The sequence below is a fragment of the Molothrus aeneus genome, chromosome 9 (genome assembly GCF_037042795.1).
Source record: "Molothrus aeneus isolate 106 chromosome 9, BPBGC_Maene_1.0, whole genome shotgun sequence".
Taxonomy (NCBI): domain Eukaryota; kingdom Metazoa; phylum Chordata; class Aves; order Passeriformes; family Icteridae; genus Molothrus; species Molothrus aeneus.
Window position 1 is genome coordinate 18,996,990 of NC_089654.1, and position 112,782 is coordinate 19,109,771.

The window sequence follows — 112,782 nt, forward strand, 5'->3', positions numbered from 1 at the left end:
AGGCAAAAATAATAAGTGACTTGCAACCATAGTATTGTATTCAAAATGAGCTACTCAGTTTGTAAGAGAGGCCTGGGACTTTTCTAAGAATCTGTTTCACAGATATCTCATAGTGTACCTGTTGGGTTTTGGACTTTGCTCTTATGATAGTTATTAACAATATGATTGAACTAGTGAAACTTAGATTAAAATCTTGGCTTCAAATGCTTTCAGAATGGGGCAGAGAAACGCATTTGGAAAAGTTAAAGCTATTTCCATTTTTCTGTCTAATTAGTATATTTCCTATTTCTTTGTAAATTCCTGAGAAAAAAGCCAAAAAACCCCAAACATATAAAATACCCCCTACTGTTTTGCTGAGATCAATTTAATTTCTGAAGGAGGGTTCAGTTACCTTGTTTTTTTCAGTACAGTCAAAAATTGCTTCTCTTTATTGGTCTGTGTAATCAAGCAAAATGACATGCCCATGGTATATTTGCCAGTTCTGAGAATCAAAAGTGTTGAAAACAACATATAAATTAGAGTTTATATAAATATAAATTATATAATAAGAATAATAATAATACTCACTTATATACACATTATATATATACAGATATATTCCTTGTCATATAAATCAAGATGAATCATAGTAAGCAGTGTAAATGACTTGATCATTGCAATAGGTCAGTTTGTTCTCTTGGATTTCCTCTGTGTGACACTGAAGCTAACACAGAGTAAACATTGCTGTTTCTGTTGAATGCAGGGCTCTTTTGCAGGAACCAGCTACCATGGTGGACAGGTAGGCAGTTTGTCTCTAACATCTACACAGATTAGTTCCTCAGGAATCAACATGGCTCAGTTGTCATATGTGCCAGCAGCCATTAAATATTGAGCTCAGTTTAGTAACAGAGATAGGTACAATAATTCCAGAGAGTGCATGGGGGTTTTATTCAATCACACTTGACATTTCAATTATATCCTTCTATACACAAGAGCCAAGTTTTTACTTTGTAATTATAGAAGCTTTCTTACCTTAAAAAATTACTGAAGAATCATTCACAGGGTTCATCTCACTGCACAAACCAACAATATCATGTGTGCATAATTAGTCATTTGCCACTGCATTAGTAACTGTGTAAAGTTCTTCCAGTTAATCAGTGTCATGAGTATTGTTGATATTATATTAGGTCCAGGATCTTTTTTTGCCATTTAAAAATTTGTTGCTATTAAAAAAAATTTTTTATAAAAAATTTGCATTCTTTTTATAGGGTTCATATCCTGGAAGTAATCAGTATGGTGGACAGGCAAGCAAATTTTCTTTGTTTTCAAGATCTTACTTCTATTTGCAATTTATCAGCTAAAAAAAATATGCAGTATATATACTACCAGTTTTTTAGGGTCATTTTACTCCTAATAAATATTTGAAAACAGGGACTGTCAGTAGCTGGAGCCTACTCAAAATGGAGTAGCATGAACAAATTTCCATGCAAAGAAATTCCATAGATTTTAGTTGGTTTACGTCAGAATGCCTCTTATCTCAAGTGATTATTTTAATATTTACACCAAATACTTGGAAAATTTGGTACAGAATAAAACAATAGATACTGCTTTAAAAATATAAATTCAGGTGTGTTGCACACAATAACACTAGTTTCCTCTACAGATCACCTCAAGACTCTTCCCCTTAAGCATTTACCTTAGACAGACTGTTTGCCACTGATTCAGAAATGTTACTAGTGCAAAAAGCTGACAGATGAAATGCATGACTAACTCAAAAGATGAAGCCTACTTTTCATTAGTATTACTGTGTTTGCAATGTCTCACTCTACCATAGTAAAAAAAATTAATTGCTTTTTACTCCACTGGCAAGCATTGGTGTTCAGTGTTCTCTATTAAAAAGATAATCTCACATAGAATGGAGAGGATTCTTAACACTGCAAATAATTTTTTTCCCCCAAACTACCTTATTGTTAATATTAACAATGTTTCTACAATAATACACATGGTGCTCTCTAAACATGCCTGACATATAGAAAATCACAAATAAAGTCTATTTTTTTTTCTCTTCAATAGAGCCATATGTAAGACATTTTGATCCATTTATTTATGGAACAGAACAGTCTCAGCAGGTGTTTTGTGACTGTTTGCCCAATTTATTAATTTCAGCTGTTGAAGAACTTCGAGGCATTAGATCAGAAGTCTTTTACTGCATCTTTTTAGATTAATATACTTTCCAGATTATGACTGAGATATCCTGTAAGAAGTCCTGTGATGTTTCCTTTTGCACAGAATAACAAAAAGTAACTGCTGTTAATTTTCTTCACTTTTTTTTTATAGGGATCTTATCCCTCAGGAGGCAGCCAATATGGTGGGCAGGTGAGTATTCTCTTTCCATCCCATCACTTCAAACTCTTTTCTAACACACTTTCTAGATCATGTCAGTTACTTGATGATGACTGATACATTAATTTGGCCATTTTATTAAGTTTAAACAGTGGAGGTAATACGGATTGAAGTTGTTTCAGTAAGGTGACTAAAAGATTTGGTTACAATGAGTTACTGCTCTGAGTGAAATATTCTTTTGAACATATTATAGTTGCCAGGCTGTGTTTTATAACACTGCTTTCTTGATTCTTGTGGTGTGTAGTACAGAGTGTAAATTTTAAGCATCCCATTTACCTTTTTTTGTTCAAAGAACACCCAAATAAACTTGTCCTAAGTACTGCAGAAATTGTCTCAAGACAGTGATAGACAATTTTACATTGAATTATTACAAGTTTGATTGACTTACAGGGCTCATATCCTTCTGGAGGCAAACAACATGGTAAACCAGTAAGTACAAAACATTCAAATTTACCTTTCTCTTTTCTATGTTGCTGAAAAAAAAGAAAAAACCGTATCAAGTTAGTTATGGACTAGACAGTTAGAGAATTACTTTAATATGCAAAGAGTGGCACATGATTTACTTATCTGGGATACTCTCAACAAATGCAAACACAATATTTATTTTCACACAGTTTTGAGACAGCACTTTACTGTGTAGCTGAACTAGTAATCACAGAATGAGACCACTGGATTTTTGTGTGTGTGTGTGTAAGGAACTTCTGAACAGCTATTTCTGTCTATGGTTTCTATATAACCATAGACTGATACCAGGAGAATTATGGTTTAATTGGACCTTATTATTTTTTCTATTCCATATATTAAACACAACTATAAACCAGTTCTTTTTTCTTGAGAATTTTGCATAAATTTTTCGAATACAACATTTGAAAGAACATACATCACAGAAGATGTTAAATATATGTATTTCAGATAAGGTTTTGCCTGGGATTTTTGGATGACTGGATACAAAACAGTGTTCATTCTTCTCTGGTCTTTAATTACAGATAGCAAGACTATTTAAGCACAAATAGACTTAGAGTCAAAAACAGGTATCTTTTTTCAGGGTTCCTCTTCCTCAGGAGGCAGTCAACAAGGAAAGCCAGTAAGGATATTCTTCTTTCAGTATTCTGCAATCAAATTAGAAATGGGGATATTGGGTTTTAAGATAGGTAACAACGAGGGTAAAATTTTAAATTATGTTACAATAGTAAATGTATGAGAAAAATTATCAATGAAAATTGGAATATTTTGCTCAAGCTTGAACCTTAGGATGAAGCAGCATTTATTCCTCCCACAGCAAAGTTTTTACTCATAGGAACATGGTCGGGTCAACATGGTCTGATAAGAATGATGCATTTAAATATCAGGGTAATTGTTTCAGTTTCCAACTCTGTAGTTTGGACAAGACACATTGCTTTGACCCATTCCTCTGAAACTCTTCCTGCAATAAAAAGGACATAGCTGTGCTTATTTGAGATCATTCAATTCAAACGGGGGAAAAGTGCAGTGAAAATGGTAAAACCAAAATCACTATCAGACCCTCTTATATCCAGGGCATTTTCAAGACTGCTGTGTGCTCTTTGGACACGGTCCACTGCAGCCTTGTATGACAAAATTAAATGGTTCATAATTATTTCACAGGGTGGCTCTGGCTCAGGAAGCACTTACTCTGGGAAACCGGTAAGAATACTTTCATCACAGCACTTAAATCTTCTTTTCTCAGTAAACAAAGAACCTGGGTGGTGTGTAGAGAAATTTTGGGATGACTTGGTCTGAAGAGAACATTCTCTGTTAATATTAGCTCAACCTTCCTCTAGAACAACTTAAAACCATGCTGCGGGTTAAGCTATTAAAATCTTGTTGGTCACAGGAAAAAACTGTGTTAGAAACCATTGGCTGGGAACACCTCTATAAATTTGTTTGTTTGTTTGTTTTCAGCAATCACCTTACTCAGGCGGCAGTCAAGTGGTAAGAACTTTTCCTCTATAGTTTCTACTGGTCTCTTCCTATAAATGTCACAGAAAACTGAAAGCTGTCAAATATCCTACATCTGAATAAATGTTGGAGAACATATGTGCAACATAATAAATGAAATAGTCTTAACAAAAATGAAGAAAAGTGGGACCACATAGGTGCTTTATACTTTTGACCCTATCACTGAAAAATATGTGTTGATATAAATGTGGCACATGATCTTTTGATGTCAGAAGTGTCCATGTAATAGACAGGGCTAATAGAAAAAGATTTCTCTGAAAATGTCCATGCTTTTATAATAGCAATAAAGAGAACTATTTAGGAATGGGTTTATCAAATTTCTCTCTCTTTTTTTTTTTTAATAGAGCTCTGCTGGGAAACACTCAACTCCCCAACTCCTGATGTTATTCAGTGTTTTGAGTGCCTTTGCTCTCTCTGCTGCTGTATCAAAATGGTCTATATGAACTTCTGTAGTGTTACTTGACATCCTAAACACTGATTATAATCTGTATTATTAATTACTTAATGTATAAAAAATACCATTCAGTCAAATTGGCAGATGCTACTTGGCTGTTATGTTGCATGTCTAGCTGGTATGTCATGTCCCTCATTAGTTTACCTCTGGTTTTAGTCATTAGTAGTTCTCATTAGTTGTGTCAGTGTTTTAGGCAGCATTTTAAGAGAGCATATGGTACCCTACCTATAGGATATGTTTTTATTTCCAATAGGGAATGCGATGAACACCTACATGAAATGATTGGTGTGACAAATGAATACTTAGGAAAATATTTGGTTATTAGCCAAAGTGGACAAGGTGAAATAAATTGTTGTATATGCAAACTGAGCACTGTGCCTGGTAATCATGGCATAAGGTAAGGCTAATGTATACTTCTGATAAGCAGTTCTCCATGGGACCGAAGAAAAGATACTGAAGTAGTATCAGAGTATTGGTTTTAGTATTTTGTAAACAAATGCAAATTCAATATGGAGATTGCAAAGCAAAAAAAACCAAACAAACAAACAAAAAAAACTCCACAGGACTGATTTTTTTTGGTTAATAAAAGTCTATTCATTAGAAAAATGAAACAGATCAAAGACATTATGAACTCCATTCAAACCAACTGCAAATACCTAGAGTTCTGTAAAGAAGCATATGAGGCACATGTACCCCAGATCAGGCTGATGAACTAAAATCTGCTGAAAAATAAAACCTTTTTCCTTGGAAGGAATAGAGAAATAATTAAATTCATAAAACTAATACCATCTTGGCTCCCTTTCTCAAGTATTTAGTTTAACCTGTGATACCTTGTGTATCTGAAAGATTAATTTCGGGAGTGCATCTACAAGCAGGTTACATCAGTGTGCTTGCTGAAACACCAGGGCCCATTTTTGAGTTCAGCAGCAGTTCCACACCTTGCAGTAAACTCTTCAGGAGCTCTCAGAGCCACCTTCTGTTTGGTGTTAACAAAGCGCATTCACCTAAAGCATACTTCTAATGAATGTGTTATCTATTGAACATGCGCCTGCTATTAAAATTACCATTGTTAGTAGTGTGCTTTTCTGTCACGGTTTCCAATTGTAATTGGTGGGAGAGGTCTCGATCCAAGTTCTCCTACCAGCTTCCGCGGGGCCAGGATTTCACCCGGTTTTGATGTGCAGCACTACCGTTTGCCAGCCATCGGTAAATCAACCTGCAATTGACGCACAAAGTTATGCCTGTTTACAATCTTCAAAATTCGGTGGACAATTTGCTTCTTGGACAACACAGTAATGTTCTGTTTGAGAGGCCCGTACCTTAATTCGAACCAGCCCTACCATTCTCTAATAAATTTGTGATGGGTTTCATACAAAACGCTGGTGTCAGTGGCTGCCGAAGTGCCCCGCTCACGGCTGGGGCGGATCGCTGCCCAGGCCGCAGGGAGTGCGGGCTCCGGGAGCCGCCCGTGCCCCGCGCCGCTGCCCTCACACGGCCGGGGCCCGGCCCCGCGCCCGCCCGGCCGCTGCCGGCTCTCGCTGCAGCCGCGGCCCTGGGAACCGAGCGGGCGGGGCTCGGCGGCAGCCGGAGCCTTTGCGGGACGGGACCGCGGCTCCCGGAAGCACCGGGAGCCGGAGCGAGCCGAGCTGGGCCGGCGGTGAGCAGCGAGCGGGGCCGCCGGGCGGGAGCGCAGGTGGGAGTGGAGCCCGGCCGGGCCGCCCCAGCGGAGCGGTGCGGGGCTGGGCGTGAGGGGGAGCCTGAGGGAGGCCTGCGGGGGGGAACCTTTGGGGTTAGTGGATGGGGCGGGGAGCAGGGCTGTGGGAGCAGGCACGGGAGGGAAAGGCTGGGATTGAAGGGACACCGAGAGAAATGGCTGGAAAAGGAGCGGTTTGGGCAAGAGGGAGGAGAGGGTGATGTTGAAGTTGCTGTGGGAAAGCGGCCGTGTGTGAAGTTGGGAAGGGGCAGGATCTGCCCAGAGCTGTGTCAGTGCTGCTGAGGTTGTGACTGCCTTGCTGGTGCTCTGCTGAGGAGATGCTAACTATGCGTGATGTGGTGCTGCATGTAAAGTTCACAGAAATGCACATTTTACAAGTATTTGCATGGTTATCATAATTTTTTACCAAGTTTTTGAAATGAGAAGCGCTCTAGTGGTTCAACACTTATGGATTAAGCGGAAACTCAGAGGATAGAGAGATAACAAATGTAATAATGCATATTATGGAATAAACTGAAAGATAAAAGATAAATATCAAAAGGTACCCGAAGTTGTTTCGTTTTATTAAATACTATAAACTATGTTTTAAACCAGAGGAAGGAAGACTTGGATTCCAGATAAAATATTTTAAGGTAATGATTGGGTGAAGAAGACTGACATAGCTTTGAGCAAAGAGGGGTGTTATTTGGGACATAAAGAAGGTATGCAACAAACCTTTCTAAATCTGAGTAAGCACCACAGTGGGAAGTTTTATTTTTCATTGGGTCTCTACACAGGAGAATTGGTATCTAAGACAACCTTTGCTTTTTAAAGACCTTATGTGCAGAATGACAGAGTGGGTCTTGGAATTAACATTAGGTGATGGACTGCTTTTCTTGAAATCTGTGGGGTTGCTTCTTTCCATAGGCACTGCACTTGACTTACCAGTGTGCTCACCGAATTGAGCTACAGGCTGCAGGGTGAGTTTGAGGGAGGTGACAGTTGTGGAGAAAGTGATTTACAATAATCTCTCCCTTTGGAAACTGTAGTTCATTATTCCCCTGTACATTGTTAGGCATTGTGAGAAGAACTTGTGGTTGAAAATCACAGTTCTGAGCGATAAGTATCTGTTGTTTTGGGATGCATGATGTTCTGGTTGGTAGAAGTAGTATGTGTAGCACAAATACTGGTTTGGGGCAAGACTGGTTCTAGTAAGTATAAATGTGCTTTCTTTAGAGCAGTGTATTGTTAGGAGTAACTCTGCCTCCAACAATCCCACAGGCTGCCTACACAGCCTAATTACTTATTCAGGTGATGCTATTGTTTGTAACTAGGAGTAAAAGGCAGGGATCATCTGTGCTAATAACCTGTGGAATTCAAGTCACATGTCCCCTTAAACCGGTTCTGGATTTGGTAGTGTTCAGGGAGCACAACACATACTTATCTTTGGGAAGGCTTGCTAGACACAGTTATTCCTCCCAGACTGTTCTTGAACCGCTCGCTGCCTGGGCTTGTTCTTCACTGGTTACTGCAGTTCCCACCATATGGAAGCTCCTGTGCAGGCTATGTGCCTTTGCTGGAGCTCAGGAGGCTGCACAGCTGGATCACATCAATGGAAGGTGTCTCTGGAGGGGAGGAGAGATTCTTAACATCTCTACTTCTCAGGATCTGGCATGATAATGTCAGATGGTTAGGAGTTAGGTGTTCAGGATTTTGCCACTGGATTTCTGAATCTTGTCTTACATTTATATCTCTTCAGTGCAGTTCAGTTGTCTCATTTTATTTGTAATCACTAGCATGCTGCAATGCCTACAGATTGATTTTCCCTGGAGGATCTAGTTTGTGTTATTCTACTCCAAGTAGGTCACCTTGACTGAGGTGTTTGACACAGTGTTGTCTTGAGCACCCAGACTTGATTTGTAATTCATAAATAGCCTAAGTGTAAGCTGCAGCTGAAGCCCAGCTGGATTCAATGTTCAGTCTTTCAGCACCTTAAATCAAGCTCCTTCACTGGCTTGATACATCTGCAGGAGCTGCATTCTGGCACTCCCTTGGTTCATGGCATTGCACTCCTGTGTGCTTGAGGAGGGGTGGGCATTTGAACTGAAACTGAGAACTGAATGGCTCCTTGCTTGCAGAGGCTGAATGTGGCTGCTGGGATCTATCTGTGCTGTGATCTATATAATGAGCACAGTGTATGTACTGTGTGAAAACGAGGCAGCTTGTATCAAATTTCTGTCTTGGCAGGCAGAGTTTGGCTTAATGACTGTTATGTCAATATAAAACTATTGCACTACTGGGCAGAGTTGAAGTCTTCATCTTATAAAAAAGTGCTGGTGTTAACATTTAGCTTAATGAGGGCCTGAAGTTCCAGAATGCAGAATATTTATACTCAATATGTGATTTGTATAACATTCATCTAACCAAATTTTCATCAGCCAAAAAAATATGATCTCTGGATTCTTGGGTCTGGTGTTAAGGATAAGGGTGGTGGGCTTAAAGAGCACTTAGCCACAGATCCCACATTTTAAGATTCACAATGCTTTACTCTTCCTGCCTGATACATAGATTAGAATGCTATTTTTTTTCCCCCACAAAAGAAAGAAACAAATGGAAAACCTTTGGGAGCTCATAAAACAATTCACCTATGTTCCCTTTCTGCTCAGTTTTCTGTCATGTAAGAAAACCTTGCCTGAGTCCCAAGGAATTTATAGCTTTCTCTGAAATGAGACTTTAGTTAATAGTTAATATGGAATTGCATTCCCTTTGTTAAACTTGGCAGTGATGGAATTTCCTGGTTGAATGATATATATGGCCAGTGAATCACTGATACATCCTCCACTATCTTTGGCAGAAGCCAAGGTTTTGGAGTAAAGTTGAGAAGAAATTATTGGTTGATCTTTAACAGTTACCATTTAATGTGTAACTGCTCTGAACCTAGGTGCACTTGCCAGTTTTGAAAACCATCTGCGTGGTTTTAAAATGGCCAAGAGTTGTGGTTTGACCCCAGCTGGCAACTAAGCACCACACAGACACTTGCTCACTCCCCTTGGTGGGATGGGGCAGACAATCAGAAAGGTAAAAGTGAGAAAACCTGTGAGTTGAGACGTAGACAGTTCAGTGGGTAAAGCAAAAGCTGCACATGCAAGCAAAGCAATCCAAAGAATTCTTTTACCACATTCCATGGGAAAGCAGGTGTTGGGCCATCTCCAGGAAAGCAGGGCTCCAGCATGTGAAACAGTGACATGGGAAGACCAACAGCATATTCTGAACCTCATCCCTCCTTTCTTCTCCCAGCTTTATGTACTGAGCATGACTCCATATGGTCTGGGATATATCCCTCTGGTCTCTTGAGGTCAGCTTTCCTGGCTGTGCTCCTCCCAACTTCTTGTTCATTCCCAGCCTCCTCCCTGGTGGGGTGGGAGGTAGAAAAGTGTAATTCCTGCTCAACAATAGTGAAAATGTCCCTGTGTTGCCAGCACTTTTCAGCACAAATCCCAAACACATCTCCCTGCCAGCTACTGTGAAGAAAGTGAACTCTACCCCAGCCAACGCCAGCACACGAGATACGGTTGTGCCTAGGGAGCAAGATGACATTGCAGGAGCAAGGTCCTGCAGTGATCTACTGTGTTCTACTTGATCACCTTGTCTTAAAAATACCATTTGAATGCAGTTATGTTTTTACTTCTTTTCAGTAAAGATTTTTTTAATGTAAATTGAGAAGTTGGAAATACTGCCTGAAGGAAACTTTCATATGAAAAAAAAACTTTGTTCCTCAGTTTCTGCTCGAAGAGTGAGGAACAGACTTTGCTAGAGGATTTTATTTTTACCACACTTCTGAAGAATTGTACAAACTCAAAGAGAAGCACAGTTTTGTTTTTGTTCATAGTGTACTTAGTGCACTTTATGTCTCCAGCAAGAAAAATGAGTAACAAACTGGAAAACAAAAGAAGGAGTAAGGTAAGTTTTAAAATTATGAAGTTATTTGCAGTGATTTAGTGCAAAGTGCCAGGTATTTGGGGAGGAACAGCTGACAATTGTAGATAGCTTATGGGAGGGAACAAATAAGAAACCTGTTCACAGTATGAGGAAAATGGAAAATGTAGTAGTGGCATTTTAAAGTGAGATATACAAAATTTTTAGGACATGCATTGCTACAGTTACAGTGACATGACAGATTTAATCTTGTGGTGGTGAGGGGAGAAAGAAATGTATTGTCAAATTTTAGCAGTCCAAATATGGCAGTTAAATTATTTGTGTGTCTGTAAAATCTACTTCAGAATGCAGTTCAGCAGCACTTAACTAGATTTGGAGAGGTCTATGCAGCCTCTGTACCATGGGGAATATTTGTCATAAAATCACAGAATGTTTTGGGTTGGAAGGGACCTTTAAGATCATCTGTTTCTGACTCCTTGCCCTGAGCAGGGACACCTTCCATGAACCATGTGGCTCAAAGCCCATCCAACCTGGCCTTGAACACTTATGGAGTAATGGAGTTTCTCCAGTTCTCTGGGCAGCCTGTTCCTGAATTAGCCCAGCCCACACCCAGGCCCTTGCACTTGGCCTTGCTGAATTTCATGAGGTTCCTTTCTTCCATTTATTTCTATACTTAAAGTATAGGTTGTATTTTACACCACTTCGGATAAATACAAAGCTATATTCACTCAAAAAAAAAAAATATTTGTGGACTAGAAGTTTCTCTGAGGAATGTAGTTGTGTTGCAGAAAATGACATGTTACTTGTGTGTTAACCAGCACAGGGAAGAGGGCAATGCGTGTAGAAAGTAAGTAAAGCATAGAATGAAGTTTTATAGTTTTTTAGGTTCTGTGAGTTCTCTCTCTTACTCCACCTTCCAGTTGGGCTTTTCCTTTGTTGACAGCTTATTGTATTTGTGTACGTGTGGCATCAGCACTAGGTTCATATTTCACTGGAGAAATATGAGAACACCATCCTGTTTCTTTAATCTCTTATCCTAACTTCAAAGCAAATGCTCAGGAAGTGTGTCCATACATGTACCACTGGAATGACACAGAAGCAGATTCAATCAGTGTTTATTTTCCAGCAGAACCCATATGGAGAATTTGGTGTAGTAGCACAGAAAATTTAAACTTTGCCTTTGGCAGTTTTGAGAGGCTGGTTGTCTACTTCTGTGTTGGGCTTTGCATTTTAACTGATACACAAATGCCTTTTGTTGGTTGAGCAATTTTAAACTGATTAGTCATAAAATTGAATAAGACCTAAGAAAAATAACTCCTGTAACTTGGCTTTTTTACTCTAAAAAACTGTCAGCAGTAAAAACATTTCACAGCTAGGCTGGAAGGAATTTAATTCATGTAATGACATCACTGTGAAGATTTGGAGCATGATACTAGTTAGTTTATTTTTCTTTTTTTAAATTAAACTTTACTTGTGATGGGGTATGGAGGAGTAAAGAAATAGTTGCCAGTAGAGGTTATTTTTGTGAAATCTTTTGGTGAATTTAACTTACTTTTTTGTGAGACTTGCTGGAATTTACTGTTAATTTTTTTCTTGACTTTCATCTACTTCTTCAGATAATGTTGGGTGCTTGGAGTTTTTCCTATAAGTTTCTCTGATACTCCCTGTAATTCTGAGTCCTTCTACAAAGTTAAGAATAGAATCAGTTCATGAACTAATCCTTAATTTTGCACAGGATTTTGCAACAGTAGATACTTCTACAGCTGAAAACTTTAGAAGTTTATACCATCAGATCTTTAAAAGACAAAATCTTAAGGTTAAGAAAAGTCCCATAATCTTATTGCTCTGTAGGAAACACTGATTAGTACCAAGGAGTTTTGGTGTGCTGTTCATTAAATCAAATTGATTAGGGCCTAATTTCATCTGCAAATGTTAGAATTTACCAGTATTTGAGGAGGGAAAGTGTAGGGATGAAATAAAAATAAAACGTAAAATATTAAGTTTTAGCCTGAGTTGGAGGTATTACAAAGGGAGATGAAAATCTGCAAGTCAGAAATGTATTCAGTTTTGAATTAATATTATGAGCTGGAAATATGTGATTTTCCTCTTTAAAAAATCTGCTTCTTTTGAGGAGTTATTCTTCAGACTTTGGGCAGTATGGTACTTTGAGCTGAAAGTATTACTTCCTGTATAGATTGCTTCGCTTTGGTTTGTGTTCTGAGAACATTTCAGCATCCTTCTCCTTTTACTTTCAAGGAGAACAGCTCTTCACATAGAATCCAAATTTTATGCAGCTGTGAGTACTGAATCCAAATGTTCCGTGGCTGTAAATGCCACCTTGGCTTCCTGTGGATTGGCTCCTGTGTGGGCTGCCTTCCTTCCTTGTGGCTGCAGGGTGTGTCCCTGGCACACCTAAGAAATGACGCAGAAGGAACTGATTTTTTTAACGTAGACTAACAGAAGAGAAAGTACCGAGCCCAGTCCCTGAGATGAGTTGTTTAGTATCATAGTCAGGGAACTGCAGGTCCTTAGCACATCCCAGTGTAAGGTACAGGTCAGAAGACAGAGTTCATGTCACCACTCAACTTCCAGTTTTTGAATGAGCAAACCTAAATCTGAGTTTTCAAACAGATTTATCCTGCAGAGTACCGAGCAGTGCATCCAAAACCAGTGAGAAACCTGAGATGTAACTGTACAGGAAATGCAGTGGGAACTTTGATATCTTTGTTGGTTTAAGACAATCAGATGTGGGCTGTTACTGAGGGCAATAGTTCATTTGTTCTGTGACTGCACAGGCTGCTGCTGTGAGGGTAGCAGGAGCTCATGGCTACAAGTGAGCTCTTACACCTCTGATAGTCACCTGTAAATCTAAAGGTGCTATGAGACTGCAGTTGAAGACTGCCCAACTCTTTAAAGTTCAATATCTTGCTCCTTTTGTGGATTGTTCACAGTTTGCAGGAGAGGTCTGTGAGCTGATAAGCTTCTCTTTTAAAAGAGAAGGGACCAGGAGAGCTGATGAGGTGTTCTGTGTGCTTAGGAGTGATTATATTATTGGCATCTGTACATTTCAGAACTCTAGTTCCTGCTCAGTGAACCAGCTTGTAAGTACAGCATGAAACTTCACACACTTGCTGTCTACAAGCCTGTCTTGCTGACCACTGATAGGACAACTTTTAAAAAATACCCTTATTTCAGCTATCATGCTGGACACTTAGGTTCCCTTCTATGTGCACTTTTGGAACTCTGAAATGCATTAGTGATTTCCTTGCATTAGCAGGAAATATTTCCTGCCTTTTTGAGATACATTGTTTGGGGAAAGTTCCCTTTTTCTATCATGACTTCAGAGGAAGAGAAGACAGAAGTTAAATATAATGATGTGGTATGGATTCTTTATGGCTTTGTTTATGGGTTTATCAAAGTGTTGTGCTTGTTGGTGTATTTTCATGCTGAATGCTCTGGTACTTGCTCATTAGCATACTTGTGATTTACTTTTAAAATTACATTTTAAGCTGCTTCATAAATAGATGGTTGTATTTTACAAAGAAATGTGAACATTATTTTTAATACTACTGTCTGTTTTGAAGGTCACAGAATTGATATCTAATGATTTTTAACATTTGTAAAACCCTTTGTCATTTCACAGGCTGACAGAATGCAGAAATTTGGGTTCGAGTCAGGAGGGATATGTGTGTTCGGAAGCATTTTGAAACTAAAACCAAACAAACAAAAACAAGTTTAAAAACCTACAACTTAAAGTTCTAAGGACTTATCTGTATGTGTGCTTTCATGAAATTTTTGTCTTAACAATATATTGCTTTTTATTTCCAGTTTTTCAGGTTTGAATACTAAAAAATGAGATAGATGGGAACAGTGAAAGAAATTGTTTGTTCAAGTTGGCTCACATAAATGTCAGTTTTCTCTAGTATCACAGGCAAGCCTTTTAGTGACATTCAGTTCTGTATCTTCTCTCAGTAGGTTTTTTTTTCTTTACCTTTTTTCCCTCTGTCTGTGTTGCTGGTACCTCTCCAGAAAGCATGGTCTCTGAATGTGCATGTCACTTCTTCATCACTTTGCAGGAACCATTCTTTTTCTCCTACTTGTTCTCAACTGTAGCAAATTTATTCTTCAGTCGTTGTTCTTCAACTAACAGATCATCTCAGTTTTGTTGTTTAGGATGCGTAATTCCACAGTTAACACCCTCATGTAATGGATTATTTCACCAGAACCAGTGGAAAACAGCAGATCTTGAGTATTGTCTGCAGCTTTCTTCTCCTTGATAGTTTATATTTCTGTTTGATTCATATTGCTCCCGTGCAGTTGCATCTTTAGTATTTGTTTCTTCAGAAGTTAAATGAGATTGTAGTTCATGCAAAAGTATCTCTTATTAAAATTCCTTAATGAAACCTTGTGTGTTTCTTCCTTAGTTTCAGCATCCTGGCATCTTTTTCTTCCTTATTTGCCAGTATGCTTTTACAAATATTTTTACAAAGGTATGATTTTTTAAGACGAATAATTTTATTGCATAGGATACAAATGTGTGCTTCATATCTTTGTGGCTGTTGATAATTCACTCCTGTTTGCAGGTTACTACAGTGTCTTTTAAGTGTCAGTGTTGTACAGGTAATAATTTGACTTTGAATATTTGACTGGAGAAAATCTATAAATGCTTAGAGACAAGATAAGCACAAATCAGAAATATTTGAAGAGTTTAGCTCTCCAAATGTCTACAAAACCAGCAATGAAATGCATCTTGAGCTAGAGAAATGCAGTTAGCAAGAAACTGCTTCAGTTCTAGCCATAAATACTTGGAGGCACCAGCACATCCTTGAGCAGTGTGGACAAAGCTGTGTAGTTAATGAGTCAGAAGTTGGGTGCCTGCAGGTATAAAACACGAGGACAGCTCTGCCATATGCATCCAGCAGCTGGGCTGTGTCTTGACTTCTGAAATTGAGAACAACATGCATTGTCTTGGCTTGTTACTCTTCTTTTGCTTGTAAACATAGTTGTAAACTTCTAGCTATTGATTTGATTTAACTTTGACATTATTAAATTGGCTCTGTTTTTGAGTAAGTGGGCAATGAAGGGAGTAGAAGATAATCTTTTATAGAAAGCATAAGTTTCTGTGTATGAAAGTTCTTTATATGAAGCATAGCAAAATTTATGTGATAGTCTGAGTAGCAGCAAGCTTTTTTAAAATCACCTTGTCATATATTGTGCTTGCAAAATGAAAAATACTGTCTCAGTCTTCTGCAATAAGTTAATCCTTTAAACTGGTGACAAATTGCAAAGAAAACAGCATCAACGTGGTAGAGATGAAGATGGTACAGCTGTACCAACATGAAGTTTGTGGTAGTCAGCACAGCCTGAGAAAGCAGTTGCAGTCACCTAGTCATCTATATTCAATGAATTCTTTTCTGGGCAGGATAATCAGCAGGACAGGTTTAGTGCTGCCTCCCCTAAAGCTTCTCTATCCCATGTCTTCCTCTCCAACTCTGCTTTCCCTCAACTCTCCTTTCCCTTCACTGCCAGGCATACCTCTCATTCTCATTTAAAGCAGCCCAACCCTCACCCTTCTTTTGCTGGGACAGTGCCACCTGGCAAGGCAGAGGCTGCAACCTGACAGCCTTGGGAGAGCTGGAAGAGTGGGAAAATCTCTTCAGTCTGGGAACAGCTCACTGCAGCAGGAGCACTGGGCATTCTGCTGTACCCCAGCAAAAAACACCTTCACCTTGAAAGTACCCTCTGAGCCTTCACCTACATAAACAAACCAGAGATTCCCAATATCTGCAATATGACCTTTGGGTTTGTTTCTTTTTTTCTGTTTCAGAAAGGAAAAGGTCAAGAAATGTCTGCCAATTTAAAGTACCTTTCCTTGGGCATCCTGGTTTTTCAGACCACAAGTTTAGTGTTGACCATGCGCTATTCTCGGACACTGAAAGAAGAAGGACCTCGTTACTTATCCTCTACTGCAGTAGTTATTGCTGAACTTCTGAAGATTTTGGCCTGTGTTGTATTAGTCTACAAAGACAGCAGTATGTGTCAAATTTTGCACCAAGTAATTTTCCTAATCAATATGCTGTATTGTAGTGGCAACTGCAAAGCAGCCATGTGAGTACAGGCATACAACAAAACATTTCCCTTCTCCTTGTGTAAGAAATAGTCTTGGAAAGACAATAATCATACTGCATATTTACTTGAGTGAATGGATACTGAAGAGGGCAGGAATGAATTTTATGTTAACATCTCAAAGTTTGTGTTTTCTCAGGCATTTTAAGAAATCTGTATGTAGAAGTAGGAAAAAATGAAAAGCTTTAAGTGTGTCCAAAGGATGAATGATAATTTAGAAACTGGTGATAAACAGCAGATACAGAAGGGAAGAAGCAATTTTGTTGTTACAGGAAGAATCATAGTTTAAAGCTAAAAAAGAGAAAACTATATTCACATTTACTCTAGTTTTTATTTTGTATATTTAAAACTGGATTTATCTGGTTTCTGTTTGATTTGCAACAGCTTAAAAATGTCATTGTCTATTCATAAATATTGATGACTCTGTAGGATTCTAAATGTGCACTTTTTAGGTGGTACTCTTTGATATATTATCTTAAGTTATTGATAGAGTTTCAATAAGTTTAACTCAAAGTATTTTGAATAATTGTTTTCATTCTGATATTCCAGGCTGCAGGAAGACACTTGCAGCCATATTTTCATAAGGAAATATACAAAGCCTGTGAAAGTGAGACAAACATAGATGGTATTTTCAGGTCTTGGTGTAGTGATAGCTATAAAAAGGGGCAACAGTTTAAGAACAGAACATTGCTGTTTCTCTTTTTTCCACTCCTTTCCTTTTAGTGAATGTCTATTTCTTTTACTGTTTCTTTGGTAGAATGCAATTTACGGACTCTGAACAGAGTGCTACGTGATGAAATCCTTAACAAACCCATGGAAACCCTTAAACTTGCTATTCCTTCAGGAATTTACACTCTTCAGAACAACTTGCTGTATGTTGCATTGTCAAACCTAGATGCAGCCACATACCAGGTATTGCATATTTGGAATTCTCTGTAATTTAAAAAAAAAAAAACAAAACAACAAACAAAAAAGCCATTAATTGTGGCATAGTAGCAGTAACTGTTCTGGTTCTTCTAGGTTACATATCAACTGAAAATTCTCACCACAGCATTGTTTTCTGTGTCCATGTTGAGCAAGAAACTGGGTGTATACCAGTGGCTGTCACTAGTAATATTGATGACGGGAGTGGCATTTGTGCAGGTAAATATTTGCAGGTGATTTGTGGGGTTTTAATGTGTTTATTCAAGAAGCATGGATTTCTATACTGATTATCCAGCTTTCTGATTCTACCAGCTGCACACGAGCCCCAGAGTATAGTCAGGAGGTACGAATCACAACTGGACTGGGGATCAAATCCACAGTGTAAAGTTAAGTCATGAGATGATTCAGTGGATTGAATTTTTTTTTTTTGGAGGACACCAGAAATGGCTCAAAGGCAGAAGATAACACCTCTTTTGCAACCCAGTGCTCTACTACAGAATGTGACAGGGCCTCTGGAGCAACCTGCAAGTAATAATGATAGCAATTTTATTAGCACAGGAATTCAGGCATTAGGAATTCAGAGATCTTCTCTGCCAGTACAGGCTGTGTTCACTTTGTCATATGGATTCAGCATGGCAAACTTACTTTGGACTAATTTAAAAAATCTAAATTGGCCTCAGTTCTCAATAGTGCAGGTATCAGAGTTGATAGTTTTCAGAGGGCAGGATCATAGGATAAGAGACTATTCTAAGAATTTTTAGCAGATTTTAGTATACCTGGAAATCTTTCACTTTAACATTTAAGAATTTGGAAAAAGATACGGTGATTAAATTCAATAATGAAAAATTAGAACAAAATACTCTGGCAATATTTAACAGACTCCTCAGAAAGTTTTTGTCCATGGCATTGCATTTTATTCAGTTAGCCTTAGACACATTGCAAGATTTAACTGGTCTGCACAATCACCAAAGAGGGGCACATGAAAAACACAATTCATCCTACCTTAAAGACAATTGGTGTAAGTAGTTTCCTAACTGTGCTTATATTTGTAAGGTAAACAACTGTTGGGTGTCACAAATTGGTGACAGAGAAATGACCATGATAAGTCATACTGGGATTCATAAACAGTTCTTGCTTATAAAACATAAATCCTGCAGCTGTTTAAATTGATGAGTATTCTCCCAGTTCAGGCACAATTTTACTCCTTACATATACATAGGAAAATAATTACAGCTTTGCAGTCCTTTAAAAGTATTTATAGTGCAAAATACAAAATTTTTCAAGTATGTGATTGTCTGTATTTAGTAACTGTTACTGTTGGTGGAAAACAAATTTGCATTTTGTAGATTCTCATGACTTGATTTCATCAGTGAGTTTTATGTAATTGTTTTTACATCCAGTGGCCTTCAGACTCTCAAGCAACACCTGCTAAGGAGCACTCAGCAGGATCACAGTTTGTAGGCCTGATTGCAGTTCTCATAGCGTGCTTTTCTAGTGGATTTGCTGGAGTTTATTTTGAGAAAATTTTAAAGGAAACTAAGCAGTCTGTGTGGATCAGAAACATTCAGCTTGGTAAGTTTAATTTTAATCATCTGTTAGAGATACTGCATTCTGAAGCATTAAGACAATTGTGCAAAATAAATGTATAAATAAAAAATACCACAAACATGTTAGTATGCTACATATAAGTTATTTTAAAACCAAAATTCAAACTCTGCTAGAGGGAATTATAGCCATTTCTTTCTGATTTCAGTCTAGTTCTTGATTTACTTTGTTAATAGAGTAATTGTACATTTGTGCAGAAACTGTTAATTGAATTTTTTTTACTATTTTTTAGAGAATGTAGGAATATTAAAACAAATTACATTTCCATGTCAGTGTTTTAAGATGTTTTAAAATTAATGTATTTTTTTCTCTCATGCCTGGGTAGGCAGCTTTTTGTATTAAAAGTGCAAGCTATAAAATCTGCTTTGTTTGTGAACAAAGTGGAGGTAATTATTTACTGTTATTTCAATACCAAAAGTCAGTTTCTTTTGTGTGCATAATCATTGAGGAGAGGCATATGGAAAAGACCAGCTCATCTTAACTATTTCTACAGCTGTACCTACAGTGCACCTATCAGTGTGTATCACATTATATTCACATCACCTATATTAACATATATTAAGCACTCTAGTCTTCACCTGTAGGCAAAAACTATTTATGGCATATTTGAATGAGTGCACTGAGCAGAATTTGACCTTCCCATTGCCTTAGGATGGACTGGGGATCAAATCCACAGTGTAAAGTTAAGTCATGAGATGATTCAGTGGATCAGAGCTGTGTGGAGAGTGGTAGAATGTAGCACAGTACTATAAGAACAGGAGATGGTGTGGCTTCTTTTGTAATTAGTTAGTTGGTCAATAAGCCATCTTTTTTTCCTTTATTTTCTTACCACTGTATTTTAATTATAAATGGTTTCAGTTAAAAAAGCAGAAGTTAATTTTGAATACATTAAAACATTTTTACATCACCGTAAGTGTTAGCCAGACATTCATAAGCAAGAGCTCTGAAGTAGAGTTTTTCTTAAAACACAAGCTAAAAACCTGCATGTCCAACCAGGTTTTCATTTTCGTATCCATAGAGAATTATGAAAACTGTTGAAAATAATGGGAAAATAAATTAAAATTGTTTTAAAAATCAGTTTTTAGTGCACGTCAATACTATAATAAGGATGTATGAACACGTTATTGTATTTCTTTATCTTAACAGATTAATTGGCAATTACAAGTAAATGGTTTAATGTGAATGATAACTATGTTTTTAGGTTTGCCTACAAAAGAATTATTTCTTGTCAAACAGAAGGTGTTATTTTGTTCAAAACAATTCTGGCTTTTTCAGATGCTGAGAAATATGATGAAAATCACCTTTTCACAGAGAAGGAATAGAAAAACTGTTGCCCCTATCATGCTCAGGACTATAGCAGACATAATCACAGAGTAGCTGCTTACAGGCTCGAGGAATTAGGAAAAGCTTCCAATTTGATAGAAGAACAGTGGACTCACCAAATTAAAAACTCCACAGTCTCACCTCAGATTCAGCTTTTGACATTAAGTCTCTACTAGTAAAAATTCATTGTGTTTGAGACTGGCTCAGGAGAATCCCATTTCAGAGATCTTGTCTGAATTGGCAAACTGCTAATTGCTGCTCCTGCTGTGCCAGAGAGCTTCTATTCCACTGAGTGTTTTCCCTGTTTTTCTCTCCAGGTTATATAGGGTGACTTCAGCCTTCAATCATGACTAGTTTCAGGAAAACTGAAATTGCATTTAATTAAATTGCATTTAATTTTTGTTTATGGCATATAGCAAAATTCCTATATTTTGATATATATATATATATATATATATATATATATATATATATCAAAATATAGGAATTTTGCTATATGCCATAAACAAAAATCTCTCCATTCCAGTAGAAAGCAATGGAAGATAAGTATATAAGGATTTCTTTATGGAAACAATCAAAACTTGTTTCAAATGTGGAGAATAGCTTTTAAAAGAGAACAGCAAACTGATTGCATTTGGATGTGATACTATTGCAAGTGACAGTCCAATTTTAAAATCAGAAATGCATGAGCAGCCTTTAAGGGCAAGGAACCTGTTTGCATGTTTTTCACCTGAAGCTTTTAAACCAATCTTGTACTTTCAGGGTTTTTTGGTAGCATATTTGGACTGATGGGTGTTTACATTTATGATGGAGAACAACTGTCAAAGAATGGATTTTTTCAAGGATACAATAAACTTACTTGGGTGGTGGTTGTGCTACAGGTGAGACCTCGTGTTGCATGTTTCTGTGAAGGCACTCAGAGATTTACTCTTCTATAAATAACTGGGGAAACTAATGGGTGTCCTTGAAGGTGCTGAGAATTCTACAGTTGAAAGTCTGATTTATCATTATTCTCATACTCTGAATGAAAATCTGGAAAGTATATAGCAAGTATGTGATTAAGTATTGTGCAAATTAAAAGCATGTAAGCATTATTTATTTTGTGATGTTTAAATTTATCTCTCTATATGCCCTTCCTCATGTGACTAAAAATGTACAGTACAAGCATTTCCACTCAGTTAATGGTGGTAATGTGATCAACAATTTCTTTAATGGGGAAAGAACTACTCCTCCAATATTTATTGTCAACTGTACATATTCCTAATATAAAATAAATGTATTGCTCCTCAACACAGACAAAAGCTTTTCCTAAAGTGGGTGCATGGTGTCAAAACAGATGCTCTCAGTCAAATTATCAGTTTGTGAATCCAAACCTTGCTATTTTTCCAGGCACTTGGAGGGTTGGTGATTGCTGCTGTTATAAAATATGCCGACAACATTTTAAAGGGATTTGCAACTTCTCTCTCCATTATACTGTCAACATTGATCTCCTATTTCTGGCTGCAAGATTTTGTCCCTACAAGGTAAGAATTATTTTCCATGTTTACTGAAAAAAAATAGTTGAAAACTTACTGCTTACCAGATAAAACTGCGAAAATAAATAAAAAACAAATCCCATCCAAGCCCGCACTTCCGAATGTCTAGGTCCGGCTTGCACATCAAGGTTTAGCCTCATCCCGTAGCTAACAGGGAGTTTCTCAGGCGGGTGAGGAGCCGCTGGCTCGGGGTCCCGCGGCTCGGGGCCGCGCTCCCTGCGGCTGCTGCCGCTGCCCGGGGCCGCTCTTCGGGCCGGGCGCGCCCCCTGCGGCCCCGCGCGGGCACCGCGCCCCTGGCGCTGCGGGCCCGGGACCAGGGACTGCCGCTGCTCCGTGTCCCGCACTGCGAGCCCGGGACCAGGGACTGCGCCCGCTCCGTGTCCCGCACTGCGGGCCCGGGACCAGGGACTGCGCCCGCTCCGTGTCCCGCACTGCGAGGCCGGGACCAGGGACTGCGCCCGCTCCGTGTCCCGCACTGCGAGGCCGGGACCAGGGACTGCCGCTGCTCCGTGTCCCGCACTGCGAGGCCGGGACCAGGGACTGCCGCTGCTCCGTGTCCCGCACTGCGGGCCCGGGACCAGGGACTGCCGCTGCTCCGTGTCCTGCACTGCGGGGCCGGGACCAGGGACTGCCGCTGCTCCGTGTCTCCAGTGCAGGGCCCGGCGCAGGGGCATCGCCTCTGTGCTGCCTTTCATCGCCCGCAGCACAGGTTCTAACACAGGTGACTGCAGTCACGCTGCAGCACTGAGTTGCACAAGGGCACCCAGAAGCCCAAAGGCAGAGCTGTTTCCAAAGGCAATGCTACATTTTGTAGTGAGAACAGCCAAGAAAGAAAAGGAAGTCCTTGCTCCATTCTTCTAGGCCCTGTACAGTGTCCTGATGCTTTGGGGATCAGACTGTGGTGGCTCTGTGTGCCACAGGCTTTGTACATGGGTAGGTTGAGAACACTGCTTGTCTTGGCAGTGCATGTTCCTGTATGGAGTGTAGAATTAATAATCCCACTTCCAGGTGTAGGAATAGGATTTTACTTATGACTGACCAACACTCCTTGCATATCTTACATGTACTTATAACACAAAAATATTTTGAATAATATTTATGACTTTTGTATCTGGTATAAAGAAACATCTTTTTATCTAAAAATATATATTTGCAATACTGTGGTCCCTTTTATCGTTACCCATTCTGTGATTCCGTATTGTCAGGACTTAAGCATTCAAAAAAAGGAAATTGAATAGTTGTTTAGTCTTAAAACAACTATTTTTTAAGTTATTTTTTAAGTCTTGAAAAGTGGAAGACATTGAACTTAAATTATAAGTAGGTTATACTTGTCCCATTAAAACAAATGTAGAAAGTGCTTTAAGAATTTCTGTGTACTCAAATGGAAAATTAATAAGTAACTTAACAGCTTCTGCAAACATGTTGAAAATTAAATACAGCCAAGTAGTAGTATGTAGAACTTGAGGCGATCCCATTTAATAAAACTTGACTAACTTGAGTTAATCAAACTTAATCTTTAGTCCCTTGCTTATGCTAACAATGCATTTAAACTGAAACTGTGTAATTGTTTCTGTCACATCAACAGTTTTGAAAGGGTAATCGATGTAAAGTACTTAAATGCTTGAATGTGTTGCAAGGGGCCATGTCCCAAAACAGGTGAAACATATTCTCTGAAGGATTATCATATCATATGCCACACTTTTTTAGCATTTGCTTCAGAAGATGAAATTGTTGATGATGTCATGTCTGTGATGAGATTCTTATCTAAAATATATACTGATTGTGTGGTGGCTTCGGTTATTTTGTATCAGACTTTAACTCTCAAAAAAACTTGAAAGACCAAAATGTCACAATAGAAAAGATGCCTTTATTGTGTTTTCATAAGACAGATCTTTCTGTATCTGACAAAAATTTGATTATACTGACTTGCAAACTGGTTCTTGGGCAGCAGTAATTTATTTTGACACAAGCTTTGGACTTCAAAGCAAACACAGCTCCAACAACATGATGTATGTAGTATAAGAATGGGTGGGTAACCACAGAAGCTGCTTTTCTTCAGCTCCTGATTCCATTTTGCATAAATCTTTAGGTAAAAGTTTAAGGAAAAAAGGATTGATCTGATTGCTTTTGGAAATTCCATGAAAGTGTAAGTTTAATTTTCAGAATATGTTAGTATAATGATACATTAATTTGTAGTTACAAGTTTCTTACCTCAACAACTTTCTGCATCCCTCTAAAAGAAATACATACAAATTATTTTGCTCTTTATTAAGTGGACAAATATAATTTATCTTTCTGTTTTCCTCATGGAAAAATGTCCGTTCTTTTGATTGTATTGCATAAATAAATTTGCATCAACTAAAACAAACTTTTTTTTTCATCCCTGTTCTATTCAGTGTCTTTTTCCTCGGAGCCATCCTTGTAATAGCAGCTACTTTTCTATATGGTTATGATCCCAAACCTGCAGGAAATCCCATTAAGGCATAGCAGACTTCCTCATCAGCCTGCTTCTCGAGATCATGCCCTGGGGGCCTTGCTAGCACTGGCATGTGGGAAGTGTCACTGTGCACTGCAAGGGAAGGATGACTGCCCTGCATATATTGAAGAAATGCTGAAGAGTAGTTCTGAACAGCCAGAGGGGTTACAGGTGGAGGGTGATGCTGTCTGCAACTGATGGGGGGGGAAATGTCAGGGGAATGCCCAGTGCAACTTGCTAATAAAAACTTGAAAGGAACCAAAAGTTTCCAAGAAACTACAATTAGGAATGTTTACAGCTTTGACTGAAATTGCATCACAAGAATTACTGTATTGACTGCTGCAGAAATATGTCCTATGCACTCTTTGAAAGAGCACACAACATTGTCAGATTGTATGTTTTTGCTATTCAATTCTATTTAATCTTAGTAAATATGTTTTTAACTGTTTGTCTATTTCCGTGAAATGAGCAGAAAGTCATAGTTCTAAAGTGATGGTTCTAATTAGGTACTCCTTATTAAAACTGAAAATTTAAGTATGACTGAAAGACACTTTCACAATATAAAATATTTTTATATTTTTAGAAGGCTGATTTAATAACAGAAATCTGTTATTAAATAGTATTTTAATTCTGTTGCTTCTATAAAACTGTTGTAAGAATGTTAACATTCTCACTGAAACACAAAGGGAGGAATACTCCAGCCTTCATCAGCCTGTAGTGTTGGAGCAGATGAAATAACTCTGGGAACACGGGCTGGAGGTTACTGTGCTAACCTGGGAGCAGCAGTAGGGTTGTGATGGCTGCTTGCTCAGATGTGATGTTCATTCTTTTTTTTTTTACTGATCATAAATCAACTTTTTGGTAGAACTTTAAAAGTAGTTTTTGTGCTTTAAATAGCCTCTGAAGATTTTTTTTAAACCATGATTTCAAAAAACAAAGAGCTCATAATAAGCATTTTAAAGGCATTATCATTGTCTGTAACAGCTCCATCTGGAGATATTATGGTATGGCATCTGTATACTGTACTGTACTTTATTACAGAGGTGTTTTTTAAACAAGTGTTGTTTACTCATGAACTCTTCCAGGCTTTTTCTGTATATTTCTATGTAATGGTTTAATTAGAGTTTTGATGGGGTTTTTTAAATTATTATTATTTTGTTCTGAGAGTCCTTGAGCCAACAGACCAAAATGGGCTCTCTGGACCTATTTGTTCTAGTAGTGGAATTACTTTAATAGGAAATATAATTAAAAAGCAATTAATTGTGCAATAGGTAAATATAAAAGCATGCTGTTATTCTGTTTAAAGCAAAAAAAAAAAAAAAACTACACAAAGAAACCTTGCTGCAATTAGATTAATTAGACTGTTATGAACACTTGAAGTATCTGCATATAGTCAGAAACACTAAAAAAATCTGGAACTAATAAACAAAAAAAACTGTCTTAAAAATCATTGGTTTTCAGGTTCACAATGGATGTTAATGTCGAGTGACTCATGTCACACCCGTGATGGTGCATTTATATAAAAGCATTTTGGGAGTCCCTTACCAGTAGAATGGCAAGTGGTAAAAATGTCTTTATTCCTTTGTTCCTTGCCGCCACCCCCTCCATGCTCTTTCTCACATCTGTCTTGTACTAAAGAAAATGTGTAATAGAAAGGCGTTTTAAAATGTTTACCGAAGTACCTCATCTGATTGACAAGGAGATTCTGTAGGAGTGCTCTGAGTTGTCTTAGTGAAGTATTGTAAATGGGAAAGGAAGAATTCCAATTATGTTAGTCAAGTAAAAATGGTTTCTTTCTTCTGTTGGCAATTACATGTTTTATCAACATTTTGTTTGTTTGTCTTATCAGAGCAAGACATTAAAGAAATATCAGAGCTCTGCCTAGGGCTTGTTAAGCTTTGTGAACTGTGAATCTGTCCCAGCATGTTGTAATTGCAGTAGCTTTGCTACTTGGCAATCAAAGCTATCTAAGTGGGCATTCTGTGTTAATACGAAATCTTTTACACGCGACATTCAATGTGGCACAATCTTTGAAAAGTCACATTTAGCCATTTCCCCCTGCGGTGCAGCCTGAGGTAAGATGTGTGTGTAGAGCAGCAGCTCACGGTGGCGCCAAGCATAGAATGGGACCTGCACAGCTCTGAAATGAGTTGGGAAGTGGTGGTGGTAATCTCTCATCTGGAGTTTGGCCCTACGCAGTGATACTTTTGATTTTGTGAATCACAGTAGCAGGAGTGTTCGAGTGATATAATTGGTTACTTTCTTAAGAAAAGTCTCCAAAAAACATAAAAAGCAGGTTGAGAACACTTTAAAGCCGGTTGTACTGGAAGGGACCAGAAAAGCCAAATAATTACCACGTGGCTGGAGCTCTGTGACATGTAGCCTGGTTTTAATACTTCTGGTACGCCTGTCAATATTTGCCAGGATGTTTAAAGGAAGGACCAGGCATATGTCCTGGTCTTTCCTTTTCCCTCTTTGCTTTGGAATAGAATGCCATGCAGCTTTGTAAAACTGCCTGCTGTACTAAGGAACAGTAGCTCCTTTCTGTAAAGGAACAGTAGCTCCTCTCTGTAAATCAATGACTTCCATGCTTTCACTTGACAGCCCAATTCTGTTTTCCAGCAGAAGGATAGATCTCCTCACAGACTTGTTGCTGAAAAGGAAAAGTGAATTTGCATTTTTAGCTGTGTTTCCTCACAGAGAAGAAAGGCTCTTCTCTGAGGTGTGACTCTGGACAAGGGGAGGCAGCACTTGCTTTGTGAGAAGAGAAAGGATTTCAGGAGGGCTTACTGATTTCTGTAACCTTTGTATTGGGAAGCATGTGCACATTTTCTCACTGAGATACTTCTGTATTTGGATCTTTATTTTTTTAAAGTAGCTTTAAGTCTATAACTCATTAACTAACCAAAGAGGAATAGCTAGCACAGAGTTTTGGGAGGTAGTGGATAATGTGCTTTGAGTTTGCCTTAAAAGCAAATGGTGTAAGAGTCTAACTTCCCAAAAATAAACTTGTCTTTCTGAACTATTTTCTGACTTTTAGACAATGGTTTTGTTAGTTTAGTTGTATATTTAGGAGGCTAACTTATACTTAGCAGAATTTTGTTTAAATATTTATAAAGTTATAGAAGTTATAGCTAGCTATTTATTTGCAATAACTTGAATTATGTGATTTTTCTTTCTGGACTTATATATTGGGTGTACTAGTATTTATTGAATACTTGGATATTTGGTAGTTTTATTTGAGAATCTCTGGGATATATGGTAAATGGTCAAATAACGATAAACTTAGGACTATCTTCAAAGCAAAAGATATCAGTTCAGTGGTGAAAAAATTTGAGTGTAATAAAGTAAGATAAACTTTTCTTTCAACATTGTATTTCTAAGCAATCCATAAGTGCCCAAAAATGTATTCTCAAATAATTCAGATAATTCTCAAAGAGTTCAGGTAATTGTATAGTTTTATTCACTTCATTGTTTTAGACAAACTTTAAGAAAACCTCCCTTTCTATTTGTTTCAGTAAAGGGTAGATTAATGTTCTAGATTAAACTTCTATAGTGTAACACCTTTGTTTTTTTCCTACAATGTTTTAGTAACTATTGTGTTATTTTTCCTCAAAAAGACAAAACAGTCTCATTTTGCTTGTGTTTCATGTGCATACAGGCCTCTCACAGGCTCTTAGTGGTACATAATTCTTTTGTATGTGTTTCTAACTTATTTTTGTGGCTGTAATTCAAAATACAGTAACAGATTTTGTTCATTTTTTTAATTGATAAATGAAACATTGCACTTTTTCTGGGTTTTTTTGTCAGTAACTTTCATATTTGAATGCATTTCCTGATCAGCCCTGCATGTTCTGTTGTATTTCAGCAATTGTCATTTTCCAAATTTGAATTTGTTGCTCGTTTCCTCCTGGTGACAATGTTTCTTGCTGGATATTGTGTTGAGGAGGATTATGCATTCCTTTCATATCTGAAATCTATGTTTGTGAGAATGAGTTATTAAAAACCAGGAAAAGGGGTTTTTTTGTGTATTAGAAAGGTAACAGTTATGTATAACATGGTATTATACCATATATGTGTAATGTGTCATTACCTAAGATGGTGCATTACTGTTAGGAAGTCCAAATATTGTTTCCTTGCCTTTGTTTTAATTGTTCTCTTCATTTTTAATGCTGATTAATTTCCAGAGGAAGAGAGTCCTGTTCTTTCCAGGTAAGCTCATTGGATGTTTTAGGTATCTAGAATTAAGACATTTTATAAAGAAAAATTTGGGGCAAAATGCAACAAAATATGTGGAATTGATTAGATCATATCTTCTGCTTCAGTTACTGTCCAAAGTTCTGTTCAGTTGAATTCTTAGCTTTTTATATGTATTTCTCAGCTGAATTTCTAACTCTTTCTAGAAGAAAAAATAGTGTCCTGACTTGCCATTCAGTGCTTGTTCTTGCTCTTGAATGTCTGCTGCACATTTGCATCCAAGAGTAGACATGGCACATGAACTTGTCTGCAATCTCCCATCATCATTCTGACTGTAATTAGAAATATTAATTTCATTAGTGATTTATAGCTCAGTAAGAATTGCTTATATGCTAAGCATATGTTTGTATTTGCTGCCATGATTTTTTTAGATTTTTTTTTATTTTGTCCTTGTTGTCAATATATGAGTCCAAATATATTATTCAAACATTGTAGCAAAATTTTTAAGTTAGTCTTAGTTTTTTATATGTTGATATTTGTGTGTGATTACACCAAATACAGTTCTAATATATGGTGTTTCCAGGCAATTTGGAAAAGGTTATTTTTTTTGGTCTAACACCGCTGAACACTGGAATGCATCTTATGTGACCTAACACAGTCCTTCTTTTAATCCATGTTGAGGTAAAATACTGTAATTTTTTTCTTCTATCTGAGTAGATAATGCCACTATAGTAATAAAGTGGTTGAAATTAAGCATTGGCTTTATTAAGAATATGATTAAAACTTGTTTGAGAGCTTTGTTAAAAGGAGAGGCTTGCCTTATGCACGTGCTTCTTTTTGACCATTGTGTCATGACTTCTTGCAGTGTTCTTGTGATGCTCTTCTTGTCTGAAACCCCAGATATGCCCTGAACCAGGGGTGGTAGGAAGCACCTGAGTATCAGTACCCAGTTATAGTGTGGGGTGTGGCTGTAAAACATGGTAACACTGTAAGAGCCATGAATAGCTGTAATTTACAATACATCAAAGACCTGAACAGAGTTCACAAGCAGTTTCTATAGATGATGGATAACATGTTTCTCTGCCCATTTTGCAGATTCATATAATAAAACTGGGTCATTTCACCAGCAGCTTTCAGGACACCTCATTTCTATCAGTTTCTTTTGTCAATTTTGCCCTGCTCTGAATGTTAACATGCAACACGATTTAAACTGAAAGTTTTATGCTATTAGGTAACAAATTAATGATTCCTTATCTAGGGACATTGTTCTTCAAGCTTGGTGTAAAGGCACTCCCTGAGGAATCTTACCTGAAACTAGTGAAACCATCATCTGCCTGTGCCTTGGAATACCCCTAGCGAGATAAGTACTCTGTCCTTTTTCATCCCTCTCCCAAAATGATGGTAATGACTTCTACAGCTAGCAGGTAGTAGTATTTACTTAGTAGAGAGGGTTGAACACTGTGGGTGTTTAGATGTTACAGACAATTCTTGTTTCTCTTCCTCAGGAGTCCGTGTTAAATAACGTTAAATATGAAGGTTAGTGTTTTGTTAATATATAAATTAAATAATGTTAGAGCAGATTATGTTGTGACTTGTGTAGGTGACTGGAGCTTAATATTTGAAAATATGTAGCTGGCTGAATTTCATGACAGCAACAGCAAATTTATTCTACATTCTCATTATTTGAGTTTATTCTACATTCTCATTATTTGAATCATCTGCTCTGTCTACATGAGCAGACTTGATACTTAAATGCATTTGAGATAATGACATCAATAACAGGTGTTGGTCTAATATGAAGGTGTGGATAGAAAACAATATTGTCGGCCTAGTTACCAAATGCCTTTGCTGACATTGTAGTTGTGTTGACTTTTTACATGAATCCCTTACATGTCACCTACATGTCTGTGTGTGACTTTCCCACCAAAATCTAACAGCCCTCTGAGGAATAGACTTGAAACTATGCCAGCATCTTCAGGCCCTTCTCCTTTTCAAGTAGAAGTGGGACAGAATTGTCAAATACTTCATGTGACACCCTGGTACTTGTAACAAATGACTGATAATAGCAAACATCCCCGACCTGCTAGATGCACTCTTGGTTTCGTGAGCTGGAGTTGGCTTGTCTTTGTTTAGACCCATTGGTCTGAGTAGGGCTGTGCATCGGCAAGTTCTAAATTCCTTAAAAGGTGCATTATGATGAGATAAGAGGTGCTTGGTCTTAAGGCTAAGAGTTTAAGCTAAGCCCGCACGATCTAAAGTGGTGAGTGATTGACACCCGTTTGGTAACGCGGTGGGAGCTGCGGTGCCGCTCTGTACCTCAGGGATAAGTTCCACTGTTGGTAGGGACAAAAAGCTGTTCCTGTGCAGCTGAGGTTTTGGGGGAAACGGGGATGTCACAGGAGCTGGGCAGATGGAGATAAGCAGCAAGAGAACTGAAAGATGGAGGAGTAAGAACATAGAGAACAGACTGATACATGGATACAGCCATGGAGACTTGTGTCTGTATCATGAATGTAATGGTATAGCATGGACAGTTGTTGCTCCTTAGTGATGCCAGCGGATGAATTTATAAGCCACAGAAAACCCAATAATGCCAGCAACATGTTTCTAAAATATTTTCTCCGCTAATGGGTGTGCTGCTATGGGGAAGCTGATCCCTGTTATCTTGTTACTTGCAGGCGCTGTGGTGAAGCAGAACCTGGGATGACCTGCCCCTTTGAAGGTGTTAGAGCTTTCATAAGCTAAGTTTAAAGCTTGATAGTAAGAAAGAAGAATATCTGTCTCCAAGCTCGATCACTAGGGTGGATTATCTCTGTTTGTGTACTCTGGTTCTAGAAATGTCAGGTATATCCTGTACTAACTGCCTTCCTTTGGTCCTTTTGCTCGGGCGCCTCAGCAGCTCCAGGAGGGAGGAAGCGGGGCCAGGTGTTTCCATTCGGGAGGGACGGGTGGTGCTTGGGGGGACCGGATGAGAACCTGAGGCTCCCGCGGGCCCGCGCTCTCTGCTTTAGCCCGTGGCTTTGCCAGGCTGGGGGTGCCGAGTGGCGGAGGCTGTGGGGGCCGCCCAGCGGCGCCGCTGTCCCGGCTCGGCCCGCACTTCCCAGGGCGGGGGGGGCGCTCCGCACACGTGACCGGCGCGCGGCCAATGGCGCGATCGCGTGATGCGCAGCGCCGGCTGCGCGCGGTGGGGCTGCGCAAGATGGCGGCGGGCGCGTGAGGGGTGGCGGCGGCCGCGCCGGAGGGACGGAGGGAGCCGAGGCCCGAAGGGAGCCGGGAGGGGCCGCTGGTGCCGCCCCCGGGGTGCGATGGTAAAATGACCCAGGCGGGGAAGAAGAAGAAGCGCGCCGTGAACCGCAGCATCATGCTGGCCAAGAAGATCATCATTAAGGACGGCGGGACGGTAAGGCCGGGGGCGCGGGGCGGCCCGGGGGACAGCTGGCGGCGGCGGGTCCCGAGCTGCGTGGCGGGTCCCGAGCTGCGTGGCGGTGCGGGGGCCGGCCCCGGACGGGAAGGGCCCGGTCCGGCGGGGGTCGGTGGGCCCGCGGCCCTCGGGCGGCCGCGCCTGTGTCGATCGCGGTGCCCTCACGGCCGCCGCAGCCCCGATGGCCGCGCTCGGCAGCCCGGGCCGGTGTCCGCGGGGCGGCTGCCCCAGAACACCTGTGAGCGCGTCGGGCTGCTTTGCCCCGCCCGTGAGCGCAGTTCGTTCCTCGTATGGCTCGCGTTTTAGGTCGCGGGAGCGAGTGCGGCCTCAGGCGCCGGGCCCGGGGCACGGCGGGTCGTTAGGGCCGGCCGAGGTGAGCGGGGCATGTCCGAGCCCACCCTCGCCGAGCGCGGCTCCTGTGAGCGGCGGCTGCGGGGGCGGATGCGGGGCTGCCGGCGGGGCAGGGAGCGCTGTGCCCGCGGTGCCCGTGGTCAGACAGAACCGGCCCGAGATGGGGGCAGACACCAGCGCCTGAGCAGTTCCGCAAAGGGCGCCTGAGAGAAAGGCTTTGTGGTTCTTCCACTGTTTTGCTTCCTCGTAAATACATAAATTCGAAAAAGAAAGGAAGTTGTTACGTGTTTTGGCTGCTGGAACTTGGAGTTGGTTTGGGTGTGTTTTCTGGTAGTTTTGTTTTGTGTTTTTTTTTTTTATTGATGGGTGCCATTACTTCCAATGTATCATTGCCCCTGGATTTTTTCCACTTTGTAACACTATGTAGCTTCGATGTGCCCTGTTCTAAATACAGTGGCTTTATTTCAAGTAAAGAGACGTCTTGACAGACTAAATTGCTGATGCCCCTTCAGTTTGTCTTTTTGGAACAATAATGGAGAAGAGACAGGTGTGAGAGTCACTATACTTGTTCATCGAAGTGGCCAACTGGCTGGATTACTGAAGTGTTAGGAAGCAAAATTAATTCTGGTATTGGTTGTTGGTGTTTTCCTGGATGTGTTTCTGCTGTTTTTAAAGATAGAAATGTATGAGATTACCTTGTACAGATGTTAAATGCAAATATTTTAGATCGAGTAGTACAAGCAGAGTAAATGTCACTCAGTGGACATGGTGCTTCATAATTTCTCTGGGAGTATCATTGATTAAGATACACTGTGTTTCCAAGCGTCCCTAACCGCTCAACTTTAACTTCTTTTTGCCAAGAGAGGAGAAAGTATGTTACAATTAACTGCATTCTGTGATACTTTTAGTACATCATTCAGTGCCACCAGTTTCAAAAACTGAGTGCCAACTCCCATGAGTTCTGTATTAATCTAGTTTTTGGAAATCATGTAAAAATGAGCCATAAACATTACATGAAGGTATGTAGATTGTTGTTAGGCAACAAAAACTTCCACTTGTGTTACTTTCTGCCTTCAAATAAATGTTTGGGAAAATATTTGTCTTAAATACATATTTCTAAGTTATGAAGTTTGATATAAGAGTGTTTTTATAGCAACAGCAGAAACTTAGTGCATGGAATTTTTTAATATTTGCTGGGATGTTAAGTTGGCCTTCAGTGTCCTCAGCTGCTTCATTCGTTCCCCAGTGTGGTGTGACATTGTGGGAAACAGGTACCTGAATATGGCCCCCGTGTCTTCAGTGTTTCCCACTGGCAAACCAGTAATTAATCAAGCATCTTTGTGCAAACTTTCCAGCCTGATTGGTTTATTTTGGAACTGTTTGACATCAGACCAAATTGTGTGAGCCAGAATGGGTAATGTACAGATGGTTAATGAGGCAGTGGCACAGGCAGAAAGAGTTTCTGATTGAAAACCAAGAAAACCCCACAAACAAGCAAAAAGGAAAACCCACCCATTGTTTTTGCAAAGCCTCTCTTCCCACTGCAGTTTCTGCTGGGTCTCCTTGACAAGGCAGTGGGTGGTGCAGGAGCTTGGGTTGGTGCTTGGTGATATTTTTGTGTTTTTCTATTTGCAGCTTTAGTAGCTGTATCACAGAAAGAATGTGTAATGGTGTGTTGTACTCAAGTGTGTGTTGTCAGATTTCACCAAAGGAGAGGCAGTAACACCAGTGATGTGGTTTCATAGACTCACAAATAGTTTGGGTTGGAAGAGACTTTAAAGATCATCCATTTCCAACCCCCTGCCATGGGCAAGGACACCTCCCATAGACCAGATTGCTCAAAATCCCATCTGGCCTGCCACTGAGCACTTCCAGGGGTGGGGCAGCCACAACTTCGGTTTCAACACTTTCCCCCCCCCCCAACAATTTTAATTTTTCCTTCTTTTATGTATTCATCTTTTGTACGATGATGCATTTTTGAAGCAGTCATGGAATGAACTAGAGATGAGAACTTTGTTTGGTACATTTTTCCTTTCCAGCAGAGGAGCAGCAGCTGTGGTCTTACACACGATACCTTTGTTGCTTTTGTGGTTATTCTGTTGTTGTCAGCTATGTGTTCTTAGGCTTGCCTGGCATGTACACTTTTTATCACTGGCATGACTGACAGTACAAAGTGTTTGATTAAAGGCATCTTCTCTCTAACCATAGGAAAAGGCATTCTTGGAGCCCTGTTTGTGCAGTGGGTTTAGCCAAGCACAAATACACTCTGCTCTGGCTGCTGGTGCCAGAGGAGGGTTGCTGTTACTGTGATTGGAACATCTCAGTTCCAGCTTGTTTTCACAAGGGCTCTGCATCTTTTCTTTCCAGGTCTGGGGCCTTCTGCTTCAGTTGCACTTGTGCCATTGCACTGGACTGTGTTAGCCCATGAGGAAAGCACAGGGGGCAGGTGGGTGGGGTACAGCAGGGCTGGACACCCAGCGCCTGCACTGCACCTGTGGGCTCTGAGTGCCTCTGGCTGGCACTGAAACCTTGGGGACTGAATGCTTGTAATGTGTCTGAATACACTGCACTGTAACTGCTTATCCTCCCCTTGCTCTCTCACCTCAGAAGCACCCCTGCTGGTTGATAGTTGCCACCACCTTTAAAAATTACTATGGAGGTGAGGATCTAAATGTGACTGAATTACTTCTTTTTTAATAGATAAGAACAAATAACAGTACCTGTGATAAGTGAGCACTAGCAGCAGGAAAGAAGGGAAGTTGCACCAAGGTGATCTAAGTGTCACTTCTGCTTGTTCTCATCAGCGTGTTGGAAAGCTCCGTGGGTGTTGCTGACAGCTGGTGGCATGGCAGGGGGCAGCAGTGACCCACCTGAGCTCTAAAGGCAGCAGCAGTTCCCCTGTGCAGAGCAGCCACTGCTCTCGTGCTGCCGATTGGCTTTGTGCCGGTGCTCAGGGAGCTGCCCGGAGCGGGACAAAGGCGGCACAGGCACAGATGGAGTCACTCGTGCTTGCTGGGAATGGGCGTGCTCTGACCCCCACGCTGGGAGGGCTGGGATGGGTTGGGACACCTCCCTCACTGTCTGTCAGGCCTGGGGGTCACGGGCCAGCAACATGACAGGAATCTGGGGGCTGTCAGTGAACCTGATTTCATGAGACTGAGTCAAACAGCTAACACTGATATTGCAGTTTGTGCAGAGCTGGATAAATTTTTAACCCAAAGCTAAAATAAGGATTGTGGGTGGAAAGGGAAAGGAATTGTGGGAAGAGAGGATAATTATAGCCACTCTCTGTACCTACAAAGACTGTTAATTTACATCCTTGGGAGAGTGGGCAGAAAAAACAGCAGAAATATCGGTATGGTATGTCTGTATTTACTGAAGAGGGCTTGGGAAAGAAAAATAGCACAGTGCTGAGGTGCTTTGTATTTCACCTTTTACAGACTGTTATGGTTACTTTTGAAAATTATCTTTTTGATTAATTAAAAATTATCTTATGATCTTATTTAGCAATAGGAGTAATTAGGCAGTGAGGTTTTCTGTATTTATTTCCTACATTTGTTCAGTAAGATTTTTTTTTTCTATGTTGGAAATATTGGAATCTAGATAGAAAAGCTAGGTGTGGCTGCATAAATCTAATAAAAGAATGACTCCAGTATTACCTAACTGCAACTTAAAATTGTGTAGTATTTGAGGCTGGAAGACACCTCCAACATCACCAATCCAACTGCCCCAGTCTCTTACCCCAGACAGGTCAGCTGGAGCAGTTTGCTCAGGGCTGTGTCTAGTGGGGTTTGGAGGCTGGCAACTCCACACTTCACTGAGCAGCCTTTTTCAGGAGGGGTTGCTTTTCTGAGGTTCAAGTATAATTTCTTGTATTTCAGTCTGTGCCTGCAGTCCTGTCACTGACACTTCTGAGAAGAGTCTGGCTCTTGTATTTACTCCTCCATCAGCTACTTACACACACTGATAAAATCCCAGTGAGCCTTCTTGGGAAGCAGCTGTGGTCCTTAGCCTGTGTGTGTGCTCAGTGTAAACGCCAGGTCTGATCACATCAGGGCCACTCTGTTAGTAACTCACCTTTGCACAAAAGCAGCACAGCAGATGTTAAGGCAGCGCTTCTAAGTTGAAAGAACACGTATGAAATTTCTGAGGAGTTATTCATGCTGCTTTCATATGAGAATAATTAGTGAACCCTATCCTTAATTTGCAAATGTTGAATTGTGGCATGTTGTTTGACAGCATTTACAGAGTCTACAAGATGAGCAGGTTCTCCCACCCATTGTCTTTTTGTTCTCTTCAAAAGCTGCTTCTGATTCGACCAAATCACTGAGAATTTCAAGTTTCTTTTGTCAAATCTTTTATCTGCATCTCTTCCTGCATTTGAAGCACACTGTAACTGATAGGCCTGCACTCAGTATTTGGGAAGTGATCAGTGCTGTTCCTCAGATTTGCTTCTGGTGTTTATGATTTTAGTTTCTTTCCTGGTTTAGAGCTATGTTTAGTATGGAGCAGTGGTGCATTTTAGTAACAGAAGAGCTGTTGATAGGCTGGGTAGTGAGACTTGGGATAGCTGAGTGTGAGCACTGCATGGAAACTTGATTCCATGTGGCTTTGTGTCCATGTGTACACTTCAGCACTTTTCTCAAGGAAAACTAACTAATTGTCTGAAGAAGAGTCTCTTTTCCCTGTAACATCCTTGTTTCCTGGACTGGCAGTGTAAGTGGTTTATATTTTTGAGATGGCAGTGAAGGATTCTGCAGAGTAAGAGTAGGACACTTCAGGACATTAGCATCAAAGGGTTAAAAAAAGGAGGCTCATTCCATACCAGTTAGTTGGGTAACTATTCCCAAGTTTTGAGTCCTGTTTCATTATTAATTGTTCTGTTTCTAGTGTTCAGGTGCATTTCTCGTGAGTCTTACTAGATGATCAGATGTTTTAATCACCTGTCTTTTCTCCTATTTCAGCCTCAAGGAATAGGTTCACCCAGTGTCTACCATGCTGTTATCGTGATCTTCTTGGAGTTTTTTGCTTGGGGACTCCTGACAGCTCCCACTTTAGTGGTAGGTGATCCTTAGGAGCTTTTTCTCACTGTATGGGAGGTGGGACAATTACTGCAAAGGCACTGAGCATCTTCTAAATTGCATGAAATGAAAATTACATATCACTGAGCTGCTCTGTTGTGCAAGTGAAAAGTTCTATATTTTTAGATAGTATCAGAAATTTCATTTATTTCACTATAGCAGTGTAATGGTGTGGCACAGCTGTTTACATGCAAGTCTGCTAACACTCAAGCTCACATGTAAATAGTTTCTGATTGAAACCAGTAAGGTGGTAATTAAATTATCTTTCCTTTCAAGATACCATAAAATATTGGCATATTACAAATGTAAGGACAAAAATAGACTTGAAATGTGGTAACAGTTACACCAGTCTGTTACACCAGTCAAAGCATCCCCATGATTAGTGAAACAGCCATACCAATGTGTTTGTATCAAGGTACTTTCTCATGTAGTTGGTTGCTTTTAATTTGGATTTAATTTGTGAGTGATACATGATGACAAATTGAAAGGAGTGAAGGCTTAAAAATCTCCCAAGCCAGCTCCACTTTAAAAGCAGTCTTGGTGCTGCTCTGAAAGCTGATGTTACCCATCAGCAGTGTCTGGGGCATGAACTGCACATCATCACTGAATGGAATCCCTCTCATCTAAACACAAATCAGACTGAGACAGCTGCATTTCTGGATTCTGCTCACCAAACTGAGAGCCACTCCAGGATGGTGGCATCTCTCCTCTGTCTCTCCTCAGTCCCCAAACAGATGACACAGTAGCATTTGGACAATCTGGTCAGAGATAATTTTCTAGGTTCTCTATGGTATATTTATATTTCAGGCACTGAAATCTCAAAATGCCTTCCATGCAAATTAAAGACTTGTCACATTATTTGTGGTTTGCCCTTTTTTCTTTTATTTTTTCCTCTGTATTCTATGAAAAATAAAAAAAACTGCTGTGCATCCTAAAGTTGGATGTATCATGAGCAATATTTGTAGTTCATATTGTGTAAATGACTGTATTCATATTTCCTCTCCAGGTTTTGCATGAAACCTTCCCAAAACATACATTTCTAATGAATGGTCTAATTCAAGGAGTAAAGGTAAGTTGACAGAAGTTAATCACAAGCACAATTTAAAGTGAATGGTGGGAGGAATGTAGAAATAACTGCCAACTGAGAGAAACAGTCAAGAGGTTTTTCAACATGGCTTTCACAGCATGAATAAAATGGGAATAAATTACTGCTGAAAGTGCAAATGTGCCTCTTTTTACTTTTAGTAAGGTATTGCTTGGTCTGTATCTACTGTCTGGGTTCAGCAAATAAAAAGGTAGTTCCTTAATCCCAAATGATGCACGTGGTGCTGAAAGGGGATAATTTTTCACTTGGAGTTTGTTGCTCCAGTAGACTATAAAGCACAGTTCATGAAACTGCTTGTATGACTGGATCATCTGCATTTTGAATTTTGTGTAGCTCTGAGATGACAGATCTCAAGTTTTATGGAGTCAGACGTGGGATAGAAGATCAGTGAGGCCACAGTGCCTTTGGTGCATTGCAGGGTAGCCGTTGGCTTGAATGGAAGCAGAGCCCAGGCTGCTCTCAGCTCCCCCGAGTCTGACCTCTCCGTTCTGACTTCACATGTTTTGTTTCACTAGGGCTTACTGTCGTTCCTCAGTGCCCCACTCATAGGTGCCCTGTCTGATGTGTGGGGACGAAAGTCCTTCTTGCTGCTAACAGTATTTTTCACCTGTGCACCAATACCACTAATGAAGATCAGCCCATGGTTAGTAAATTGTTTCATGCCAGATTGGCTGTTGTTTTTCAAGGTTGCAATCAATGCTTGTGTGTGTAGCATTGTGATAAAATGTTCTTTTGTGCTTCATGGAAGGTGGAGGCTTTTGTATTATTTCTGTGCAAAGCTGGGGATACAGTCAACCTGTAGCAGCTGCCATAGGCCAAAGGCCTTGGTCAGAATTTCAGTAGCTGCTGATTTTGATCTGTGTGCTGTAAGCCCTACATCCAGCACATCTGCCAGAGCTGGAGAACACTGTCCCGTGAACTGTGTAGGTCTGGATGGTGGCCACAGTTCTCACCCAGCTGCCAGCCAGCGACACTGCAGTCAAAACCTTACCTAATGTGGGTGCATGAGGTAACCATTTGTAAGGTACAGTGTTGCAGCACTTTTACACTTTTGTTTCTCAGATTCTAAAATCGACCAGCTTTCATGCTGTGTGCACTCTGCTGACCTGGTAACTGGCTGGAACACTGCCCAGGTAGGGCAGGAGTCAGAGCCCTGGGCTTGCTCCTGAGCCATGCTGTTGCTGAGGGTGGAGCAGCAGTGGCACAGCCTGCGCTGACACAGCCCAGTGCCAGCAGCCCAGGCACCTCCGTCAGCCTTTCCTGTTTCCTCTCTGATCACACAGGCTGCTCATCTCTCTTCAGAAGAAGCTTGTTTTCTAAGTGTACATTAAGGTTTCCAATGCCAAGTGCTAGTGTCTGTAGCATCAGATATGGCTAATGTGGAGGCCTTTCAATGACCAAGTTCTCAAAATACTGAGGTTCCTAATTTGCTTTGGGTCATAGACCAGTTAAGTTTAGTAGTCATTAATCACAGCAGCTTTTTGTAGATGTTACAAAATCGTGCTGCTTGTACTTAGTGCACATCTGTGTTACACAATTCTATCAAGACACAGTGACATTGGCTTTATCCAAGATTATCTCAATAAATTGTCAAGATAGGTTGGACAAGGTGATTTACTGTTTAACTGCACTTGGATTGAATAGACTGTTTGTTTCTGTTTAGTTGTTCTAATTTTTTTTATCATGTTCTTAGGTGGTACTTCGCTGTAATTTCCGTGTCTGGAGTTTTTGCAGTGACATTTTCTGTAGTTTTTGCATATGTAGCAGACATAACCCAAGAACATGAGAGGAGCATGGCCTATGGTTTGGTATGTATTGTTTGGGCTCTTTTCCTGTGCTATTCAGTACTAAGGCCTTCCGTTTGTAATGCTTATCAAAGCTGTGGCTTTGTTTCTTCTGTGGCAAGTTAATTTTAGTTTGGAGTCAGTTTTTTCTGTTTAATTGTTCCTGTCATCCAGTATCTATCTCTTGAAAATTCTGCTTCTAAATGAAACAAAACATGGCCTTGTCAAAAACGGTCATGCCTGTCTTAAGGGCTGTTATCAGCCTTAATAGTGTAATTTGAGGAGGTTTAGTTATTTGTGTATTGTTGCCCTCTCTGGTACTACTCTGTCATTGTTTCACAAGTCTCACCTTTTGTTCTGGAACTGCCATTGTGTGATACTGGGTTACCCCTGCCTGTGTCTCCTCTTCTGAGCTGCAGTTCAGAACAAACATAGCTGACTTACTTGTCTGCTTGAAGTTGTTACAACTCACCTCTGTTTCTCTGTTATCTCCTGACAACCTGCTGGGTCTCAGGAGCCTTGACAGCCTCATGTTATTTTGGATTAGCAAAATCATTTGTTGTGTTTAAGTTACAGAATCCATTACCATTCAGCAGGAAAAGCTGAAAGCAATGGATATAGAACGAAATAGTTCCTTGGTGCCTGTACACATCAGGATTGAGATATATTGAGAAAGTTGTTTCAGTTTTTAAGTTAGTATCTTTCACAAGGCCAGCTGATTAACTGACAACTACTGAGTTGGATTAACCAGCATATTACATTTAATATACCCTTTATACATGTGCTTTTTTTTCTAATAGACGTTGCCTATTTCACTAATACGAAGATTAAATACAGCTCATTGCTTCCCAGAGGCATCAGCAGAATCTACAGTTAATTAAACCTAATGATGTCAGTACATGCAAGAGTGCTGTGAGCCTCACATTGCTGTCCAATTATCAGAAAAAGAAAATCTTTCTTAAAAAATTGTGATTGTCTAAAATGCACAACTGCTCCCAAATAGGCATAGGGAAAAGGTTACTTTAAATCACTGTGTGATTATAATGGTTAGGCTTCTGAAAAGGAGGAAATTTGCATAATAACACTACTGACTTGTCGCACTGCAAATCTTACCAGCTGTTATTTATTTCAGGTTTCAGCAACTTTTGCAGCAAGTTTGGTCACCAGCCCTGCTATTGGTGCCTACCTTGGCCGAGCGTACGGCGACAGCCTGGTGGTGGTGCTGGCTACAGCAATCGCCTTGCTGGACATTTGCTTTATCCTTGTTGCTGTGCCGGAATCGCTGCCAGAGAAGATGAGGCCAGCGTCCTGGGGAGCACCCATTTCATGGGAACAGGCTGACCCCTTTGCAGTAAGCTACTTAAATTGGGAAGATTTTGTTATTTGTAGATACTGAGCTTTGGACACAGGCAAGAGACTGAATTTACAATAGTTCAGGCTTGCAAAAGAAAGCCTTCAATTCCTTCAAGCTTGACCTTGCTTCACTGGTGATCCTTTTGCTGACAATCTTGCTAAACATACAGAGAGTTCTTTGGTGGTGCTGCATAACAACTTCATTAATTGTCAGGCTTTTCAGGGCCCAGCTAGGGATGCTTTTTGGAAATAAAGGTGGAATGTTTAGTAATTCTTTTTTCTTGCCGTAGTCCCTGAAGAAAGTCGGCCAGGACTCCATTGTGCTGCTAATCTGCATAACAGTCTTTCTTTCCTACCTCCCAGAGGCAGGCCAATATTCCAGCTTCTTCCTATACCTCAGACAGGTAATGTAACGTTTTGGTATGAATTTGAACAAAAGTAAATTTACAGGACTTAAGAAAGTTTTCAGTATTACTGAACTAATATGGAAAATACAGATAACTGATGTAAGTTCCATTGTTGTTCAGTTTTTCTCTTTTAGATAGGCAAAAAGAGAGTAAAGTGATGAATGAGTTATAAAACAATTTCTTGTATTTTGCAATTATTTGCATTATTCTTGGACTATGAGGTTCAATATGTTAAAATGGTGTTATTTTTTGAGGGAGCAATTTAATTGTTTTTTATTTATGCCCCTTTATTTTTATTTATTTGCTTGATGTAATGGAAAACACAAGGAACTGAATAATACTGGTCTTCTGCATTGTGTGTTGCCTCACTGGGGCTTGTGACATCATGATACATGGTTTATGGTTAATAATCAAATTGCCTTTTTTTTAATATAGATAATGGGATTTTCATCTGAAAGTGTTGCAGCATTTATAGCAGTTCTTGGGATTCTTTCCATTATTGCACAGGTGAGTTATTGCTCTGTGTGTCATTGATTTGGCAAGCTGAAAAGAAGGAAGCACTGTGGAGAATGGAGAACACTGTGGTTCCTTCCATAAATGTAACTCACCTTTTCTGTGTCAGTTTTTTTCTAGATCTCTAGAAATTAGTTAAGACTCTAACTTAGATGAAAACACTTGACAACAAGTGTTTGGTTCATTAAGGGAAAACTAAATCCTTTGTGCATCAAAGAAGGGATGATGGTTTAATCATGTAACTTGCTAAATGCTGCCTTTTTTTTTTTTTTGGTAGAGGCAAATACTGCTTTTGAAGAACACTACTTTAAAATAATATTTCTGCATGTATTTGACTTTAAGAATAAAATGTTTTCAGGTGTTGTTTTTTTTAATTCATTAACTCATCAGCTTACTTGTGTTAAACCTTTAAGAATGTTATTTTTCTGACATTTTACTTTTGCCCTCTCTGTTAGACAATAGTGTTGAGTTTACTGATGCGCTCCATTGGAAATAAGAACACCATCCTGCTGGGCCTGGGGTTCCAAATACTGCAGCTGGCCTGGTACGGCTTTGGGTCAGAGCCATGGTACGCACATTTCCCTTTGCTTTGACTGATGCAGGGTTGGTGTGCACTGCAGCCCTTCTCCAAGGGTGCGAGTGCAGGAGAGCCAGCCCAGCATCCCTGCACTGCCAGGGCAGAGCTCCAGCCCAGAGCACTGACTGCAGGCTGTGTTTTGCAGGATGATGTGGGCAGCGGGCGCCGTGGCTGCCATGTCCAGCATCACTTTCCCAGCGGTCAGCGCCCTGGTCTCACGAACTGCTGATGCCGACCAGCAGGGTAGGTTTGCTCCTGCTTCTTGGAATTCTAGTTGAGGAATACTGTGCAGACAGACATAATGGGGGCTGGGCTTAGTGCCCGTCAGCCAGGCTGAGTCTTGGCAGGGCAGCCCAGATACCTGAGCTTAGGGCACCACATTAAATCCAGCCTGCTTGAAGGTGCACTGTGTGTGTACCATGTACTTCTGCTGCAGAGGGAAAACTCAACAAAGCCTTACAGTTACAAAACATTCAGCAAACTCAATGCACCGTTCCTCACTGTAGCACACAGTGCTCTGTCTCCTGTGTGAGACAGTGTGCATATCCCAGCCTCTGAACTAGCTTAGCATGGCAGGCACTGCCACTCAAATATATGATAATGACAGGCTCTTTGTGACCCTTGTTTACTGCTACCCATAGTGCAACACCATTTAGAGCTTTCCTGCTTGCATTAGTTTCAAGTCAATTAAGGCATTAGAAATAGTTAATTATGTATGTTTAACTACAGATAGAGAAGAACATGTATTTTACTTTTCCCAGGTGTTGTTCAAGGGATGATTACAGGAATCCGAGGTCTGTGTAATGGTTTGGGACCAGCGCTTTATGGTTTTATATTCTATATCTTTCACGTTGAATTGAATGAACTGCCCATGCCCGAATCATCGTCAGGAGGTAGTGTGGTTGCACAATACCATTTACAACAGGTATGTTTCTTTTGTACTTACTGCTTCCAAAAGAAGTTAGGAAGGGCTCCTGGGCTCATCAGTTCTCCAGTTCTCTGATGCTGTGGTACATTTTCTTAGGCTGACTGTAAATGGAGGGTGTAGAAAGAGGTTCCTAAGTCCTTCTACGGGAGGGCTGCTTAGCTGATCTGTTTAATTGCATGCACCAGTAGAGTGTAATTTTCAAATAGCTACAGCTGACAGTCATAGACAACTGTGACCTTTGTGAGGAAAATACGTGGAGGGAAGGATGGACAGATAGCAGTGGTGAATGTTTCTGTTTTGTTGTCCTTCTGCCGAGTTGTTTTTTTTTTAAATTGAGTTTTTGGGGAAACTCAGCAGGAAGAACTTGCACTAGAAAAGGAAGCTGGCAAGCATTAATAAGAATCATGTGCTCCCTTGTTCTAAATCTTAGGATGTAATGTTCTTTCACATTCCTTCTCAAAGCCTGTGCTGTATTCACTGCTGTGTCAGGCAACAATGCTTGAAAGTGGGTAATTAGCAATTGTAGGCAGTTAAGGTGTGTTGAAAGGCTCCTTAACACTTTGTTGTTGTTTTCAGAACTCTATAATTCCTGGACCTCCATTCTTATTTGGAGCGTGCTCTGTGCTGTTGGCACTACTTGTTGCCTTGTTTATTCCTGAACATACCAACCTAAATGTAAGATCCAGCAACTGGAAGAAACACTGTGGCAGCCACGGCCATCCCCACAGCCCACAGGCTCCTGGTGAAGCTAAAGAACCATTACTGCAAGATACAAATGTATGACAAAAATCCAGGAAGACCGTTTGGACTCTTCTTTCATCAGCAGTCTGGGATACACATTCCAACTCCATCAAAATGTAATTTCTTAAGGTAATCTTAAGAAGCATCTCTCTGCATGAAATCTGTAGGAATTGAAACAGGAGCTTTCTCCAAAGATGTTGCCATGAACTAAAAACTTACTTGCTTTTATAAACAAACTGTTACATACTTGTCTCTTGCCATGAAATACTGTTACTGCTAAACTTTACATTCTTAGTTCAGAGACAAACAATAGAGTCAAGGCATGAGCATGTGTCCTTCTGTTTCCTTACGGTGGTGAGCTTTAATTCTAGTCATGCTACGTCTCAATGAGACAGACTGGCATCCATGTGGACCCATTCGTTTTAATGTTGTAAAATCTTGGGTCAGCTGATTCAAAGCCTTAATGTAAATGTACTTCAGTAGGGAGGTGAATTGGTATCATTTCTTTTAAAAGTCACATGGCAGGTTTTTTTTAAGTTTGTACTAATATAAAAATCACACGAGCACGCTTGCTGAACAGTAAAAGTTATTTTTATGTAAGTGCATTTACTCTTTCTATTTTTAAGAAACGGTCGTATCAAACACTTGTTGAAATACAAAGTGGGTGTTTTGGGCCTACAGATTTTAATACTGGCTCCAAACCTCTGCTTTCCTCTGTACCGTTTATTGAACCACTCTATTTCTGATGTTTGCGTAATCATCAAGGACCTCAAAACTTGAATACACAGACTGAACTCTATAAGCTGATAGCCTTGAATCTGTCGTGTGCTATATAGTGGCCTTTGAGGACTGTCACAAGAACCCTTTTGCATTACAGAGCTAAAGTTTTAGTCCTAAATTTTCAGGATCCTTAGTACAGAAGAGAGCTTTATACAATTACTGATGTGAATTTCTCTAAAAGTGTATATTTTTGTGTCCAGTTGTATTATTTAAGTGTTCCTTTGTATAAATTTGTGTATAAAGTATTGTATAGGTTTAAAATGTTTTCATCTTGTGGTTATTGCTTAATGCTTTTTTACCTTTGAACATTCACCATGGTTGACCAAGAGCAGGAAAAAAAATGTAAATATACTGTTAATAAAGTTGAATATTTTAATGAATTTTTAAATAATGTGAATGTCTCTTCAAACCTTAAGTGAAGTTCAGTAGTTGCATGTGTGTTATACTTCAGCAGGTGGAAAAAGTCATCTGGAGTAGTGATCCAGCCTCGAGCTTTATGTATTAGCTAAAGCAGCCCTGAGCACAGTGGAAGGGTCCCTGCTGAATAACAGCACAGCTGCCTGCAGCTGCTCCTTGTGTCCTGGGGACCCAGTGGAACAGGACCACCACAGATCCAAGGAACCAGTCAGTGACTCAGAGCCAGCCTGGCCAGGGCTCCCTTTGGATTGCAGTGGCCTGGAGGGGCTGCCACTCTCCTGTGCCAGCAGCTCCTGTGCCAGCAGCTCCTGTGCACGGCAGGATGGACACAGGCTCAGGCACCTGAGGACCGCAGGAGAGAGGAGCTCTGCGGGGCTGGGCCTGGGGAGCAATGAGCACACGGAAAACTGCAGGAAAAGGTAAACAAAACAGAGCTGTTCTGGTGCTTACCTCAGCCGGGAATTCCAGTACTGTGGAGATGTTGGTTAGTACTACTCCTGAAAGAGTTACTAATCAGAGCTTTTGATAAAAACCATTTAATATTTCCATTAAAATGTACACATGACAAAACCAGACACTATACAATAACATGGTGCTAATTTATAAACAAATGTACACATTTCACACAGCAAAACAAACCACTGAAATGTACAATCCTCTGGGTGCACCTGAGTTAACTAAGGTAAAAGGAATGAAGTATCTTTACCAAAAGTAAGGAATGGTCATTGTAAGGGTACTTTGCCTGGCATAAGTCCACGCATGCTTGTTCTGCAGGGGACACCAAGTCCCAAGGGTTATCCCAACATTTGAACCCAGACAGTAGAACAAGCTACAGAGATGTAAGAGTATCTAAAATTTCTGTATAGTCTTACAAGTTGTAAAGTATGATTTATAAAAATTAGGTAACTTTAAGATGTTGATACTTGTCAACAGTTAACTATTCAGCTACTTCACCTTTTAATGTTTTATGCATGGTGGCCTGTGGAATGTAATACTGAGAGATTAACAGAAAAGTTAGGGGAACCAAGACTGAGAATTTTTAATTTTTTTACCTTCAGTGAAATAATTTAGCATTTTTAGTATGAGATTATTTGTAAGTCTGTATGCAATTCAAATAAGCTGGTTCCAAAATTAAGCAAGTTTTTAAAACTAAACTGTGTAAGGGAAGATTAGTGAGGCAGTCGTGCCCCCCCATATGAACTGAAATGGACAGCATAGCACAGTTCTCCTGTGCTCCATTCTCTGAAAGGAGTCAAGAAATAGAAATTCAGGTAATTGTTCTCACTCAGGGAATGTACATTTCACCTGTTTTTTATAAAAAAGAGAACTTTGGTGAGTTTTTAGGATTTACAGGGTCAACAATATACTACAAAAATTCTGCACAGGCTGGTGCTGTCAGGGTTGTTCCCACTAAGGCTCCTTAAGGCTTTATCTTCTTCTCCTCAGGCTTAAGCACCCTGAAGCATCATCCAAGTCGGTCAAGATCCCTTCCTCAAAGAAAACTGGCTCATAAAATGATGTCAGTTCACGCTGATACTTTACTAACACACTATTGCAGGACATTTAAAAATCCCCCAATGGTTAAAAGAGGACTCTTACTGTAAGAACCCTGTCTATGATCCAGGAAAATAGGCTGAGGCAGGTGTCGCAGCAGTTTTTGGCGATGGCTGTGCTTTGGCTGGCAAGTAGGGCCTCAGGTACTCTGCAGAACAGCACAGGACACTGCATTGAACCATGGCTCTCACTGCCCTTCAGGTACATTTCAAACAACGCCTTCTGTTTCCTACTTACCCGAGTTAAGTGTGTTTTGACTAAGCCCTCGTAAAGGAATGCTGTCATCTTTTTTCTTGAAATACTTTGATTCCAGCCCCAGCTGATCACCACTAGAAATAGAAAGGCAAAGTAAAAATTAAAGCAAATGCAGTTTGTCATCAGTGCATTATAACAAGGGCAGCTGCAGACTTGGTCAGGAAAATCTCCACTAGAAGTGCAACTACTGCATTTCATGACCTTTACCATGTAAAGTTAAACCATCACTGAGTAGCTTAAGAACAGCCTAGAACTAATTTTTTTCAGTGACCCAGCACCTGATGGCTTAGATCTGTCAGCAGGAGCAACACTGAACTGCTGTTCCTTGGGGCCCACTCCTGCAAGCACAGCTCTTCCTTTGGTTTCAACAAACCAACACAAAACTGGTGAGCATGGTAATGAAGAAAGGCAGATCACAGAACCAGGCTAGAACCTTTAGTAAGCTCCAAACACACCAAGCTGACAAAGGGCTTTATAAACTGAAATAACAAAAATACTGAAGAGCAGTAGCTGACACTCACTTCTCCTTGTTTGCTGCATGGCCAGCTGCAGGCACTGTGTGAGCATCCGAACACCGAGTGGGTTTCAAAAGCTGTGAGTTCAACTGAACCTGCAGAGACAAAGAGCTGCAGGTTAAGAGTTACTCCAGATCTGAGTTCCCTCCCCCAAGGGCATTCACAGAGCCAAATTCCCAGAGATTCCTGTTTCTACACCTCACTGGCTCTGCTGTGCAGCAAAGCCTGTGAGAAACAGCCTGAAGACAAGCATTAGCTATGAAAAACAGGCATAATGCTCAAGGCAGAGAGCCTAAGAGTAAATACAGTAAATAGCACTTTGAGAAATAGTCAAGATGTTGTGCTTTGATATTTTATACAATTGAAATAAAATTTTATACATTCTTAAGCAAACAAAAAAGTCACAGTGCCTGCCTTTGATACTGGACATTGGGAATTTCCATTTTTGCTGTGTATCGGTTCCAGAAAGTTCTGGAAGGCATAGAGAGGCGAAATGGGATGACTGAGTCCTGAGCTATGAAAGGATGGTCGGTCAGGCTGTAAAACAAATAGAAACTCATCCATAAATGAGAAACATAATTTTACAAGTAACTAGAGATTAAAAATTCCAAATTTGACAACTAACTGCCATTACAAAGCCAAAACTTATGTGAGTCTTCCTGATGGGAAGAAAACATCATTTTTTCAAGATTCACACACTTAAGGAAAACATAACTTTAAAAAAGTTAGATGAGATGAGCACTCTCAGCTAGTAAAAGGCTACACACCCTGTCATTGATTAAAGCAATTAATGTATCCAGCTACAAATCCAGAGTCCTCTCCTTATGAACAAGCAGCTCATCAATTCCTGTTGTCAATGTGACAGCAGAGCAGAGTACAACACAGGGTGAGAAGCAGCAAGTCACACTATTCAACAATGACTGCAGGCTGCATTCCTTAGCCCCTGACTGTGCTGTTTCTAAAAATCATTAGTTAAGAGTACTGAATTAGTACTCTTTGGGTTTTAACCTTTACAAAGAGAATTAGTAAGTTAACCTCTCAACACAAAAAAGCCTTCTTTTTTTTGCCTTCGCTCTGCACTTCATCTTTTCCAAACTAATTCTGTTATTGCCTTGTGTATTTTATGTAAACAAGAGCTTAGAAGATTCTCACCTACAAGGCCCAGGGCATCAAGAAGCACCCAACAGAGTTTTATATTATTGAAAAACAAACAAACACACAAAGCCAAACCTCACCCACCCAAAACTCTAAGGCCAGAAGATGAAGGCACTTCATTTTTCCTCTTTGAAGGGCCTGCATTTTAGCAACTGATGCCCACCTCACCAGCCTGTTATTTACAGCTCTGCCTTACCATGCTGAGAGGTGAAACAGCAGCCCTCCCACCAGCGTGGGCACTGGCAGGGCTGTCCAGCTTCTTTGCCATCTGAACTTCACTCAGCTGTCTGTTCAGCCACGTGATAACTGCAAAGAGGCAGAAAAAGCTCAAGTCCATTTGCTGCCTCTTACAAGCTGCTTGAAGGCCACTAGGCCTTCCTCACACACAGTGACAGCTCCCTGGGTGTTTTTCCTCCCTAGTACCAAGCAAAGCCATTCGTTGAAGGTCCCTCTCCCCTCCAGGCCTCAGAGCACGCACCCCACAGCCCCAGGCACAAGCCCCAAAGGAATCCCTACCTGCAGCTCTTGGCTATTGCACAGCCAGAGGCTTGTTTTCTACACATGACAATAATGGCAGCTCTTCACAAAAACCCCAAAAACTGCTCCTATCAATTTCAGTACCAGTGAGATCACTGGGTCATTTTTACAGAGGGAGAAATCAAGCTTTACAAACCTACCATTTTCATTGGTTTTCAGCAACTGCTTACTTTCTTCAAGTTTTTGTATTGTATTTTCTAGCTGCTCTTGTAGCTTGCAAACCTGTAATTCCCATAATAATTGTAACACTATCAGGAGTGTTATAGTGCTAGTGTTATACTACTAGCTACAAACAACAACAAAAAAAGCATTTATGAAGTTATTCTAAAATTAAAGAAGTTTGAACTCAGTTTGTTGCTTTTGTACCATGTCACAAAAGCAACATGGTAATTCTTTTAAAGGAAGCCCTACTTTCAGCTAGGATTTTGACAAGGTGGCAGCCAGAATCCTTTCTGACTTTTATTTTTCTATGAGTAAATAGTGCAAGGACTCTAAACAGGGGAATGTCCTGTTTAATGGAAGAAAAAGGTTCACTCTGTCCTTGTTCTTATTCCCTTCACCAACTTACCCATGAATGTGCCTTCTAAAGGGTGCTGATTCATCCATTACATTGCTTTGTTCTCTTCAAACCCTTTTGGTTGCCTTCCATATAAATGGATGGCTTTTACAAATCAGGTTAACATTAAAAATTCTGAAAGTTGCTGACACATTTAAATAAATATGTTAATAAGCAAAAGAGTACATTCTATTGCATGGAAAGATTTAAGATCTTATTTCTATAACTAAGTCAAACCCCACAAAGTCCATACAATAGCATTTCCAGCACACAAGGTTAACCCAGCAGTACCTCCTGCTCTTTCATGCGAAGGGATTGTCCCATCTCCTGCGATTCCCTCTGCTCTTTCTGAAGTTTCTCTTCTTTTTCTGCCAATAGTTTTTCCTGCTGAATTGTTACTGTATTCTTCAATTTTAATTTACTCATTAGAGTTTTCAAATCTCCTTGTAATTTCTTGATAATTTCATTAGCCTATCAAAAAAAACCCAAGCCATGTATTACAAAAATAAACACCTAAGAATAAGGGAGATGTTGCACAAGGGAAGTGCCATGTTCAAACAAACCTTAAGGAGCTCAGCTGACAGTGATTTAATTGTTGTCTCGAGTTTTTCAATATGCCTTTGTTTTTCCTCTGTACTCTCTTCCAGTATCACCTTGAAAAGAATGTTACAAAATATAATAAGGCTGTGATCCACATTGTTTATGATTTCAAGTAGATTTAATTGTTCATAATTCTTTGAGTACTGTCCTTACAAGGAACCAGCCAGTGCTTTTCAGTCAAATTTTATAGGATCTGGATTACCCAAAATCCCATAAACTATTACTCTAGTACCACAGGATTAAATTTGAACCCAGTATACTTTTGATGCCATAATTTAGAATCTGAACTACATTTGAAAGCTGACAGGCTGTATTCATAAAAACTGGTCAGCAACTATTCTATGGAAAGCACAATTAGGAAGGTTAAAAAAAATTAATGAAGAAACCTTTTGCTCCTGTGTCGCATCTAAGACTTCTTTTGTTCTGGTGACAAGCTGATCTTTGTCTTTGATCTCTTGTTCCAAGACAGCAACTCGTGTCTGCAGCTGATTAATGAGTTTCTCTTTTTCATGACACTCAGCATCCAGAGTTGTGTTCTCCCGGCGCAGGGACAGCACCTCCTGCTTTGCTCTTTGACATTCCTAAATGTAGGGAAGGAAGTGAATTTTATTCTTCAAGAAAACCTGTAACAGTAATTTAAACAGACATATTGAAATAGTAAGCATAATAAGGAATAAAGAGGAAATAAATGAGCTTAATATGCTGTATTTCCTGTGACATGCCAGGCAGGCACTGTTAATGCTCTAGCAGCAGTAAGTTTAATTTTGGATATTGGGAAGCCGTACATCTTCTAATCCAGAAAGCTTTGCTTTCAGTTCTCTGACGGTGGAGTCTCCTTTGTATCTCCTCTCTGTTAGGTCTTTATTGATGACCTCGAGTTCTGAGAGCCTGTTCTGCAACTGCTGAACACTTTTCTGATGCAAATTTTCCAATTCCTTTTTCTGTTGTTCATGCTGCTGTTGGTACTGAGTTTGTGCCTGTGAGAAGCAAAGAAAAGAAGCAGTTATTCGATGACTCTGACTATTCCCACACAAGAATCTTGTTCATTCGTTCCAACCATTGTACCTGGAGAGCTCTTTCCTTCTCACTTGTCAGCTCCTGGGAGTGTTTGTTGCTCAGAGCTGTAGTGTAGGATGTCCATTCATTTTTCAGTTTGTCAAGTTCCCGGCTCTTCTCTGACAAGCTCTGTTTAAGTTTGACAAAGCACATAAAGTTTAAAAATATAAGCATTTCAGCCAATACTGACTCTTTACTGTTACTTACTAAAAGGACATGGAATTATTAAAAAAAAAAGTCTAAATTTCAGCACCAGATGCTGAAATATGTTAATTTTGTAACCAGGAAAAGTAAGGCACTGAGAAGCTGAAGAGCACTGTTCTAATGCTGTGGATAAAATAATCTTAATTTCCAATTGCATTTTTTTCCAACCACTATTCAAGAGTGAAAAAACAGCCCGCTGATGCTCTCTACCCTTGTAACACAGAGCAGTCAGGGGTAAAAACAGGGAGAAAAAAAACTAAGTTCTTCAGTGGCATCTTTTCCTTTTTTTATTTGTAAATCTGCATTCCAATTTAGCAAATACATTCCAGTAACTCAAACTGAAGCTGCAGACATGAGGCAAACAAATATTCCATTCAAAAAATAATTCTTAACAGTTTTAATGGAATTGTTCTGTTTCATTATGGTCAAAAAGTCACCTTGATAATTGCAGAATCTGACCCAAATCATTCTCTTGAAATACAGAATTACTATGCTGACTGCAAAAACCAAAATGGAGTAATTAAAGTCCAAGACTTCCAACTTATTTACTGCAGTTTCATAACTTTCCAAATAAAACAATTTCCAATGACTCATGGAATATATGAAATATATTTATCATTTATCTTCACATGGCCATATATTTAGTATTCAATTTGTGTGTGCACACACAGACCTCTGCACAAAATAAAGTAAAATTCTGCTTGAGCACTGCAAGAGCTCAATTTAATTCTTCAGCTCCTGGCTTTACTCACTCTGCAGAAAAGCTACAGCAGACTATTCTCTTCAGTCAGTCTCAAGTCAATTATCTTGGCTAGGTAGTGGCTAAGCAACCAGCCTACAAAAAGGGACATTTTCCATAAATCAAAAAAGCTGCAACACACAAAAGTTAAAAATTTATGTTACCTGTTGAGTGTAGCTCAGTTGCCTGGTAAGATCCTCTTCAGTTCTCTTAAGCTTTTCTTCCAACATCAATTTATCCTCCTATGTACAAATTGACATCAAGTCAAATCCTTAGCTCCCAAAGCAGAAGTAGCATTTAGCTCCCATTCAATCAGCACAGCCTGCCTAAGCACCCAGATACTCACTGTATTTGTGAAAAGAGCACCTTGTTAATTGTCATACTGAAAAGGATATCATTAGTAAATTCAAAAGAAAAGGTATTAGCCCACAATGTAAAAACCCCAAATTAAATTCTTAGCAAATTTCTACCAGGAAATAGTATCTTATTTACAAGATATGCTTACAAAGGAGTTACTTAAACAAGAGATCAACTGAAATACTGTCAATCTATGTTATTAAATTGGCTTATTAGGTGTCTGGAAACATGACAGCACAACAGGAGAGACAAATCCCAGGCTTTGAAACTGAAACAGACAACAGTCCAACTTTAGTTTCTCACAAAATCAAACCTAGCATGCTACCAAACTGCATCAACATTCCAATTTTAATTGGCTTTTTATAGCTGTTAGTCCTTTGAAGCCCACCAAGCCTCACAATTACCAGCAGCCTGTGCTCTCCTCCAGCCAAGTGCAGAACAGACTGAAGGTTCCAGTAGGTGCTGCAGCTGCTCTGGCCACCAGCAGCACAGGCTGTGAGCAGGGCAGTGCAGCAGCCAGGGCACTCAGCAGCTGCACAGCACATGCACTGTGTGGAAAACACCTCCCTCCTGCTGCTTCAAATGGCACTGCCTGCCTGGAAATGCATTCTCCCTGCAGGGGGATGGCAGTGAAACAATTCAGATTTTACAGCATGCACCCAAGTAGCTGCATGCAATTACATATTTGGGCTAAAAGGAAAAAGAAACCCGAGCATACAGCTTGGTACATACTTCTGAATGACTCAGAATGAAAAAAATGCTTAAGTACATACAGCATTGAGGCTTAGTTGCAGTTACAATAGACTTTCATTTTACCTTAAGGCATTTCAAACAGTTGGCTAAAAACTTCTTTATCTCTGCATCAGTTCCCGGCAGGAATTTTAGAGAGAGATGGGTAAGGTGTTTGAAAGGGTTGGTCTCCACTACATTTAAAGAGACAGGTGTGTGATCTAGAGCAGGTGCTGAAGAAACTAACTGCAGCAAAAACCTAGGGAAAAACCAAGATAATCAAATGTTTAGCATTTTTTTTTCCCTGAAACTACCTGTAGATCCTAATCTATTTCCCAATAAAATATATTTTATATGTGCAGTAAAAGGCTGTCCAGTTTTTGCTCAAGAAAGAATTCTCCTCCAAAGACTAAGGTTTTGCCACATCCACCAACATATGCAGGTCAGATTGTCCCTTTCTACTGACTCTTCTCAGTCTGAGTGACTGAGAGGCGTTTTAAGAACTCAACAGGTACACACAGAGTAACGTGGCACACGCTTGTGACCTACCTTGGGATATCTTTGTTCTGCTCCTGAATGCATTGCTGAAGCAGATCTATAAATTTTTGTGGGAAAGCAGAGAAGTCCACCAAGAGACCTTGCTGGGATTTCAAACTATATGAACAGACAGGAAAAAAAATGGTAATGATACAGAGAACTGTAATTTATTTCCTATAACATATTTTGTTTACAACATTATAAAGAACCAGTTCGGGTCATTAAAGTTTACTAGCATGTCTTTTTCAACCAAAAGTGTGTCCACATATCACAAAATCACAGAAGTGCTCAGGCTGGAAGAGACCACAGTGGGTCAGCTGGTCCAAGCTCCCTGCTTGAGCAGGGGCATCCTGGAGCACTTCTTGGATAATAATCCCCAGAGGACACTTCTGATCACAGGAGCTCTTGCAAGGGGGCTGCACTAATTAAAAACCAGAAGTTGCTGTGGTGAACAAACTTGTTCCTTTGAGTAGGCATCACCCTCAGAGCACAGCGTGGAGCAGGGATGGGAAAGGCACAGGACACAAGCACGTGACAAGGAGGGAGCCTCAGCCATTCCCTCAATCCCCCCTCGCCCATCTCTGCCTCCCCCTTCTGCACAGACACAGCAAACCCAGACCAACACCCCACAGTGCACACACAAAGCTGTGCCCCCGAGCAACAAAACACTCCTGCACATCCCTCCTGCAAACACTGCCTTGCTTTTGCCTTTTGATCCTCACGCTGGTCACACCTCCCTCTCTGAAAACAACACCAAAGCCACTCCCCCCGCCACCCCTGCCAAAACCCCTAACAAACAAAAAGAACCACACCAAAAAAACCACAACAAAACAAAGCAAAAATAAAACAAATAAATACCCAAAGAAAGCAGAAAACTGTACTGATCATCTGTTCATGCCTGGAATCCAAATTTGATGATTTGCTCAAATTCTGAGCAAGTAAATGAGACCCATCGGTACAATTATGCAAGAAGCTCCTAAGATACAGGCCCAGGTCTGTAAAACCATGTCCATGCAAACAGACTTTCTTCTCGTAATCATTTCCTGAACTAGTTCATACACACATACACACACAGTAGTCTGTACGAAGCAGGTGGGATAAACAGAAGACACCAGCAGAATTCCTCTGTGTAACCCGAGCTGGTCACCCTCCTGAACCTGGCTGTTTGACCCACTGGTCAGAGAACAATATTGGCAAAACACTGACAAAACTCCACAAGTGAAAACTGCCAAAACCTGAACTCTAACATGGACCACTCTAGGCTAAAAACGTTCCCTTTTTCTTTTTTGCCATTTAGAAATATTTCACAAAGAAAACACTGTGATTTCACTTACCTTTGAAAATCTTCCTCTGATATGACAAGGTTATAAAGGAAAAAGGGATCATTATCATCAGTCAATCGAACAGCTAAGTCCTGAAAAGATGTACATTTAAATAAGATTAAGATACTATAAATATTTTAAACCAGCATTGCAAACAGTATTGAATGCTTTCATTGTTTAGTCAAAAATACAAGAGAATTGTGGCAACAGATTCAGAACATGTAAAACATTACCCTTTAACACAACTTCAAATGTTACAGCAGGAAAACAAGGAAAACTCTTTCATAAAACCAAACCAAGTCAAAACCATAAACTTTGAGCAGCTAAGGTTTTGAAATTCAGCGTGTATCCATAATTTTTCAGAGAAAAAGCTATTTGCTCTTTTTTCCCCTCACGAAATAAGTGTAGCACTAGCAGTCCACTGTCATGCTTTACTAATACATCCCTCCCATAACTGGAAGCCTTTCAGAGCACACTACTCTGAAGTTTATGAAACCACCAGCTGCTTTTATACTCTGGAATACAGAGCTCTGCAGATTGGATACAGCTGAATCCAGGAATCCCATATGGCAATGCAGGATTATGCTGCTTAGCTTTGATACAGACGCTCTGGAAAACCTGCCCTCTCCATAAGCATTAAGCCTGGAATTCCAGGGACGGGGTTATTCAGTCATTAGGCTCAGGCAGCTGCTCCCTGGAACAAGGCTCACCCCTGTGGCAGGGATATTCCTGAGCAGAGGTACAAAAGTACAGCAGAAAGGTGTCAGCTGCCCCAACATAATACAATGTGACACAGCACTGTACATACACAGAACTGAAACTTCTTTCAGTAATTCAGGCGCCAGTAACACCAACAAAACTCTCAACTGGAGATGCATAAACAAACTCAGGGATTTACACACACAGACAGCTAAAATCAACGCCACCCAAGCCAGCTGGGGTGGATTGATGGCTGGGATAAAATGCCTGCTTGGGCTGATATCCCATTAGCTGATTAGGTATTGGAAGTTCCCCTTTAGACTGCTCACTCCCTGATGGACTCCACTGCATTTCCAGTTTCCAGGCTCCTCCTGACACAGGCAGCAGCTCAGCACACACCTCTAACTGAACTGCTTCTGCTCAGAGGGAAGCACCACCACCACTGCCACCAGCAGCAGAATCTGACCAAAAACTGCTGTACTCCTATACAAACAAATCTCTACCCAACAACAGCATAACCAATCTTAGCATCATGCTGGGGGGATAACAAAGAAAAGATGACAAAGTCTGCAGCAGTGAGAACTCATTGTGATTTTCCCTGAGAAAGATTACTTTTTACTCCCAATTTAGAACCTTGAACTAAAGGTACTGCTAAGCTCTAACTCATGTTCCCCTGAGCATCTCCAAATACTCTACATATGCAAACTTGCTAAGACCCATCAACAGCCAAACTAAAATAGAGGGCTAAAAAAGGCTGGGGGAATGGGGGGAAAGAATGGAAAACCACAATACCAAACCAACTAAGCTACTCAAAAATTGTATAAAAAATAAACTAAGGCCAAACAGCAAACACTAAAATCCCACTTTGATTTTCCTTTTTCTACTTCCATAAAATGAAATTCAGATAATACCTAATTAATTACAGAAATATGATTAATTTACAAACCTTTTTATGAACAGGATTAGAAATTGACAGTAGTTCAATATTCACTCGAACATTTAATCTCCTGTGTACAAAAAGATGAAACTCAGTAATAAATCAAGAAAACATTCTCCAAATAAGATGTGTTCATAGCCGCATTAAAGGAATCAATGACATCTCAAAAATAAAAATTTAGGCAGAAACATTAAGAAAGTTTCCACCGATGACTACACTTAAAATATAAGAGTTTCAGTCACTGCAGCTCCTCAGTCAGAGCTGGATTTTTGCTGCTTTCTTGTTATCCACCAGACTTTAAATGGCAAGGCAGAAATTTTGAAACTGTCCAGAAACTAGAACTTTTGTAAAAGCCTGTTGAAATTTATTAACGATTACTCAAACTCCTGATAATCATTTATCCAGTACTACCTTGTCTTAAGTGATTTCTTATCCGGTACTAAGTCACTTATATTACCACGCACACCACAGACATCAGTCTTTCCGTGCCTTCTTACACTGCCTAACCCCGACAGGACCCACAGTGCCGAAATTCATCTATTTTGAAGGGACGCTTCACATACGGAATATCTGGGCTTTCCCAGGCACCACCGCCTCGCACAGGTGGCTCAACCCGCGGTTCCCTGGGCCGCGGGGCGCTGAGGAGGAGCCGCGCCTCAGGAGGCCGCGGAGCGGCGGGTACGGCGGGGGAGAGGCGGGAGCGCCCGCGGGCAGCGCCGAGGCCCGGGAGACGCCAACGGCCCCGGCCCTCGGGTCGCCTCAGCCCCGGGCACAGCGGCGCTTCCGCCGAGCCACGGCGAGCTCGCTCCGCTGCCGGCGCCCCGCCGGCTTCGCTCCCTTGGCGAGGCACCCACGGCGACCGCCCGGCCCTCACCGGCTGCCTCAGGCCTCACCAGACAGGACCCTCCCTCACCGCGCGGGTGCCCGCAGCAACCCCGAAGCGCAGCACCGCAGAGCGCTGCCCAGCGGCGCTGAGAGCAGGCAGGAGGAAAGCGCCTATGGCTCGCAGCCCCTCTGAGGAGCACAAAGAAGCACAGCCGGACCGCACTCACCGCTCCTCGCAGCCACAGCCCCGCACACGCACCGACACCGCCCGGTCGAAGATCCGCTCCGCCGCCATCTTGCTCCCGCCCGCGGGGAGGGGCCTCAAGATGGCGGCGCGGGGGCCGCCGGGAGCGGCGATGGCGATGGCGGAGCCGCAGCCGCAGCCCGGGCGTTGCGCTCACTTCGTGCTGAGGAAGAAGCGCTTCTGCAGGATGATCCCCGCGCCCGGCAGGCGCTTCTGCGGCGAGCACGGGCACGAGGAGGTGCAGGGACCCCTCGGGCTGGGAGGGCGGGCGGGCTCGGGGTGGCTCCGCTCTCGTGGCACGGCTGGAGAGGCAGCGCCTGTGCTTCCCTTGAGCCTCGGTGTGCCGGGCACTCGCCCCAGCCCAGCAGTAGCCCTCACCTTGCATTAAAAGTTTATTCGTTTAGGATCCAGTCAAGTATTAAGTTCTCGTCTCCGTTTCTCCGTTCCGGTTAACTCACTTATTCTGAATAGATGTTTTATGAAGCTGATGCCCCTCAAGCTTCTTTAAAACACAAAACTGAATGCATGCTGAAGTGTTTTCTAAAACTTTTCTAACTAGGAACAAAATGACAGAAAAAGAATTCCGTGCCCTCTTGATCCAAAACAGTGAGTATATGTAAATGCTTTTCCCGTTCTTTGTCACTATTCACATGATACTTACTTTTCTCTCCATTTGGCTTTTTAGCACTGTATATGAAGACCAACTACAAAAGCACTTAAAAAAATGTAACTCAAGAGAGAAGCCAAAGCCTGTAAGTGCAGTGCAATTTCAGCACTTCCTCTTGGATTTAAGACCTTAAACATTCCAGCCCTGCAGAGAATTTTCTGTGCTGACAGCAGCTGTGAGCTGCAGGGCAGCAGGTCTAGCAAAGCACTGCTGTGAGGCAGGATGGAAGCTCTAGAAGTACTTGCTGAAATGCAACTCACATTCCAGTCCCCTCATATTCTCTGCCCCTTCTCACTGTAATTTGGTACAGTTTTTCAGTTCTTGGTTACAAATAAAAATGTTGAATTTGTTTTTCTCAGAAATATACACAGGGAAGAGGCTCTCCCAGTGCCATTCATTTCAGAGGCTGGGGGAGAGGCTGTCCGGGGAGAGCAGAACCTGCAGAGAAGCTCTGGGTATCCCAGCCAGCTGCCCACTCCAGCCAGGCTGGCAGGGAGCCACGCAGAGCTTGGCTGACAGCTGCTGAGGGAAGCCGCAGCACATGTGTTTAAAATGCTCTTTCAAGAAAGCAGAGGATGGCTTCTTTATTGCCTGCCTTGCTGCCTTTTTAGAATTGCACCTTTAGTATTCCCTGGGAAACCTGAAAATGGTCTCTGGAATCTGTCTAGTAAGCCCTGATTGCTTAACTCTTATGAGCATGTTCAATCTTGTAAAACTGTGTCAGAATAGTCATTTCTGGCTGGGTGTCAGGATCAGACTATAGGAAGGAAAATTACTTGGAAAATCTTACTTTGCAGTGGATTCCTATTACTACATACCTTACCATAAGAACACTGAAGAATTTAGCCATTTGCTTCCTGGTAATTAACTGAATCAAATTTATTTTCTTCTCTTTTTATATTTTTTTAAGGTCTACTTTGTTCAAGATATTAATGCTGGTTTAAAAGATGTAGCAGAAATATCAGAAAAACAAGTGAGTACATTATTTGGTTTTAGGTTCAGTCCTTACATTACATGTTGCAATTTATGACTACAAAGATACAGAAAATTTCCTAGGTCTGATATTTATTGGTGTCACTTTTTGTCCCTAAAAAGGTTCCTCTATCTTCTCTATCTATCGAAGAGCTGCAGAATTTAATTACCAGGTTGAAAAAAGCAAGTAATGGTGAGTTTAATACTAAATACTAAATATAAGATGTTTTAAATTTAATTGATTAAATATTTCATTGTTATTTTTGTTGTTAGATACCTGTAAAAATATGAGATAGGTGCCATAAAACACATCTGAAATTATTATCAGGCAGACCTCTAATAGCTAAATTTTACTGCAAAAAGTAAACTAGATTAAAAGAATGATAAAACTCCAATCCTGTGTTCCGTTCCTTTTGTTTTTCTTTTTTTTGTCACTCACATACCACTACAGATAACAATACAGCTCTGTTATGAACATACGATGATAGCTTTACACTCCCAGCAGACTGTTTTGTTAGTGCTACAAACTGAGCTCATGTCACAATTGTAATGGGTGTTACAAACTGGGAACCCTTGGAAACTCAAAAGCTATACCTAAAAGTTTTGCATTTGCCTCCAGGCCTGGAACTCCATCTTGAGGAACAAATACTGTCCCACCAGGCTTTACAAGAAGCCTTAAGTGACCCAAAGAATGGGGAATCTGCTTTCAAACACCTGAAACAACAGGTTTGGTCTGATTTACTAATAACTATAGAGGAGTTTGGACATGGAGTTGTGCTGCTGTAAATTTGAGTGACTGGGTGCATAATTCCAGTTGCTTCCCACAGAGGAAATGCGATACAGTAAAACAGAAGATATAATCCCTTTCCTCTGTACACACATCATCTTTTCCCTAATCCCTCACTGAAAGCAAGGCTTAAAAAGTCTTCTCCAGTTTGGTGAAGGAATAATTTTTCTATAAGGCAGTACAAAACACAGGGTATATATTTTCTTGTTTCACAAATAATCTTTTGATGTTTGTAGGCTTCTATTTTAGGTAACATGGAAAGATTGCATTTACTTGGTCCAGGAAGGTGTTTTGTTGAGTTTGGAGCTGGGAGAGGAAAGCTGTCTCATTGGGTTGATATTGCCTTAGAGAAAGTTGAAAGTGTTCAGTTTTTGCTTGTGGAAAGGGCAACCACAAGATTCAAGGTAAGAGGATATTGTTACATTAGTAAAGTATAATTTTTAAACCATTGCCATTGAAGCTGTTAGTATTCATTTTTTTATCCTCAGTACATTTGAATTTTACAAGTTATACATTCCATACTTCACAAATAGCAAATTTATTAGAAAAAAATCCTGATGTTTAGTGTTGGAAATTCAAATGTTGACTTGACAAAAAAAAGTCTGACATTAATACCTGGAGCAAAATTATAGTTATTAGTGGCCAGCCCTATGCAATCTCTTGTTCTCTTTAAACAGGTGGATGGAAAACACAAAAGGAGAGATTCTATATTTGAGAGGCTTCAAGTAGACATTCAGCACTTATGTTTAAGTGAGTTCCTTCTTGGCCTGTGTCATTCTGAAGTAGAGGCTTATTTTTAAATTTTCAATTGGGGTTCCAGTCAGTTTGTGTGTAACATGCTTAAATATTGGTTCTGAAGATTATTCTCAGTGGTTGCTTGGACATGTTGATGCTGTATCTATGTATACACATATATACACACAGGCATGTGTGAATGAATATACATAAATACACATAGACATATATTTTAAATGGAGTTTAAAAGTTTTCTACTTTTTATACACTCGTAGGACATCATTATAGGTGAGAAAGTACCAAAACAAATGCATTTTGAAGGTTTTTTAGCACTTGCAGAATTCAACACGTTTGCCTTGTTTGTTTTATGTGTAGAATTAAGCAAGTGATGCACTATCAATGCTACAGAATTTGTGGGAGCACCTGTCAGCAGGAGATGCATTAAAGTCATATTTACCTTTCATAGGCAGTAGAGAAAGGCTGAAATGGTTAAATGTGCTTCCCAGCCACTGCATCCTACTCTTTTAATTTGTCTTAACAAAATGTGCCAATCAATGTAGTTTAGTACTGGCAAACATTGATTTCTAAGTGTGCTGAAATTATACTATTCAGAAAAAAGAGAGGTGCTGGGGTAGTTGTGGATTGGATGGGGGTTTGTTGGTTGTTTTTTTTTTCCCCTCCAGATAAGGTACCTATTTTGGAGAAGAAAAAACTACCAGTGGTAGGAATTGGGAAGCATTTGTGTGGTGCTGCAACAGGTATGAATTACAGATGTGTGAACTGCAGAAAGTCCGGATATAAACCTTACACTGTGACTACACTGATCTTCCAAATTGTCCTTTTAAGCTGTTCTTGCCCTCTAAACCTTTTCTGGTGAACACAGTAATTATTTTCTAAATATCTCTTGACTCCAGTGGAATAGTAAAAGGACAATAGATGTAAGGATACTTTAGGCAGAAGTGCAGTCCTTCTTGCCTTTAATAGATTAGAACAGAGAACAGTGTGTGGTGGCATGGGTCATGTGTTTGAGAGTACTTTTTTTAGCACAGTTGTCTCTTCTTTGAGACAATTTTCTTTCTAAAATTTTATTGGCTGTCTGAATATGTATCCCAAACACAAATGAGATTGTGTTTCTCTCGTGACTACTTTAACCTAATACAGTTTTTCTAATGTTATATGGCTACTGTGTAGAGAAAGACATCTCAAATATGACACCTTTATGGGTAGTGTGACAAAGATGACACAGTTAAGCATTTAAGAAGTACATGTGCATATTTAATAGACTGTGTCCTAGATATCAAACTTTTAGAGCAAATACTCATGTGTTTTACAGGGAGGAGATTCTCCTACAATATGCCAATTTTTTAACCAAACTATTTTAAATTCACTTTTGCAGAACAAATATTTCAGAGGATAAGTTCTTAGAAGCTACAGAGAAACCACATTTAGGGTTTTCATGTTTTCAAAGCATGTTTGTAATTTTTAGTTATCATTTAACTTGCTTTTTGGCTTAGTTTGTGATGTGTAATTTTATTTTTCTTTGTGGGAAGCACATTCCCAACCATGATACAGCCTGTATAAATAATGGCATGGTAGTTATGGATATTTTTGTTGGGGGGGATGTATTTGTTCATTCCCAGATCTTGCTTTGAGATGCTTGGTTGAAAGTTACACCACTTGCTGTGATGGGAAAGATGAAGAGCCTGCACCAAAACGCTGCAGGGCTGCTCAGACAGAGGTGGCTCCTCACAAATCAGCTGGTAATGAAAGCACCACAGAAGACCATAAGCCTGTAGCTGGAATTGTTATTGCTCTGTGTTGCCATCACAAGTGTGACTGGACACATTATGTAGGCAGAGAGTTCTTTAAATCAGTAGGACTGGGACCAGTAGAATTCCATTATTTTCAGAGAATGAGTAGTTGGGCCACTTGTGGCATGCAAGAAACCACAGGCAAAGCTTCTACAAGTGAAGACCAAACTAGTGACACAGAAGAACATGAGCACACACTCAGCAGGACAGCAAGTGGTTCTGACACTTTACAAGGGTATGTATGTTTTTTTCCTAGCAAATGGACTCCAGCAGAAAAGCTATGTATCGTGGCACATTAAATTGTTTTGTGTCCTCAAAAGGACTAATTTTGCAGAAACATTTGATTATTAAACTAATAGACATATTTTACTTAAAAAATATTATTTTCATGGACATACATTTCAAAATATTTCAACAGTTACGCTTACCTGACTGAAATGAACTTACAATGATTTCAGTAGTTTTTCTAAGCTTAACTACAAATGCTAATTACCAAAACTCTTTCCTTCCCTCCTTTATGTGGAACAGGATACTGAGTGTTGAGGAGAGGAAGGAGCTGGGCTGCCTCTGCAAACGGCTGATTGATCACGGGCGGATTGAGTATTTACAACAGCAAGGATACAAGGCTGCACTGCAGTATTACACAGAGTCTGCTGTGTCCTTGGAGAATGTCCTGTTGACAGCTGTCCCAAATCCTTCTGTGATACCAGAGCCAACTAAATAACAGGAGATAGATTTGGAATTGGTGGGGAAAAAACAAACCCTATAAAACTCATCTGGGTTTTTATAAAAACTACTTCATTTCTTACAAAAAAAACCTTTATCATTTTTCCTGTATCCAAGAAAAGGTCTTATGTTTTCCAGTTTCACTGGGAATTACAAATATGCAAACCAATTCTCATCAATGGAAAAATAAAATCCCTAAGAATATTTGAAACCTGTTGTAGCCTCTTTGCTGTGAAGAAGTGTATTTGATATTTTCTTCCATTCACAGTTACATTCTTTATTCATTAGGATTCATGACAGGAGGAGAACCAGAAGTAAAACTTTCCACATTTCCTGAAAGACAACAGAATAAAATAAGTTGACATACTTTATTCTCACTTTGGAGTTCAGAATAGCTTTGTATTTCCTCTTAAAATATTTAAGTAGGCCTAAGTACTTTGATCAGCCTGTGCTGCTAGAGAATCTATTCAGAAAGAAAATTTATGTCTAAAGTGTCATCTTGGGATATTTTTGCTAATTTGATAATTTGTTCATGAAATATTGATAAGAAAAAAAACTGGCTTAGTGTTCTAAAACAAGAGCATTACATTCATTTTTTTAAGCCTTCACAAAACACAGAATGAAGATCAGAGAGATCATTTTATATCTGCAGTGAAGTGCTTGCTGCAAGTAACAGCTGCCAACTGAGTATCTGTTCCAAAGTGCTTATTTGGGTCTCTTACTGCAGCATTAAAGCTGTTACCCCAGAGACAATGAACAGCAAATTTCTGTCATGTTTTAGAAATGGGATGAAACTGGGGCTGTTTGTTTAAGTGACTGTATTTTGTGTCAGGGAAAGCAAGTTGTGAGAAACATGTGTTCATCAGGTGTTGATAGTTCATTGCTAAAAGATGTACCTTGGGAACATAGACACTTCTTATCTTCCTCTAGAAGTACCATCTGGACAACATCCAAAAACAGGAAAAGTTGAGCTTCATGAATTAAAGGATGCTAGAAGACCTTCACTATGTAAACTGATTAAATTGCAAATATGAAAGACAGTCATCAGCTTCTCTTTATCCATGGTGCAGGTAACTCAGGCACATTTATTACAGTGCTCCATGGTTCCAGCATGTTCCTACCAGAATCTGTGCTGTTTGTTGGAGACCTACAGTGCCAACTCCTGTTAAAAGTGCCCCTGTCCTCAGTAAAAGCCTGTTTACAGATTTTTTTTTGAAAACATTACTCATTTATTAAGAAGGTTATTCATGTTTCATTTTTATACGTATCCTAGATTTTATTTATCCAGTTTATCCCTCTCTTCCTCACTGTGCTGTGGAGAGATCAGAATTAATAAAAAAGCCATACCTGTATTCTTGAGTGATTCCTGGATATACATGTGCATGAAGTCAATGCCAAACATTTCCTGTTGTTCCTCCTCATCTGTGTTCTCACACGGAGGGAGTGTTATCTGTAGCTCCAGTGGGTTGTCTCTGAAGTTGACAAATCTAGGAATTCACCAGAAAAGGTTAATCTTGCAGTAAGTTTTGTCCAGAGAAAATAATTCTTTTGAAATTGAATTAAGATTTCTCAAAACACTATTTTAAGCAAAAGGAAATTAAGTTCTTGTTATACTAAACTCACCACTCTATCAGTAGTATTAAGTAAGCTAAGAAGATGCTTTATAACAGTAACTGATTGTGGTGGGAAAAAACACTGTGTTCCTCATCATTTTGTCTTCAGTTTCTGACCCCACTGTCAGATGTATTGAGCTTTCACAAACAGGTGAGTGAATGAGAACAGTGCAAGTGGCTCCTCCCAGCTTTGCAAGGCAGGAGCCAGTCCTGTCTCTCTTTATTCTTGTTCATCTTTGGGTCTATGCTTGTATATTTTTAGTTAAGGATGTTCTTCCAAAAGAGCTGAGGACAGGAATTGTCTTCCTGAGTTAGGCATGATTTATGCAGACCAGCATTCTTTCTCTAAAACAGCCAGCATCCAATAATCCAAATGAAAATGCTAACAACAGGGAGGTTTCTGTCACAGTACACTAAGGAGTAGTTCAAATTCCACCAATTAAGAATTTACATTATTTTTTATGTTTCATATCAAGTACATGACAGTTTCATCCATGTCTTAAACCTAATAAATTTTGTTTAATTCTGAATGCTTGAATTCTCAATGGCAAAATTCTACTTTTTGTCATTTTAATGCCTGCCACATTTTTCTGCAAATTCTTGCTTTTAGAGAGTGGTATCAAAGGGCAGTTATAGTGGGAGGGCTATGAAATGAGAAAATGTTTTATAGTCTACCTTCCATGTGAGACTGTAAGTATCATAATTTACGTCTTTAACTAAGTTTCACTACACAAAGCTTACTTCACCAGATCCTTAATTGTTATGAATCTGTGTAATTATGCTGATTTATTGTATCCATCTGTACAATTGTAAAATGCCTTTTCCTCTCCCTTAGTATCACTCTGTGATCTACAACTCAAGGAGGACTTTAAAAAGTATTTTCTAGTTATTTTCATGTATATTACTGGTGCTTTTTCTTACCTCAGATTTGTCATGTCCTTCATACAAGCTGGAATATCCTTAAGTTTGTTGTTGCTAAGAACAAGAGTACTAAGGTTTTTCATATTAGCAATGGTTTCTGGCAAAGAGTTTATTTCATTCCTTTGGAGCCATAAGGTGTGGAGGTTTTCCATTCTGAAAAATAGGTATTTGTGCAATAAATCAAGATTCATAGAATTATTCCTCTCAGTCATTACTATAAAATTAATTTTTCAGCCACATAAAGGACTCATAGTGCAACAAGTCTCAAAGGAAACCCCATATCCAAGACAATCACCTCTGTTCAAAAATGTAGTTGACAATACATATTTAACGTTATAGTTGATACTGAATTTATTGTTAATTGAATGGATTATTCCAGCTTATCCAAACATCACATTAGGTCTGATAAAATCTTGACTTTGGAGTGAGGTTAACAAAAAAATTCTCTTTAGAAGTAGTGTTTATTAATTATAATTTCAATGCAGTGGAATTGAGAACTAAGATGAGCTTTGAGCGGTATTTACCTGTCAATCGCAGCAGGAAGCTCCTGGAGTTTGTTTCCCCCCATATCTAACCATTCTAGATTTGGCATGTTGAGGAGAGCTGAAGGGATGGCAGTAAACTGATTCATGCACAAATCTATGTGTGACAGCTTCTTTAAATCACTGAGCTGAAAAGAAGGGGAGATTTAATGCAGCTTTGTGTAGCTGCTGCAGCAGTACAGCAGTAATCTAAGAAACATTACAAAACATTTTGGAGCCAGTAAACACAGAATGGTTTTGAGTTCCAATAGCTGATAGCACCTGACAATAACAGTTTTACCTGGAAGGTAGATAGGTTGGGAACTGATAAGGCAGCAGAACTTTATCTCCCACCCAGTAGTGAGTGCCATAACTGCTGACTACAATGTAGATATGCCCCAAGCCTCAAGAAAAAGAATGTTAAAGACAGAACTGTCCTTAGAATTTCATACTCCATGCAATATGACATTTTTCATTAGTCAAATATTTAGATTTTTATGTATCAAATTGCATGGACTATATTGTAGAGTGAACTATGACACCTTCCATGCTGTGAAGTCCACTACTCTGGCAAGACATTCTAAAAATGCAACGTAGTATCACAGCACCCAAGTCCTTTGGTGAATGACGCCTTCAGGTGCTTTTGCAATGTTCAAGTGGTACAAAGATGTTTTCTAGCAGATCTGGTGCAATTGCCTCAACACTGAATGCCACTCAAGTGTACATAACCAAAGCTTCCCAGTGTTCACATCACTGCAGTCTCCATCAGACAGAACTATGGATTTTCTACATTACACCCTGCAACCTGTATCCACATAGGTTTTGTAAATTCTGGATTTTGGTTAATAGTGGATATTTCCATTTGAAGATTCTATGCTATTGCTATTTGGAGTCACTCAATATTGCAAGGCACTGATTGCTGTCAACTATTGCCATGACTGGTTTTTTAAAATAAATTAAAACAAGTAAATATGATTACATACTTGTCATCTCTATCTAAGAGACTAATAGTTACAGATGCAGGTCTCACATTTTGGTCTGTTCATATTAAAGTTCAATAGTAGGTGAGTAGTTGTTTTCATTCTCTCATACTTGTTTTCAACATTTGAGAACAATTGTTCACCTCTGCACAGGCAGTTGTATAAATCACACAACCCCTTTTCAGATCTAGCTGTTCTGGCAAAAATGCTTACAGCTGTCTCCTGGCATGAGCTATGAATTTGTAGTCTAAACCATAAAAGAGAACTTCTCTGTGCTAAGGCATCAGATTCTTAGTGGGGTGAATAAGTGACAATATCCAGCCTAAACAAATTGATATGGAGTGTGTCACTGCCCTCAGTGCACTGCCAAGTCATTTATCTGGCCAAAATAAAGACTGGCTCCTTCAGCTCCTCAGGTGTGTGTATGTGCTTCTCATGTGGCTTCACTTTGACCAGTCATGGAAATATTGTTCACATCAGTGTGGAGTACTGTGAAATCACAGCTTCACAGCAAGTCTGAAAACAGAAATGCAACATGTAATGATAATTGGCTTTGGATAAATCAAAAATATGCGTGAAACAAAACTAAACAGTCTGTCAAAACCTGAGGAGGAAGATCACAGATACTTCTGTTGACAGCCAGTTCCAATCTTTCCAGACTGATGCAGTTACTTATTTCCTTAGGAACAGATTTTATTCTGTTGTAACTGAGAAGCAGCTCTTGGAGGCTGGTCAGCTGGCCTGCAGAGAGCACAAATGAGAAATGTTAATCTTTATTCTATTTGAAGCACTATTATTTGTTTTGCCTTATCCTTTTACTGTTATAAAAATTCTCTGTGTTCTCACGAAACCAAACAAAAAAAATCACCAAACTGCAAATACCAGCACCTCAGGACTCTTTAGTACAAGACTGCAATGTAGTGGAGTGCTTCAAGGAAAAACCCAAAACCAAAAAATTGTGACTAGGCTACTCCTGCCATGGACTCAGACCATGCAGTCTGTTTTTCAGCATCACTTTGCTGCATTCTGATGTCTAGTCCCTGCTCTGCAAACAGGTCCTTTTTTTTGTCATGGGGAGCTTTCATAGTGATATGTCTCTTCCATCCAGCCCCATTTTTATTTTATAGGGAATTTATGGTTTGGAGATGTCTATCTCACTCAGATTTAAATAATCTGTTTTCGTACTACCCAATAGGATTATTAGACAAGCAAAGGGCACAAAAATGGTACATTTTTGTGTAACAATTTTCTTGGAAAAGCAGCTGAAAATAAAAGCACAGCTCACCAATTTCTTTAGGTACACTTTCAATTGAGTTCCGGGATAGATCCAGAACAACAAGGCTGTGAAATCTTCCAATAAACTGAGGAATTTTCTGCAAACTAGTTCTGTGAAGCTGCCATTCCTGGAGATGGATTAGTTTCAATAAGCATGAAGGTAATGTCTACAACAAGAAATACAAACCAGAAGAAATTCAGCTTAGAATACAAGCTTGAGGCAGAAGTTTTATTTGAAACACTAAAAGCCTGTACTTTTTTTTCAGCTATACTGTAATATGTAGGTTACAAAATGAATGGTGAGAACTAAAATATGCTAGAAATAGCAAGCATAACTGATACGAGTTTACTAACATACATATTAGGACAAGGTTTACATTTTATAAAGGTTTACATCAATATATTAGGAAAGGGTTCTTCCTCCAGGGGGTGGTTGGGCACTGGAACAGGCTCTCCAGGGCAGTGGGCACAGCACCAAGCCTGACAGAGTTCAAGAAGGGTTTGGACAATGCTCTCAGGCACAGGGTGTAACTCTTGGAGATGGTGCTGTGCATAGCCAGGAGTTCGACTCAGTGGACTCAGCATATCCCATGATTCCATGCTCCTCAAGTGAACACCAGTGTGGGTTGTCTTCTGGTCACAGATGGAACCTGCCCTCTCTTGGCTCCCAGGATTTACATACCTGCACTGTCATGGACAAGTTTCAGGCTTGTTTTTGTTTGTTTCTTTTTCTTTTTTTTTTTTTTAATTCAATATAACTGAAGATGAAACTTCCCTAAATAGATTTTTGCACAGAGGGCTGGGTCTGGCTGTCATGTTCTCACTGGTCTCAACACAAACTAATTCTCATGACTTTCTGGGAGCTGGTCAGTGCATTTCTGCATGGCTCACAGCACGGATGGCCTTCACTCTGCCAGCATTAACAGCAGATTAGCTCTGCACATGAGAAACACCAGTTATAGTGTTCTGGGAATCTACTGGCTCATTTTCACTCTTAGAAAGAGAAAACAAACAGTGAGAAATATCTTCATGCACCCAAACACAGAGGGCTTTCATCTTGATACATTTCAGTAGTTCTGGTGTGTAAATGTTAAATGAGAATTTACATAATGAAAATCATACTCTGCAGTGAAAATAATTTCTAATACAGAAAAATCTTTTGGGGTTTGTTTTTGCAGAGCAATGCTTAACATTCAGGACTAAGAACCCCCAGCTTGCTTTTACACTCACACCAGTGTGTCCCAATTCACTGTTTGCAAAGCACAGTGAGCAGTTAATAGAACACAAATAGTACCACTGTAAGTGTAAAGTTGTAAATAGTAGTCTTCTAATGCATGAGTCATTCAACACAAGCAGCATTCATTCCTATCAACCCTACCTTCCATTCTTCCTCCTCTATCCTTAAAATTGCTCTTCCACCTTCATTAATAACTTTTTCTTTGAGCTTTGCTAAAGCAGCTCTCTCCTCCCAGACAAGCAGTAGCCTACAAGGGAAAAAAGATCTGCCAGTGGTGCCACAATGAATACAGCCAATAATTCCTGTCCTATCTATTTTCTGGAAAAAAGACACAAGCACCTTATTGTCAAATAGCATTAATTTTATCTGGATGTTAATATACTATCAGTTGGAGGGAAAAAAAGCCCTAAATGTTTGGTTAAGGTAATTTATAGGAATTCTATTTTACAGTTCTTTAAATTTACATTCAGAAGGAGGACATAATTCACTTTCAACATGTTGCAGCAGGGCCACAGAATATAAAGTCATGTGGAATTAAGTTCTAAAGCACATTTTGAAGCAGACTCCTAAAATGAAAGCCTTCCAGTCCATCACATATAAGTGCAAGAAAATAGGTCAATCAGTTTCTTTTAGCTTGATTTCCAAAGGGTACTTACACAAGAGTTATGATAAGGTCATTTTCTGTCTTTCTGCTTGTATTCTCCCTGAATAACTTTTGAATTTGTTGTTCCACTTCAAACACATCTGATAAATTAGGAGTACCAAAAATAGTACTCTAAATCTCATAGAATTGCTGGCCAAACAGAAGACCAAGCAACCCTGTTAATACCTCAATGGAGAAGAAAGCATAACAAATCTTCACTGGTTAGAATATTTACAGAGCAGAGGATTTTAGCATCTGAGTTCAGGGGATTTAATCTGTATATTAATATTTTTATCACAGACACTAGATAAATTCTAATCACTGGGAATCCTGCTGGAGTAACAACGAAGGAATTAGAGTCTGCATGAGTTCGAAGAAAGCAATTACAGTCATTGAAATGCAACATAAGGTCTGGCTTTTCACATACTAGAAGAGTTACAATTTACCTACCTTCCCGCAGACCTCTGCCTGAACTCCTTTTCTCTCTGTAATTCTTCATTTATCTTGTGTATTCTCACTTCCCAGAGCGTCTTCACAGCAGAGAATGTTCCCAGGCAAACTGCAGTTTCAGCCATGATCCTTTACATGTTCAGATTTGCTTGCAGGAATCTGACTGAATTTCAGGCTCAATGCACCACTTCAGCTATGGGTTACCAGATGGGGACAGTGACATGAAAACTAAAATACTGCAATACCCACTTCATTATGTTATCAAATGAGTTAATATAAAGAACTGGCAGGATTTTATCAACTGCTTTCTCTGTGTAAAAATAGATAATTGCACCAATTACATTTTATTATAATAAGAAATGGTATTTTTTGCAATCTCTGCATTCTTATTCAGTGAACACTGCTTCTCTCATTCCTTCAATGGAAGGCTAAGTGTTGACCATAATTATTAAATGCAGATTTGAGCATTCATTCCCATGCCAGGAAGACATTAAACTGTTACCTGCAATCTAAGGCAGTTCAATTCTGATAGCTGGATTCTGACATCTACCTGATATAGATACTTGTCACTGAAGGAGTTTTGCTCTTTACAGAAACTGAACTGTTCCTGGAAATTAATTAATATACTTTATTTCCATTCATTTTCTTCATAGCTTAACTCAGTACAATGCATTTTATAGTTAGGAATGCATCACCTTTAGGAAAATGCATTTAAATCCTTCTGATTTCTCTTTGAATGTTTGTGTTTCCCTAAGTGTCAGAATTCCCATTTAAAATGAAACTCAGTCTAAAGTATTGAAATTATGTATCCTTTGTGAGATAATTAATGCATATTGTCTTGAAGAGCAGCAAAATAGGATTCTCACTCATTCTAATCACTGCATCCCTCTAAAAACCATTCTTATTGTCATTACTGGAGCCAAGATACTGATATTCAGATAAGCTTGCAGGGCTAAACTTCATACCAGCAGCAGTGTACTCTGAACACTGATGATCTGAATGCTCCCTTTCTAACTTTTTACTGATACTTGTAGTGGCAAGTAAGAGAAATGTCCTATATATGCTTTAAATTTAAAAAGTAAGGATAAGTTTCTTCCAAACAACCAGGTAGGTAACAACAAAAGAGGAATTTCATGTCTTTTCATACATATATTTCCCTATAATAGCTGCAGGTCTGTCTTTTAGAACCAATCTTTTCTTTCATATCTATTTCTGTTATAATTTTGTGTAGCCTGGATAAACCACAATTGCTTGGTGACCATTTTTGTGCTCAAACTGGCAATCATTCTATTTTATGTTTACATGTCCTTTGCTAACATACTTAGCAAAGGACATGTAAACATAAAATAGAATGATTTGTAAAGTCCAAAATTAAGTTAAAATGTGTAGGCAAATAAAATGTAAAATGTCAGGATTGCTTCCTCTTGTAAAGACAGCACAAAATCAAATTATAAAGCTTGCATAAAGAAGAATCTGGTCTAATACACTAATATTTATGATTCTTATGTGTTCTTTGCTTGTTAAGGAAAAATGGCAGGATTTGACAAGTGACACAAATGGCAACCCCAGTGTGGCAGTGCAGTCTGGCCTTTGGGTTCCTACAGAGCGATTGGATTTTTTCCTGTAAAGAGAGGACTGTATATTTATTCCCTCCCCCATATAAAGGTGATCACATTTACTAGTTTGAAGGATCAGCTTCTCTTTCAGTGGTCAGAGTAACTACCCTTCCCAGTTCCCATCCCAACATGCACAGAAAGGCTATGTATGCATGAGGTTTTTGCTCCAGTCAGTGGTTACAATTCATATTGCCAGATTTTTTTCAAGATTAAATTTCTATTGAGATCAAGTGATTAACTAATCTATCATTTCTTGTTGTTAAGAGATATTTTTTGAACTACAAGCCCTCTTAGGTAGAAAACTAGAAATCTTTTTATATAAATTGTGCAGAAAAGAGACATTTGTTAATAGTTGTACTACCAAACCCAGTATCATACTATACAGTCAAACCAATACTTATTTCTAGTAAAGCTTACCCTGGGCAACTCTCTTTTGCATATCATTCAACAAATACTACCTTAGAACCATGAAATATCAAAGGACCTAAGTATATGACTATTTTCAGGATGATTTCATCGTGTAACTGGATTCCATCAAAAAGATCTTGTTCTTAGATATTATTCATCAAGAAAATAATAACCACAATAATCTTGCCATCACAGCCAACAATTCAGAAGTGAATTCCCAAGCGTGGCTGTAAAACAACTGCAAATTCACTCCCAAGTAATCAGATCTCCCAACAACTTCACCTCCAAGCATCAGAAAGAGTTTAAAAATAACTCACCTTAATTATTTGGTGTTTTCAAGGATTTTCTGAGACTCATTGCTTTCTGGACAAGAGCAGAGACAAATTATGAATCTTGTCTGCATTACCAAAGCCATTTAAAACTCTCACTCAGACTCCAATGCAATGTCAGTCTAGTTCTAATTTTAACCTATGCTGAGAATAGAAGGCATCACATGAGGCATTTTGCAACCCCCCCAAGCATTTACCACTGTTGAAGCCTTCCCAGTTTGTTGAGTGTGACTGGGCTTTCCTAAATTGGACTCCCATTAACAGAAATTGTGAACAAAGAAGAACAAAGGAATATTGTTATGCTACACAATAAGTTGGTTTTGAATTAAAAATTACAATCATAAACAAAAAAGGCTAGTATTGAATTAAAAATGACTGTTTTCTTCAGTAATGTTTCTCTGCAAGGTAACTGAGCTTCAAAGTGCTATTAAACATCCACATTGACTAAACAGACAAGAAAAGGTATTACATCACTAAGTATTTTACTCATTACTTTTGCCAGTGCTGAAGAATTCTCTTGCTGAAGAATTTTACTGCAAATTTTAATAGTCCAGACAGAAAAGTAATCTTTACCAGGATGTGCAGAGGGGTTATTACTCATCCCTTTTCATGGTTCCAATCATGAAAAATATTTAACATTCTATTTCTTCAAATAGCCCTTGGAGAAGATAAAAGGAGAACAAGTCTGTCATAATCTTTTACTTCAATCAAATGGGAGGAGAGACAATAATAACTACAAGGTCACTATTTGAGGCAGAAGCCATAAAACTGGATAGTTCAAACCAATTGAGCTAGAGTATAAAATGTGAAGATGAAATTTTAAAAGTATCATTAATTTGGTTATAACTCTATTACACAGAACTTTATAATAAAAAACCTCAACCCTCTCCAGTCCACAAACAACTAAATACATGAATACCATTACCTACTTAAAAAAACACTAAGTGCTTTAGCTTTCAATCTTCTCCTTGTGTAGGTAAAATTATTCTGTCTTAAGTATTTCAAAGTAATTTTATTGCTTTCTTTCATACACTTCTATCTTCTCAATTTATTTTCTCAGTGATCATCAGATTAAAAAATATCCTAAGCCTTCAGACTAAGTCCTTACCACAACAATATACTTGTAGAAAAGTAGACATTAGGCTGTGTTCTTCTGGTAGCCTTGAGTATAGTATGTTCTTTAAGGCAAGAAGAAAGAGTTTGAGTCACCCATACAGGACTGCCTGCATAAAATTCACAAATAAAAACAATATTTTGTGGCTTTACATTTTTTATTAGGAATAAATAAATCTGATAAAAATGAAATGGGTGATAAACATGATATAACAGTCAAACTTTGCAAGAAATTACCTTTATATAAAAGACCCTTATAGCACAATAGAAATATTAATAGCACCTTACATGGATGCGCCACACTCCATACATTACCAGCTTTTCTCTTATTCAGTCTCAGCATCATGGATAGCAGGGATTCTACCTCTGGTAGCCTGTCTCACATCTTCACAGCTAAATGCAATAGATAACTTTGGTCTATAATTTTGAAGAATGCTCCTGTTTTTGATATCTAAAAAAAGGAGAAAACGTCTGTTTTGTGCGTTACAAATTCATTTTTAAGGCTACGTAACTATCTTTTCTCATGTCTGTGTGAAATGTATCTGTTTAGAAGGTATTTATATCCAACAGTTTTCTTCATATCTCCCATTAAATCAGCAGTGCAATCATCATGATCTGTTTATTTTACCTTAAAGCCACATAAGTTTTCTGTTCCAAAGTCATTAATTTGAACCTATTCATTATATGCCTCGTGTCTGAGTTTAAGAAGTCCTTATCTCATAGTATTTTTTAATATCCATTCTTTGTTGAATCTGATTAATCTATCAGATTCTAGTATCTGAATATCAATAAAAGAATGCAAGATCATGATCAATTTACTGTCAGGCTTACCTAATGACAGAATAATAAAACAAGATCCTTCTTTTTTTATTTTGTTTTCTCTTTCTTTCTCATTTCATTTTAACAGACAGATATTTTCTATAAGAATCAAAAATAACTGGAAAGCATTAAGGGCTGAAACTACTTTCAGCCTTTAAAAATATAGGACATTCTAGAGAGTATTAAGGCCTTGATAGTTATCAATCAGTGTTGTCAGTAAGCATTTGAATAAATATGGCCTCTTCATTTATAGTTTGATAAAGAGTACCTGTGCAAGTAACTGCCAGGAAAAGTGGACTAGCAAAACACTTAAAAGGTTAACTCAGTTAAACAACAAAAAGCTCTCTGGACATCTTACAGCAGAAGCATTAAAGGCATTTTATTTGTATATGATTTTTGCATAATCCCTTTTAGGAGTTCAGATATTATTTGTTAAAATAAATTTATGTGTCCAAAATAGAAGAACTATGAGTACTCCCCTCCAAAATCTCCCTTCAGATTATAAATGCTGCAGGTGTAGAGCAGTGGCACTCAGTCACACCAGCCTGACAATCATTATTATAAAGGCAAAATAAAGACATTCCACCACCATATTCAGAAGCTGTGACCTACTCAGTTTGACAGTCTGCTGTAGATGAAATTACAGCAATACAAAATGAAAGAAGCAACAACTAATTGAGACTGATATCAGCTGTTGAGAACTTTCAACCACATAACATTATTATATAATGCACGTAGTAAAGGGCACATGTTAGCAGAGACAGCTTGTGTAACTATTCAGTCTAATCCACAGAGTTTAAAGGCATTTTCTAGCCATGGTTTCCTTTATTTAAGGTCCAGCAGCATTGAAGCAGGGTTCTCCAAGTAAGATTTCCACAAGTTAGAAAACCGGGCCATGGTAGCTCCATCAATGATGCGGTGATCAGCTGACCAACTCACATTCATTATTTGTGCTTTGACTACTTCACCTTTGCTATTAAACCGAGGAAGAGCCTAAAAACCAGAGGAAGGACAAAACCAGAATTATTAAATTAAATACTTTCATTAGCAAATCTGCGTTTTCTTGTTTTTGCTAATTTGTTGAACTAAATTACAATTAATTTTGCTGAATTAGACAGACAGCAGTAGCACCATGCTAAAAACCAAGACCTTTCCATTACTATTTGTGTTGTGGATTAGAATATATTGCAAGCTTGCATAATGAACAGTCAGAGCCTTTTTCCACCTTCATGGAAATACTGAAGTAGTAAAAGCTTTTCCTGACTCCAAAGTTTTCTTCCTGAATAGTTTATTGCACTGTTAGTTCTCAAAGTGGCAGTTTCCTTAAAGCACCTCGAAAAAAAATGCTCAGAGGAAGAACATAGAGGTAATTTCAGTTAATACTCATTTCATTTCCAGCACTGAGCTCCAATGTCTGTATTTAAGAATTAAACCCTGAGATTCAAAAAATATAAAACTGCCTTCACATCCAAAATTCTGTATGGATTCAGCTACCTGGCTTATGAAATTGAACTGCATTTTCAGAATACTTCTCAAGTTTTCTCCCTCCTGATAGCAAAATTGCTATTGCCATGTTGCAAAACTTGCAAAACTGTATTTATATTTTTTCTTACTAACCCGAAGGCTAAACATAGATGTGATAAACAGGATTCTGGAAAATAAATACAAACCTTTGGTGTAAGAAACTTCTAATTAAACATTTGGTATGTGCATAGTCATTTGAAAACACCACAAACTTTTCAGTCATGAGCTATGCATTTTCTCTGCAACAAAGACAGGCTCCATGTTCCATTTTCGTTAAGATGACCTTAGCTAACACTCTCATCACTGAGATAAAGTGAATATACCTGTATCTTTCCAAGTGCTCCAATAGCTACTTCAGGAGGTAGTATCACTGGTTTGGCATAAGTGCCACCAATCTAGAAAAGAAAAAAATGAGGTTATTATTTAAGAACTTTTTTTAAGCAGATTGCCTCTTGAATTAATTGCTACAGATTTTGTTCTTGGCATATGAAACTTCAGTAAAGCTGCATTTCAGAAGCAGCTCTCATTTTCCCTGTACTTACTGTGCCAATATTTGAAAGGGTGAATGTGCCCCCAGTGAGGTCACTTGTTCCCAGCTGGCCTGCAGAGCCCAAGGACTGGAGGCGATTTAATTCCACAGCAATGTCAAACACACTGCAGACTTGAACATTTTTCACGTTTGGGACAATTAAACCTTGCTCTGTGTCCATTGCAACTCCAATGTTGTGTGAAGCCTGCAGCAAATGCCATTAACCAGACATTAATATAAGCTGTCAACATAAAATGTATTTTAGGTAAAAAGGCACTTCAGTCACATTTTCCTTATTTATCTTTTTAACCTGGAAAGTGCTGTATTTAGTAAGCAACTTCTGCATAGAACTTTGAGGGGAGAAAAGGATATAATTTTTTTAAATTAGCCTCACATCTGCAAACTGTAAATTGATGTTGACAATGCCACCTTCAGAGAATACAAAGTCCTGGAATCAATTTCACACTGAAAACATTGCACTTTAGGATGACCATATGTGTAACAAAACATAAATAACATATTTTAAAGAGAACACTAAAATTAAAAAGAAGAAAAAAAAAGAAATTTGGTGTGTTATAGTCATCTAAAAACACCATAAACTTTTCAATCATGAAAAGTGCAGCTTTTCTGCAACAAAGGGAGACTCCATGTTCCATTTCCACTACAGATGACTTTGCTAACTCTCTTTTTATGTTTTGGAAGGAATATTAGGATGCTTAAAGATATTTATAAAACAGCACAAAAAAAGTTTGTACTGCAAGGTGCAATTACGTATCATTTAAGAAAATAGATACTTGCTTCCCAGAAGTATCAATCCAGCAGCTTGTATAAAACTATGTAACTTTGATCAAGACTGTAGGGTTGAGTGTTGGAACAGTTGAACTACCGTGCACAAAATCCCCAAAAATTGTTGTATTATATTTGAAATGTCCTCATTTTAAAAGCTTGGCCCATATTCAGGTGAAAAATAGAAAATTAATATATTAATATGCATTTTTGAGGCAAGTCTGAATAACAAAGCTACTTTTACCTAACAAACTAATGCAATAGGGCCAACAATAAATCAAATCTAGATCTCAGACACTGAATGCACAAATTATTTTCCTGCACAGCACCAAAATTTTGGTTCTTATAATTAGCTCAGACATTCTGAAAGGCCCCTGTTAGACATTACTTTTCACTTTCTGCTCACAACATTTATCCATAGTTTACAAACCTTATATGTGACATTTTGACAGTTCTCATCCAAAGAAGCATTAAGAATGGGATACTGCAGCAATCCCAGAGAGGCTGCCTGTTAAATATAACAAAAGAAAACAAAATAGATTTTTATAGTTTATAAGCAGAGAGCTTCATGGAAAAGAAGTAATGATAGGAGAAAATTTAGATTAAGAACAATATGGAATGAGTGTTTAGGCAGCACTCTGAATGCTATAGCATAACCAGACTGATCTGTACATTCACTGCACATGAGCACAACTGCCTGCTTTTCTGAAAAACAGAAGGAACAACAGTCAGACCTAAGGGATTCATTAGCAATACAAAGATTACAATAATAACACCAACAAGAACAATGATGCCTTTCACATGAGGTTAAAAAATACTGACAATTTCAAAAACTTGTTTTGTGCGATTCAAACACCTGGTGATGCTTACTTCCATATTAAATTATGCTGAAGGCACTCTATCCTTCCCCATTACTATTTCAAAAACTTCAATGACACTATATAACTCTAGCAGCAATTCCAACTGTAAATTGGTAAGTGGCTCAACAGACAAAAAAAAACCAGTTTTCCTGTGATCTGCCATAACTCAGATGATAGAGATACATCTACAACAATCATTGAACAGATTTTGGCAAAACCTGTGTATAAGTACTCCAAAGAGGGCTCTGCTGCAGGCCTCACCTTTATGAAGAAAGGCATAAAGGAAAGCTTAACTCCACGCATTTCAGCTAGAGGTTTCAGCTCTTCTCGCAGCTGAACAAGCTGAGTCAAATCAATCTCATCAGAATAACCAAAGTGGGGGATCTTCAGGGCTGCACTCATAGTCTTTACCATGGCCTTCTGAAAACCTGGAAAATATTCATTGTCTTCTTAAACCAGCAAAATGAGCTTCTGTGAAGTTATGGTGAAATTTCATCTGTTTCCATTAACCAAATTACACAACTTACAAAAACCAAACCAAAACCAAAGCATAACCAAAGAAGAACAGCATAAAGAGCACTTACTGAGTTGTTGAGTTCATAGAACTCAATTGTGATGACTGTAATACTCCCAATTATATTACTGCATCTCTCTCCTATGTATGTATAAATTTGAAATCATAATATAATAATCTGCATTATGCTTACCAGCCTCTCCAAATAAACACTGCTTGAAAGGCAAGGAAAAAATTTTAATCGTCCCCTTTTAAAGTGATTTTTTGGTTACCTTAGTGTCTTTTATGGCACTGTTCTCCAGAACAGGTGTGAATGCCACTCACATAATAGTGCAGTATGCTTTTACTAAACACTAATAATAACTTAAATTCACTGCACTTCACCACTAATTGCATAATGACTCCTACCATGACAAATCCATGTTTAGAATTCCTACCTGTTTCAACATACTCTTGAAGAATGAGCAAGTACAATTTGCAGCCCAACTCCATCCAACCAAAACATGAACAAATATTTAATAAAATAATTTCAGCAGAAATGCTTCTTACAGAGAATGTTTTCCTAAATGCTCATTTGCATAACAACCACATGAAACACACTCCCATCAAAAGGAATCAGCTACTCACAGAGCAACAGGTACTGGTAGTCTACCATGACCTCAAGACTATTTTTCGTGATTTACCTGTTACAGGTTCAGTTTTATCTTTTCCTGCAAAAGCAATGGGTCTGGGAACAGGTACGGGGATTTTGCGTGCTTTGTCCTTTGGAGCAGCTGGCACAGCCTCTGCTCTCCGCTGAGGTGGGACAATTTCAGCCTTCGGGGATGGAGGCAAAATAGCTCCTGTTTGTTTGGCCAAGTAGTTGAGTATATCTTCTTTAAGGATTCTGTTATCCTTTCCTGTCCCAACAACTTCACTCAATTTAATCTGAAAAGTACATAACAAGCAGTGATACTTTAGTTTTACAGCAACATAAAAATATCTTCTATTGTGAGCTATGGTTAAAAATCATTCCCATTTCTGATCCAACATATTTGCAGTTTTCTGTTCCTTTCTGTAGTTTATTAGGTATTCAACATAGTGCAAATCATCCAAAAGTCCCACTAGTCCCACTAGGTATTTGACTGCATACTTCAAGCACAATCCTCTTCATTTCTACAACAATTTTCACACTGTAAAATGTATTTGAAAACAAGTGTTTCCTCTAGATCAGTGCTCTTCTAGTCAGTCAAAATGCCATGTAAAAGCTGGGTAAAATGCAGCAGGACCTTATTCAGCAAACCTACATTGTTCTCCATGGCCAGGCGACGAACTGCAGGGGTTGCTAATGTTTTGTGACCTTTTATCTCTTGGTGAGTGTGCTCTTCATGAGACATAGGAGGTGTTTCAACAACATCTTCTTCTGAGGCAACACCTGCAAACAAAAAGAAAAAAATTAACTTTACTACATCGTAAGCATTTGTTAAATTCCAAACTCAACCATTCTGTGACAGCTGAGTTTTTTACGATTTACTTTGAGTTAATGTGGATGGGAACACAGCTTGCTAAAGCTAAATATTCAAGAGGAAATGGCTAGGAGATTTAAACTTTGATAAATATCACAACTTTCTCTACTCAAATTTCCTGACTTTATAAAGGGAAAAAAATCTTTGAAGATTTTCAGGAGGAAAAAGCAAGCTTCTCTGCCACTGATTGTTTTATGACAACAAACATAAAATATTCATGAGAAAAAAATGGCTTACAATACCTTTTGAAGCATCAATTTCAATGTCCACTAGTGGTTTTCCAACAAAAGCAATATCATCTATGCTGTAATGGAGTTTTCTGATGATGCCATCATAGCGACTGGTGATAGTAACAGAGGCTTTGTCACTCTGCACCTCACAGATGCTGTCAAACTGAGACACACTGTCACCTTCCTTTATGTACCTGGGAGGAAAGACAGGCTACTGGGAAACACAGTCAGTGTAAAAACCTGTTCTGTGTATTCCTTTGGTAAGTTCAATAATATACATCCTACAACATGGAAGTGCATTCCAGATGAGAAAACAAATTCTACATACTTGATATGTTTGCTACATGCATTTTGTCACAGAACTCTTTGCTGGGTGAAATGACAAAATTATTATGAATATCACTACATACATATTACATTTACTTTAGTAGAGTTTTCCTGTCAGATAATAAAGCATCGAAAAAAAGAATGTTTAAGTTTAATCTGAATGCAAGGAAGTTGTTAGTTCCAACTTGTCAATATACAATCAGTTTCAGAAAGGAAATGGATAGTAGAGAGCACTGTCTTCATGCAAAGAGAGGTGTTTGTACAAAGAGCAAGGCCTTTCAACACTGCCTTCCTTCACTGTACACTTTGATTTTGTTTAATCCATTCATCACTGGCTTTTTACAAACAATTCAGAAGTTCAAATCTTTTACTAAAAGCAATAGAGGAGGGGTACAGGATAAAATTATGTTCATTCTTTAGACTAGCTATTTGTTTCTAAAGCTAAGTTTAAGTAAACATAACAAAAGACAGGCCACCTGAACACAAAAAACATCAATCACTAAAGGAAAAGCCTATATACAGTTGCATCCCTTTCCTCCCAATTTTTTCACTCACAAATACACGAGACTGGAAACAAACAAAATAAAAAGCTCCGTATGTCTAAGGTTCCAAAATGTGCAAAATGAAACCTGAAAAACTTGACTAGTAACCCAAAAAATATTCTCAGATAATTCATTGATCACACAGCTAAAGCTACTAAACTACCTGCTGATTTCTTAGTGTATTTCCAGGAAAGCAGAGCTTACCATTCTTTTACAGTCACCTCTGTAATTCCTTCACCAATGTCAGAAAGCTTAAACTGGACAATTTGGCCACATGAAACTTGAAACATAGAATAAGAAAATACAGCATCTTTAATATTAAATACAAGTTACCAGACAGAAAAATCTGAATGCATCAGAAATAATCTACATATGAGCCATATGCAAACCTCTAACATAACACTCATAAAATAGCAAAATAAAAGAAATTATTTTATTATGAAAAAGATTACCAGCAGATGTTCTGAATAATCGCTGTTGATGACTAAACTTGAGGGCGGATTTGTCAAACACGCACACATATTTTGATTTTGTAAAGCGAATGCTGCTGCACGATCTAACGCGATGAATGCAAACCTGGGGAGAAAATCTCAAGGGTTAATACACTGCAGGTAGAGCCCATTTAATATCCCCCAACAGTCAGACTAAAATAGTTTCATTCTTGTCTAAGTAAGAGAAGTTCTTATGGAACACAATTACACTGAATGCATTCTTGAACATACAGTAACCTTTACATTAGCAAAAGCTTCGCCAGGTTTTAGCTTCTTTCACTAACACAACACATGGGGAGATCAAAGCCACGGGGACATAACCAATTAACAAAAATCATGACAGCATTTGGTGAGTGATTCATTGCTATTGTGTCTCTCAGGAATTAGCTTAATCAGGACAGGCACACAAAAAGCACACACACTATCAACCACATCAGATATCTGAAATACTCCTATCCAGGATGAATGCTGGAAGGTTTCCCTAGACTGCACAGAAAACCAGCATATTTGTCCCATCAGAGGTTGATCAGAAGTACTAATGAAAGGAAATTCACACCACAGGGCCCAGAGAGTTGCCCTTTCATTTTTGTTCCTATAGAGGAGGCAATCATCTTCAAGTAAACATCCCCTTAAATCAGCTTCAATGATATTTTGTAATAACTAGCCATGAGATGGTTTTCTTTTATGGTTATAATTATATTTATCCAGAAATCAATTTTAAAGAGTCTAAAGAAAGATTCCTCAGACAAAACTTTATGTTTTAAAGTCTCTTCTAATCAGTCATGATTGTGATCATAAGCAAAGTTGGTAGTGCTTGCATTGACATAAACAGGTATTTTATTAAGCTCAACACAAGTTAGTTCAGACGCGTTCTTATCCAGTAAAAATTATTAAATTTAACGTAATTTTGGTGTTATGTTGTCTTAAAAGTGCTGTATAATTTATAAAAATAACAATTTATCTGTAGATACTATCTCTAACTAATTTAGAGATATGAAAAAAATTCAGGTGCTACAATGTACCTCAAGTAGCTCAAAACTGTAAAATTTAGAAATTATCTTCTTAGAGGAGCCAGAAAACAGCATACCTGCATGGGAAAGTTCATTTTAACTTCTTGTTTAAAAAATCCTTTCAGTAATTACAGAGCATATGAAACTTCTTGTTTCCCTCCCCACACCCCAAACTGTTTAACTATTTGCTATCACTTTTCAGTGTTTAAAAAGTATATTATTCAGCAGGCCATACAATTCTGAACTGACAATGTACTCATTCTCTCTATTATTTAACCCGGCACTGCAAGTTATATTTAATATCCCCTTTCTTTAAAGAACAAACATTTATACAACACAGTCTATCATGATGGACACAACAAAGTTATATCATTTGAGTTACCTTTCAGTTGCCTGCCACTAAGATGGTACCTACTGATCTAGAATGAGTATTTTTCTAATTCCTATAACAAGCAAATAGAAAATCTTTTCATTAATCCTCCAAACAACTTTCTATACTCAACAATCAGGTAACATGGCAATTTCAAGCTATGAAAAATCATACTCTAGGAATACATTTAAAGTTCACATTAAATTACAAAATGGGTATACAATGTACATCTTCACAATCCCGTTTTTCTGCTATCTTTAATTCTGGGTTTCTTCCCACTTGAATATTACATGTTTACATAAAAATGTCACCAAAAAAATTTTTCAACTAGATCTTTTTGTCACAAACTTGCAAAAACTCTCTTTTCTCTTTACATGACCCTAAATGAAAAACATTCAGTATTTACCTGTGAAGATGATCACAAGGAGCACATCAAATCTCTGAACTATTTCTAAATGTGAAGTTTCACAATGATTTCCATGTGATTTTTAACCTTTGGTTACCAATGCAGGTAGTGAATTAGTAATGTCACTGCCAAAAAAAGAGACTGGTGTTGTTATTGAAGAGTTACCATGCTGTTTCATACTATATCTGTAGGAAAAATTCAAAACTACAGCATTTTTAAAACTGAAATCTTTCTGGTTTTAAGTTTTGCAGATTCCCTACCAAAAAGTTGCTGTGCTAGTATGTTAAAGTAATAACACAGGACACAATCTCTTCATAAAGCAGTGTTCCTTACAAATAAGGAAAAAATTAAAATCCATAAAACAAAGAGACTGTGTTTACAATTTCAGCATTTAATCACCATAATACTGGTGTAATGCCAAGCAAGGAAATAAAAATGGCACATAAAAGACAAAATTAGCTCTAATATCCATAGCATACCCATCTATATAGTTTGATGTCTGGAAAAATCTATCAGTTAACTCCAAAGATAACTGGTAGTACTAAGCTTGTTAACGTGGCTACTGTTACACTAAACAGCAACTTAAAGGCAACACTGCCACAGCACGGTAACACCTTCCCTGTGCAAGCCTGGGATGTGCAGTGACTCTGGCAAAAAGGAGCTGAGGGCCACTGGGTCCCTCACTGGGACTGAGGCCGCAGCAGCCAGGCTGACAGAGCACGGTCTGACCCCAGCCAAGCGGGCAGCTGAGGGCACTCCGGGGAGCTGCTTTGCCTCTCAGGTTCAGCTTTGCTTGTTTCCTTAAAAACAAGCCAACTCCAGCTGTCTAAGTTACCACTGATCCTGAAAATGTATGCTGGCCTCAGACCAAAATAGTTTTAAGCAGCCTGGAGAGAACTGATTACCTGATGGAGTAACACTAAATTTCCAAGTCAAATTGAACAGTTCATGCTCACAGGCAATGATTCTGCATTAAAGGATATTGCTATGCTGAACTTTCTTGACTTCTGTCTCACTGAGTTATTTTAGAACATTTCCTCACACTGGCTGTGTTTTGCATACATATTCTATATTTCCAAGTATATAGTTACCTATATACTAAAGCAACATCCCTGGTCATGTGTTTTAATCAGATATCATCCCTCATCCAAATACCTGGCACGTGTCCCAGTGTCCAGGTAATTGCCATTTCCCTGCCACTTCACACAAAGGCTCCCTGGCTCAGATTCAAAATGTACTTGCAGGAAACACACACTATAAACCAGCCAGTTCTATAGTTCAGCATGCACATAGATAAGATGAGCATTTTCATCTTATCAGAAGAAAGATAAGATTAAGAGTAGAAGGTTAGAAATACAACTTAAAAGAAAGTGCTATTTTTAATGCTCTTAATTAGTAAAATTATTTATAAATACTTACAAGTTACTGGCTGAAAACTGGACTACAAAAGTATCATTTAAAAATTCCTCATCATTATGCTTTAAAATTACAGTATGAATTATTAAGAGAAAAAACATACTAGAAACTGGAATGGATCCTTAATTTTGTTTCTAAATTTCAAAAATTATTTATTCTCTGACATCCCATAAAATAGGGATGACATAATAGGAAACCAAAGCTCTTCACAATAGCAAAAAGACTATGATACAGGAAGACAGGAGAAAGCATGAACTAAGTCTATGTTCACGAAATTTTAAGTATCTCAAAAAGGCAACCAAGTAGATTCACTTCTTATGGTAAGGTATCTCAACTACTTTTCAAGTATCAAGGCTCCTGGGATTCAAAGAAATACGTTTCCCTTTTTTGTACGTGTATCCACACCGTCTCCGTGCAGATGCTGTATGCAAAGGGAGCTGATGCGTGGGCGGAGAAGCGGTGATGGCAGAGCAAGGCATAGGCAAAGCAATAATGGGATGACTTAGAAATGACAGAAGAGGAGGATGTCACTGTCTTATTACAGAAAGGCAAACGTTTCTTTCCCAGGGAGCATGGGCAAGGGCAGCGCGGGGGGAGAGGGTGCGGTTCTGGGGGTCCCCGTGCAGCGCGGGGGGCGGTCCCAGGCACTGCCGGGGTTCCGTCACCTGCGCGGAGCAGGGGGAGCGCACAGCGGGGAGGGAGCTGAGGCGCTGCCCGGCCCCGGACACCGCCGAGGCGGCAGCTCCGCGAGCGCGTCGTGTTTGCAGAGGCGCGGTGCGCGCTGTGCGCCCGCCGGACGGCAGGAACAGCTCTCGGGGATGCCGCGAGTTATCTCTCCCCCCCGGCCGGCCGGGAGCGCCGCCGCCCGCGGGGTTCCCGCTCCCCTTACCAGGCGCCCCGCGGCTCGGCAGCTGCTCCTCAGCGCGGTCACGGCCGCCATCTTACCCCGGGCAGAACGGCCCCGCACACACCCCCGGCACAGCCAACCGGCGGCGGCCGCGCCGCCACAGCCAACCAGCAGCGGCGGGGGCCGCGGGCCGGGCTGGGCCCGCACACGCCCACGGGAGGGACCGCGAGAGGGTTCCCGTGCGGGCCAGAGCCGCGACTGGCCGTGCACGGCGCGCGGCTTCCCCGGGCCGCAGTAGCGGAAAGGGCAGCGCGAAAAGCCCGGCCATTCCATTCCCCATACACGGGTAATAAAGTCCCGAGCGCGCCTGCCAGAGCAACACGCCCGTGTCTGTGGCTCTGCGTGCAGGTGATTGTAACCAGGTGGGGATCGACCTCTTCTCCCAGGTGACGAGCGACAGGGCATACTCTTAAGATGCGCCAGGGGAGGTTTACGTTGAACATTAGGAAAAATCTCTTCACAGAAACGGTGATTGGACATTGGAACGGGCTGCCCAGGAAGGTGGTGGAGATACCAACCCTAGAGGTGTTTAAGGAAAAGACTGGACGTGGTACTTAGTGCCACGGTCTGTTTGACATCGTGGTATTCGTTTATAGGCTGGACTTGATAATCTCAGAGGTCTTTTACAACCTAGTTCATTCTGTGATTCTGAGGAAAAGTACCTGGTAACGAGGAGGGCAGCAGTCCGGCCGCTCTCCTCCGGCGGCAGCGCTGTACCCATGGCTCTGATCTCCCAGGAGCCGCGGTTGTTACCGCTCCGGCCCTCAGGACAGGGGAAAGGCATTGCCTCCAGCGGGACGCGGTCAGTACGGCGGGGATAATGGAGCTACTCCCGGCCCCCGCCTGAGTGCCGGGCCCGCCGGCTGCTCCTCCCCGCGGCGGAGCCGCCCCGACCAACCCGCGGCGGGCGGGCAGGGAGGCGCCTCCGCTCTGCGCCTGCTCGGCACCGCCGCCCGCCCTCAGCGCTGGTACCGCAGCATCCCGGGCGCGCCGCCGCTGTCAAGCACTCCTAGCCCGGGGCTGCTTCGCCGAGGGCTCGCCGTGTTTAGGGCCCCGCTGGGATCCCATCGGCGCGGCCTGTGCGAGAGACACCGCTCATCGCCAGCCATGGACGGGGACAGGGTGGATATAGACGGCGGGATCATGGAGGGGGTGAGCGCCGGCGGGCCGCGGCTTACCTGGCCCCGGGCAGCGGTACGGGCCGGCCGGGTGTGCGGGAAGCGCCGTAGCGTCTGACGAGCGCCATTTCTCCGTGCAGGGCGGGCAGATCCTGCGGGTGTCCACGGCGCTGAGCTGCCTGCTGGGGCTGCCGCTGCGGGTGCGCCGGATCCGCGCCGGGCGGAGCCAGCCCGGCCTCAGGTGAGACCCTCCCGGGCGGTCCCGGGGCCCTCAGCCTGTCACTTACGGCGTGTGGGGCCCTCCCGGGCTGGGGCACGGCCACGCAAGGCCTCGGCTGCTCTCGTCTGAAACGTTTGCGTTTCCTTTGCTTTAAAAGAGCCTTTTTGCTAGAAAATCCCGTCTGTGGCTCTCAAGGAGTGAGGGGGAACGCTGCGGCATGAAGCGCGCTCGGTTCTCTTGCCGGTGCCCTCAGCGCGGGTCCCGCCCGGGCCGCAGGCGGGGCAGGTGAGGGCGCGGCCCGGGGAAATGGTTCCACGGGTGCTGAGCGGAACACGCTTTGAAACGGGGAACACACTGATGTAGTGCCTGAGCAAAACACAGCTTACCGAGCCTACAGTGCTAAGAACAGATAGGGCATGTCCTAGTGTTGCTACAGTTAGCGTATTTCCAGTGTTAAGAACAGTTGGTGTATTTCCTATTTAGATTACCCTAACAAATGGAAACAAGCACAAGGCAAGTACATAGCAAACCTGTTAACTCTCTTGTAGCCCTGCAACTGGTTCTGGCTCAGCCAGTATTGCCATCATTATCCCACTGCATTTCTGTCCAAGCATTTATCACATTAGGACAAGTGGCTGCTCTTGCATCTCATCTATCTGTCTTGGGCCCACTCTAGTGGAAAAGATACCAGAATCCTGCATATCCCAATATGGCCTGAATGCTACTCCTTTGGCTCCTGTGAACTCAGAAGTACTGCAGCAACCAGAGTGAATTTCTGATCCTTGTCTGATCCAAAATTTGCAGTTGTAGTTTTTTAGTGTGCTTAGTGGTTGTTTTAATGTAACATAAGCACGTGGTCTACTTGTATGTGTCTTTAACTGTGTATTGTCACTCTAAGACCTCAGCATCTGTCTGGATTGGAGATGATTCGAGATTTGTGTGATGGGAAGCTGAATGGTGGAGAAATTGGCTCAACAGAAATAACCTTCACTCCTGGGAAGATCAAAGGTGGAACCCACATAGCAGATACAAAAACAGCAGGGTATGTCTTTGTACACTAGCTTCTGATAACTTTAAAATTATCACAATAGATGGGGTGAGGGAAAAAAAGAACATTTATGCTTTGTTAATGAGCCCCAGGATATGTGCTGCCTGAGCCAGATTTATGCAACCAAAGAACCTGTAGTATTGGTAGGATATGCTGGAAGTACATGTGAAGTTTAAAAGTATGATTGATATAAAAGCTGAATGCTTGGTTCATGTCATGAAAAAAGCAGCTGCCCGTGTCTTTAAAACTTCAGGTGTAATGTCCTCACACTGGTGTGTTACATACCAGACCAAATGCATTAAATTAGATGAGTATCTCACATCCATGAGGTCTGAAATAATCACCATATAATAAGGTAAATTTTGACATTTTACTTATGCTCATAGTAGCACAGTATGTCATATTGCTCTTTTGGAAATGGGACATATTCCATCCATGTATTACAATGTTACTGCTGCCTAAGCCTTTTCTGCTACCTAAACCCACAGTTTTCATGATCACATCACTATACTAAGGAAGATACATAACTTTATTTCAAATAGAACTGTTAAAGATGCAATTAACGTGAAATGAAAACTTTCATATTTAGGCTTGGTAAGGACATGAAGTTTTAAAGTAGTATCTTTTAAGACTAATAAGTTTATGGATAATTTTAAAAATAAAAAGCAAAAGTAAATGTTCTAGTAAAATGTTCCTTGATGTATAATAATTCTATGGAATTGTATGGATTATGAGGGTGTAACATCTGAGTATGTTTTAATTGCTTTTAGGAGTGTGTGCCTACTGATGCAGGTAGCAATGCCCTGTGTGCTGTTTGCTGCTTCCCCATCAGAGCTTCATTTAAAAGGTGGGACTAATGCGGAGATGGCTCCTCAGATAGACTACACAGTCATGGTAGGGAGAAATTCCTTTGCCTTGCTGCATCTTCCCTGAATATGTATGCAATTTGACTGCTGTGCCTCTGTTGCTCTTACTGCAAGTCTATTTGTGATTATGGAATTAGGCATGGAACATAACACTATTAGTGTACTGGCTGTAAAGAGCAACCAGTGTTTCATGGAATTTCCTGAAATGGCAAATAGTCTCTTTGGTTTCAATTACTACAGAAAATTTCACTTAAAATGTTTTTTTCTTTTTTCTGGAAGTGCTGCGAATTACTCTTCTTTTTTCCATAAGAAAATCCTTTTACACAAAGTGACATTGAGAATGAAGTATGAGGAATGTCAAATAAGCTATATGGATGAGACTAGCTTTTTTTTTTTGATAATGCAACTGAAATTTTTGTGTTGAGTTTTTTTTTTTCTTTTAAGATTGTATAACATAGTGGGAAATTATCAATGCAAAATAAATTCACTGTGTTTTATATGGGTTTTTTTCAGGTCTTCAAGCCAATAATCGAAAAGTTCAATTTCACATTTAATTGTGACATAAAGAGGAGGTGAGTTGTGGAGCAGTGCAGCAGAGCTGGGCCTTACTGAACCCATGTGTGAGCAGAGGCACACAAGAGGCTCTCAATCAAACTGAGGAGTGAATTTATAATACATGAACTAATCCACATTAGCTGCCCCTGTGTGTGCTGTCACCACATGATGAATGGGATAGGGTTCTTGGCTGTCTTTTCTTTTCATTGCTGAGTCTACAGCTGCTGTGTAATGTTTCCTGTTGGCTCCCCTGAGGGGAGCACATGCTGAACAGGCAGTGCATTACTGAGCTTTTTCCAAGGAGCAGTTAGGTTGGTGTTAGGAAGTTAATAAGATGTTCATTACAGAGGATTACTGTTAGAGAGCCTAATTCCATTATAAGGGTTTCTAAGGCACACATCAAGAAAATTTGTATGTACAGTAACAGGGAACATAAAAATGTATAGTGAAATGTACGAATAGCCTCCTGGCCCTTTTCTTGGTTTCCTTGTAATCATTGCATTTAATTATGTCCAATTACTGTTTCTAAATAGGGGCTACTATCCTCAAGGAGGTGGTGAAGTTGTAGTCCAGATGTCTCCAGTCAAAGAGCTGAGCCCAATAAACTTAACAGAACGTGGCACAGTGACAAAGATTTATGGAAGGGCATTTGTTGCTGGAGCACTGCCTATCAAAGTAAGTGCTTATCATGGCTCTGGTAGCATCTAACTTTATATAGCTGTATAAAATTGCATGCAATCTGCTCAACATTCCTCTACTCTCCTGTCTTTTGCAGTCTTACACAAGCTAAGCAACCTTATTACATGGTTGCTTTATAATATTCTGCTTTTCAGGCTGCAGAATATTATATTGGACATACCTAAAATTCATTCATTGCACAGCAGTGTAAAGCTAAAACAGGAAATGAGAGCAGTATCCTCATCCTTCATAGGACTATTTACAAGTCTTTGACATATATTGAGGGATGTCTTGTATCTGATTTATGTATTCTTCATATTCATGTGCATTATTTTAAATCTGAAATTAGGGCCCTTGTTCATAAATTTATGAGCACAGTAATAGGTGGAGGCCAGTCTACAACAAGTTTTTCAACCATTGCTAAGGGTATTAGAACAAGTTATGGGTAGGTTTAGCCAAAAATAAAAAGAGATAAATTTGCCTCTTTATATCTCCTCTCTTCTATTCTTCCTGTCCTCAGTGCTGGGATCTCCTTGAGGTTCCTTCTCACATACAGGCTAGGAATTAATAGAGGAAGGAAGAGAAGCTAAGCTACTTTTTGAAAAGCTATGGACTGCTGGTTTTGGTCTTAAAATCTCCCAACCTGTGAATACAGCTGTGATTAGATCACAGGAATGGGTTAAGCTTCGTATGTCCCCATTTGCTTGCAATGTAAAATTGTTATTTTGTGTATTCTCTCATACAGAGTATATTCTGTACAATTGTGGGGTGGGGTTTTTGCACTTGTTTTTGGGGTGAGTTATTTTTAGAATCAAAAGTTTTGTGGGAAGACTAAAATTAAATGTTTTTTCTCTATGAATGAAGAAAAGTTCTTGAATTTCTATTGATATTGATTTCTACATATATTTTTCTAACTGTCATTTTTGTAGGATCTAATATTCGAATATGGTAGAAAAACTTTCAGAAAAAAATCATGTTCAGTTCTTGCTTATGGGGGTGTATAACAATCCTTTGTTTTTCTAGTTAATAAAGTAGCCCCTTTATACAGAGATTAACTGTAATAGTTGAATTTATGAGGAAAAAGCATTGCTATATTACATAATTTAATTACTGGATTTATATCTTGTCTTGTTAGCTGGCAAAAGACATGTCAGCAGCAGCAGTGAGATGCATCAGAAGAGAAATCAGAGACCTTTACATTAACATTCAGCCTGTCAGAGAACCTGATGATCAAGCTGTTGGGACTGGAAGTGGAATAATGTAAGATGAGTCCAAGCTGTCTATTGTTACCTCTAATCTTGTTGGTTAATTAGCTAGGACCTGATTACATATCTGATATACAAACTGTAACATGAGTGATTTTGATTTGAATTATTTTTGGTTTTCTGCTTAGTATTGTTGCAGAGACCTCAACGGGTTGTTTGTTAGCTGGGTCATCACTTGGCAAGAGAGGTAAGAATTCTGTCTATTCTTTGAGACTCAGCTTAATATACCAGTAACAAATAGGAATCTGAAGTATCACCTGTTTAAAGATCTGATGCTCTGAATGTTTCATTATTAAATACATGCTTTTAGAAATAAAGGACAACAGAAATTAGCAGATTTAAAACACAGTAAATGGAAATTTACAAAAATTACAGAACCGTTAAATTTACCTTGTATCAGAATGGAGAATCACTGGAAATATTTCTGAACTTTAGGAGCACAGACTTTAACATTTGAAGTTTTTGCTCAAGAGTGAATCTAGATTAAAATTAATGGAAGTGATCTTGGTTTTATATTATTTGAATCAAATGTTTTTATGACTAAATGACACTACTTTCTTTCCACTGCTTAGAAAATATAAACTATATATGAGCATAAGATGGGAAGGTTTGTTTTATTTAAAGCAGACACTTGAGGCAAGAGCATTAGGTTTAAAGAAAATAACCTCGAAAAAGTTGACAATTTCTTGGGTTGTTTTCTGGGTGGTTTTTTTTTTTTGTATTTTTAAAACTTTAAATAGTAATTTTCAGCTTTCTGATTTCTCTCTTAGGAAAGAATGCTGACAAAGTTGGCATTGAAGCAGCAGAGATGCTGCTTCAGAATCTGAAACATGGGGGAACTGTGGATGATTCTCTGCAAGACCAAGTAAGGTTCCTACATGTGTTTATATGAAGTAGCAAGAACATGCATGCACTACTTGTCAACAATATAGATCTGAATAGGGAAGGAACAAGATGTAAGCGGTCTCAGAGATGTGTAGTCACAACATCACTAGGATTAGCAAATTACATACAGTTTTTAGGAACCACAAATGCTTTTAACATTGTACAAACACCCTTAAATTTTGCCTTTCTGTAACCCTCAGTAAGTATGGAACAAAGAGACAGGAATTTGCTTCAGTTTAGCATTCCATGTGGTGCAGTGGTGATAGCTCCCTCCTTTCATATGTAGAATGATACTAAGGGAAGGAACTAGAGAATATCTAGGACATGCTCCCAGTTATCTTGCTCCCCTGATTTAATTTGAGAATGAAGGCCCTCCACTGCCTCATCTCAGCCTGATAAGAATCTTGGGCTGGTTTAGCTAGGATGATGCTAGCTCTTAGCTGTAAACACCTGGACACACTACATATTATGTAGTATAGTAAGTATTTGGGTCTTGGACTCAGCCTAGTTTTTTCAAAGCATGCAAGTACCATAGATGGGAACAAGCCACAGCCAGAGTCACTGTGTATGGGAACTGCACAGAGTTGCAGTGTTCTTGTCATGGTGATGGTTTTAAGTCAAATCAAAGGGTTTTGGGTGTCTGTCTGGTGAATTTGTGAGCAGGAAGTGTTAGAATTAAAGTACCTTTTCTTGAGGTTCTCTCCATGTAGGTAAACTACTAATCTGGAGTCTGACATGACTTTGGAGAATTTTGGGACAATACAGTGGGGGAGAGCAAAGTTAAATGTAGTAACAGGAATTCAATAACAGGAATATAGGGGCAAACTCCACTGTGGAAAAGTAGCCCTTCTGTAATAGGCATTACAGTAGCAATCTCCAAACTTCTGGAGCCATGGATCACTCTTCAAACTCAGCTTCATTAACTTTTATGAAACTTGGAAGACAACGTTTTTATATTTACAGACATTTTGCATGTTCTGGTTGGGTTTTTTTTAATCAATAAATTCCTAGAATCTGAAGAATGTCTTAATAATTAACTTTCCCTCCCTTTCAGCTGATCATTTTTATGGCATTGGCAAAGGGAGTGTCTAGAGTGAAAAGTGGACCAATTACACTGCATACTCAAACAGCTATACACTTTGCAGAGCAGCTAACAAAGGTGAGTCCAAACATTCAGGAAGTTTTACCTTTCAGTTTTCTTCCAGTAACTTGGCCATGTACAGTTCATCAGGCAGTGTGAGCTGGACTTAATCATGGAGGAGAAGCATTGATAAAACAATTGCTATAGTATTTACCTGGGATTTTTCCTGTAGAAAGTGAGCCTACTCTAGAGTTAAAGGCTTTTAGAATGGTTAGATACTTTTACCACATTTATTTAAATGTTTTTTTGAATTAAATCTGTCAAAGCTGTAATATACATAAATATGTGGCAGTACAGTTATTGGACTTCAGCTACTCAATATTTAAACCACTGCATGTGATAACTTAATTAGTGATGTATTTCTAATCCTCCTCTAGGCCAAATTTACTGTGACAAAGTCAGAAGAGGAAGACCCTGGTAATGATACCTACATCATTGAGTGCCAAGGAATGGGGATGATAAACTCAAACTTAAAGTGTTAAAAAAAAAAAAAGGCAGCAAGCTGCCAAAAGCAACACTCAACATACCTCAGTGATGTATTGCACTACACTTCATTGGATGTATGATCTGCCTGAAGAGGAGGAGCCCTCTGTCATATCTGAGTGATTTAACTTGAAGGCTGATGTCAAGTTTTTTCTTGGTATGATGAAAATCTGTCATGTGAAAATGAAAACTTTACTTTGTTTTTTTTTACTATTAGCAGCAAAATAAGTAGCAACAGGACAGCAAATAGCATATACTGTATGTATGCAAGAGCTTCAACTGGAGGCTTTGACCTTTACCTGAGTAGAAAATAACTATTTTAGTTCAGTATTTCTTTCACTTTTAAGTTCTGTTCTCTGGAAACTTTTATGTTATGAGGTACATGGAATGAAATGCACCTTTAAATCTGCATTGCTGTTCTTCCTTAATCATTTGCTAAATAATAAAGCAGTATCACCCTATAATAGGCTGGTAGTTATGTTTGCTGGTGTCTCAACAACTTGTGCTTGGGAAAGGTGGATACAAAATAACTTTTCAGCAGCATAGTTTCTTTTTCTCACTGCAGAAAGAAGACTTGATGCATAAAACAATCTTTTAAATCTTCTTTTTCCATCTCTTTTATGATAGATGCTCAGGCAAGCTAAATCAATGTACCACATTACAGCCCAGACACCAAGTATTGACTCCATGATATGATTTTATTGTCTAGCTACAGCTGTCCTTGTCACTTAGCATACTAACTGAGGCTGCATTTTCACTGAGGTGGTGTTCTTTTTGAAGGGAGTCCTTAATTTCAGCTGAGATTAGGGTGCTGTTGAACACATATATAGACATAGTACTTCTGTGTGTGGACATGGAGCACTGTAAATACACACAATTTGTGTAGGCAGATAAAATCCAGGTGTGTTATCCCCTATCTGGGCATTAAGTAAAGAAGAGCTTCTACCAGGCTGGTGTTGATCATGCTACAAAAACTTTCTCTGAAGTAGAAGGAAGGTGAAAGGAGAAATTGGGCACAATAGGTTTTGCATATGAAGACCCCAATCACAGAGTTGCAATCACTTAACCAAAACTGTATAAATGCACTCTGGAAGCTTGAACTGATGTTCAAGTTTCCCAGCCCATCCTGCAACCATTGTTCTAAGATTTTTTTCCTCAGTTGTGACTATTGAATCTAACTGCTGAAGATGCAACTTGAGGTATTATTTTCTGTACTAATTAAGATAATTGCTTAATGCATTATTGTACATTTCTAATACCAGGAAAAACCTTTGCTAACATCCAAAAAAGTTCACCAACTCTCTACTTAACAGTATCTTTCTTCTTAGGGTTTTTCCCATAGTGCAAAGGAATGCTATTAATTTCCAACTAATTATTTTTCTCTAGTACTGGGAGTAGTCTGAAGGGGGCAATAGTCACTCGCTGAAGTAGTTTTGGGACACAGACTCGACATCCTTTGAAGAGCACCTCTCTGAGTTACTCAGCCATGCTGCTAATGATTATCTGTGTTCCCTTTTTTGAAGAATTCTGAATGTATTTTAAAAAAAACTTGAAAGAAAATCCCAAAGAAGTTGCTGTCTGTGCTTAAGAAAACAAGCTCTTAAGACCACTTTTGAATGGATCTTTACCCATTTTCAGTATTCAAAATATTAATATACTTAACTTGGTTTTTGAATGCACAGACTTTGTTACCAATGAAAGTTTTAAAAAATATTTTTTAAAAATCACTAAATAAACCAAAATTCAGTTGAACAAAAAAATCCCATTGAAAAATTGAAGTGCAATTTTGGTTTTCCAGACATAGAAAAACATGTAAATGCTCAGCCAGCACATTTAACAAAGATTAACAAACCCAGGTTACCAGTGATACTTTGAGAGGATACCTAGAACAGAGGCTAGACAGAGCTAAAGGAATAAAGTAGGTGTTTTTTACAAAGGCCTTCAAAGGATACACCTCGGGCAGTACAAGAGCCTGGCCGTGGCTCCACCCAAGATGGACTCTGGGTCATGAGTTTTTACACTTTTCTAAGTTTTGGTCCATTTACATATTGGGGTTAATTGTCCAATTACAGCTCCAGGTTATGAAGTCCCATCCTCCCAGGCTGCTTTCCTCAATTCACCATGGTTTGCTCTTTTTGGGCCTGAAGCTCCAACGCTGTCCTTGGCTGTCAGGCTGGAGCAGGATTGTTTTGTCTAACTGAACTGTGAAGAGAACTTGCTGACACTTTATATGAAGTTTAGAGCTATATACTAATGCAGTACAGAATCTGGAGAATATGAAAGCTAAAGATGAAAGTGTGTTCCACAGAGCAGCTGTCATTCCTAACTGGCAGCCCTTGCTCCTTGTGCCCCAACCTCGGGGCTAGCAGTGGGCAGGGGAGAGGCTGCAGAGCTGCCCTTTCCTTGCCTTGTCATTGTGAGGGCTGTCCCCTAATGCCATCCCTGCTGGGCTTCCTGCTCTGGAGGGAGCTGGAGCTGATTTGACAAGGATTTACATGCAACCTTTTTCTCCTTGGGATTGGAAAAGCTTTAGATGGGAGTCATCCACAACAGGTTTTACTCCTCAATGGGATTAAATTCCCCAAATAATTGTTGCCCCCTGCTACACACACACACACACATAGAATTCTGTTACCCAGGCCCAATTCACATCCTGTCACTTCATGGTAACCTCTTACCAGGAAATGTTTATTGTAATTCCTCTTCTATTTCTACATATAATAATTACTCTTCATTACATATATACTTGAACAAATTTTAACTGATGATAAAAACCATAAAATGAATTTGGGATTACTGCTGTCATTCATATTCTACCAGCTTCCTACCTTCCCTTTTCAATGGGGTTCTGCACCATAAAACTTAAATCCTCCGGGCTTACATTTACTTTCAATTCACTTGATTTTAAATCTACAAGTCAAAACACAAGCTACAGACCTTGTTACTTCACACTCCTACATTACAGATGCTGTATGTATTTGAGCCTAAATTTTACTGCATAAATAATTCTTTAAATTAATGCAGTGTGTGCAAATTAGTTGTTGGTAGTTAGTGGTGTAACTTTTTTCTTTTTTTTTAAACACCCTGTCCTCTTTGAATATTAACTGATATTTACAGGGCATTACTGGAAGCTTTTTAACTTTCATTTTTATCCATTTGCAATCACAAATCTTTTAACTATAAGGTTGGATTAAGTCACTGGTGAGAATGTATTAACCTTTTGTTCAGGAAGAGATGAGACATTGCTTGCACCTGCTCCACAAATATGCACTGGGTTTTCTTATGTTAATCAGGCACATTTGAATCTTATATAAAAACTTCAGTGTGGGTGTACAGATACAACTAAGATGCTTACATTTAGTACTGCTCAAACAAGTAGTGGCAATGACTCAGAAGTTCTATGTACCAAGGAAATGGGATAAATCCTCTCCAACTGTGTGTCTCTGGTGCACTTGCATGAAAGAGAATTGTGTTTGGATGAATGCAGTGATCAGAGGCACTGCGCTCAGGTATGTGGGGACTGGAGTTGCAAGACAAATAAAATGGGCATTATATGCAGTCAGTTACAAAACTTTCTCCAGGAAATACTGCACTCTGGTTCTGTCTGAACTCTGTTCCTCTCAAAAAGGGTATTTTTGAACCTTTTCTCCTTTCATGCCCCTAGATTGTCTGGTGACTGTTCCTCTTCTGAGCCCGGGTGTTTCGTTCTGGTCACTGAAATGTTAGTTACACATTCACTATTTTCTAGCCCATGCTGGGACCACTGCATCCAGTTTTGGGCCCCTCCATCCAAGGAGGACACCAGTGGTGAAGCTGGTCTGGGGCTGGAGCTCTGTGAGGAGGGGCTGAGGAAGGGGACTTGCTCAGCCTGGGGAGGGAATGGGCTCAGAGCTACCAGCAAATGGCCAGTGCCTGCACAGAGTGAGGGAGGAGATGGAGTCAGGCCCATGGAGCATGGCAGAGGGTAAGACCAGAAATGAGAGATGCTCAGGCTGGCCAGAGCCCTGACTGACCCAGCTTGAGCTCAGGGCTCACCCTGCACTGTGCAGCAGTTTTGACCAGAGCCCACCTGTGATCCCTTCCCACCTCATCCTATGATCCTGAAATCCCTGTCCAGCAAGTAATGGTTATCCAAACATAGCATGGAAGAATTCTCTAAAATATTCCAGCACAGGTTATCTAGAAGTGACAATGCTGTAATCAACCAGAGGTTAAATAAAATGCTACTCTAAACAAAGGTGCATATAGGGAAAAAATCATCAACACAAATTCTTTAGAATGGGAACAATGAAGAAATTTTAGAACTGGAGCTACATCTTTAATTCAAAAGACATCAAATCTGTTGGTGATTGGAGAGAATAGGAAGTAATATCAATATCTAATAATCAAGTAAAATAGGTCAGCTGAAAAGTGCTTCCCTAATATTTGACTGCAGAAAGGTCAGTAAAGGCAGGTAAAACAAGTGAGAACACAGTCCTGTGTAAACTTGGGCAGACCCAGATTTTTTCTTTTAATCCCAGATTTTCTATTGCCTTGAAGACCAAAGTTCAAGGCTTAGGAAGCCTACTGATAAGTGCACTTAAAAGCTAAAAGCCCTTGTGGGGTGTGCATATGGAGAACGTCCTAGTGCAAGCTGTGTGACTTTGAATTTTTGTCCCACCCAACTCTCTCTCCTCTGCCCAGGGGGCTTTCTGTGCAATGCTTTCCAAATCCAGAGTATTTGGGATCCCATAATGATAGGAAATCTGCTACACAAGGAACTCTTATTTGAAAATCACACTTTCAAATAATAACTGAATCTTTTTCTTCACATAAAACTTTTTCTAGGATTAAATTTTAGACATTTTATGTCACACCATACCATTACAAGAACAAATATTAGTTCAGAAAACATCTAATGTTATTTTTCTTTCTCTCCTTCCAGAGATATTTTTCTAGCTACTGTAGACTTTCATTATCAGATAAATGATTCCTATATAAAAAGACAATTTGTGACAGAGTTTAATGATTTTTTTCCATATGGAAACCACTCTATAAACAGAATTTTACATGCGTTGCACTTTTCTAGTTTATAAAACGCCAACTGACTTGAAGTTTATCCAACTCTTGTAATCCAGAAGTGCTCTAGTAGATCATATGCTTTCTCAGCTATTAATGTTTGTAGCATCAGAACAAAGTCAGGCTTCTGTTACTTCTTTCTTATGCTGCTATTGGTATAGCATTCCATTAAAAATTATGAATAAAGCATTCACTTTTTAACAGAATGGGTCTTACAGAAAATGTCTGTGCAGACTAAGACAAATTCCAGTATACTGTATTTTAGAAACAGCAATCACAGCTTCTTTGTAATATAATAGCAAACATTTGCTTTTAAATGATGAAACCATGACTGGGAATTTACATTTTTTAAACTGAAGATGGAACTTGGGCTATAGACATAAATTAAAATGGTTAATAGATTATATCATTTGGAAAGAAAGGAAGGGAGAGTAAGTAACTATGATTTTGAATTCTGCTTTGCTGAAATGGCTTGCTAAGAAATACTTTACAGCAAACGTTTTATGCTCACTCAATATATCTTTCAGCCATGAAAATTTACCAATTATAGTGCATTTTACAAAAGTTAGTCCTTTCTTCCCCTGCTCCTTTTCTCAAGTTTCCTTAGATTTTTCTTTTCTCCCCGATCAAAGATAAGTTAAAAGTTAGGTTCTCTATCAGCACCTCTCTATTCTAAGCTGCAAGCACAAAGAAAGAGTCTCAATTCACAGAGTATCCAAGTAAGTCAAAGTTGTTGCTCTGAAGTAGCACTGGGAAGCACTGACCCTGACTGAACAGGGAGTATCAACAAGTGCTGACATCTTAGATAGCTACAGAGGACTCGTCATCAGAAATGAGGATAAGCACATGGCCCCCTTATGTTAAAGAGATTTGGTGGTGTTGTATAAATATCTCTTATCAGAACAGGATTGCTAGCATTCTCTGCTATGTGGGAAGAGTTCATTTTCATAATCAAATTATCAGATGTAAAACTATAAAGAAAGATTCTGTAAACTAAGCTGAACTGTATGAACTCAAAATAGGACTTAAAAATTAATTACATTTCGTAAAGACTGGCAAATCTTGGGCCTTCTATCTATTGAAACCTTTCATCTTTTTATCCCCACATATTCCCCACATCATAGCTCTGGGCTTTGAACTTCAGGCTCCTCAGTTTTACCAGTGATCTTGCTACATGCTGTTGAGTTCTCAGCTGAAACATTCTTAATATTACTTTTGCTGGGTTTTTTTTCCTCTTTCCATTGCATAATATAGAAATCTCTGCTCTCAAAAGCATTTGAAAAAACTTCTTAATTCTGGTTTGTTTTCTTTATCTCTTTTTCAGTTCAAAAATGGAATTATTTCATAAAACAACTACCAAAAATCCATCTAAGCTGCTCATTTTGTTGAAGGGAAAGGAAAATATCTATGCAGTCATCTCATGGAAACATTTCAATGTAGTGATTTCTTTCACCTTATTAAGTACAACTGGAAAAATATTTTCAAACTTGATGGACTTCTGGAGGAAAACAGTTAACTGGTTTGGAAATTTATTTCTTTCAATAGGACTGAGCCTGCTGCCAGGTAAAGTTGAGAATATTTACACACCTGTATGAAGTCTTGATTCCAGAAGTGGCTCTTTGTATTCCCACTGAAGTTTACAATTGTTGCAGTGTGCTCAGCTCCTCTGAAATTGAGGATATATTTAAAATTTCTTGTCTTTTTTTTTATCAGTTGTAAAACCTGCATAGATAAAGACAGCTTTAATTAGTAAAAATGAAATAGACTATTTAGAGTGGGTTAGATAGTACAAATGCCATATACTAAACTAAAATACTTTCTATATTAACCCTTGGTACTTGCAGTGAGAAATTAATGTAATAGAATCAGTGATAGCCACCTTCACAGAGGAAAAGGTCAATGTGATGGTGAACTAACTTCCTTTTAACATAGTTTGGCCAGTCAGCAAAAAAAAAGTTTTTAAACTCTGCTTTTAGATAGATTTGTTTGCTTCCGTCTCATAGGATGGTGACCTCCAGGACAAGATTTATGTCCTCTGACTGCAAGCCAGATTCCTGTATCCTGTTTATTATTTAATATGTGCTCTGTAAAATAAGCACAATTCAAATGCTTTGCTATTCAGTCAAGAGTCAAGCCCAAGCCCATATTTAGACAGAAAGTGGGTGTTTTATCCAATGATTATTTAACGATCCTGAAACAGAACCAATGGAACTTTCTCCCATATGAACACTGCAGTCATCCTGATTATCCTGCAGGAGAAAAGGAGAGGCTCCGTCCTACAGCAAAATGGACAGCAGTGATTGTTGCAGTTTGGAGGGAAAGGTAGTTAAATCCATTCTGGCAGAGGAAGAAGTTAACACATGAGTATTTTACTTCCTGAGAGATGCTTTAATGCACATATTGTGAAAGAAGGAAACCCTACCACCTCTTGTTCTGACTGTTAATTGACTACTGTGGCATTCTGCTCAAAAGGCTGCTGGTCCCTCACAGTACAAGATCACAAATGAAAGGAATTACATTCCTGCAGGGTAAACCAAGGTTTGAGCTTGCCCATATAACACTTAGCATCCACCTAGGGTTTGGATGGTTCCCTGCTCCACTACTCAGGGGCTGCACAAACCAAGGCTCCCACTGTCCAGGAATTTGTTTTAGAGCCAGCCACCACAATCTAACATTTTTTACTTAAAGCTTCTTCTCCCACTTGTGAATGTATGAAATTCAAGTTTCCAGTAAATCATAAGCAAGCTATTTCCAAGATCCACTACTTTCCTAGATGTGTAGTATGGGTAAGAGAAATAAGGACAAAATTCAGCAGAGGAAAACAAGAAAACCTCAGCAAAAAGTGCACAAGTTTCCATAGGATCTCATGACATATTACAAAATTTCTGACACCTAGCAGGTTTAAATTACCCTATTTATCTAAGCTTCTCTTTCTTTCTTTCATTCATCTGTTGTAGCATGCGAGTCTGTGAAGAAGTGAGCAATGCCCATTTCCTGCACTGCAGGCTATCAGTGTCTCCATCTTGCAGACTCAGTTGCAGCTGAGCCAAGTACTTATGACAAATAGAATCACATTTTTTTAATTGTCCTTTTTGCTGCTTCTTTTTTTTTTAATTTCCCTTTCTGCTTCTATTTTTATTTTCCATGTTCTGCTTTCAACTTCATTTCTTTCCTGTTTTATGTGCATTTCTCACCTTCTCTCCAGCTTTCCAGTTCCCTCATTTCCCTTTTCCCCCTTCCTCTCACATTCACATCTACTTAAAGAAGCATTACAATATTAAAATATTGTTAAACTACAGAATTAGAATCACAGTCTGGCTCCAGCTAACCTTGGTCTTTGTGAAACCACTTTACTTCCTGAGAACCTTTGCACCACAATTGGAGGTGCAAAAAATATTCAAGGACATGTCTGTGGAAGCCCCTCCTACAGTGTAAATGAGCAGAGGCTCAGTTCCCGTAAAGGCAGCTCCAGCCTCTGCCTGCAGAGACAGCTGCAGAAATGGCAGTTCATGACATCTTACGAAATAGAAGGAATGCTGGATTATGGGATTCACGTTTTTTCAGCATAAATAGAAGAGAGACACATCCTCCTACAGAGCTGGGTTGGGGTTTTCTGCATCTGACAATTTGTTATTTAAACCACATGAAACTGAGGCAAATTAAGCTCGTGCATATAGTGCTGTAGCTGAGCCTATGTTTATGGTCAAGTTCCTGGAGCCAGCTGCACCCACAGAGCCTAGAGGGATAGACTTTCATGGGAACCAGGCTATCCCCATGGCTGAGTCACTCCTCCTGGCAAGTTCTTGGCTCACCCAGCTTAGACAAAGTGAGATTTAATGTGTAGGCAGCATGAATTATCTGGGAGTTCTGGCCCAAGGAAGCTAAAAAGTAAAGTCAGTCAAATACCGTTCTAGCAAAAATGGATCCCCATTGTATACATGGACATTTTTGAGGGCTTGCAATTACCTTTCAATCCTTAGTAAAATAAGTTACTGGCCCACAGACAACAGACATTTTTGAAAGAAGGGTGCTTGTCTTTTAGTACTCCTTGTTTAAGTGGCAGAATATTCTTCAGAGTATGACTAAGACTGCATCTAAACTGCTAGGAAGCTGGGATGGAAATTTCACAAAATTACTTGCATGAGATTCCTGAGGTTTCCCAACTTCATCCAGGAAAAGAACAAGACTGATTTTTCTCACATAAATGCAAGACTGACCTTCAGTTAAACCAAGATACACAACAGCCACAAAAAACCCAGAAATAAGAGATTAAAGAAAATGTGTTCAAATTTCAGAATAGTCTCTTTCCCAGCATTTTATTTCTATCTGTGCTTTATCTAGCCTTCACTAAAATCACCGCCATATGAGGAAGAGCACTCTTCTTCCTCAGCATAAGTAATAAACAGAGCAAAACCTACTCTGGCACAGCTTTACAACTGCATGCAGACAGAGACATTATTTCCCCCTTTAAACTTAGAAGCAAATAGTAGTAGTGTTTGTGGTGGTGACAAACTCCCAAATTTAGGTCAGGGGATGAAATAGCTGCAAGGATGGCTGGTAGATCACACTGTAGTTATGCTCCTCTAAAAAGGCACTGCTGCTGGTTGCCATGAATGTTACACACACACACACACACACACACACACACATATATATATATATATATGTTACACATATATATATATCTATATATATATATATATATATGTTACACATATATGTGTGTAAAGCAGCTGACTCTAGGCTATCATGGAAAGTTATTTCCTAAGCAATTTCTTTATGACAAGAGAGTAGGAATACAAACAGCAACTATTTGCAGATTTATGTGCTCAACTCATGGATTTTGACATAAAGTTTTGGGGGTTTTGGCATTTTTTCTTGTTGAGCAAGAGAGTGATAATACAAGACAAAAGGAACAGAATGTGCTCTTAACCAACTTGCTGTTTCAAAACAATGCTGGGAAGATGCTGACATACCAATATGTATCACTTGTACAGCAGAACTGCTGAGACCAACTCAGAGCACCCATTCACCTACAGCACTGTATGTGCTCCCTGGGTTCCTTAGCAAGAGGTCCTGGTTCCAGACTGCAGCTTTCCCCAGGGGCAGTGGACACTGAACCCCCATGATGGATGGTTCACAAGCCCTGGGTTTGTGCTGGTGTCCTCTTGTTTCACCCAGCTGGGCTCTTGGTTAATAGAGTTAATGTGGTGGAAGCCACTGAAGAGGTGTTACACCAAAAACACAGGGAAGCACTGGAGTTCATGGCATGTGACTGAAATGGTCACACAACTTCAATCCAGAGCAGATGCACAAGTGAGAATTTTCAAACAGGAAAGGAGCAGAAGAGGTGTTTTCTCTAACTAATACTGAACAAGAAGTGAAAATTTCTCTTTTACTCAATGCTTATTTATTAAAACCAGAATATTTTACCTTGCCTTACAGCAAAGCTTCTTAGAACTTTCCATGATGAGCAAATCTATGTTTTCATAGGCTTTTGATGATATTGGTGATTTATGGATGGCTGATCCTAAATTGCCATTTGCAACAAGCTGGAAAAGGATATGGCTGCAAAGCACTGCAGGGCAATTGTAGGAGAGATATAGTCCGTCATCATATCTTCCTTTGTAGGGGCTAAATTCTGCATCCTGTGTGATCTGATGGTCTCATTAACCTTTAGTACAGGTCTTTGCACTTAAAAGAATGTTAAGGCAATCTTAAACTCTTTCTGGGGATACAGATTTACTTGCATATGCTTTTCAATCAAGGATACTCTAAGGGAAGTCCTAAATGTGGTTGTCAAATACACTGAAATTCCTCTGGGAAATGGAAAATATTTTTCAGTCAACTTACTTGGAAAATCCAGGTCAGGCTTTATAAATACCAAAGACTTCCAGAGACCAGCCAACTGCTTTCCACTTCCTTTGGACAGGAAATTTTTGCTGACATGTTGAACAATGACTATTTAGATGAAGTTATTAATAAGTAGGCAATTAAAAATCACTGTTCTAGGTGCAGTAAAAGTCTCTGCTGAGTGTGCTTCTATGGTTAAAAAAGTCAGCTAGCAGGAGTAATTGGTTACAGACACTTTCAACTAATGCAAGAGCAGAAGAGATGGCTCTGTCTTCATCCTGATAGTCACCACCTCTGCCTTGGCTGCACCAGCCTAACTAAACACAAGGTGATATAGCAATTTCAATTCAGGATCTGATCCAATCAAAACTGACCCAAAAGAAAAGAAAAAAGGGAGGGCTGGATGAGAAATTAGTTTTCTGTAAGGAGTAGACCCTCTTTTTGGCTTACTGTGGGTGATTGGGAGTGGAAACTATGGATATCAGCCAGACCATGTCAGCTTAAGACAACAATATCCCAAAAAAATTGCAATGAGAGGAATGAGATGCAGAATAATCCAAGAAACACTATAGCTCCTTTAAGGTAAGTAAATGATGAAGCTTCCTTTGGAATAGAAAGCATCACACTGACATGTGTTTATGAAAGGTGACACTGCACTAGAGGTTTTAGAGAGCATGACAAATTATTCACAAACAAGAGGACAAAAAGGAGAAGCATTTTAAACCCATCAAAGGAAATACCCTTCACAAAGTGTCTTATTAAACTATGCAACTCTTTTCCACAGGAAGTAATTGGGAGAGCACTTAAAAAGGAGTCACAAAATGACTGCACTTTTAGACTTATGACTACGCCATGATTTGGAAGACAGACTGAGTCCTACGCCTGCATTTAGGTAATATGTATCAGGTGAAAAAAAAACCCCACCTTAATACTATAGAAGCAGCTGGTCCTAAATCTGTCTTCAGGGATTTTTCTTACATCCTCCTGTGAAACTTTGGTTGCTGCTTATTGCTATTCTGTTTGAATAGCTTTCATCTGATCTCGTATGGGAATTACATTGCTCCTTATCAAAAAAACCAAGTTATCTCATGGAAGCCTCTGTCATGCATAGTTTCAGAAAAATTTAGGCAGGGATGATCACAGGAGATCATCAAGTCCAGTGTTTCACTGAAAGCAGGGCAAACTTTACAGTTAGATTAGACCAATCATGGTCTTTTCTGCCTGAATTGTGAAAACCCCCAAGGGCAGAGGTCCTACAGGTGCTGAGGTCCTGCTTTGGCTGCTGAACCACCCTCAGCATGCATTTGTTGCTCACATACAACTGGAACTTCCCTTGTCACATGTTTTGGCCACATCCCCTTGTCTTTTTACCGTTCACCTCTGAGAAGGGACTGGCTCTGTGTTCTCCCTAATCTCTGATGACTGGAGGGATATTGAAAGGCTTCTATCAGGCCAGAAAAACACACTTCTCCCTTCTAAGATGCATTTTTTTACCTAGCATCAGTACTTAGACGTACCCGCGTCTTAAAAACTTCAAATTGCAAAACAGATTAAATGGCACAGAAAAGTAGGACTGCATTTGCCACAAAGTTTCTCATACTTTGTCTTTTAAACCTGTCATGAGTGTATTTTTTGAAAAAGTCTTGCTTTAACTCAGTCTATTTGTGACGTCTTGAATGTTTGGAAATCAAATTATCAAGAATTAGGTTGGCCAAACACATAAAATAAAATTTAAGATGCTTCTTTGTACAATTTGTGTTTGGGCCATAATCTCAGGGTGACTTAGGAGGTGCACTGCACTACATTCCTTTAGACTGCAGACTTCTGTCTCTTTCCATCCCCAGGATGGCTCTTTTAAGACACTCAAAAAACAGGCTTTCAAGATGTCTGTTCTTGACAGTTCAACTCAGGAAAGATAACTGAAAAGAGGTATTCATCTTTTAAGTACAGGCAAGGATGTTAATCTGGTGGTTCAGAACTGACAGTTTTTCTTTTCAAGTGTCATAGACTTGAGCTCTGATTACACACTCTTCAGAGGCTCCAACAAAAGAATCTCTTGTTTCATCTGTGCTTCATGCTATTGGCCTATTGTTTCACATATCCATTTTGATAAATCGTACAAAATGCTACCTTGAAATTAAATTTTTGTCATTAACAGTGGAAACAATAACTATGTAAACAATCTTTTACAAAATTCTAGAAGTTTTTAAAAATGTTCTACCAATTCAGTAAGATTGCAAATATTTCTCTCTTACCTGTTTTATAGTCTTTACCATGTTTTATTACTACTCTTATTTAAATAAGAGTAGGACATTTAACAATGCATCAGCAATTCATTAATACTCTCTGGTCCAGATTTCTACATACCAAAAACATTAGTCTCTTCTATAATCTCAGTAACCCACCTCAAAATTTTTCTCAGAGTTTTTGTGGAAAGGATTGGAAAGGCTTTCATTTTGTTTGCAAAGAGCAAGAGCAGGTGTGGTGGCTGGTCTTGCTCCTGCTAGTCCTGAACATAACTGTCACAGCCATCCCCTGCTCCATTGTATTTGAATATTAAATATCTAAGTGAGAGTTCTTCAAATATGAAATTAATTGATTACTCACCTGTACCATGTTAAATACAGTAATTGGCAATATAAATTGTATGCAGAATTACCTCTTAATAGGTCTTGAACATTCAGCTCTCCAGCTAGGTTGTGGGATCACTGCCAAATCCCTCTCTCCTGCTGTTGACAGCTTGTGGCAATGCTGTGCAGAGTTCTTCACACTACATTCTCTGGTGTCCCAGACATTATCTAGAAATCTAGATAGCTCAGTGCTGAAAGATGGCTCAAACCTTCTCCCACTTTCTTCCATTTTGAAAAGAACACAAACTAAAACAGTGTAAGGCAGAAATTTCAAAAGCTCCCAAACATACCACCATAAGATCTCAAACTCAGCAAAGCAGTGCTTCTTCTCTTGAAAACAAGGATGTTGTGCATGCTATGGATTTACATAATTTCAAGTGACAAAAAACAACCCCCGTGCAAGTTACTAAGTGCAGTGAAGAAAACTCTGACTCAGGAGACTCCTGAGCGTCAAAGGAGCTGGAGGCTGAGAGTGCATTTAGAGAGCATATTACCGTGCTTGTTGATTTTACAGCATTTTTAGGCATTCAGTTTTACCTGCTGCTGGTTAAAAACCTTAGCTTGACATACTGTGGTCATTCTCATGCTCTATATCATAATGAACATCATTTCCCTTTCACTGAGTCTTTCTACAATTTTCTTGTTACCTTCTTAATTTGGGCTCATTCAAAAATTATGCACATGCTTCCATAAAAGACTGCAGAAACCTTGTGGGTGATTCAGCAGTAATCTCACACAGAATTTATCTGCTCTTCCCTATTAAATCAAGCCCAAGGCTGAACAGGTGCCTTGATCATAACTCACATCTACTCACCTGTCTCTCATTTTTGCAGCAAGAGGACTCTGCTAATTAAAAAGCACAACAACTTTTATAAAGTAGATTTTCATGTTTGAAGAAGAGAATATTGGAGGTTTATAGCTTCTCATTTTATTGAATTAACAGTGAGCTAGAGACAGGGAGGAAAACAGGAATAATCACACATTTAGTCTACTGGTAAAGTGTGATCTTCAACTGCTTGCTGCCACAGACAGTATTAAACAGAAAACAAGACAGGGAAGAATTAAGTTCTGATGAAAAGTTTATACATACAAAAAAATAAATGGGATATTTCAGTACATTTGTGTTTTGAACACAGAATTTTAGCCTAGGAAATTACCTTTAGGTGTGGAAATACATTCTCCTGCATTCTTTTAATATCTTTATCTGCTTCTACAAATATACCACTCTTTTAGCTGTCAGACAAAGCAAGCAGAGCCTGATTCTGCCATGTTCTTGTTTTTTACTTCCCTTCAGGCAACTTGGGAAAAGCGACTTATGCCAACATTGTCACAATTTCCCAAAAGAAGTGATCTTTAATCAATACAAACAAAATCTTGCTATGTGTTCCATCCCTGCTCTGTTATCAGCACCAAGACCATTGTGATTATCAACTAGAACAAAAGCCTCAACAACAATGGGGTGCTGGAACTTCATTTTCTTTGTAAGGAGGAAATTTTCTTTCCTTTTTCCCAGAGCTTATCTACAAAATCTAAAGTAGCTCACTAAAATATTTATTTCTTCATGGTTTTGAGATATGAGCGCCTAAATGATTATTCAACAATGAAGAATCATGCTTTCTTATCTCACTCACCTGTTTTGATGCTTGGATATAAATGAAGGGACAGAATATCCAATTTTAGTTGAATAGGAAATCAACAGAAAAAATGGTAGATATATTTTCAATGTAATTTTAAAAACTGAATGCAATTGTGTTTTTTTTAACTCTATTTGATATGTGTTCCTGATATTGAAACAAGCAAGTGAATGCACCATTTGTGGTAATATTTTGTTGTTTGAGCACATTAGTCAAAAGTCAAGTAAATATCACAGCCCCATGCTCTGAAGTTCTCTATTCAGCTGCATGTTAGCAGTGGTGCCAAAGGGTCAAGTGCTCTTTTCTGCCCTGTACACCAAGTGCCTGGGAATGTAAAAATCTAGTTTAATCCACCAGGTTTGACTAGCAACGAGGCTCTGTGGCTCAACTGGTAACAGTGTCTCAAAGTTACATCACTGTAAAACTGATCGTCTCCATCACTGGAAATCTCCAATAAATACGAAAGAACAACATGAAATATAACAGTTGGAAATATGTGGGAGTGTTCAAGACATGACATCTGTGTTGGAACATCATATGCCACCATTTCTTTCAGCTGCTGAGAGCAGATGTCCCATATCTGCCTCTCATTCAAAAGGAAAGGAAAAATATTTAAGAGAAAAAAGCAGCAGCATTAGGACAGAACATTTTAGTTTTTACAAGCACGCACAGCAAAGAGGATTACAGTAAAATGATCTTACTTTCTGACTTTCTTCATATGCTCCTGTCTCTTTTAACACATGGTTATAGCATTTATTACTGCAATTAAAAAAAAAGTAATTGTTGTCCTCCTTCAAGTCACAAAAGCAGTGAGTCCCAGACCCCCCTATCACATCTATTTATAAAATATATTTTTTTTTATTTTGAAAAAATAAATCTTCAGATTTAAATGCCCCAATTTCTTTGCATTGCAAAAAGTAATAGGTGCCCACAAAGGGTAAATTTTCAACCTGTCAAAAAACTATTTCTATTGTTTCATTTGCAATGAACCTTAGACATAGCAGAACCACTGAGAGGAACCAAGGACCTCATAAACAAGGGGAACTTCCCAGCCCTGTATCTCACAGTCACATGTTTGGCCATTCTGTGCACTTCAGCAGCACCAGAAGGACTCCTCAGGTGAGAAGGGCAGAGGGAAGGCAGGAGATCCCCTGCTTTTCTACCAGGCAGGTACCCAGGTACTTGGAACAAAACACTGCTAAGATGCCGGGCAGCTAACAGCAAAGCACATTACTCTTTTCACAAGAATTTCCTTATTTCTGGTAACATAACTTGCACCACTTTGGTGGCAGGATATGTAGCATGTGGATCCCAAAAGATTGTGAGGCTTAGAGACTGTTGAGCTTCACAACAGACAATGGAACAGGAGAGTGATTTTCCCTGATATAACCACTCCTCTCA

The 112,782-nt window shown here is 39.4% G+C and overlaps 7 protein-coding genes and 1 long non-coding RNA gene across 10 annotated transcripts; 4 read left to right on the forward strand and 4 right to left on the reverse strand.

The window, feature by feature from the left end:
- Nucleotides 1-3,268: 3,268 nt before the first annotated feature.
- LOC136560213 (uncharacterized) lies at nt 3,269-6,258 on the reverse strand. Its single transcript, XR_010784095.1, has 3 exons — nt 6,133-6,258; nt 5,878-6,029; nt 3,269-3,491 (listed from the first exon to the last, which is right to left on the reverse strand). It is a non-coding gene; the product is annotated as an uncharacterized lncRNA (long non-coding RNA).
- A 163-nt stretch (nt 6,259-6,421) lies between these two features.
- SLC35A3 (solute carrier family 35 member A3) lies at nt 6,422-27,456 on the forward strand. Its single transcript, XM_066556073.1, has 8 exons — nt 6,422-6,506; nt 16,270-16,474; nt 17,326-17,480; nt 17,589-17,711; nt 18,893-19,064; nt 21,183-21,301; nt 21,810-21,943; nt 24,352-27,456. The coding sequence occupies exons 2-8, from the start codon at nt 16,288-16,290 to the stop codon at nt 24,440-24,442; spliced, it is 981 nt and encodes a 326-aa protein (XP_066412170.1). The 5' UTR covers nt 6,422-6,506; nt 16,270-16,287; the 3' UTR covers nt 24,443-27,456.
- A 4,366-nt stretch (nt 27,457-31,822) lies between these two features.
- MFSD14A (major facilitator superfamily domain containing 14A) lies at nt 31,823-46,049 on the forward strand. Its single transcript, XM_066555654.1, has 12 exons — nt 31,823-32,028; nt 37,365-37,460; nt 38,488-38,550; nt 39,102-39,229; nt 40,280-40,394; nt 41,503-41,721; nt 42,014-42,127; nt 42,566-42,637; nt 43,099-43,211; nt 43,366-43,463; nt 43,982-44,145; nt 44,725-46,049. Exons 1-12 carry the CDS (start codon nt 31,942-31,944, stop codon nt 44,929-44,931), a joined length of 1,476 nt encoding a protein of 491 aa, XP_066411751.1. The 5' UTR covers nt 31,823-31,941; the 3' UTR covers nt 44,932-46,049.
- Nucleotides 45,463-58,985, reverse strand: SASS6 (SAS-6 centriolar assembly protein). Of its 3 annotated transcripts, XM_066555651.1 has the most exons (18): nt 58,891-58,963; nt 57,848-57,908; nt 56,215-56,294; nt 54,893-54,997; nt 54,431-54,602; nt 53,422-53,499; nt 52,324-52,443; nt 52,044-52,235; nt 51,645-51,839; nt 51,222-51,311; nt 50,950-51,129; nt 50,243-50,324; nt 49,762-49,871; nt 48,825-48,947; nt 48,417-48,505; nt 47,878-47,969; nt 47,686-47,788; nt 45,463-46,493 (listed from the first exon to the last, which is right to left on the reverse strand). In XM_066555651.1, the coding sequence occupies exons 1-17, from the start codon at nt 58,956-58,958 to the stop codon at nt 47,700-47,702; spliced, it is 1,926 nt and encodes a 641-aa protein (XP_066411748.1). In that variant the 5' UTR covers nt 58,959-58,963; the 3' UTR covers nt 45,463-46,493; nt 47,686-47,699. The 3 variants fall into 3 exon arrangements, with proteins under 3 accessions (XP_066411748.1, XP_066411750.1, XP_066411749.1); XM_066555653.1 differs by lacking the exon at nt 45,463-46,493 and having other exon boundaries at nt 46,607-47,788; nt 58,891-58,985; XM_066555652.1 differs by lacking the exon at nt 45,463-46,493 and having other exon boundaries at nt 46,607-47,788; nt 56,215-56,228.
- A 122-nt stretch (nt 58,986-59,107) lies between these two features.
- Nucleotides 59,108-64,816, forward strand: TRMT13 (tRNA methyltransferase 13 homolog; the record flags this gene model as incomplete). The annotated part of the gene is made up of 10 exons (XM_066555197.1): nt 59,108-59,145; nt 59,593-59,659; nt 60,485-60,547; nt 60,670-60,739; nt 61,166-61,272; nt 61,570-61,737; nt 62,011-62,083; nt 62,752-62,826; nt 63,709-64,114; nt 64,408-64,816. Coding segments are annotated over 10 exons (1,263 nt in total), but the record flags the coding sequence as incomplete, so codon positions are not given.
- Nucleotides 63,322-74,667, reverse strand: LRRC39 (leucine rich repeat containing 39). Its single transcript, XM_066555655.1, has 9 exons — nt 74,587-74,667; nt 72,246-72,438; nt 71,294-71,399; nt 69,926-70,082; nt 69,245-69,381; nt 67,664-67,809; nt 67,140-67,292; nt 65,953-66,092; nt 63,322-64,938 (listed from the first exon to the last, which is right to left on the reverse strand). Exons 2-9 carry the CDS (start codon nt 72,368-72,370, stop codon nt 64,883-64,885), a joined length of 1,020 nt encoding a protein of 339 aa, XP_066411752.1. The 5' UTR covers nt 72,371-72,438; nt 74,587-74,667; the 3' UTR covers nt 63,322-64,882.
- A 1,183-nt stretch (nt 74,668-75,850) lies between these two features.
- Nucleotides 75,851-87,989, reverse strand: DBT (dihydrolipoamide branched chain transacylase E2). Its single transcript, XM_066555512.1, has 11 exons — nt 87,930-87,989; nt 83,800-83,923; nt 83,552-83,627; nt 82,491-82,672; nt 82,030-82,157; nt 81,427-81,670; nt 80,491-80,657; nt 79,800-79,877; nt 78,597-78,788; nt 78,378-78,449; nt 75,851-77,523 (listed from the first exon to the last, which is right to left on the reverse strand). Exons 1-11 carry the CDS (start codon nt 87,978-87,980, stop codon nt 77,356-77,358), a joined length of 1,482 nt encoding a protein of 493 aa, XP_066411609.1. The 5' UTR covers nt 87,981-87,989; the 3' UTR covers nt 75,851-77,355.
- Nucleotides 87,990-88,913: 924 nt separating this feature from the next.
- RTCA (RNA 3'-terminal phosphate cyclase) lies at nt 88,914-96,670 on the forward strand. The gene is made up of 11 exons (XM_066555573.1): nt 88,914-89,099; nt 89,206-89,306; nt 90,184-90,327; nt 91,104-91,227; nt 91,713-91,771; nt 92,288-92,429; nt 93,568-93,692; nt 93,826-93,884; nt 94,468-94,562; nt 95,637-95,741; nt 96,101-96,670. The coding sequence occupies exons 1-11, from the start codon at nt 89,055-89,057 to the stop codon at nt 96,203-96,205; spliced, it is 1,104 nt and encodes a 367-aa protein (XP_066411670.1). The 5' UTR covers nt 88,914-89,054; the 3' UTR covers nt 96,206-96,670.
- Nucleotides 96,671-112,782: the final 16,112 nt, after the last annotated feature.

What these genes read in the sequence shown, in the direction of transcription:
- SLC35A3 (XM_066556073.1), top strand. Translation starts at nt 16,288, where the DNA reads ATGTCTGCCAATTTAAAGTACCTTTCCTTGGGCATCCTGGTTTTTCAG. An exon ending in GATCAGAAACATTCAGCTTG is followed by an intron (nt 19,065 to 21,182) that starts GTAAGTTTAATT and finishes TTGTACTTTCAG; the next exon opens with GGTTTTTTGGTAGCATATTT. An exon ending in GGGTGGTGGTTGTGCTACAG is followed by an intron (nt 21,302 to 21,809) that starts GTGAGACCTCGT and finishes CTATTTTTCCAG; the next exon opens with GCACTTGGAGGGTTGGTGAT.
- MFSD14A (XM_066555654.1), top strand. Translation starts at nt 31,942, where the DNA reads ATGACCCAGGCGGGGAAGAAGAAGAAGCGCGCCGTGAACCGCAGCATC. An exon ending in TCATTAAGGACGGCGGGACG is followed by an intron (nt 32,029 to 37,364) that starts GTAAGGCCGGGG and finishes CTCCTATTTCAG; the next exon opens with CCTCAAGGAATAGGTTCACC. An exon ending in CTAATGAAGATCAGCCCATG is followed by an intron (nt 39,230 to 40,279) that starts GTTAGTAAATTG and finishes TCATGTTCTTAG; the next exon opens with GTGGTACTTCGCTGTAATTT.
- SASS6 (XM_066555651.1), bottom strand. Translation starts at nt 58,958, where the DNA reads ATGGCGGCGGAGCGGATCTTCGACCGGGCGGTGTCGGTGCGTGTGCGG. An exon ending in CTAATCCTGTTCATAAAAAG is followed by an intron (nt 56,295 to 57,847) that starts GTTTGTAAATTA and finishes ACATCTTTTCAG; the next exon opens with GACTTAGCTGTTCGATTGAC. An exon ending in ACTGTTTGAAATGCCTTAAG is followed by an intron (nt 53,500 to 54,430) that starts GTAAAATGAAAG and finishes ATTTGTACATAG; the next exon opens with GAGGATAAATTGATGTTGGA.
- LRRC39 (XM_066555655.1), bottom strand. Translation starts at nt 72,370, where the DNA reads ATGGCTGAAACTGCAGTTTGCCTGGGAACATTCTCTGCTGTGAAGACG. An exon ending in TAGAGGAGGAAGAATGGAAG is followed by an intron (nt 70,083 to 71,293) that starts GTAGGGTTGATA and finishes TTCTTGTTGTAG; the next exon opens with ACATTACCTTCATGCTTATT. An exon ending in TCTGTGATCTTCCTCCTCAG is followed by an intron (nt 67,810 to 69,244) that starts GTTTTGACAGAC and finishes CCTTCTTTTCAG; the next exon opens with CTCAGTGATTTAAAGAAGCT.
- DBT (XM_066555512.1), bottom strand. Translation starts at nt 87,980, where the DNA reads ATGGCGGCCGTGACCGCGCTGAGGAGCAGCTGCCGAGCCGCGGGGCGC. An exon ending in ATTATTCAGAACATCTGCTG is followed by an intron (nt 83,628 to 83,799) that starts GTAATCTTTTTC and finishes CTATGTTTCAAG; the next exon opens with TTTCATGTGGCCAAATTGTC. An exon ending in CCCTTTCAAATATTGGCACA is followed by an intron (nt 78,450 to 78,596) that starts GTAAGTACAGGG and finishes TTTCTTTTCTAG; the next exon opens with ATTGGTGGCACTTATGCCAA.
- RTCA (XM_066555573.1), top strand. Translation starts at nt 89,055, where the DNA reads ATGGACGGGGACAGGGTGGATATAGACGGCGGGATCATGGAGGGG. An exon ending in GCAGATACAAAAACAGCAGG is followed by an intron (nt 90,328 to 91,103) that starts GTATGTCTTTGT and finishes AATTGCTTTTAG; the next exon opens with GAGTGTGTGCCTACTGATGC. An exon ending in AATTGTGACATAAAGAGGAG is followed by an intron (nt 91,772 to 92,287) that starts GTGAGTTGTGGA and finishes GTTTCTAAATAG; the next exon opens with GGGCTACTATCCTCAAGGAG.